The 121,896-nt window shown below is 37.0% G+C and overlaps 3 protein-coding genes and 1 long non-coding RNA gene across 4 annotated transcripts; 3 read left to right on the top strand and 1 right to left on the bottom strand.

Annotated features, from left to right (window-relative positions):
- Window positions 1-2,430: 2,430 nt before the first annotated feature.
- LOC114321167 (protein RNA-directed DNA methylation 3) lies at window positions 2,431-11,646 on the top strand. The gene is made up of 18 exons (XM_082873120.1): window positions 2,431-2,786; window positions 3,954-4,207; window positions 4,311-4,466; window positions 4,604-4,762; window positions 4,901-4,984; window positions 5,592-5,662; window positions 5,750-6,085; window positions 6,192-6,243; window positions 6,312-6,467; window positions 6,564-6,707; window positions 6,809-6,911; window positions 7,008-7,157; window positions 7,245-7,299; window positions 7,401-7,459; window positions 7,636-7,708; window positions 8,576-8,612; window positions 8,713-8,773; window positions 8,897-11,646. Exons 1-18 carry the CDS (start codon window positions 2,600-2,602, stop codon window positions 11,446-11,448), a joined length of 4,689 nt encoding a protein of 1,562 aa, XP_082729246.1. The 5' UTR covers window positions 2,431-2,599; the 3' UTR covers window positions 11,449-11,646.
- Window positions 11,647-13,133: 1,487 nt separating this feature from the next.
- On the top strand, window positions 13,134-21,285 carry LOC114321198 (serine/threonine protein phosphatase 2A 57 kDa regulatory subunit B' beta isoform). Its single transcript, XM_028268346.2, has 2 exons — window positions 13,134-14,629; window positions 20,509-21,285. Exons 1-2 carry the CDS (start codon window positions 13,484-13,486, stop codon window positions 20,833-20,835), a joined length of 1,473 nt encoding a protein of 490 aa, XP_028124147.2. The 5' UTR covers window positions 13,134-13,483; the 3' UTR covers window positions 20,836-21,285.
- Window positions 21,286-22,986: 1,701 nt separating this feature from the next.
- Window positions 22,987-40,490, bottom strand: LOC114321199 (putative pectate lyase 12). Its single transcript, XM_028268347.2, has 4 exons — window positions 39,322-40,490; window positions 37,371-38,292; window positions 31,284-31,489; window positions 22,987-23,475 (listed from the first exon to the last, which is right to left on the bottom strand). The coding sequence occupies exons 1-4, from the start codon at window positions 39,450-39,452 to the stop codon at window positions 23,205-23,207; spliced, it is 1,530 nt and encodes a 509-aa protein (XP_028124148.2). The 5' UTR covers window positions 39,453-40,490; the 3' UTR covers window positions 22,987-23,204.
- On the top strand, window positions 29,734-30,480 carry LOC114321200 (uncharacterized). The gene is made up of 2 exons (XR_003650188.2): window positions 29,734-30,074; window positions 30,173-30,480. It is a non-coding gene; the product is annotated as an uncharacterized LOC114321200 (long non-coding RNA).
- Window positions 40,491-121,896: the final 81,406 nt, after the last annotated feature.

The following is a 121,896-nucleotide window of genomic DNA, read 5'->3' as shown; positions in this document are numbered from 1 at the left end:
GTACCGTCCCCTAATCACCTCCAAATCCGCCGCCGTGAGTGTGGATCTATCCGCCTTAGTGTGCCACTGATCTGGCTCTACCTGGCTTAGTGGCTGTGGCGCCAATACCAGGACCGACGCCTGCGATTCTCCCACCGTTTCCCCCACCATTCGCACCTCCGTCCTGTATTGCGCTGCTAACTCCTCCCCATCATCATCCCCCAACGAGTCCACCCTCACATTAACTCCTTCTTCTTGTGCCATTTCTAGGGTTTACTTGCAACTCACTTCTGACGCAGGAACGAGGAAGTTCAGAAAATGCTAACACAGGTATGTCGTATGCAGTGAAGGAATTAACACTTGGATATTTTGGGTTTTTGTACACAGGTAGTTGAAACGCATTATACCAACACCCCACGGTTTACCCGTATTCCGTGGATCCGCATTAATTTTCGCCCGTTTCAAAACCTTTCAAATCAACCGCCAAAGCCGCCTTTTCAAAACCCCACTCGTGACCTATCGTTTCATTTCTGCTCCAATGCTTCACTTCCCCCACGATATTACCACGTGTATGGCCACGATGCACTGTCCTCTCCCCTTCCCCACTGTCCCCCCCCTTTCCCCTGTCTTTTCCATTTCAAATCATCACATGGCCCCAACCCGCCCCCTTTCCTTTCGAACCCCGCGACCCTCGCGGTCGGCACGCCTCTCGGTCGACCCTTCTCACTCGGCCACCCTCGCGGTCGGCACGCCCCTCAGTCGACCCTTCTCACTTGGCCACCCTCGCGGTCGGCACGCCCCTCGGTCGACCCTTCTCACTCGGCCACCCTCGCGGTCGGCACGCCCCTCGGTCGACCCTTCTCACTCGGCCACCCTCGCGGTCGGCACGCCCCTCGGTCGACCCTTCTCACTCGGCCACCCTCGCGGTCGGCACGCCTCTCGGTCGACCCGTCTTACTCGGCCACCCTCGCGGTCGGCACGCCCCTCGGTCGACCCTTCTCACTCGGCCACCCTCGCGGTCGGCACGCCCCTCGGTCGACCCTTCTCACTCGGCCACCCTCGCGGTCGGCACGCCTCTCGGTCGACCCGTCTTACTCGGCCACCCTCGCGGTCGGCACGCCCCTCGGTCGACCCTTCTCACTCGGCCACCCTCGCGGTCGGCACGCCTCTCGGTCGACCCGTCTTACTCGGCCACCCTCGCGGTCGACACCCCTCTCGGCCGACGCCTCCTGCTCGGCCACCCTCACGGTCAGCTATTCGGTTTGAATTTCTCTTCCTTATTACTATTCCCTTCGTTGGACTAAAGCTGCACTCGGAAATGGGAGACTACTGACATGGACAGGCCCACGAGGCATACAGCCTACGGCAAACCGCCCAGAACCCATCACCTCGGACCCGTAGCATAACTTAATTGGCAAAGCCCAGGACAGCTGGAGTCCACCTGGACTGTATCACCCAAGGGCATTCGGACACATGACAGATGAGACACATGCCACATCAGCAGACAAAGATCTGCAGAGTTATTGCCACAACACATCACCATTAATGCAGCCCATCACAGCATTTATTACGACAACACCTCCCCGTCGGAACAGAGCCCCCTCACCCTGAACAAGGTAAGCTACGGCACTGGCTTTCGGCGAAAAGAGGGGCACGTCACAAAGGACAGTGAAATGATTACCAAAGGATATAAGCAACAAGAGAAGCACAAGAATAAAGTTAAGCTTTTCATTTCTCCATCTTCTTCGCTACATTTTCCTGTCTTCCTTCTACTAATTCTCTCGCCGGAGGGTTCACTGGGGGACTGCCCCGTTCCCCTTTGGACTTGCTCGTAGGTCATTTGACGGAATCACCACCCGAAACCAGAACCTGAAGAACCTGGGCTAGCCTGATCCATCCACTCGGGACGGCCTGTATCATCAATTTTTATAGCAACTAAGTTGTTTTTATTTTTTATTTTGTTAAAGTTAAAAAAAAAAAACCATCAAATAGCTTCACAAAATAAAGATAAAGAAACACAGGATCAAAGTCTAATTAAGGAGTTATTTGGAATGATTTAAATAAATATATTTTTAATTTTTTATGAAAAATTTGCAAAAAACATAGAAATGTAATGTGATAAAAAAAAATAAAAAAATAAAAAGTGTACTATGGTAAATTATGTCAAACAAAGCTAAAAATTAAGGAACTTAGGTCTAGTTTAGAAACAAACTATTTCATAAAAAAAAAAATATACAAAAAATTAAAAAAATAATTTTTTAATTTTTTAATTAAAATTTTTAATCCGATTTGGATTCTACAAATATATAAAAAATAAAGAAAATAATTTAATAATTTATGGTGATTTTTTTATTTTTTAATTAAAATTTTTAGTCCCGAAAGGCGATTTGGATTCCACCCATACATGCAGGATTAAAGTCTAATTAAATGAAAAATAAGGGACTTAATTGCAAAGACGATTTGATTCACCTACATATGACGTCTGCTGTCACTCGGCCACGCCCACATCACACGCACCCTCTCTCCCTCTCTCTCTCTCTCTCTCTCTCTCTGCTCTCATTCGAAAAGTGCTCTCTCTCTCTCTCTCTCTGCTCGTTGATCTGTAGGCTCTGAGCTGACAATGTCGTATAAGGGTAAAGGTATCGCCGTAGATGACTCATCGGGGAAGAGAAAGCGGGACGACGGTGGCCGCAAGAACAGCCGTCGAGGGAAGAGGAAGAACCGCGGTGTTGTTCAGTTCTTCGATGACGCCGCATACGAGGTCGATGAGGGCGACGATGCCAGCGACGAAAGCGATTTCGAAGATGGTAAAACTAAAACCTAATTTCTCACTCTGTGAGTGTGTGTGTTTTCTGTAGATTTTCTGCCCGTGATACTAGGGTTTTAAAATCTGTCTACTAGGGTTTTTTTGTGTGGGTTTGATGGAAATGTATGGTGGGTTTTTGTTTGTATGAGTGTGTTATTGGTTTAAAGTTGAATCTCTGTGTGTTGCCAGTTATAGCATGAATTTGGGGTTTTTTGTTTTAGTGGATTTACTGTAGATGTAACGGTAATGAGGATCAATTTGTTTCGAGTAGGGTTTATTATGAGGCGTGTGTGAATTAGGAGAGAAATGTTGATTGGGTTTGTTTTGTTTTTGGTGATTTCATTTTCTTTATTTTGGCGTTGTTGGTTTAAGGTGTTAAACTGTATTTTGATTGTTATTGCTTTTTCTTGAAGTTGTGCTCCTTTTTAGTAATTGTTTTTGGGAAGGGGGTTCACTTGTCAAGATTAACTAGCTCATGGAATGTTAGCCTTGATGAAAATTGTTGAAATTTTAGTGGCATTTTGTGGAGCAGGGCTTCTCAGCTGTTTGTGTTTTTATGTATCCTAATTAATTGTTTCTGATCATTCTTTGAGTTTATGTATAATATATTTATAGAAATTATAAAATTATTATTTTTTTAATGAATCCTAGTTGTATTGTATCTTGTTTTTAAGGTTTGGTTGTGTTATCGTATCTATACCTCCATCACTACTTCATAGGTGATAAGTCATTTAAGAAGCAATGCTTATATATATATGTACACATATCTGTATTTTATGAGTGGATGCATGCACTCACAATGTCTATATGCATTTTTTTGTGTAGATTCCCGTGGGAGAGTGATTAGTATTTATGCAGTACAATAAAGTGGTTGTTAAAATTGAATGTTCAATTTTGGTTTTGTATGAAGAATTATTTTATTTTCTCTCTCTTTCTCTAATATGAAAAAAGCAGAAAAGTATTTATGATTTATTTGGCATTTGAGCTATGTGATCTGTTTTGTACTTTCTTCTTATGCCTGTAAATATGCTTTTAGTCTTGTTGGTTTGGACAATGCGGTGATGGAATTATACTTGCTTGTCTATGCTTATTTGCATTTTTATTGAGACTGACCACTTCACTAGTAAAAAAAGGCTCACGACTCTGTTCTTTTCTTCTCTGAAAACAGACTTCCTGGAAGACGAATTTAAAACACAGCTTAAAGTAAAAAGTGAACCTGCAAAAACCCATAATTTTCCAGTTATGCCCAAAGAGGAGGAGCTTAGTGAGGAAGAACTGGAAAAACTGCTGGAAGAGCGTTACAAACCAGGCTCCAGTTTTGTGACATATGCAGAAGATCTATACGATTCTAAAAGAATGACTGAAGGAAATGTAGTCATACCTTCTTCCAGGGATCCAACCATCTGGAAAGTAAAATGCATGGTATAGTTTTCTAGAATTCTATTGCTTATGTTTCAAACAGCTTCTTTGATCTTCTTTGTTTCTTTCTCATTTTTTGTATTTCTGAGCAACTTATTCCGTGTAGGTTGGACGGGAGAGGCATTCTGCCTTTTGTCTGATGCAGAAGTATGTGGACTTACATGCCCTTGGAACTAAGCTGCAGATAATTTCTGCATTTGCGCTTGAACATGTGAAGGGTTTTATTTATATTGAAGCCGAAAGGCAATTTGATGTTAATGAGGTATTCTTCTGCTTTTGGGGTTTTGGTTATGGAAAAAGTGATTTTCTTACTTCTTCTTGTTATTTCAGTACTATTGCTTCTATTGGTGGTGTCACAGTAGTTAAGCTAATGAGCAAACACTTGATTATTTAATATAGGCATGTAAAGGGATTTGCACTGTATATTCTAGCCGAGTGGCACCTGTCACAAAGAATGAAGTTTCTCATTTGCTCACTGTGCGAAGCAAACACAATGAAGTTTCAGTTGGCACATGGGCCCGTGTGAAGAATGGGAAATATAAGGGGGACCTAGCACAGGTATTATGAATTTGTCTATTGAACAGAGATATTGACAAGTTTGTTTTACTTTTTCTCTCGTGTCTATTTTATTTGAAGGGCTAACTGTACTCTAGCTGGTGTTGATATTCACTAACTGTTTCAATCATGTTTTTGCAGGTTATAGCTGTGAATGATGCACGGAAAAAAGCTACTGTCAAGTTGATCCCTAGAGTTGATCTACAAGCAATGGCTGAAAAATATGTAATGCAGATAGTTTCTTATCTTAGATAATATTTTCTGGCAAATGCATTTTCTTTTACTTTTTCTGTTGGCAGGAATTTCATAAGTAATAAATTGTTTTTCTCTTTTAAGAAAAAAAAAAAAACTAGCTTATTTCAACCAACAAAATTGTAGAAGAAACTTGCCTCATTTGGTGAAACTTCATTTGTGGCTCTTTATTTTCTTATTGTTATTTAAAGATTGAAGATATTATTGAGTGGATCATACTAATACTCTATATTGGTCACTTTTTTGCACGACTTGCTTAATTTTTTTATTTTTGGAGGAGCTTTTTTTTTATTGAATTTGTTTAAATTGGTTTATTTTAATTTTCTATCTTCTTTCTTTGTGTGATACCTGAAGTAGATAACAAATTCAATAGAGGTGGTACAGTGCCATAAATTTGATAGAGGTGATAGCTGAAGTTTTTTGATGGTCTTTTCTGTTTCATCTTATTATGACAACAGGAATCTATTCGAAAAGACTGTGCCAAGAGCTCCTCATGTTCTTTTTGTTGTCTCTGCATTTTATAGGCTACAACCTTTTTATTTTGTCAGATTTTTGAGACATGTTTCATTCATGTGTACAGGGTGGAGGAATTGCTGCCAAGAAGACTGCAGCTACTCCTGCACCAAGATTGATTAGCTCTACTGAACTTGAGTAATATGCACACGCACATTTTTAAGAGTGAGTTTGGAATGTTACATTACAGCTTGTGTTATAGTTGTTTACATGACCTTTGTGTAGGGAGTTCCGGCCTCTCATTCAATATAGGCGTGACCGTGATACTGGCCAAGCTTTTGATGTCCTTGATGGGATGATGCTCAAAGATGGTTATTTATACAAAAAAGTATCAATTGAATCATTATGCTTCGGTGGTGTAATGCCTACTGAAGACGAGCTCCTTAAGTTTGAGCCTTCTAAGAAAGAGGAATCTGATTGTCAAGAGTGGCTTACTCAGCTTTTTGGTGAGCCAAAGAAAAAACTCGTCATAAAGAGTGACAAAGGTGGTGGGAAAGGAGAGGGTTCATCAAGCTCTAACATGCCAAGTGGTTTTGAAGTGCATGATCTTGTGTTTTTTGGGTAAGTTCATGATTTAATTGTTGTGTCAGAGATCTTTTACCAACCGGGCATATTAATTTGTTTTGTACTTTTATTTTATTTTTAATTTTTTTCCTTCCCATTGCAGTCGGAAGGATTTTGGCGTTGTTGTAGGCACTGAAAAAGAAGATTATTTCAAGGTATATAAATTAATTTGTGTGCTTCTTCCCTCTGTGGTTGGCCTCTTACATGTTATGATTTGTTCCAGATTTTAAAACATGGTTCAGACGGACAAATGTTGGTGACGGTTGAACTGCATCGCTTAAAGAATGGGTCCTTTGATAAGAAATTGACTGCATTAGACCATGGCACTAAGACAATATCAATTAATGATACTGTCATGGTTTTGGAAGGTCCATTTCAGGTTTGAAGCTATTTTTGGATCAGTTGTTTGAAGTCTCTATCAATGTAGTTTACGGAAAATGATTTGCATATAACTATACTTTGTCATGTATTGCAGGGTCGGCAAGGAATTGTTAAGCAAATTTATAGAGGAATTGTCTTTTTATATGACGAAAATGAACAGGAAAATAGTGGTTATATCTGCTGTAAGGCACAGTTTTGTGAGAAAATTAAACTTTCTGATGATGCATGTAAAGGAAAGGTTGTTCGTCTTTTTACTCGAATGTAGACATAGGGTTGTTTTATTGCTTTTCCCTATTTTTTTTTCCTTTTCTTTTTAATGTAATTTTTTATTTTGATCAGGGAGGTGAATCAGGGGCCTCAGGCTTTGAAGATTTTCCTTCATCTCCTAAATCTCCTCTATCACCTAAAAAAGCTTGGCAATCGAGGGAAAATGGCAACAACTGTATGTTTAGAAGTTTTGTTCTCTTGATATATACAACTGCCATTTTAAGATACTAATGCCCTTTGTCCCTATATGGACATATTCTTATGATTGCAGTCAACCAAGGGGATAAAGATGGAATGTTTTCTGTTGGTCAATCATTGAGAATCAGAGTGGGTCCTCTGAAGGGATACCTGTGCCGTGTCTTGGCTGTGCGTCGTTCTGATATCACCGTAAAGCTTGATTCTCAGCAGAAAATTCTTACAGGTTTGGTTATGAATGCCTGTGTTTGCTTCTTTTATGCTGGTAGGGTCAATCTTTGTTGTAATTTCTCTCATGTGTTTGTTTCGACAGTTAAATCTGAGCATCTTGCTGAGGTCCGTGGGAAGAGTTCTGCCGTTTCCTTGGGGTATAGTTTTGAAAAACTTTGAAGAGTCTGAACAATTTTTAATTTAAAAGTTTGTGACAATATCTTGATACCGTTTTGATGTACTGTTGCTTCTTTTGAAGTGATGATGCGGAGCCTGGAAAGCCATTTGACCTGCTTGGAACTCAAGACGGCTCCACAGGTAGGAATGTATGCTTTACTTTATGTGATATTGTATCCCTTTACCAAAACTTTGTAAGGGTGTCAGTGAATATATTCGTTGTGGAGTGTGCTTTGAATGTTCTGCATATAACTCTCTTACTCTCTATCTCGTGGGGTGCTATATGTTTTGATAATATATGGTCATATATTTTGAAGATTGGATGGCCGGAGCAGGAACATCAACAGAGGGGGGTGATAGATGGGGTGCTGGAGGGCTGTCTACTGAAAGGTCAAAAATAATTTTCTTGTCCATTTTATATATTTTTTGTGCACATCCTCATCTTGCCTTATCTTGTGAAGGTTTATACGTGCTAGATCATGTCACGGTTAAAATTTTCAGAGTGGACTTTCTTTTGTTTGTATCTGTATGAAAATGCACATGGCAGATCATATTAGCTTCTGACCATGAACTTGCTAACTGTATGTGGGTGGGTGGGCTCATTTTGTAGTGCATGTATAATTTTATTATGCAGAACCTTAGGCACATGATCTAACAATAGTCCAGTCACATTTGGAACTTATTATGACAAGACTTTTTTTATTGTGTGCTCTATTTCATAATTTCTGAGTAGAATAGTCTTAAATTCTTAATTGATGGTTTGAACAGATTGCTCAGTGTGCTATTTTTTTTTTTCCCAGCTTTTTAAAATGTGCATTGTTTATAGTTTGACTGCCTTGGAACATTGATGTAGATGTGATAATCACTCTGAAAATTAGAGAAGTGGCAATCTTGAAGAGCGAAAATAAATTACATATTTGCAAAGATACAAAATTAGAGGGGACTGTAATTGTTTTCTCTTTAGTTAAGGAGTTGTCACGTGTATCTTGGTATAATTTTCTATTACTTTTTTGAACTAAAATTATATAATTTAAGAAGTTTATATATATATATATATATTTGTCTAATTTGGACTTTTTGACTACTTTGGAATCTATTACATGAATTGTAGATTGCGTTTCAACTGATGGTAGTCGTATTCGTCTTTTTTGTATTTATTTTCATATTCTATTATCTGTGGGTGTATATATATACATATATATAGTGCACTCTTATTCAATTTTGGTTAACTTTGATTCTGGTGGCACATAAATTCAGGAGTTCTTGGCCTGCTTTCCAATCTTCTGGCTTCTCGGTTAGTTTAGAACTCGCTTTAAATTTATTCTGTTCCTGCCTTTTTCTCCCCCTTTTCTATCCTCTCCCAAATGTTTTTTTGACGAGTCTTTGGTTTACAGCTTCAGCCAGAATCCAGTTTTGCGAATGGTCTTAGTACTGCTGATAATGATACCAATAAAGGTATAGTCATCAACTATGTCTCTGAAAAAGCATTATTCACTTTTATAATAATTTTTTTGAACACGTCTATGATATAACTACTAGTTATTTTACTGCATAATCTTCTTGTTTTATGATGTGAAGCGGGAGATAATGCTTGGGAGATTAAAGCAACTTCAAATCAGAATTCTTCTTGGGGTAGCGCTGTACCTGATGAAAAAGCTAGTGAACAAGTTGGAGGCTGGGGAAAACTCAAAATCGGAACTTCTGATTCTGCAAACGATGCTGGGTCCTCTTGGGGGAAGAAAAATGATGCAACTAATGATAGTTCTGCTTGGGGCAAAGCTGTTGGTTCCTCAGATAAAGGCACTGGGGGATGGGGTAGTGCAGGTGGAAACTCAGTTGAAACCGAAGCTGAATCAAGTGGCTGGGGGAAAATGAAAAATGATGGTGGTGCAAAAGGTTGGGGAAGTGCTAGTAAAGGAACTGAAGAAGATTCTTGGGGCAAAACTGTGGAGAAGTCCAGCAGTAAAGATGATTCTAGTGGAAGCAAGGCAGCTTGGAACAGTTCTACCTCTGCACCAGAGAGTCAAACTGGGGGTTGGGGTAATAAACAAACAGGCGGATCTTCTTGGAGTAGCCAAGCTGGCGGATCTTCTTGGGGTAAGCAAAATGATGTGAATATGGAAGATGCGTCCAAGGAAACTGGTCAAAATGACAGCTGGGGTAAGCCTTCTGGCGGTTGGAAAAAAGATGATACATTTGATGGAGGACGTGGTTCGGGTGGTGGAAGGGGAAGAGGAGGCGGCGGAGGAGCTTGCTACAAGTGTGGGGAAACGGGACATATGGCGAGGGAATGTAGTCAGGGCGGCGGTGGTGGAGGTGGAGGTGGGAATGCTTGTTACAAATGTGGGGAAATGGGACATATGGCCAGGGAATGCAGTCAGGGCGGTGGTGGTGGAGGGAGGATGGGTGGCAATGCTTGCTACAAGTGTGGGGAAACGGGACATATGGCTAGGGAATGCCCTCAGGGTGGTGGTGGCGGAGGTGGCAGCGGTGGGAATGCTTGCTTCAAGTGTGGGGAAACAGGACATATGGCCAGGGAATGCCCTCAGGGTGGTGGGAATGCTTGTTTCAAGTGTGGGGAATCGGGACATATGGCGAGAGACTGCTCTCAGGGTGGTGGTGGTGGTGGGAGGTATGGTGGCAGTGGTGGGGGTAATGCTTGCTTCAAGTGTGGGGAAACGGGGCATATGGCCAGGGACTGCTCTCAGGTTGGCAGCGGTGGAGGCAAGGTATCTTGGAGTGGTTCGTTGGCTGAATCTAAGAATCAAACTGGGGGATGGAGTAGTGGTTCCGGAGGATGGGGAAGTGGTTCTATGGATGAACCCAAGAGGCAAACTGGGGGATGGGGCAGTGGTTCTACAGCTGAACCCAAGAGTCAAACCGGAGGATGGGGTAGTGGTTCTACCTCTGAACCCAAGAATCAAACCGGAGGATGGGGTAGTGGTTCAACGGATGAACCTAAGAGTCAAACCGGTGGATGGGGCAACAGTTCTACCTCTGAAGCCAAGAATCAAATTGGAGGATGGAGTAGTGGTTCTACGGCTGAACCCAAAAATCAAACCGGAGGATGGGGTAATGGTTCTAGCTCTGAACTGAAGAATCAAACTGGAGGATGGAGTAGTGGTTCTATGGCTGCTGAACCCAAAAATCAAACTGGGGGATGGAGTAGTGGTTCTATGGCTGCTGAACCCAAAAATCAAACTGGGGGATGGAGTAGTGGATCGATGGCTGAACCCAAGAATCAAACTGGTGGCGGATGGGGTAGTGGTTCTACAGCTGAGCCCAAGAATCAAACAGGAGGATGGGGTGGTGGTTCTAAGGCTGAACCCAAGAAGAATCAAACGGGAGGATGGGGTGGTGGCTCTACAGATGAACCCAAGAATCAAACAGGAGGATGGGGTAGTGGGTCTACGGATGCAGCCAAGAATCAAACTGGAGGATGGGTTAGTGGTTCGACGGCTGAACCCAAGAGTCAAGGAGCCGAAGAATCTTCTTGGGCAAAAACTGCTGGAGAATCTACATGGAATAAGAAGGATGGTGGATCTTCTTGGAATAAACAAGGTGGTGGATCTTCTTGGAGTAACCAAGCAGGTGGATCTTCTTGGAGTAAGCAAAATGATGTGAATATGGAAGATGTGTCCAAGGGAAGCACAGGTCAAAGTGATAGCTGGAGTAAGCCATCTGGTGGTTGGAAGAAAGATGACTCAAATCAACAACAAAGCTGGGCTACTAAATCATTTGATGGAGGGCGTGGTTCAGGTGGGGGCAGGGGAAGAGGAGGTGGTAGGAATGCTTGCTACAAGTGTGGGGAAACGGGACATATGGCCAGGGAATGCCCTCAGGGTGGTGGAGGAGGAGGTGGAGGTGGGAATGCTTGCTTCAAGTGTGGGGAAACAGGACACATGGCTAGGGAATGCCCTCAGGGTGGTGGCGGAGGAGGTAGGTATGGTGGCAGCAGTGGTGGGAATGCTTGCTTTAAGTGTGGTGAAACAGGACACATGGCCAGGGAATGCCCTCAGGGTGGCGGCGGAGGAGGTGGAAGGCACGGCGGTGGTGGCGGCGGTGGCGGTGGCAGTTGCTACAAATGTGGCGAGCAAGGGCATTTTGCCCGAGAATGCCCCAGCTCTTAGATAAAGAAGGGTGTTGACGTTTCTCTACCTCTCTAATCTTTTTAGTATTTACTACTGTGTCAATTTTGTGAATTGATGAACCATATGAAATGTAGTTGTTTTGCGACTGTTATGGATTGGTATCTGTAGTGTTTTTTTTTTTCCAGGTTTCTCTCCTTCTGGGAAATGGTGGTTGCTTGAAATCTCTTTTCTTCTTTCTATGCTCTGCCAAGATTGTTTTATATTGATGGCATGATGGGTTTTTAGCTGGATCTTATGCATTACAGTTTTTAGCTGGATCTTCGCATGTATGTGCATGCATTTCTGCTATGAAAAGAATTAAGGTTTACTTGAATATGTTTCTCCTTGTTCCCTTTGATTATTTCTGAATCTGCGGAAGTAGAATTATTTGTGAACATTATTTGTGGATTTCATTTTGGTTAAAGATGATTTGCAGGTCAGTGGAAGTGCTGATTCACTGTTTGTGATCTAAAAATTTGCAAATTTCACTTCATAGTTGTATATGGTGTAGGCATGAATTAAAGTGCACTTAGTCATTTATAAATGATCACTTGAATTAAAGTGCACTTCTGCATTTTTTCTTACACAAATAATTAGTGGTTCTATAATTATTTTTACATGAGTGTTTTTTTGGTTATATGCACATGATGGATATTATTGGGATAAAGAGGTAAAATGTGTTTTTTTAATTTAAAATAAATAAAATAAAGCCAAAGGCATCTTCCCAACTATACTTTCCATACAGAGCACTAGTTGAAGACCTATGATTCTTGCTAAGAAAATTCATTTTTGCCTTTTATTTATTTATTTTTTTGAGAAACATTTTTGCCTTCTTAAATTATTACACTTCGGTCATTGAACTATTAATTGAATAGTTTTTGATATGATGGCCTGTGTGATAGGTTTTTTTTTTTTTAAATTTTTTTTTTTAAGAGTTAAAATCTAATGAGAAAGTAGAAGTCAAAGACATTCACTTCCTAATTTCAAAATAATTGGATTTTTTTTTCAGTTTATATAAGTTATTTCTGTCTAATAAAATATAAATTATAAGCAGAAATTGTACTAAACAATCTGGTAGAGATTTTCAAATTAAAATAAACTATAATTACCCTCTATAATCTATATCAAACAGCCCTAATACATTTGTTGAGATAGATTATTGATTGAATATTAATTCAGTTTACTTTGGCGTCGTTTAGCAAGAGTTAAAGTGACTAAATAAGTACAAAAAAACAAAATAGACTAGTTTTATTAATAAGATAAAATGTCACATTCAAATTGTAATTATTTTATTTTTTTCTCTTACAACTATCATATTCAAACAAAAAAGAATCAAAAAAATTTTTCCAAACGAAACTAATTTATTAGTAAAAAAAATCAAGCTAAATTAGCTTTACCCAAACCAAAGCTCTATAGTAAAAAGAACTATTTAAAAATATTCAACAAAACACAAAATACAATCAATTCTAACAAACTATTACTTTTGGATACAACAAAATTAAGTAAAATCATAAATTAATTTTAAGAGTTTAATAATTTTTCAAATTTATAATTAAGAACATACTATAAAAAATAAAAAAATAAAAAGTATATATTGGTAGCGGCATGCATTTATAAAGGAAATTAAAAAAAAAAAATTCCAAATATTGTTTTATGGTTTAGTAATTTTAATTAATAATAATAATAAAAATAAAAAAAAAAAGTAGCTGTATTTTCTCGTTTTCTTCCTCCTCCTCAGTGCCCAAGTGCCAACTCTCCCGGAGATGGTTTCGTCCTCCCAAATGTCTCCCTTTTCGGATCTCTCTCATCCTCCCCATTTCTTCATTCATCTTTTCAGGTAAAATTTGTATCATCTCTATCTCTCTCTCTCTCTTTCTTTTTACTTCTACATTTGATCCATTTCTAGGGTTTTGCTTTGATTCATCTCTCAATCAATCAAAACAATATGATAATAATATCATCTAATTCATCAAAAAATACTAGGGTTAGTGTTTGGTAGACTAGAAAATATATATATATAGTTTTTTCCCAAATCATGTTTAACAAATTAATCAAACGAGGACAACGAAAGGTTTCCAAAGCGGAACCAATTGAACCTCCCTCATCCAATTATCCACCTCCGAGTGTGATCGTCAACCATGCTTCACGCACCTCCGTTGGCCCGCCGTCCTCGGCCCCCAATTCTCAACCTCTATCTATGGTTGCTCCGCCCAATTCCGGCGTCGTTGAAGTGTTGCCTATGTTGAAAGACTCCCCCCCTCAAGACCGGCACGTTTTGTTCCTCCGAAAGCTTCAAATTTGTTGCTTTTCGTTTGATTTCTCCGACACGTTGAAGTCGGTGAGGGAGAAGGAGATTAAGAGGCAAACCATTTTGGAGCTGATTGATTTGGTCCAGTCAGGTACGTGTAAATTGAATGAAACTCTTCAGGAAGAGTTGATTCGGATGATTTCAGTTAATATTTTCCGGTGTTTACCACCAGCTTCTCATGAAAATAGTGGGACCGAAGCTGGTGATCCGGAGGAGGATGATGTGTATTTGGAGCCGTCTTGGATTCACTTGCAACTCATTTATGAGTTGCTTTTGAGGTATGTTGTGTCAAATGAAACCGACACTAAGGTTGCCAAGCGATACATTGACCACTCGTTTGTGTTGAAATTGCTTGATTTGTTTGATTCCGAGGATCCGCGAGAGCGGGAGTATTTGAAAACTATTCTGCACCGTATCTACGGGAAATTCATGGTTCATCGCCCGTTTATTAGGAAGGCTATAAATAATATCTTTTACCGTTTTATATTTGAAACCGAGAGGCATAGTGGGATTGGTGAGTTGTTGGAGATTCTTGGGAGTATAATTAATGGGTTTGCACTTCCGATGAAAGAGGAGCATAAGTTGTTTCTTGTTCGGGCGCTTATTCCACTTCACAAGCCTAAATCTATTTCTGTGTATCATCAACAACTGTTGTACTGCATCACCCAGTTTGTTGAAAAAGATTATAAGTTGGCAGATACAGTTATTAGGGGGTTATTGAAGTACTGGCCGGTTACTAATTGTGGGAAGGAGGTTCTCTTTCTTGGAGAATTAGAAGAAGTTTTGGAAGCAACACAGCCTCCAGAATTCCAGCGCTGTATGGTTCCTCTTTTCAGACAGATTGGACGCTGCCTCAACAGCTCTCATTTCCAGGTTTGAGAATCAATGTTTTATGTACTGGTATTTTATACTACTCCTAGGCATTCATGCAGGACATGGGATGAGATATCGTTTCCATTCTTTTATCATTGAAGGATTATTTGATTCATATGGTTAAGGTATTTTTTTATTTTTTATGAATATAGTTCAAATTATTTATTCTAGCCAATAAACAGTTAGGTTGTTTGGTTTGCTGAAAGAATGAATGCAAGATAGTGCCTTAAAGAGGCTTCGTTTTATTTAAGAGTTCTCAAGGATTATAGTTGTTTTAATTTTCACTTATTCTTTCGGAAACAACCAGTGTAATGATTTTCTCCCATTGATCTTTCTGCATGCAGATTGCTAGGTATGTGTAGTTGAGGAAGCACTTTAGGTCATAGACCGTCTTCTACTTTGCTACCTGTTCATGTTGTTATGTGCTTTTTTGACGTGTTATATTTATTTATTATTTTATCTTCTTGATGAGTTGATACATTGCACTTTGCACATTTGTTTTCGTTTCTTATGGTTAACTTTGATTTTATAGCTTACCTGTTTATGAAGTTCTGTATGTCTGATTGTGTTTGTTCTTTTCTGCTTTTTCTCCCTATTTTTGTAGTTCCATTTCTGCTTTCAATGTTAGAGTACAACTTTATGTTTTTCTCCTAGTTGTTATTGAAAGTAGATTTGAGAGGATTTAATTCATCAAGTTTCAGCTCTAACTTAAGTGCATGTCTGTGGTTAGAATCATATGAATCAGAATAAATATTAGTGAAATATATCTAGGGTCTCTTAGAATTAGGAAAAATCACTATTTCCATTTGCTGTCACCATGTTTAGAGGTGATTTTTACTCCTTTCGTGGATTTTTCTTGTTTCTCATACTGTGCATATGATTATTCTTAGCAAGTATCTTTTTTCTTTCCCCCCTTACTCTATTAATCTCTTTTGTCCCTGCGTTTTCTTCAAACTTTATCTACTAATTTGTGCTCTCATGTGATTAAGGCTTGTTTCCCTCTTTCATGCATTAGATGAATGTGTTATGATTTATGTTGTGTTAATATCTATGGTCAAAAGTTCTTTAGTGCCTAATATACCTTTGGTAGAGTCGTTAAACTACAGAAACATCAAGCACATGCATGCATGTTTATACTAAACTCTTGCTTATTATTTGTGGCCCAGTATGCATTGTCCAATTACAAATAACTGTTCACTTTTTTGCTGAATTCAAGAAAGCGTTAATCCGAATTCATTTTAGGCCATAGTTCTCAAATCGGGATTCGAATCCTGAATTGAAATGGTCTCGTACCGAATTGCGAATCGAATCGCAAATCTTAAAGATTCGGTTACTTTTTCTAAATTATTTGAAAAAATATATTTACACACTTTGATGTTAAATATATCATATGAATATGAAATATTTAAATTTAAATTAATGAAAATGTTGTTTTGAATAATGATTATTTAGTTCAATAAGTAATAAGTTAACAAAGGTTTCTATGTAAGATCACTATCTTACCTTTTCTCTTTTTTAGATATTTCTTGTGAAACATTCTTAAGAAAGACAGTAAACAAAGACAAACTCTCAATTTTCAAAATAATAATAATTTGATAACGATATTAATATTTGGACAATAAGCATATATTCTTTTTTCAAGTAACAATGACCAAATGATAAGAAAGTATTATTTAGGATTTTTTATTTTAAAGTCTAAAACATTTTAAAATGTATAATTGACCTCGCCCATGTAATATGCAACTATATTTAATTTAATAAAATAGTAATAAATAATTCATGGTGTAAGTTACTTTTATTTTAAATCTCTTTAGAAGATATATTATGATTATTTAATAGAAAAAAATAGGAATAAAGGTTAAAAGCATGTTGAGTTTGACTGAATCTGATTGGATCCTATTAAAAATTTCATGATCACTAAAATAACAACAAATTATGCACATATATTGGTTATTTTGGTACTAAATGCTATTAAAAGTTGTATTATGTCATTTTCAATAAAAAGTAAAAAATATTTTGGACTCGATAGTTTCAAAAATTGCATGAATCGTAAAAAGTGAATTGAATTGTGAATCGATTATGAGTCATGTGATTTACTAGAGATTCACTTCCAAAATAAATTCACCCATAGATTCCTATTGATTTTGCAAAAATTGTTAATCGAATTATGAATCGAATCGCAAATCATAAGATTCTGATAACAGAGTTCTAGACTTTTGAAAATAATTTATTTCTTAGTAGAAATGAATTAGTGCAATTGAGTATAGTAGTTTTTCTTTTTTCTACTTACTTCTTCTTTGTTGTAGTATGATCAAAAAATTCTTCTGGACACTTTTAGAATTCATTAAAGTTGGTGACAATTGTAGAACTTGTTCTGCTTTGTTTCTTTGCTGCCATTGTTTTCATTCTTCAGCTTCTGTATGTAACATCATAGCATCTTTCTCTACAGTTCAACCGCCGGCACCAGATTTCAGTCCTTTCTTTAGTTATTGAATATTTGGGTAGAACATTGAAAAGTCTGAACACCTTGGACAAGCTGTATTCAAATATTAACTTGTGACCCCTCTGACTTTATTTCATTGTTGACTACATAATGCAGCTTATAACAATAATTGACCTGTATTCATTGATGACTGCATTTCATTCTTAATAGAGAACAATTCTGCAAATATTGATCCCAAAAAAAAAAAAAAAAATCACAAATACATTTGACAAAAAGATTTCTCTTATGTATCTTATAAAGGGAAGTAATTTTAAAACATGCTCAATTTTTTTTTTTTTTTTTTTTTTTTTTGTGAATTCATTGGTTCATTCTTGACAAATGCCTTCTTCTGACTAATTCCAAGTTTTTTTAAATGATCTTGTACTTTCATATGGTAGAACGTTCTACCAAAAGAAAAGAAATTGTTTTATTCTTGATATGATCCATATGTGGTTCACTGTTCTTATTTTTTTTTTTAGTTTTGATATTGATAGAGTTCAATCTAGTCTCTCTTGTATTTCTTCTTCAACCAACAGCCCCTAAATTGTCCATTGCTTTTATTAGTTTATGTCTTCTTTTGTAACAAAATCATGTATACTATTACAAATTAAAAGCCATTCAATGCCAACCAGATTTGCTTTGCAAGAGGAAGAAAAAGTAGGATGTGAACTGGAAAATTTATAGAAGATGGATTTTGGATGAGATATTTTTTATCAATGCACCAAAATCTAAATAAAATTCTACCACCGAGAAGAAGTTAGGCTTGTAAAGCCTTTTCTCATGAGCTTGTTATGCAATTCATAAGATGCTATATTTTGTAATCTAAAGCATAGTTGTCAAATCGGGATTCGTATCGTGAATCGAAATAATCTCATACCGAATCGTGAATTGAATCAAATCATGAATCGTAAAGATTCGGCCACTTTTTTCAAATTACTTAAAACCATATATCTACACATTTAGATGTTAAATATGTCTGATGAATATGAAATATTTATATTTAAATCAATGAAAATGTTATTTTGAATGATAATCATGTAGTTTAATAGGTAAGAAGTTAACAAAGATTTCTATGTAAGATCACCATCTTACCTTTTTTCTTTTTAGATATTTCTTATCAACCATTCTTAATAAAGATAATAACCAAACAGATAAATTATCAATTTTCAAAGTAATTAAAAACGATATTGATATTTGGGCAATAAACATACATATTTTTGTAAGTAACAGTGAGCAAATAATAAGAAAGAGTTATTTAGAATCTTTTATTTTAAAGCTTAAAGCATTTTAAAAGGTATAATTGACCTCACACATGTAATATTCAATTACATTTAATTTAATAAAATAGCAATAGATAAATTCATAGTGTAACGTTAATCTTAAACATCTTTAGAAGATATATTATGATTTTTTAAAGGGAAAAAAAATGAGAAGAAAGGTTAAAAATATGTTGGGTCTGACTGAATCTGATTGGATCCTATTAAAAACTCCATGATCACTAAAATAATAACAAATCATGCATATATGTTGATTATTTTGGTATTAAACGCTATTAGAAGTTATATAATGTCATTTTCAGTAAAAAGATGGAGAAAAAAATAGTCGAAAATATGTCGGACACAATAATTTTCAAAAATTGCATGAATCGTAAAAAGTGAATCGAATCATAAATCGAATCGTAAATCGATTGTGAATCGTGTGATTTACTAGAAATTAACTTCCAAAATAGATGCATCCATAGATTCGTATCGATTTTGCAAAATTTGCTAATCGATCGTAAGATTTTGATAACAGAGTACTTGTTTAGATATGTTTTCAGTATGTTGCATTGACTCTTCTAAATTTGTGAGCTATTTGTGTCAGATACTCAACACTTGAGCAAGGGTATGGGATGTGTCCAACATGTCTAGTTGGACATGAACCAATTAAGCATGCCTAAGTTGTCGACTTTACCATACAAACTATTCATAGACTCTAATTATATGCATGAGATGGTCTATGTTTGTTTGTAAACACCATTTGACCCTCTAAAAATAAAGGAAGTGTCTAAGAAATAAGTAAAATTTAGTTGTGTCTTGGTTTCATTGATCACAAGAATTAGATGAATCTAACAATTGGACATGTACCTGCATTGGACACCTACACCCAAGTCCACCTAATGTAGCATAGTAATCAAATTATTTTAATCATCTTGCCCTTTGTAACATGTTTGGCCAAAGCCAACTGGAATTGAAAGCTATCCCATCTCCTTCTGAACTCTATATTTCCCCTTCCAACTTATTTCTAAACTGTGCTTGTTATTTGTTAATGAGATGGTTGTTTTGATGATGGTAATTCCATGGGACAAAAAAAATATTCTGATGCTGATATTGATGCCCAAACTTGCAAGTTTGCATTTGCATCAATGCCACCTATAGTATAGGCTATAAGAAAACACTTCAGAATTATGACCTCTTTTCTATTTTCTCCTGAGCCTGTTACTCGCTGAGGACTTTTTTAGTTGGCACAACATTGAGCCCATGTGATGAATACCAATGTACACTGAACACGCACGTTCTCTCTCTCTCATGTTGCTCACCAGTGCCTTGGATTCAATCTAATTAATCCACAAATTAGAGCAACATGACATTTGCTTGCCAACTTCATGTTGCTCTACTTTTGGTAGTAATTATTTTTTTTTGTGGTGAATATGATGCACTAGTTGAAAGAGAACAAGTGTCACTGACTTATTGGCAGTGGATGTTATTCTATGTTAGATGTTGATTAGGATAGGCTAGATGCAGTTGTCTAGTCAATTTTAACAAATCTACATGTGAAATTTTGGGGAGAGAAAAAATCAAGCAATTCCATGGCTTGGAATGAAATGTTGCCCCTTCAGTATTGCATCAAGTATTTCGTTTCTTTCCTTGAGATCTCATTTATCATATTGACATTGGGCTCAAGACTTGTAGATTAAATTGCATGTGAATTGAGCTCTTTTTGTTTATTTATTTCTCCCTTTTGGGTAAGTTCTGAATCAATTCAGATTGGCTCATTAGGTGATTGTTTTACTACATATTGTGATTAGGCATCATTTGTAGAGTTAGTTGTTTTTGCTTTTTTGTTTTTTTCCCCGGTGGTCAGATGTGTGAGATTTACCATAGTTATTTGCTGTCTGTGAGAGGAATTCTGGCCTGTAATCAGGCTTGTTTCTTCTGAATGCGCTTGGTTGTGTGAATTAGGTTCATAAGCTGGTCTAATGATGCTTATGAGCTTCTTTTATGGACAACTGAATCTAAACAAGTCTAGCTTGAATTGCTTGCTCGTGTGTCTTTGTTCCCATTATGGTACGGTTTTCATGTATTGTCTGTTTAATTTTCCTCCACGAGTGTTTTCTAATTCAAAAGGCGCACGACAGGTTGCAGAACGAGCACTCTTTTTGTGGAACAATGAACACGTAGTCTCCTTGATTGCCCAGAACCGACAAGTGATTTTGCCACTCATCTATGAAGCATTGGAGAAGAACATGAGGGGTCACTGGAACCAGGCGGTTCACGGTCTGACCGCCAACGTCCGAAGAATGTTCCTGGAAATGGATGCCGAGCTGTTTGAAGAATGCGACCAGCAACATGCCGAACGAGAAGCCCGTGCCCGGGAATCGGAAGAGCACCGTGAATTGACATGGAAGAGACTCGAAGCAGTTGCTGCTCAATCTGGTGAGGATGATATGGTTATGGTTAGCTGAAACAAGTATCGGATTAAACCTAAGCCGCTTCGCGTCTCTCTCAATTTTAGCCGATGTCTACTCTTATCTGTTGAAACCCGTATCAAGGTTTAATCGAAAAATCAAGTTATATATATATATATATAACTTTAGGAAAATTATAGCTGTGGGTCTTCTGCAAATGAAGAATTGCTTGTGAGGACTTTCTGCTTCAGCTGCTCATTTTTCACTCCCAGAAGGGAGAAGGTACTGTTTTTGTTTGTTCAATAGATGAAGCTCAGCCCTTGATCCTTTATTTTGTATTTTTTTTTTCTTGTCGCGATAAAAATAATAGCAGTGATAACCTATTTTTTTGTTTCTGGCTGGACCGTCTTTTTTTTTTTTGAAGAAGAACAGATTCAATAGGCGATGTAAAATATAAAATTATCATTTATTGCCCAATTGTATGCAGTAAGATCTGGCTTTCTTGAATTTTGCTGCAACTTGACAGATGATATGATTCGAGGCATTCGAAGGTATTTTCATTTTTATGGATTGTAAGATTGGTCCATTTGTTTTTTTATTTTTTATTTTTTTTAATGTAACAGACTTTTTTTGAAAATTTTGCTTCAGTTTTTGTTGATGTAATGAAATGATATTATTTTTTTAATTTACAGTACCTAAATTGCATGCGCCCAATTTCATTTTACACTACTTATCCCAAAATATAAACAATAATACAAAATTAAAAAAAATAAAATAAAATTGTTGCTGCTTCAAAACCAACCAGGCTATTTCCAAGCAGCTTGATTTTGGATCGTTTACAATTCAAATTTTTTCCTAAAACTTCAATTTTTATAGTTTAAATGAGTTTCTTTCATATTTTTTGAGGGGTAGAAGTGGGAATTTAGAACTAGTTTTTAGACCTTTTACATATTGGTACCACCATGCATTAAGGTTAGGCCTTATTTGGGGTGTACTAATAAGTACACACTTTTTATCTTTTTCTCTTTTTTTCATCACATCACCTCTCTACTTTTCTGCACATCTTTTCATAAAAAGTCAAAAAATACACTTATTTAGATCATCCCAAACCATTCCTTAGTGTCTATATCTATATATGTATACTATGTGAACCCTTGAGATGGGAGGAGAGAACTTGAAATCGAGATCACTAAAGAAAATTTTTATTATTTAAACAACACATTATGTATATATTTCTGTCATTATTTTTATATTATTATTTTTTTCTTTTTGAGTCGCATAATGTGTGTGGACCGCTAATATAAAGATAGAGAGATCAATCACTTGGAGGAGCTAGTGTCATTGTTTTGCGTGAAGCAAAGCAGTGATTATTGTGCGGCTTGGAGGAGCTAGTGTCCTATTTTGATGATTCGAATCGTTGAAAATTTAAAAAATATCAAGAATAATATATTTGTAAAAATTAAGTTGATTGGATATCAATAACATGTTCATCAAATAACATCTATACATAAAAAAAAATGAATATATCTATATATATCAAACTAAATACAAATATTATTTGATGAACAAGTTATTAATATCCGATCAACTTGATTTTTTACAAATATATAATTCTCAATATTTTTAAAATTTTCAACGATTTAAATCATCAAAATAAGATCCGAAATCAGTTTCATAGACTGCACAACAGTCACCACTGTGCTTCACGCACAGCAGTAACACTGTATCCTCACTGGGCCGGTTTGGCCATTTTCTACGGACATGGAGACATCCCATGTTGTTAAGGGCATTATTGTGGAAAGCCCAAAAAAAGAAAAAATAAAAAATAAAAAAATTAAGTGTTGAAGAGATAATAAATAAAGGTTCTGAAGTTGACGTAGGATCCGAAAGTACCACTTGAGCCGCCCATATCCCATCTTTGTTTCTCATCATCGTCTTATTAGAAACGTAAAGAGTCAATAAACTCCGCTAAATAAATCATCGCAATCAATCCATTTTTGATAATAATAATAGGAAAATGTCTCGTAATTTAAATTTTGTGATTCAAATGGCCAAAACGACGTCATTTTGGCCATTTTTATGTTGTTCTGTACTCAAAACGACGTCGTTTTGACCATTTGAGCCACTTTTAAGCCACAAAATTTGAGCTACGTAACATTGTCGATAATAATAATAATAATAAAATAATCAACAAATGAAGATATTACATTTAGATCCCATTATACTGACATATTTTAATTTGGTATACAGACCTATCCAAAAAATAAATCATGTAGCTTGGCTAGCCCACATAATTTGATCAAAAGTCTTCTGATAACCCATCCAATTATATACAAAGTGGGACCTCCACAAACAATCAAATTGATAAATCTCTCATTTCCTTTCTTAAATATCAATTCCTTTGCTTTCCAAATTTCCTATAATAATCATAATAATTGTGATGATGATAACAATGGTAATGAAAATAGAGTACCATAGTTGGTGGTAATGTATAAACTTAAAATAATTGAAAGAGACAAGAGGATGGTAGTGGTTGTAGATGAAGAAGGTGGTGGTGGCGCGCTACTCCCAAATATCATCCCAAAAAAGTTCCCGCCATCGCCACTGCTGCTACCGGACCCCCCATCAGAACCGCTTCCACCAGTGCTGGTACCAACGCCATTGACACCAGGGTATGAAATGCTCACACTGGTGTCCCTGATAGAGAATGGTAGTTACACCAACACAATAATGTCAATATAATAAAACAAACAAAACAAAACAAGGGTTTGAAATGTTAAGACATGGCATCATGGGGCCTAGATCATTCAATATTTACAAGTATCTTTTTTTTTTTTTGTTGATAAATTTCACTTTCAATAGCACAATTAAATGCACCAAGTCCCAAAATGGTTGATGTGAATCTAAAAAGCAGTTGAGGGAATTTTTTCAGTTGAATTGTGTAAAATTAGACACAGTTATGTTAAGAATACAAAAAAATTTCACAGAACATGTAACACAGATGTGAAACAAAGGTGTGAGAGCTACCTTTTATCTCACATTTATGTCACATTCCGTGAAAATTCTCTGTGCAATTAAACTGTTTAACTAGGAAGAAAAAGCCTCCCTCACATGATGGCACAGTTGGGAAAGAACCTCTCCATGTTGCCAACCCCATTCAGATCCAAGTAATCCAATAAGAAAATTGTGGGAACAATATACGGCCCCCACATGAAGGGAACATGCCAAATAGTTAGCTCAGCTCTTTATGGCAACTTTGCATCAAATTGTTACAATCACATTTATTATTATCACATTTCTATTATGATATGAACATAAAAACTAAATACATAATAGAACACAAAATACATTCGAATGGATAATATTTTATAAAATTTGCTGATAAGACTCATTTTTTAAAAATCTTATTTATTCATATACATTTTGCATAGTGATTTTTGGGATGTGTGGTTCGTTTGACTCTTTTCAAACTCTCGTTAGGTATATTTTGCTGTTGTGTTGAATATGAATGTTTTTACCTTTGTTCAAAAAACTCTGAAGTGGTAACAGGTGGAAACTATTCCAAAATGCCTCAAAAGCTAAACTCCATTAAAATAAAAAGGACACAAGTAGAGGGGAGTTTTATTGTTTGAAACCAACCAATTTGGAATAAATTTCCTAATTTTTGAGAGGGTTACCATGGTGGGAGTCTTATAATAAACATAATGACATTTGCTAGATTCAATAACCTAATCGTAGAGGCCGTCATTTCGCGATGTTTCTTCCCAGCCATACTACAATAGCTTTGCCAACCTCTTCTAAAACTTACAAAAGTTTAGGCCTTGTTTGGAACTTGAAATTGGTAAAAGGAAAACAAAGAAAGTGAGAGGGGAAATTTTCTCCTTTGTGTTTTTCCTCCAACTTTAAAAAGCTTTCCTTTAAAAACTTTTTATGAAATAATAATAATAATAATTCATACAAACAACAACGACAACAACAACAATGATCCCTAACAAGTCATGAGTTGGCGATGAAGAAACATATAATCTCCTATGTTTATTCTTTTTTCTACTTCTTCCAATGAACTTCAAGAGGCATACGATAATTAAAATTTGTCTTCTCCACTCTCCCTTAGAGCAACTCCAACTCTAATAGGCATTTTCCTTAACAAAAGTACATAAATAAATAAATAATAAATTCTACATTTTGCTTAACCACTTTGCCTAATGTGTACTCTACCAACCCTCTTTGCTCTTAAAATTAGTTAGCCTAGCCTCAAAAACTCTCCAAATATAACTAGTCAACAGAGAATAACGCAAAATGTTTATAGCATTGTCTATAATGTTGGAGTTCGATTCAATTCAATGAAAAGACCAAACAAAATGTCTAAAATGCCCCTCCCGATAAAACAATATACACTGAAGTAATTAGTTGGGGTGAAGTCCGAGACACCCTTGTGATCAAAATGTAAATACAGAGGAGATTCAGGAGGAAAACCAAAGATGAAAGAATTCCAAGGACTTGATTGCTATTTCGACAAGTCTGATGCAACATGGGGGCCAGGGCAGCAAATGCTGTCATGGAGAAGAACCTTTTTTTTCAGGACTGATACATATCAGATGTGGGCCCAAATCTAAAAAAATATTTTAAGTGGAGCCCACTAAAATTGGCTGGAAAGCAGTTAGTAGAGAATATAAATGAGTCAGCAATACTCAAATTCTCACAAGAAAACACCAACCAATAAATGACTTTGGTGGGGGGCAGGGTCCCTACATTATCCTCCCAGACACTAACCAATAAGTCAATGTCTGTATATATTAAAAGAAAACTTCATAAACTGTTTCCACACACATATTTGCTTCCCTGTTTTCTGCATTGCTTATGACTTATACAAGGCTTTGCCTCTCTTTTTGCAAAAGAGACACCCATCCCATCCCATTAGAGTACCATGTGAAGTGGGGAATTCTAAATTTTTAAATGCCCTTCAAGTCTGAAAAGTGGGTGACTCTATTTACAACACAAAAACATCTCTTTACACTTCCCATTTGTTTTGTTTTTTTTATTAATATTTTATTGCCACTTAAAATTGTAAAAAAGTATTCAAATTAAAAAAATTAAAAACCTCAAATTCTCATTACACTTGCATTCCCCCCCCCCCCCACCCCACCCCAAAATCTCCACGGGTCCCCCAGCACCCTTTCCACCTCTCAGTCGCCGATCTTTGTTCTAGATCTAAAAACCCTATTTCTTTCTCTCTTTAATTCTTGCATTGGTGGCTAGGGAGACGGGAAGAGGGGTTGCCGGTGGGGGAAGAGCGGTTGGAGAGTAGGTTAGGGTTGTAAAAATTAGAGAATTTTTGGTATTATGTTGGGTGTAAGCAGGACGGAGCCAAAAGAGGAGGCTAAGGGGGTCACGTGCCCTCCTCAGTTTTGAACCTTATATTATTATTTTTTATATGTAAAATGTATTCTTTTTTATTTTAACATGCTCTCTGGTTAAGGATTTTTTGTATTGATCACAACACATAGTTATTTGATATTTTGAGAATAATTGTCTAAATCAATAATTTAGCAAGAAATCTTATAGATTAGATATAATTAACTCATCATTTTTAGATAATTAAGAGATAATGACAGACACACTAGTGTGAGTTGTGGTTTCCCATGTTGTGAGCATCACGTAGATAGTGCCATAAGGTACTTAAAGACTATTTAATAATATTTTTATTCAAAATACATCATTTATAAGCAATATCATCTCTCTAATATTTTTTTGTCAAACAAAAATTAAACAGATTTTATAATAATTTGTGCTGTAAATGATATGTTTTTATTTTCTAAAATTAAAAATTTTGATCCATAATTTTTTGTGCTATAACTGCAAACTAACATCACCATTCTGCATCGAACTATTTCGTATTATTATAAAATTTTGATTTATTGCTGTTAATAATGAATATTTAATTTTTTGTGCTTACACCCTATTTTGCGCTTATAATTAATAAGAGTATCCTCTAACTTAATTTGCTGGCTTCGTCACTAAGTGTAAGGATATAAATTTAATAATTTGTAATTTTAAAAGGGTGTAATAAAAAATAGTGCAAATATAACCACATCGGACAGGACAGTTGACCTAATGATTCATGTAACAATTCTTTGAGATGGTGAAAAGAATAGAAGTTTAGGGAGATTCGAGTTGATAGAAAAACCTGCCGTCTTTTGTTGTAATCTAACTTATTAACCTTATAACTTCGTATCACGTGGCAGAAAAAAAAATCACATCAGAAAGTGCATGCCTTAAGATAATTGGTTTTTTAATTTTATTTTTAAAAACTATTGGTTACCGTTACTTCCAAGGAAAGATTTTGCTATGGTGCCCAAGTGGAAGATTTGAGGGACCGTGCCCTAATAAATTTCTATGGTGCCCAGGTAGGATATACTGTTAAACAGCTGTTGGCCAAGCACAACACACAATTGGATCCCCATGAGGAACAGTCTTCGAAGGGTCCAACACAAGGTGTTTTCAATATGGCCATTACAATAGTTAAAATAGTTAAGGTTGATTTGGCATTGGAAAAAAGTTAAAAAATTAAAAAGTCATTATTTTATTTAAATTATATCATCTTATTTAAGTCACATCACCTCTCTAACACATCACTTTAAACTCAACCCAAACCCAATCTATATTTGAGGATTGTTTGAGATGTCCTAAATAAATATACTTTTTGACTATTTATAAAATATGAGTTGAGTTTGAAGTGATGTAGTAGAGAGGTGATGTGACTTAAATAGGATGATATGACTTATATAGGGTAGTGACTTTTTAATTTTTTGACTTTTTTTAAAGATGCCAAACCAAGCCTTCATAAAAAGTCAAAAAGTACACTTATTTAAATCATCCTAAATAATAACATAAAATATTATATTTACTTTATAATTATTATATATATTTTTCATAATTATTAAATTAATTAAAAAATTAACTATTATTTTAAATATAATTTTTTAACTAAATTAAAATAACAAAAAAAATTTAATTAAAATAGACTACTCTCAAACGGCCTATATAATACTAGTAAAATAAAACCTCAATCCCAACAAAAACAAACATTAACAATAATAATCTATGTGCTTGGTTACCAATTTTTCAAAACAGTTTGAAAATTCTACTTTCTTATTTTTTGTATTTTTTTGTTTTTACTGAATTTTTTTAATATTTTAAGTAATTTTTTTACTTTTTAAACACACCTAACATAAATACACCTAAAAAGTAAAAAAATTATAAAAAAAATCTTTTAAAATTCACTAAATACTAAAAATACAAAAAAAAAATACAAGAATATAATACATTTTTTATATTTCTATATATTTATTAATTTTTTAAAATATTTATTCACAAATTTTTTACTTTTTAGATACCTCTAATTAAGGTGCATCTAAAAAAGTAAAAAAAATATTTAAAATTTAAAAAATATTCACTAAAAACAAAAGAATATAAAAACTAAAAAATTCAATTTTTAAAAAACTTAATTCAGAAAATTCAAATCAAACACACTGAATAATAATAATAATAATAATAATAATAATAATAATAATAATAATAATAATAATAATAATAATAAAAAAATGCAATCTAGGGGTGAAAAAACCTGCATTTGCAGGGTGGGTGAAAAAGGCTCCGACCCACCTTCCTAGGAAAGAAATAGAGAAGTGGGAAAAAGGCTCTAATGACACCTAACTTTAAACAAAAAAAAAAAACTGTAAAAGCTGTTGGGGGACCCATAGCTACAGGCTAGAGATGCAGACAGTAGATTCTCAGTTCTTCTCCGCATGATCACGTGGCCCCATGCTCCATTATTATATATATATATATATACACACTTTTTCCATCCCATTTCTAAAATTAATTTTAATGAATAAATTATTACATACCACTACCTGATTAGTTCAAGAATTATCCATTACTTCTTCTGAATACTGCCCATAAAAAGATCACTTCACTTTACATCCTATTTTACCCTATAACAGCATCTCTAATGATTAATTAAAATTTTTATTAAATTTCAATAAAAAAAATCAATATTTTCAATTTAATATGACTTACTCTAACCGTGTATTAAAAGGGAAGGATCAACCGGTTGGATAACAGCCGGTCGACTGATAAGAGCATTTTTTTTTTATCTGTTTGAACTTTTTTTGACTGGTTTAAACCCACTCTTTGAAAGGAAACCGGTCGACCGGTTGGTCAACCGGCTGGTTGACCGGTTGACCTCCTCCAACGGTCACGCACAGTAATTTGCTAAAATCTATATCCTGTTCTCAGTTTGATGATTTTTTTGTTGAATTCACATTTTGATACTAATTTGGTGAAACTGTTGGAGCACCAAAATGTGACTTTTTCACCAAAATTTAAATCTGATGCTAAGTTTGGTTCACCGTTAGAGATGGTCTAAGATTGTTTCATAAATGTTAAATTAGTATAATTTTTTATTTTTTATGAAAAAATATAAAATGTAAATTAAGATGGATGGAGAATTGATGAGATTCAAACAAAGAATGATAGATGTGATTCAAACAAAGAATAATATGATCCAAATAAAATAATGCGTTAAAATAACATAATTTATTTTAACACATGACAAATAAACTCTAAATGGATTGTGTATTTTTTTAAAACACATTATTGTCTATTCTTTTCATAAAATAAAATAAAAAATTAAATCTCATTTTTTCAAAAATGATATACATATAGTGTTTATAAAATAAATATTTTAAATTATTAAAATCAGATTCATGGTGAATCTCACAAGCCCATACAAACCCCCACGAGTTCGGATCCTCTTCAGCCAGTGTCTCTAACCTTTCCTCTGGGTGACAGCCCAGACTGGGCCACGTCAACCCAATCAAAATAGACGGCTCAGATCAACTTCAAAAAAAAAGAAACAGAGACAAATTTCATCTCCCCCCCCCCCCCCCAAATCTTCCATGAATGCTCTACTTTGGATCTTCTTCCCCTTCTCCATCTCTCTTTTCTAAATTTTACATTTGATACATACATACACATACACTACCTTCTTCCTTTTTCCAAACCCTTCAGCGACCCTCATGCACCACCGCGACCGCTAGCACCCGCCGGACTCCTCTCCCCCACCCCTACCCCTACCCCTACCAACTTCGGCTTGAATTTAAGAATTTGAATGATTTATGTGACCTGAATTTTTAAAAAAAATGAAAAATCAAAGAAAAAATTTGTGGCTTGTATTTCAGAGAGAGAGTGGGTTTGCTTCAAATTTGTTTCTTGAATTTTAGAGAGAGAAAGTGAGTTTGCTTCAGATTTTAATGATTTTAACATTTGTGGCTTGATGATTTGTTGGATGTTCTTCTAAATCTCTGACACTTTGATAGTAAATTTGCAGATTCCATCAATGGCGATGCACTCCCTGAGGTGGATAAAAATTTGCAGAGAAGGAAATTTTGAGTTGGGTTTTCTTAACCAAATCTCATAGTTTGTAAACTCTGAGATTCTTTTCTTCTTTACGAAAGTGGAGATATGACACCTTATTGATAATATTCATTTTCTTGGCAAAAATATTGTTACTTGCTGCTACTCCACCGTGTATATTTTTTGTTTGTTATATGCAGATTTCAGATTTTCTTTTTATACTAGATATCTTATGGTAGCTACCTAGCCTTCCTTTCCAAACGTTCATAATTTTGGATTTTATTTTTTGTTTTCATTTTTTGTGCTTTCGGAAAAAAAAAAATAGTGATGAGAGAAGGGAAGAAGATCCAAGCAGAGCACTCACGTAAGGTTGGGTAAGAGAGGGAGAGAGGAAATTTGTCTCTTTTTTTTCTTTTTTTTAAGTTGATCTGAGCCGTCTGGTCCAATCTAGGCCGTCATCCAAAGGAAAGGCCGGAGACTGGCTGGAGAGGATCCGGACTCCCCCCCCAACATAGGTCATATTTTCTTCGGTGTAATTTTTCCTATTTTAATAACGGTCTTGTTTAGTTTGATTTTGGAAGATAAGTTTTCACAAAATATTTTGAAGAGAGTTTAGAAATTTTTGTAATTTGTTTGGTTGTATATTTTCAAAATAATTTTAGAATTTAGGATGATTTGATATTTTATAATAATTGAGTAGATGTATGTGAGAGAAAAAATAATTAAAAATGACAGAACAGAGAGAAAAAGTGATTGATTGATATGTAAGAAAGAGAAAATAATTTAAAAAATTTTTTAAGAAAAATTACAAACCAAACAAAATTTTTTTGAAAATCTTTTTCCTCACAACCATACCAAATAAGGCCAACATGTTTGGTGACCCCTTTCCCAATGTAAAAAAACAAAAACAAAAACAAAAGCTCGAGATTGCAGAGGGGGTAATTCATCAGTAATTTGTTAAAAGGGATAATTTATTTAAAAAAACAAAACAAAATGAGTGTGGTGATATTACACTGAAATGACAAGTTGTTTAAAGGGGGCAGGTATTTTTCCGTTATGAGTAAAAAATGAGAGAGAGAGAAAACCTGGGATCACCGAAAACGCCGGAGTTGGAGGTGAGTTGGGTGATGAGGGCGGCGGACTTGGGCTCGACGCTGGAGGCTTTGGCGTACTGTGCGGTGAGGCCTTGTCCAGAGGGAACGAAGAATGCTCCATTTACCATTATGTCCCCGTCTGTCCTCCAGTTCCAATCCGTCCAATCTTTCTCGTTTGTATCCACGCGCTTCGTCACCTGTTTTGTGTTGTGTATTTTTGTCCCCACAACACCACAAAAAAAAAACCATCAATATCACCCATCACAACACAATCAATCAACAACAACAACAAAACACAGACACATAGCGTCAAGCGCCACAAAGCGCGTCATTAACTCTATGACTATGACTAGTGCAGTACCAAGCTTTTGAATATCGTTCCATCATTTAAATAAATAAATAAAAAAAAAACAATGGCCTTTTTTGGTTTGTTTTTAAAAAAAAATTGAGAAAAATTCTCTACAAATAAATTTTTAAGAGTAATTAAATTAAACAAATTTTTTTTAAAAAAATTTAAAATTATGTTAGGTAACCTACTTTTTAAAATCACTTCTCTCATACACATCAAATCAAATACTTTTTTTACAAATCTCTTCTCAAAATAATTTTTTAAAATCATTTCTAAAAAAAAAAAGATAAATCTAACAAATTTTCATATTTTTTATTTAAAAAATTACTCTACAAACCCAAATCAAACAAACCCAATTTATCTGGCATGGCAGGCACTGTCTAGTGTCCATCACAGCTTGGTCGCATGTGCAACTGAATCCATGTGCAACAACAGAATCATACTTCTTTTCAATAATTTCTTTTGACAAAATTACCAACAATCAACAAACACAATCTTTAGAGTTCGAGTCTTGAAACGAAATAAAATTTTAATTTTATTAATTTAAACGCTATGATTAAAATAAATAAATAAAAACGTTTGAAATAAACTTTTTTTAATTTGATTTTTCTTTCTTTTTTTTGACTATTTTAAACTTACAAAAAAAATTCTATTTGAATAAACTTTTAAATTTTTTATCATCTTACGAAAAAAAAAATAAAATAATTATAATTTATATATAACATTTTATTTTATTAATTTTTCAACATATTTAGCCTTTCAATGTATTAAATTAGGCCCAATTAACAACCCAAACCAAGCAATCATTTGTCTATTTTCATTTTGTAAAGTTCATAAAAAAAATATTTTAGTTGTTCAACTTAACTAAGCCTTTGTTTGGGAACTTGGTTTGGGGCTAAAATAGCCACAAAAAACAAAATAGGTTATTTTAGCCACAAAAAACAAAACATCAAATCCAACCTATAATCATTACAATCCTCTCTCACAAAAAAAGTCAAAAAAGCCAAAAAGTCAAAAAGCCCTTCCCAAACCAGGCTAAAATAGCCCAGGCTAAAATAGCCAAAAAACCAAAAAGCCAAAAAGCCAACCCACTTCCCAAACGGAGGCTAAAAGAGATAATCTAGAAGCTATACCTATAGTTTAATGCCTATCATATTATTTTTTTTCATCAATTTTACCTAACAAAAATAAATTTATAATTTAATTGAAAATAAATCAAAATATTTAAATTTAAATTAATAAAATTAAACGGTCCAGATTTATTTTGTTATAAAAAGAAAACAGAGCTTCTTCTTTTTTTTCTAATTATCCTTTCTTTTAAATGTTTTATTTTATTTTCAAATTAAATAAACTATTCAAAATCATTCATTTTAAATAAATGCCACGCCGAAAACAATATGCCAAATTAAGAAAATATATTATGGCTACGTTTGGCATGGGTTAATTTAGCTATTTTAGTTACAAAAAAACAAAACACTCTTCCAAAAAGCCAATTAAAAGCCAAAAACCAACTCTTAACTCATTTTAAGTCATATCAACTCCCATTTTTTACATATTTTTTCAAAAAAAGTCAAAAAAAAAAAAAAACTAAAAATTAACTTTTAATCATCTTTTAAAAACACTAAAAAATTAATAAGATAAAATGTCACATCCAAACCATAATCCTTTTATTTTTTCTCTAACAAAAGTAAAAAAAATCAAAAAAACTCATCTTAAACGAGACTTTATCTTCAGGCTAAAATAACTAAAAAATCAAAAAGCCAACTCACATCTTAAACGAAAGCCATATCAGTGGAACTAGGAATGTGAATTCACAATTCTACAAAAAATATATCGGAGACCATAATTTGAGTGAAGGGAAAGGACTTGTTAATGACAATATTTAAACTTTGTACCTTTTAATAAGATATTAATAGTATTGGCCAACCAAACTAGCTGCAATTATTTTTAAGCTGCATTTTGCATTTCAAAAATAAATTTCTTCTACAATATATTTATTTATATATACCCACTACCACTTTATGTAATTCAGTACCATATGTAATAATAAAAAAAGGATAGGACAAATTATCAACACTCTTCGAGATTTGACTAAAATACGAATTCACCTTAGATTTAAGAAATTACATCCCACCTCCTGAAGTTCATATTTTCATAACAAATTATCCCCTCATTTGTTATGCAATATAACCTTTAAGAGATAATTCATAATTTCTCAAACCTCATAAAATAATCTGTATTTTAGCCAAATCTCTAATAATTGGCCCAAAAAAGTAAAAGGTGAAAGGGGCAATGCATGCCAAAAGGCAACACCATTTGAGTCCAACTTGGACAATAGGGGATATTATCACTGAATTTTCCCCCCATAAATTAATGGTTTTAATTTCATTCGATAAGGACATCGAGTGTGTTTGGTTTGGTTTTGAGAAATAAATTTTCAAAAAAAAAAATTTGAGAGTATAGAATTTTTTTAATTTGTTTAATTGTATATTTTGAAATATGAAAATTTGAGATGATTTGATATTTTGTTATAGTTGAATAGATGCATTTGAAAGAAAAAGTAAAGGAGAGAATAGAGAGAAAAAGTGATTGATTAATGTGTAAGAAAAAAAAAGTGATTTAAAATTTTTTTTTTCCAAAATCACTAAACTAAACAAAATTTTAAAATTTTTTCTCTAAAACTATTCTCTCAAAAACAAACTAAGGCCATCACATTAATGTTGAGTAACCGACCGCACAACTATTCATGCCATTCTTTATACCGTATTGACCCAAATCAATTTCTAGCTATATTTTATGTTCGTGAATTTTTTTTATTTTTGAAAAAAAAGTAGAACACATTAATTTAGAACAATGCTCAAACAAAAATAATTTACTTGTTGTATTCCAACAATTCAAGACAGCCTCGGCCAAAACCAAGACAAATCAAACTACACAGAGTTAAGTTTAGACATACCCTCCTCAGTTTGATCAGACTCACCCAAGTTACAACCTAGTTAAACCTTAGCAAGTAATATTAAACTTGTGTTTTCTATTTATTTATTTTCAATTTCTTAAAATTTGCACCAAACAGTCCATATCTAGGTGGTGCCCACCAGAGGTTTTCCAGAATCAGGCTGCGCGTGTACCTCACGCGCCACCGCAGTAAGTAGGACAACGTTATCCCACCACATGACATGTGTCAAAAAGTTCACGAGTCGCACAGAATTTGATTTGGACATGAGAATAGTTTCTCGAGTAATTGTTAAGGCACTTTATTAACATTTGAGCAATGATAGCGAGTGTAAGTATGTGAGTTTTAAAAAGAGCTCAAGGAAAAAAAAAAGAAAAAGAAAAATACAAAGGTACACCTATCATCACATGTGACAAATAGATATCTCATGATACAAGCCTCCGTTTGAGAAGTGGTTAGATTTTTGACTTTCTAATTTTTTTTTTTTTTGATTATTTTAATTTAGAATTAAAAAGTTTAATTTGAAAAAAAAAATTAATTTTTTTAATTTTTTTGTGAGAAAAAATATAATAATTATAAAAGTTATTTGAAATGATCTAAATAAGTGTACTTTTTTATCTTTTTACAAAAAGATATGAAGAAAAATAAAGAGATAAAAAATGTGTACTTGTTTAAGATAGTCAAACTTGACCTAAGTTGAGTGTGAAATTTTATCTTAATGGACTAAAATTATTTTTATTTTTATTTTTTATAACTATTTTAACCAAAATAGCCTTCAAACCATCTTCCCAAATGGAAGCTAAATGTTAAGGCACTTTACTTTTCTTTATATTTTTACTAAATGTTTCCCATGATATATTAGATCTGCATGAGATTCATATGATTGATGTAAATCTCACAATCATATCAAACATTTAATAAAAATATTAATAAAATATTTAAAATACCTAATATTTTTTTTTCTTTTACCAACAAACTAACTATAAGGCTTCATTTGTCGTAATTTAAAAAAATTAAAAAGTCACTATCATATTTAAGTTTTATCATCTTATTTAAGTCACGTTACCTCTCTACCACATTAATTCAAACTCAATTCATACCCAACCCATAATTTCATAAAAAGTTGAAAAATGTACTTATTTAAAACATCCCAAACTACTCGTAAATAAAAGATAAATTACAATAATAATGATTCAGAACATTAATTTTGACGCTTTAATGAAACACTAATAACATGACAAAAACAAAAAATAAAAACTAAATAAACCAAAACTAAAATATCACATCACAATAAGTGAAATCCACTAATGAGCTGGTTTTAAAGTTCAACAATTAGAACTTTAAAAACATTTTTCTAAATTACAATTTGCCTCTTTATGTTTAGTTATTCTCTCACTTCACCTGTCAAATTGTTTTTTAAAAGTAACTTTTTTTAAAAATTATTTTAAAAATTAAGGTCAAGTTTGACAAGTTATTAAAAAGTCAAAAAATTATTTAAAAAGTTAAAAAATTCAAAAGTTATAACTATTCACCAAAAGTCAAAATTACGACTGCATAACTCTCAATCCTAATTTTTCCCTACACACTAATTTATACAATTTTTTAATACACATTTTTTCATAAAAAATCAAAAAATTAACTCAAACAATCATATTTTTTCTTCAACTTTTTAGTTCAAAAATTCAAAAAATACACTTATTTAGGACATCCCAAACAACCCCTAACTTCTATTTAATAATCGAATAACATAAAAATATTGTATTACATGTAATCATGCATCAAACACCGGATATCCCAACTTTTAATCCACTTCTCTCTAAAAAAAAAAATTAAAAAATTAAATTTTAACCATCATCCCAAAACACCTCACAAAACGCAAACTCAAATTTTTAATATAACAATAATATATTTGTATATCATTAACAACTACAACCCTGCTAAATACTCCCAGTGAGGTGGTGCGCCCCCACTGGCTGACAACCAAAAAATAAAAAAAATAATTTTTTTTCACCCAATCACGAACCTCCATCTCACTGGGAGTCGACCCCATTGGGGTATAAAGCATTTTTGTAACAACTAACCTATTTTGTAAAGGAAAATGTTTGGTAGCTCAAATTATTGTGGCTCAAATGGCTCAAATCTGTCAAAACGACGTCGTTTTACACTCAAAATCTGTCAAAACGACGTCGTTTTGACAGATTTGAGCCATTTGAGCCACAAAAATTTGAGCCACCTAGCATTGTCGTTTTGTAAAATGCTAGGCACGCAACCAAATGTTTTATGAACATTTCTACCAAATACTAACATCCGTTGGGAAGTGGTTTTGTAAGACTTTTTTAACTATATTAATAACAAAAGACAAAATAAGCTATTTTAATCCTAACAAACAAAACATCACATTCAACTCATAATCATTACACTCTTCTCTCACAAAAAAAAGTCAAAAATTCTTCCCAAACCAAACTTTTTAACCCAAATTAAAATAGTAAAAAAAAACTAAAAAACCAACCCACTTTCCAAACCAATCACTATATCTCACATACCCACACCATACCACGTGGATCTCGTGTGATCCTACACTAATTTGAGTTAATATTTAATAAAAATGTTGAGAAAATATTTAAAATTCATAAGATTACTCTCTCTCTTTCTTTTTTTTTTTGTGTAATTTTAAATAGAAATTAGTATTTGGAGTAAATAAAAATAAGAAAATGGCACAATATAATTCACCGGTAAATAAAATAATTTTAAAAAACAAAAAGAAGAGAAAATTTACCTCCTTGGCGTCGGGATCCACCGGCGCGGTATAGCGATTACCCTGACTATTGATAGTAGGGTTAGCGCTACCGCCGATAGCATACATCTTCCATTCCGTGAAATCATTATTAACCACGTGTATATACCCGCGTCTACACCGAGGCATACGCTGCACCAGCCCTACACCAAAGTGATTAAAAGCTATGGTCACCTGCATCCCGGAATCAGGCAAGTACTTATCATCATGCCCTAACAGCATCACTTCATTATGATGTGCAAAATAGCTGTTCGATATCGTGATCCCCGTGGACCCCATGATCGCATCAATCAAACCGTCCGTACAATAAGACAGAGAGCAATGATCAATCCACATATCATGAGAATTGAAGATGGAGATACCATCACCGTCCGATATTCCTCTATGCCCAACATGGGTTGGGGTGGAGCGTATCATAGTGTTTCCCGAGGGAACACAGTGGCTGACGTGGATGTTGTGGATGATGACGTTGCTGATGTATTGAAGCGTAATGCAGCCGCCGCCGGTGATCTGGATATTCGCGCCGCGACCGTCGATGGTTTTGAAGCTGTTCACGATGAGCTCGTGCTTGAGCTTGATGAGCATGTTGCCAGAGAAGATGATCCAGAGGGGTTCGGATTGGATCACGCCGTAGCGGAGTGTGCCCGGAGTTGGGTTTGCTGGGTCGTGATCGGAAGAGTCGGTGACGACGTAGAACTGGCCGCCTTTGCCGCCGAGGGCTGCGTGGCCGAATCCGATGGCGCAGTCGGCGAGTCGTTGGCGGTTGTTGGCCCAGTTTGGGTCGCACCGCCAGCAATCGTCGATTGGGTTTCCGGTGAGGCACGAGAGCTGGTCTTTGGAGCCGCCATTGTTGGTGGTGGTGGTGGATAGCATTTGCCTTCTGGATATTGATACATTGAGTCTCCTGTTTAGAAAAATGTAGAGTGAGCCCAGATTAGAAAATGGTACAATGAGCAAAACCGAGATGAAGAATTTTATAAATTTTTGTTGGGAACGATGTAATAGTAGCAGATGTGTGAAGAACTTAGAAGAACAGAGTGAATGGGATTATAGAAACCCTAAAATGAGAGAAAAAACAGAGGGCCAGATTTGAAAATGCTGCAATGAGGAAAACCCTCTTTGGGATTTTGTCTGAAAACAGAGGAAAGTCCTAAATGTAGCAATGAGTAAAACCCAGATGAATTTTGTAAATTTTTGTTGGAAACAATGTAAAAGGAGATTTGTGAAGAACTTAGAACAGTGGCCCAGATTATAAAAGCCCTAAAATGAGATAAACATAAAGGGCCAGATTTGAAAGTGCTGCAATGAGCAAAACTCAGATTGGGATTTTGTATGAAAACAGAGGGGGCAAGTGCTAAATGTAATAATGAGAAAAACCGGGATGAAGATTTTTACAATTATTGTGGCAAACAATGTAATAGCAGATGTGTGAAGAACTTAGAAAATCCAGATTTTAAAAAATAAAAAAAAAAATTAAATTAAATGAGAGAAAAACGGATGCACAGTTTTGAAAATGCTGCAATGAGGAAAACCTAGATTGGGATTTTGTCTGAAAACAGGGGGGCCAAGTGCTAAATGTAAGAATGAGCAAAACCCAGATTAAGATTTTTACAATTTTTGTGGCAAACAATGTAAAAGCATATAGTTCCAACTCATAATGGAGATGAAATGGACAAGGGATTTTGTCTGAAAACAGAGAAGCAAGTCCTAAATGTAATAGTAACCAGCAAAACCCACATGAAGATTTTTATAATTTTTGTTCCGACTCCAAATAGAGCTGAAATGGACAAAAACCCAGATGGGGTTTTCTGTTGATCTAGCTAAATGTACTGTGAAAACAAGGAGACCCAGATGAGGGAATGCTATACTGCCCAAAACCCAGATGTGCATTTGTGTGATAATGTGTGGAATGTTGAGAGGGTATGATGTTTACCTCTGGACTTCTTGAACCACAGCTTCAGGGTTGGGGTGTTGGTGGGGGAGGGTGAGATTGAAGGTGGCTCTAATGAGAGGAGAAAGAGAAGTTAAGAGGCAGAACAAGATAATGCAGGTGTTAGGAGGCATCCTTGGAGGAGCAATAATGGCGTATGGTATATGTTTTGCTGTTGTTTGCTTCTATAACAGAGAAGAACTCAACAGATGTGCCTTCCTGTTGAACGTTCACATAGGAAGCTGCCAATTTGGGGAGATGTGTGATGTTCTTTATATAATAATAATAAGATTGCATATAATAATTGCACTAAATAATTAAACCTCAAATGTTACTTTCAATGGTAGGGTTGTAGAAGGTTTTCATTGTTTATTTCAGCATGGTCCATGGTCCATGGAGAGGTGAGCCATAGGAGAAGAAGAACAGGTGAGAGAGAGAGAGAGAAGATGGGGAAGGTTTTCTCTCTACTTCTCCCTTGCAACCCTCGTTAGAAATTCACATTCCTACCTTGCTAGCTAATCATTCTTTGGGATAAGAGGGAAAAACTCATTTTAGAAAGGTTAGAAAATAAAGGAAAACTTGTAGCCAGAAAAGAAAGTTTTAGAGAGAATGAAGAAGTCTGATCTCCCGCTGTGATTCTTGTCCGAAATCGTAAGTTCTTCAACATTCTATTTAATTTTAGACAAACTTTACGCTACCTTTTGTAATTTTGGTTTTATCTTCTAATATTTGAAAATAATCAAATAATTTGTGCATTAAAATGCACAATTAACTCTTCTATGAAAAATAACAGTGAGTGAAAGTAACACTCTTTAAAAAGTGGGTCAATTTTTATGACAAAAATAGCCTTTGTATCCTTTTAAATTTATAAAAAATGCCATACTTTTTCTAACTCTATCTCTCATCACTTTTTTTTTATTTTAATAATTTTTTAATTTGTATAAAAATATATACAAAAAAAATGACTTTTTCACTAAAATTAAAATTAAAAGTTGATAAACAAAGCCAAATAGCAACTCCAATCTTTCTTGTTTTCTTCGCCTCCTCTCTGTTCTTTTTTTTCATTTTCCAACTACCCCCTTGACAAAGCTGTATTACAGAAGTTTTGCAAACATCAATTCCCCTTTTGAAAGAGCACAAAATTGTTTGGTGAAGGAAAAAATGGTGTGTCCAACTGGATGAGAAAGTGAAGATGCTTGCTTAATAGTATAGAAGGGTAACAGGATCTCTAACCACATCCTCTTCTCAAGAGAATGAAAATAATATTTTTTATTCAAAAAATAAATATAGAGGAAGTCGCTATTCATTCAAACTCTAACCACAAATCTTCATTTCTTTCATTCAAACTCCAATCAAAAAGTAATTTTTGTTCATTAATAAATATTTAATTTTAAAATTTTTGTAAAATATATTTAATATTATACTCATTTTAAAGGTATGATTTCATACTTTTTATTGATGTCAATTTTATAAAAATTAAATTTACACATTAAAGGTTATTTCGAATATAATAAGAAATATACAGTGAATAGTATTTTAGAGTCTCCTTCATTTTGTTCATCCTCCCTTCATATTTAAAGGATCAATCCATCTTCCTTCATTTGGGAGGAAGAAATGAAGCATGGGTTGGAGCTCAAAATTAGGAAGGATCCTACATATTTGAAGTTTTGAAGGATGAGTTGGAGATGCTCTAATGTTTTTTTCAATTAGATCTGTGATATGTGACGAGGTAGCAAGTTACAAAATCATTTACTGTTGTATTGTGATGGGAGGATCTTGGATATCAATATCTTCCTTGTTCATAATTTAGTAATGATGCCAAACCACTTTCAGTTTCTTCATGGACTGGAGCATTTGTTTTATTTTTAGTATAGAAATGGAAGAAGCAGATTAAGTTCCAGTTTTATACTAACTGTATGCAAAATAAAGAGACAAGCAAACCAGAGTTTGAATTTTTAAATTAAAAATAAATAAATAAATGCCTCATTTGTTCGGATTTTCAACATAATTAAAACTTTTTTCCCTTCACTAGAGTTGCTAAATGCTCTTAATTTGCAATTTGAGTTTATTACTTTCGTTTCTATTTCTCCTTTTTCTCTTTTGTACTGCTTATGTCTCTGTTTTGTACTCCAAGCATGCTGAAGCTTGTGTTTTTTTTTATCAAATTCTTTGTATTCATTTCTCAAATTTTCCAACCAAAGTAAATTATTTTTGCCCATAAAAAATAAAACAACCAATTTAGCTTTCGTTTGGCATGCCAAACAACCAAATAAAACCACATCACGTATGAAATGCTGGGCAATTTTAGCCGTCAAAACAGTAAACCTTGTGAGGGGAAGAAGAAAGCAAATATATGCAGGTTTACTTCAAAAGAGAAGAGATGGAGAAGATGATGGGCATAAAGGTCAATTTATATATTCTGTTAATAGAAGTTATGGTACATTTTAATTTACAAACAACGCGAGATTATGTGATTATTTATAAATATTAAAGAATAATCGCATATAGCTCAAACCACAATGGGTTATGTGGAACTTGTTGGAAATGGTTAATTTTTCCTCAAGTTTGGTCTATTTTTTAGGTGGGCCCTGAGTGTCGATTAACTCGGGTTAAAGTGGTAACGCGTTCTATGCCGCGTTGTGATTCACGTGGTATATTTGGCTGCTCAAAACCATTACCGAGTGAATGGGAAATTGAAGCCAAAGTGTGCTCCATGGAAATGGAGTTTTGGTGGAAATTCCTTAAGGTTGTAAATTGGCTTGTCCCACATTGATTTGGTGGGAAGTTTTGAAAGGGTTTATAAGGCTTAGGGTGAGATACTTGGGGTGTGCCCCAAGGGGTACCCAAGTGTTTTAGAGGGAGAGGTTATGGGCAAAATGGGCTAGACCCATTGGACTAAAAAAAAAACCACCACACGCGCGCGCGCCGCCGCCGCCGTCCGTCCGGTCGGGCAGGCTGGGCTTGGGCACGGGTGCGTGTGCGTGGTGTGTGGTTGGGCTTCTAATCTTTTTGGGCCAAAAACATTTGAATTTAATTTTATTTTTTATTAAAATAAAATCCAGAATTCAAATTAAATTAGTTTGGATTTTTTGTTCATCCAAACAGGGCCCTTCCCGGTTTCAAACAGAAATAAACTGTTTTGGAATTAATGCACACCCAAACAGGGCCCTTCCCGTAATTGCTATCTGTTTGAATTCAAAACCCAACAGGTATCATACCTGTTCAATTCAAAACTAAGAGCCACATACCTGTTCAATTCAAATTCAAGAGCCACCTTCACATCTATAAATAGGACCACCCTCATTTGATTTTTTTTTTCAGAAATTTCGTATTTCACTTCTGCTAATTATATTCTTCATCTTGCTGCATTTTATTTCCGAAAGAAAGAGTGTAAACACTTAGTGTGTTCGTAAGGCAAACAATTTGTAGTGCTGCTATTGTTTGTGGTAAGATCATTTCATCCTGGGAGATAGACGTCCAAATTCTGAAAGCACCGTGGAGAGGACGAATCTGTCTTAAGGACACAGTGTTAAACACTGGACTTGATCAGAAAAGTTATTCAAATAAATTAATCAAGTAAGTTGTTTAATTTTATTCTGTTTTTATTTGTTTATTTAATCAGATTTTATTTTTGTTTTTGTAACAAAATAAAACCTGTGATTTTATTTATTTATTATTATTTCAAGTTTGATTTTTGTAATCAAACATATTCTCTCCTTTTCTCTATTTCTTTTATTCTTGTTGTTGTTTTGTACACGACAGAATTAAATCTTTTTAAATACAGTGAAGATTGTCCAACAATCTTAAGACAGATTCTTTTTGGGTATCTTCATTGTATTTAATTTTCTGCGTTTTCAAATTAATATTCTGGTTGGAAAAACAAATAGTGATTTATGCTATTTGACAGATAGTAGTAATATACTGTCTCTTTTCTTTGACAACAACTAGTAGTACGATACTGGTGTCATTAACAATTCAGAATATTATTTGGTATTACAGAAAATTCTTGGTATTTTATTTTTCTAGTTTTAGTAACAAGGAAAATAAAATTATATTATTTTCTAGTTTTAGTAACAAAGAAAATATAATTATTTTGTGTTTTTTGAACATGTCTTTCCTTACAAGAAAGGACAGGAATTAAGTTCACAGAAAAGAACTTATGATTGTACACAAAGTCAAGAGACTAATGACAATCAAACACAAGAGACTAGTAATAGTCTCGACCAACAGGATTTAACTAATGATGAACCAAGACGAAGTAAGAGAGCAAAAACATCAAAATCCTTTGGTCCAGATTTTCTGACATACTTGTTAGAAAATGAACCTCAAAGCTTTAAGGCAGCAATGACAGGTCCTGAAACACCTTTGTGGAAAGAGGCTGTTAATAATGAAATTGAATCCATTATGCAAAATCATACTTGGGAATTGGTGGATCTTCCACCAGGTGCTAAACCTCTTGGATATAAATGGATATTCAAGAGAAAAATGAAAGCAGATGGTTCAATTGACAAGTATAAAGCAAGACTTGTTGTTAAAGGTTACAGACAAAAGGAAGGTCTGGACTATTTTGACACATATTCCCCTGTGACAAGAATAACATCCATTCGCATGCTTATTGCTATAGCAGCGTTGTTTAATTTAGAAATACATCAAATGGATGTTAAGACAGCTTTCTTAAACGGTGATCTAAATGAAGAGATCTATATGGAACAACCCGAAGGGTTTGTAGTATCAGGGCAAGAAAAGAAAGTTTGTCGACTTGTAAAATCCCTTTATGGATTAAAACAAGCACCTAAGCAATGGCATGAAAAATTTGATCATGCAATGCTTACTAATGGGTTTAAAATAAACGAATGTGACAAATGCGTCTATGTTAAAAACACTGACCAAGGATATGTCATAGTTTGTCTTTATGTGGATGACATGCTTATCATTGGAAGCAGTCAAAACATGATCAAATCAACTAAGCAGATGCTTAACAAAAGATTTGATATGAAAGATATGGGGGTCGCAGATGTTATATTAGGAATGAAAATTACTAAAACATCTGACGGATATGCATTATCTCAATCTCATTATATTGAGAAAATCCTTGATAAATTTATCAAGGATGATTTGAATTTAGCTAGAACACCTGTAGACATCAGTCTTTATTTATCAAAAAATAAAGGTGATGCAGTGTCTCAGTTAAAATACTCTCAAATCATTGGAAGCCTAATGTACCTAATGAATTGTACTCGTCCTGATATAGCTTATGCTATCAGTAAATTGAGTAGGTACACTAGTAACCCTGGAGAAGACCATTGGAAAGCGATCATTCGAGTTCTTAGATATCTAAGATTTACTCGTGATCATGGTTTGAACTTTACTCGATATCCAGCAGTACTCGAAGGTTATTGTGATGCTAATTGGATATCGGACACTAAAGATTCAAAATCCACTAGTGGATATGTCTTTACTCTAGGAGGCGCAGCTGTTTCTTGGAAGTCCACGAAACAAACGTGCATCGCACGATCCACAATGGAATCCGAGTTCATTGCTTTAGACAAAGCAGGTGAAGAAGCAGAATGGCTTCGTCACTTCTTAGAAGACATTCCAATGTGGCCAAAACCTGTGCCAGCTATTTGCATTCATTGTGATAGACAATCTGCAATAGGCAGGGCACAGAATCACATGTATAACGGTAAGTCACGACATATACGTCGTCGACATAATACCGTAAGGCAATTGTTGTCAAACGGAATAATCTCAATAGATTATATAAAATCTAAAGAGAATATTGCGGATCCGTTAACAAAAGGTTTGACAAAAGAGCTAGTGTATAGTTCATCGAAGGGGATGGGATTAAAGCCTATTACATAAGAGTCGTCATAATGGTAACCCTACTTATATGACTGGAGATCCCAAGAACTAAGTTCAAAGGGACAACTAAGTTATGTATGGCTCACCAGAAATCACCAAGGGATTAAAATTCCTACCCATTCCTATGGTGAGAGTGATATCTGCAACATATGTTGTCTGCAGGGGTATAAGGATAAGCTTTGCTTTTAATGATTACTTATTTCTTGATTAAGGTATAAAATCAAGACGAGTATAAGGAGATACTCACAATAAGAATCACCTATATGAGTGTTGAACTGGGGCCGGTTCTATGAGAATGCAGAGGCTAAATTCTCTAGAAACACTTATGAAAACCAGGTGCGTTCAAGGCCAAAATGAACACAACAGTGAGAACCACGATGTGTTAGAAGATATTTTGTGTGAAATCTATTGTCTTGGCTTACACAAACGGCTGAACAATTCAAGGCATCGCGTCCATTGGTTAGCCAGTAAGTCCGATAGGTTATCACTAGGGAAGGTTCAAAGCCGAAAACTACCTATCCTGATGCAAGATATTTTCGACTTATACTCTTTCGTTAAGTCTGCATATTGTTGCATTTCCGTTGTCATCAAATTCCATTCATGTGGGGGATTGTTGGAAATGGTTAATTTTTCCTCAAGTTTGGTCTATTTTTTAGGTGGGCCCTGAGTGTCGATTAACTCGGGTTAAAGTGGTAACGCGTTCTATGCCGCGTTGTGATTCACGTGGTATATTTGGTTGCTCAAAACCATTACCGAGTGAATGGGAAATTGAAGCCAAAGTGTGCTCCATGGAAATGGAGTTTTGGTGGAAATTCCTTAAGGTTGTAAATTGGCTTGTCCCACATTGATTTGGTGGGAAGTTTTGAAAGGGTTTATAAGGCTTAGGGTGAGATACTTGGGGTGTGCCCCAAGGGGTACCCAAGTGTTTTAGAGGGAGAGGTTATGGGCAAAATGGGCTAGACCCATTGGACTAAAAAAAAAACCACCACACGCGCGCGCGCCGCCGCCGCCGTCCGTCCGGTCGGTCGGGCGGGCTGGGCTTGGGCGCGGGTGCGGGTGCGTGGTGTGTGGTTGGGCTTCTAATCTTTTTGGGCCAAAAACATTTGAATTTAATTTTATTTTTTATTAAAATAAAATCCAGAATTCAAATTAAATTAGTTTGGATTTTTTGTTCATCCAAACAGGGCCCTTCCCGGTTTCAAACAGAAATAAACTGTTTTGGAATTAATGCACACCCAAACAGGGCCCTTCCCGTAATTGCTATCTGTTTGAATTCAAAACCCAACAGGTATCATACCTGTTCAATTCAAAACTAAGAGCCACATACCTGTTCAATTCAAATTCAAGAGCCACCTTCACATCTATAAATAGGACCACCCTCATTTGATTTTTTTTTTCAGAAATTTCGTATTTCACTTCTGCTAATTATATTCTTCATCTTGCTGCATTTTATTTCCGAAAGAAAGAGTGTAAACACTTAGTGTGTTCGTAAGGCAAACAATTTGTAGTGCTGCTATTGTTTGTGGTAAGATCATTTCATCCTGGGAGATAGACGTCCAAATTCTGAAAGCACCGTGGAGAGGACGAATCTGTCTTAAGGACACAGTGTTAAACACTGGACTTGATCAGAAAAGTTATTCAAATAAATTAATCAAGTAAGTTGTTTAATTTTATTCTGTTTTTATTTGTTTATTTAATCAGATTTTATTTTTGTTTTTGTAACAAAATAAAACCTGTGATTTTATTTATTTATTATTATTTCAAGTTTGATTTTTGTAATCAAACATATTCTCTCCTTTTCTCTATTTCTTTTATTCTTGTTGTTGTTTTGTACACGACAGAATTAAATCTTTTTAAATACAGTGAAGATTGTCCAACAATCTTAAGACAGATTCTTTTTGGGTATCTTCATTGTATTTAATTTTCTGCGTTTTCAAATTAATATTCTGGTTGGAAAAACAAATAGTGATTTATGCTATTTGACAGATAGTAGTAATATACTGTCTCTTTTCTTTGACAACAACTAGTAGTACGATACTGGTGTCATTAACAATTCAGAATATTATTTGGTATTACAGAAAATTCTTGGTATTTTATTTTTCTAGTTTTAGTAACAAGGAAAATAAAATTATATTATTTTCTAGTTTTAGTAACAAAGAAAATATAATTATTTTGTGTTTTTTGAACATGTCTTTCCTTACAAGAAAGGACAGGAATTAAGTTCACAGAAAAGAACTTATGATTGTACACAAAGTCAAGAGACTAATGACAATCAAACACAAGAGACTAGTAATAGTCTCGACCAACAGGATTTAACTAATGATGAACCAAGACGAAGTAAGAGAGCAAAAACATCAAAATCCTTTGGTCCAGATTTTCTGACATACTTGTTAGAAAATGAACCTCAAAGCTTTAAGGCAGCAATGACAGGTCCTGAAACACCTTTGTGGAAAGAGGCTGTTAATAATGAAATTGAATCCATTATGCAAAATCATACTTGGGAATTGGTGGATCTTCCACCAGGTGCTAAACCTCTTGGATATAAATGGATATTCAAGAGAAAAATGAAAGCAGATGGTTCAATTGACAAGTATAAAGCAAGACTTGTTGTTAAAGGTTACAGACAAAAGGAAGGTCTGGACTATTTTGACACATATTCCCCTGTGACAAGAATAACATCCATTCGCATGCTTATTGCTATAGCAGCGTTGTTTAATTTAGAAATACATCAAATGGATGTTAAGACAGCTTTCTTAAACGGTGATCTAAATGAAGAGATCTATATGGAACAACCCGAAGGGTTTGTAGTATCAGGGCAAGAAAAGAAAGTTTGTCGACTTGTAAAATCCCTTTATGGATTAAAACAAGCACCTAAGCAATGGCATGAAAAATTTGATCATGCAATGCTTACTAATGGGTTTAAAATAAACGAATGTGACAAATGCGTCTATGTTAAAAACACTGACCAAGGATATGTCATAGTTTGTCTTTATGTGGATGACATGCTTATCATTGGAAGCAGTCAAAACATGATCAAATCAACTAAGCAGATGCTTAACAAAAGATTTGATATGAAAGATATGGGGGTCGCAGATGTTATATTAGGAATGAAAATTACTAAAACATCTGACGGATATGCATTATCTCAATCTCATTATATTGAGAAAATCCTTGATAAATTTATCAAGGATGATTTGAATTTAGCTAGAACACCTGTAGACATCAGTCTTTATTTATCAAAAAATAAAGGTGATGCAGTGTCTCAGTTAAAATACTCTCAAATCATTGGAAGCCTAATGTACCTAATGAATTGTACTCGTCCTGATATAGCTTATGCTATCAGTAAATTGAGTAGGTACACTAGTAACCCTGGAGAAGACCATTGGAAAGCGATCATTCGAGTTCTTAGATATCTAAGATTTACTCGTGATCATGGTTTGAACTTTACTCGATATCCAGCAGTACTCGAAGGTTATTGTGATGCTAATTGGATATCGGACACTAAAGATTCAAAATCCACTAGTGGATATGTCTTTACTCTAGGAGGCGCAGCTGTTTCTTGGAAGTCCACGAAACAAACGTGCATCGCACGATCCACAATGGAATCCGAGTTCATTGCTTTAGACAAAGCAGGTGAAGAAGCAGAATGGCTTCGTCACTTCTTAGAAGACATTCCAATGTGGCCAAAACCTGTGCCAGCTATTTGCATTCATTGTGATAGACAATCTGCAATAGGCAGGGCACAGAATCACATGTATAACGGTAAGTCACGACATATACGTCGTCGACATAATACCGTAAGGCAATTGTTGTCAAACGGAATAATCTCAATAGATTATATAAAATCTAAAGAGAATATTGCGGATCCGTTAACAAAAGGTTTGACAAAAGAGCTAGTGTATAGTTCATCGAAGGGGATGGGATTAAAGCCTATTACATAAGAGTCGTCATAATGGTAACCCTACTTATATGACTGGAGATCCCAAGAACTAAGTTCAAAGGGACAACTAAGTTATGTATGGCTCACCAGAAATCACCAAGGGATTAAAATTCCTACCCATTCCTATGGTGAGAGTGATATCTGCAACATATGTTGTCTGCAGGGGTATAAGGATAAGCTTTGCTTTTAATGATTACTTATTTCTTGATTAAGGTATAAAATCAAGACGAGTATAAGGAGATACTCACAATAAGAATCACCTATATGAGTGTTGAACTGGGGCCGGTTCTATGAGAATGCAGAGGCTAAATTCTCTAGAAACACTTATGAAAACCAGGTGCGTTCAAGGCCAAAATGAACACAACAGTGAGAACCACGATGTGTTAGAAGATATTTTGTGTGAAATCTATTGTCTTGGCTTACACAAACGGCTGAACAATTCAAGGCATCGCGTCCATTGGTTAGCCAGTAAGTCCGATAGGTTATCACTAGGGAAGGTTCAAAGCCGAAAACTACCTATCCTGATGCAAGATATTTTCGACTTATACTCTTTCGTTAAGTCTGCATATTGTTGCATTTCCGTTGTCATCAAATTCCATTCATGTGGGGGATTGTTGGAAATGGTTAATTTTTCCTCAAGTTTGGTCTATTTTTTAGGTGGGCCCTGAGTGTCGATTAACTCGGGTTAAAGTGGTAACGCGTTCTATGCCGCGTTGTGATTCACGTGGTATATTTGGTTGCTCAAAACCATTACCGAGTGAATGGGAAATTGAAGCCAAAGTGTGCTCCATGGAAATGGAGTTTTGGTGGAAATTCCTTAAGGTTGTAAATTGGCTTGTCCCACATTGATTTGGTGGGAAGTTTTGAAAGGGTTTATAAGGCTTAGGGTGAGATACTTGGGGTGTGCCCCAAGGGGTACCCAAGTGTTTTAGAGGGAGAGGTTATGGGCAAAATGGGCTAGACCCATTGGACTAAAAAAAAAACCACCACACGCGCGCGCGCCGCCGCCGCCGTCCGTCCGGTCGGTCGGGCGGGCTGGGCTTGGGCGCGGGTGCGGGTGCGTGGTGTGTGGTTGGGCTTCTAATCTTTTTGGGCCAAAAACATTTGAATTTAATTTTATTTTTTATTAAAATAAAATCCAGAATTCAAATTAAATTAGTTTGGATTTTTTGTTCATCCAAACAGGGCCCTTCCCGGTTTCAAACAGAAATAAACTGTTTTGGAATTAATGCACACCCAAACAGGGCCCTTTCCGTAATTGCTATCTGTTTGAATTCAAAACCCAACAGGTATCATACCTGTTCAATTCAAAACTAAGAGCCACATACCTGTTCAATTCAAATTCAAGAGCCACCTTCACATCTATAAATAGGACCACCCTCATTTGATTTTTTTTTTCAGAAATTTCGTATTTCACTTCTGCTAATTATATTCTTCATCTTGCTGCATTTTATTTCCGAAAGAAAGAGTGTAAACACTTAGTGTGTTCGTAAGGCAAACAATTTGTAGTGCTGCTATTGTTTGTGGTAAGATCATTTCATCCTGGGAGATAGACGTCCAAATTCTGAAAGCACCGTGGAGAGGACGAATCTGTCTTAAGGACACAGTGTTAAACACTGGACTTGATCAGAAAAGTTATTCAAATAAATTAATCAAGTAAGTTGTTTAATTTTATTCTGTTTTTATTTGTTTATTTAATCAGATTTTATTTTTGTTTTTGTAACAAAATAAAACCTGTGATTTTATTTATTTATTATTATTTCAAGTTTGATTTTTGTAATCAAACATATTCTCTCCTTTTCTCTATTTCTTTTATTCTTGTTGTTGTTTTGTACACGACAGAATTAAATCTTTTTAAATACAGTGAAGATTGTCCAACAATCTTAAGACAGATTCTTTTTGGGTATCTTCATTGTATTTAATTTTCTGCGTTTTCAAATTAATATTCTGGTTGGAAAAACAAATAGTGATTTATGCTATTTGACAGATAGTAGTAATATACTGTCTCTTTTCTTTGACAACAACTAGTAGTACGATACTGGTGTCATTAACAATTCAGAATATTATTTGGTATTACAGAAAATTCTTGGTATTTTATTTTTCTAGTTTTAGTAACAAGGAAAATAAAATTATATTATTTTCTAGTTTTAGTAACAAAGAAAATATAATTATTTTGTGTTTTTTGAACATGTCTTTCCTTACAAGAAAGGACAGGAATTAAGTTCACAGAAAAGAACTTATGATTGTACACAAAGTCAAGAGACTAATGACAATCAAACACAAGAGACTAGTAATAGTCTCGACCAACAGGATTTAACTAATGATGAACCAAGACGAAGTAAGAGAGCAAAAACATCAAAATCCTTTGGTCCAGATTTTCTGACATACTTGTTAGAAAATGAACCTCAAAGCTTTAAGGCAGCAATGACAGGTCCTGAAACACCTTTGTGGAAAGAGGCTGTTAATAATGAAATTGAATCCATTATGCAAAATCATACTTGGGAATTGGTGGATCTTCCACCAGGTGCTAAACCTCTTGGATATAAATGGATATTCAAGAGAAAAATGAAAGCAGATGGTTCAATTGACAAGTATAAAGCAAGACTTGTTGTTAAAGGTTACAGACAAAAGGAAGGTCTGGACTATTTTGACACATATTCCCCTGTGACAAGAATAACATCCATTCGCATGCTTATTGCTATAGCAGCGTTGTTTAATTTAGAAATACATCAAATGGATGTTAAGACAGCTTTCTTAAACGGTGATCTAAATGAAGAGATCTATATGGAACAACCCGAAGGGTTTGTAGTATCAGGGCAAGAAAAGAAAGTTTGTCGACTTGTAAAATCCCTTTATGGATTAAAACAAGCACCTAAGCAATGGCATGAAAAATTTGATCATGCAATGCTTACTAATGGGTTTAAAATAAACGAATGTGACAAATGCGTCTATGTTAAAAACACTGACCAAGGATATGTCATAGTTTGTCTTTATGTGGATGACATGCTTATCATTGGAAGCAGTCAAAACATGATCAAATCAACTAAGCAGATGCTTAACAAAAGATTTGATATGAAAGATATGGGGGTCGCAGATGTTATATTAGGAATGAAAATTACTAAAACATCTGACGGATATGCATTATCTCAATCTCATTATATTGAGAAAATCCTTGATAAATTTATCAAGGATGATTTGAATTTAGCTAGAACACCTGTAGACATCAGTCTTTATTTATCAAAAAATAAAGGTGATGCAGTGTCTCAGTTAAAATACTCTCAAATCATTGGAAGCCTAATGTACCTAATGAATTGTACTCGTCCTGATATAGCTTATGCTATCAGTAAATTGAGTAGGTACACTAGTAACCCTGGAGAAGACCATTGGAAAGCGATCATTCGAGTTCTTAGATATCTAAGATTTACTCGTGATCATGGTTTGAACTTTACTCGATATCCAGCAGTACTCGAAGGTTATTGTGATGCTAATTGGATATCGGACACTAAAGATTCAAAATCCACTAGTGGATATGTCTTTACTCTAGGAGGCGCAGCTGTTTCTTGGAAGTCCACGAAACAAACGTGCATCGCACGATCCACAATGGAATCCGAGTTCATTGCTTTAGACAAAGCAGGTGAAGAAGCAGAATGGCTTCGTCACTTCTTAGAAGACATTCCAATGTGGCCAAAACCTGTGCCAGCTATTTGCATTCATTGTGATAGACAATCTGCAATAGGCAGGGCACAGAATCACATGTATAACGGTAAGTCACGACATATACGTCGTCGACATAATACCGTAAGGCAATTGTTGTCAAACGGAATAATCTCAATAGATTATATAAAATCTAAAGAGAATATTGCGGATCCGTTAACAAAAGGTTTGACAAAAGAGCTAGTGTATAGTTCATCGAAGGGGATGGGATTAAAGCCTATTACATAAGAGTCGTCATAATGGTAACCCTACTTATATGACTGGAGATCCCAAGAACTAAGTTCAAAGGGACAACTAAGTTATGTATGGCTCACCAGAAATCACCAAGGGATTAAAATTCCTACCCATTCCTATGGTGAGAGTGATATCTGCAACATATGTTGTCTGCAGGGGTATAAGGATAAGCTTTGCTTTTAATGATTACTTATTTCTTGATTAAGGTATAAAATCAAGACGAGTATAAGGAGATACTCACAATAAGAATCACCTATATGAGTGTTGAACTGGGGCCGGTTCTATGAGAATGCAGAGGCTAAATTCTCTAGAAACACTTATGAAAACCAGGTGCGTTCAAGGCCAAAATGAACACAACAGTGAGAACCACGATGTGTTAGAAGATATTTTGTGTGAAATCTATTGTCTTGGCTTACACAAACGGCTGAACAATTCAAGGCATCGCGTCCATTGGTTAGCCAGTAAGTCCGATAGGTTATCACTAGGGAAGGTTCAAAGCCGAAAACTACCTATCCTGATGCAAGATATTTTCGACTTATACTCTTTCGTTAAGTCTGCATATTGTTGCATTTCCGTTGTCATCAAATTCCATTCATGTGGGGGATTGTTGGAAATGGTTAATTTTTCCTCAAGTTTGGTCTATTTTTTAGGTGGGCCCTGAGTGTCGATTAACTCGGGTTAAAGTGGTAACGCGTTCTATGCCGCGTTGTGATTCACGTGGTATATTTGGTTGCTCAAAACCATTACCGAGTGAATGGGAAATTGAAGCCAAAGTGTGCTCCATGGAAATGGAGTTTTGGTGGAAATTCCTTAAGGTTGTAAATTGGCTTGTCCCACATTGATTTGGTGGGAAGTTTTGAAAGGGTTTATAAGGCTTAGGGTGAGATACTTGGGGTGTGCCCCAAGGGGTACCCAAGTGTTTTAGAGGGAGAGGTTATGGGCAAAATGGGCTAGACCCATTGGACTAAAAAAAAAACCACCACACGCGCGCGCGCCGCCGCCGCCGTCCGTCCGGTCGGTCGGGCGGGCTGGGCTTGGGCGCGGGTGCGGGTGCGTGGTGTGTGGTTGGGCTTCTAATCTTTTTGGGCCAAAAACATTTGAATTTAATTTTATTTTTTATTAAAATAAAATCCAGAATTCAAATTAAATTAGTTTGGATTTTTTGTTCATCCAAACAGGGCCCTTCCCGGTTTCAAACAGAAATAAACTGTTTTGGAATTAATGCACACCCAAACAGGGCCCTTCCCGTAATTGCTATCTGTTTGAATTCAAAACCCAACAGGTATCATACCTGTTCAATTCAAAACTAAGAGCCACATACCTGTTCAATTCAAATTCAAGAGCCACCTTCACATCTATAAATAGGACCACCCTCATTTGATTTTTTTTTTTCAGAAATTTCGTATTTCACTTCTGCTAATTATATTCTTCATCTTGCTGCATTTTATTTCCGAAAGAAAGAGTGTAAACACTTAGTGTGTTCGTAAGGCAAACAATTTGTAGTGCTGCTATTGTTTGTGGTAAGATCATTTCATCCTGGGAGATAGACGTCCAAATTCTGAAAGCACCGTGGAGAGGACGAATCTGTCTTAAGGACACAGTGTTAAACACTGGACTTGATCAGAAAAGTTATTCAAATAAATTAATCAAGTAAGTTGTTTAATTTTATTCTGTTTTTATTTGTTTATTTAATCAGATTTTATTTTTGTTTTTGTAACAAAATAAAACCTGTGATTTTATTTATTTATTATTATTTCAAGTTTGATTTTTGTAATCAAACATATTCTCTCCTTTTCTCTATTTCTTTTATTCTTGTTGTTGTTTTGTACACGACAGAATTAAATCTTTTTAAATACAGTGAAGATTGTCCAACAATCTTAAGACAGATTCTTTTTGGGTATCTTCATTGTATTTAATTTTCTGCGTTTTCAAATTAATATTCTGGTTGGAAAAACAAATAGTGATTTATGCTATTTGACAGATAGTAGTAATATACTGTCTCTTTTCTTTGACAACAACTAGTAGTACGATACTGGTGTCATTAACAATTCAGAATATTATTTGGTATTACAGAAAATTCTTGGTATTTTATTTTTCTAGTTTTAGTAACAAGGAAAATAAAATTATATTATTTTCTAGTTTTAGTAACAAAGAAAATATAATTATTTTGTGTTTTTTGAACATGTCTTTCCTTACAAGAAAGGACAGGAATTAAGTTCACAGAAAAGAACTTATGATTGTACACAAAGTCAAGAGACTAATGACAATCAAACACAAGAGACTAGTAATAGTCTCGACCAACAGGATTTAACTAATGATGAACCAAGACGAAGTAAGAGAGCAAAAACATCAAAATCCTTTGGTCCAGATTTTCTGACATACTTGTTAGAAAATGAACCTCAAAGCTTTAAGGCAGCAATGACAGGTCCTGAAACACCTTTGTGGAAAGAGGCTGTTAATAATGAAATTGAATCCATTATGCAAAATCATACTTGGGAATTGGTGGATCTTCCACCAGGTGCTAAACCTCTTGGATATAAATGGATATTCAAGAGAAAAATGAAAGCAGATGGTTCAATTGACAAGTATAAAGCAAGACTTGTTGTTAAAGGTTACAGACAAAAGGAAGGTCTGGACTATTTTGACACATATTCCCCTGTGACAAGAATAACATCCATTCGCATGCTTATTGCTATAGCAGCGTTGTTTAATTTAGAAATACATCAAATGGATGTTAAGACAGCTTTCTTAAACGGTGATCTAAATGAAGAGATCTATATGGAACAACCCGAAGGGTTTGTAGTATCAGGGCAAGAAAAGAAAGTTTGTCGACTTGTAAAATCCCTTTATGGATTAAAACAAGCACCTAAGCAATGGCATGAAAAATTTGATCATGCAATGCTTACTAATGGGTTTAAAATAAACGAATGTGACAAATGCGTCTATGTTAAAAACACTGACCAAGGATATGTCATAGTTTGTCTTTATGTGGATGACATGCTTATCATTGGAAGCAGTCAAAACATGATCAAATCAACTAAGCAGATGCTTAACAAAAGATTTGATATGAAAGATATGGGGGTCGCAGATGTTATATTAGGAATGAAAATTACTAAAACATCTGACGGATATGCATTATCTCAATCTCATTATATTGAGAAAATCCTTGATAAATTTATCAAGGATGATTTGAATTTAGCTAGAACACCTGTAGACATCAGTCTTTATTTATCAAAAAATAAAGGTGATGCAGTGTCTCAGTTAAAATACTCTCAAATCATTGGAAGCCTAATGTACCTAATGAATTGTACTCGTCCTGATATAGCTTATGCTATCAGTAAATTGAGTAGGTACACTAGTAACCCTGGAGAAGACCATTGGAAAGCGATCATTCGAGTTCTTAGATATCTAAGATTTACTCGTGATCATGGTTTGAACTTTACTCGATATCCAGCAGTACTCGAAGGTTATTGTGATGCTAATTGGATATCGGACACTAAAGATTCAAAATCCACTAGTGGATATGTCTTTACTCTAGGAGGCGCAGCTGTTTCTTGGAAGTCCACGAAACAAACGTGCATCGCACGATCCACAATGGAATCCGAGTTCATTGCTTTAGACAAAGCAGGTGAAGAAGCAGAATGGCTTCGTCACTTCTTAGAAGACATTCCAATGTGGCCAAAACCTGTGCCAGCTATTTGCATTCATTGTGATAGACAATCTGCAATAGGCAGGGCACAGAATCACATGTATAACGGTAAGTCACGACATATACGTCGTCGACATAATACCGTAAGGCAATTGTTGTCAAACGGAATAATCTCAATAGATTATATAAAATCTAAAGAGAATATTGCGGATCCGTTAACAAAAGGTTTGACAAAAGAGCTAGTGTATAGTTCATCGAAGGGGATGGGATTAAAGCCTATTACATAAGAGTCGTCATAATGGTAACCCTACTTATATGACTGGAGATCCCAAGAACTAAGTTCAAAGGGACAACTAAGTTATGTATGGCTCACCAGAAATCACCAAGGGATTAAAATTCCTACCCATTCCTATGGTGAGAGTGATATCTGCAACATATGTTGTCTGCAGGGGTATAAGGATAAGCTTTGCTTTTAATGATTACTTATTTCTTGATTAAGGTATAAAATCAAGACGAGTATAAGGAGATACTCACAATAAGAATCACCTATATGAGTGTTGAACTGGGGCCGGTTCTATGAGAATGCAGAGGCTAAATTCTCTAGAAACACTTATGAAAACCAGGTGCGTTCAAGGCCAAAATGAACACAACAGTGAGAACCACGATGTGTTAGAAGATATTTTGTGTGAAATCTATTGTCTTGGCTTACACAAACGGCTGAACAATTCAAGGCATCGCGTCCATTGGTTAGCCAGTAAGTCCGATAGGTTATCACTAGGGAAGGTTCAAAGCCGAAAACTACCTATCCTGATGCAAGATATTTTCGACTTATACTCTTTCGTTAAGTCTGCATATTGTTGCATTTCCGTTGTCATCAAATTCCATTCATGTGGGGGATTGTTGGAAATGGTTAATTTTTCCTCAAGTTTGGTCTATTTTTTAGGTGGGCCCTGAGTGTCGATTAACTCGGGTTAAAGTGGTAACGCGTTCTATGCCGCGTTGTGATTCACGTGGTATATTTGGTTGCTCAAAACCATTACCGAGTGAATGGGAAATTGAAGCCAAAGTGTGCTCCATGGAAATGGAGTTTTGGTGGAAATTCCTTAAGGTTGTAAATTGGCTTGTCCCACATTGATTTGGTGGGAAGTTTTGAAAGGGTTTATAAGGCTTAGGGTGAGATACTTGGGGTGTGCCCCAAGGGGTACCCAAGTGTTTTAGAGGGAGAGGTTATGGGCAAAATGGGCTAGACCCATTGGACTAAAAAAAAAACCACCACACGCGCGCGCGCCGCCGCCGCCGTCCGTCCGGTCGGTCGGGCGGGCTGGGCTTGGGCGCGGGTGCGGGTGCGTGGTGTGTGGTTGGGCTTCTAATCTTTTTGGGCCAAAAACATTTGAATTTAATTTTATTTTTTATTAAAATAAAATCCAGAATTCAAATTAAATTAGTTTGGATTTTTTGTTCATCCAAACAGGGCCCTTCCCGGTTTCAAACAGAAATAAACTGTTTTGGAATTAATGCACACCCAAACAGGGCCCTTCCCGTAATTGCTATCTGTTTGAATTCAAAACCCAACAGGTATCATACCTGTTCAATTCAAAACTAAGAGCCACATACCTGTTCAATTCAAATTCAAGAGCCACCTTCACATCTATAAATAGGACCACCCTCATTTGATTTTTTTTTTTCAGAAATTTCGTATTTCACTTCTGCTAATTATATTCTTCATCTTGCTGCATTTTATTTCCGAAAGAAAGAGTGTAAACACTTAGTGTGTTCGTAAGGCAAACAATTTGTAGTGCTGCTATTGTTTGTGGTAAGATCATTTCATCCTGGGAGATAGACGTCCAAATTCTGAAAGCACCGTGGAGAGGACGAATCTGTCTTAAGGACACAGTGTTAAACACTGGACTTGATCAGAAAAGTTATTCAAATAAATTAATCAAGTAAGTTGTTTAATTTTATTCTGTTTTTATTTGTTTATTTAATCAGATTTTATTTTTGTTTTTGTAACAAAATAAAACCTGTGATTTTATTTATTTATTATTATTTCAAGTTTGATTTTTGTAATCAAACATATTCTCTCCTTTTCTCTATTTCTTTTATTCTTGTTGTTGTTTTGTACACGACAGAATTAAATCTTTTTAAATACAGTGAAGATTGTCCAACAATCTTAAGACAGATTCTTTTTGGGTATCTTCATTGTATTTAATTTTCTGCGTTTTCAAATTAATATTCTGGTTGGAAAAACAAATAGTGATTTATGCTATTTGACAGATAGTAGTAATATACTGTCTCTTTTCTTTGACAACAACTAGTAGTACGATACTGGTGTCATTAACAATTCAGAATATTATTTGGTATTACAGAAAATTCTTGGTATTTTATTTTTCTAGTTTTAGTAACAAGGAAAATAAAATTATATTATTTTCTAGTTTTAGTAACAAAGAAAATATAATTATTTTGTGTTTTTTGAACATGTCTTTCCTTACAAGAAAGGACAGGAATTAAGTTCACAGAAAAGAACTTATGATTGTACACAAAGTCAAGAGACTAATGACAATCAAACACAAGAGACTAGTAATAGTCTCGACCAACAGGATTTAACTAATGATGAACCAAGACGAAGTAAGAGAGCAAAAACATCAAAATCCTTTGGTCCAGATTTTCTGACATACTTGTTAGAAAATGAACCTCAAAGCTTTAAGGCAGCAATGACAGGTCCTGAAACACCTTTGTGGAAAGAGGCTGTTAATAATGAAATTGAATCCATTATGCAAAATCATACTTGGGAATTGGTGGATCTTCCACCAGGTGCTAAACCTCTTGGATATAAATGGATATTCAAGAGAAAAATGAAAGCAGATGGTTCAATTGACAAGTATAAAGCAAGACTTGTTGTTAAAGGTTACAGACAAAAGGAAGGTCTGGACTATTTTGACACATATTCCCCTGTGACAAGAATAACATCCATTCGCATGCTTATTGCTATAGCAGCGTTGTTTAATTTAGAAATACATCAAATGGATGTTAAGACAGCTTTCTTAAACGGTGATCTAAATGAAGAGATCTATATGGAACAACCCGAAGGGTTTGTAGTATCAGGGCAAGAAAAGAAAGTTTGTCGACTTGTAAAATCCCTTTATGGATTAAAACAAGCACCTAAGCAATGGCATGAAAAATTTGATCATGCAATGCTTACTAATGGGTTTAAAATAAACGAATGTGACAAATGCGTCTATGTTAAAAACACTGACCAAGGATATGTCATAGTTTGTCTTTATGTGGATGACATGCTTATCATTGGAAGCAGTCAAAACATGATCAAATCAACTAAGCAGATGCTTAACAAAAGATTTGATATGAAAGATATGGGGGTCGCAGATGTTATATTAGGAATGAAAATTACTAAAACATCTGACGGATATGCATTATCTCAATCTCATTATATTGAGAAAATCCTTGATAAATTTATCAAGGATGATTTGAATTTAGCTAGAACACCTGTAGACATCAGTCTTTATTTATCAAAAAATAAAGGTGATGCAGTGTCTCAGTTAAAATACTCTCAAATCATTGGAAGCCTAATGTACCTAATGAATTGTACTCGTCCTGATATAGCTTATGCTATCAGTAAATTGAGTAGGTACACTAGTAACCCTGGAGAAGACCATTGGAAAGCGATCATTCGAGTTCTTAGATATCTAAGATTTACTCGTGATCATGGTTTGAACTTTACTCGATATCCAGCAGTACTCGAAGGTTATTGTGATGCTAATTGGATATCGGACACTAAAGATTCAAAATCCACTAGTGGATATGTCTTTACTCTAGGAGGCGCAGCTGTTTCTTGGAAGTCCACGAAACAAACGTGCATCGCACGATCCACAATGGAATCCGAGTTCATTGCTTTAGACAAAGCAGGTGAAGAAGCAGAATGGCTTCGTCACTTCTTAGAAGACATTCCAATGTGGCCAAAACCTGTGCCAGCTATTTGCATTCATTGTGATAGACAATCTGCAATAGGCAGGGCACAGAATCACATGTATAACGGTAAGTCACGACATATACGTCGTCGACATAATACCGTAAGGCAATTGTTGTCAAACGGAATAATCTCAATAGATTATATAAAATCTAAAGAGAATATTGCGGATCCGTTAACAAAAGGTTTGACAAAAGAGCTAGTGTATAGTTCATCGAAGGGGATGGGATTAAAGCCTATTACATAAGAGTCGTCATAATGGTAACCCTACTTATATGACTGGAGATCCCAAGAACTAAGTTCAAAGGGACAACTAAGTTATGTATGGCTCACCAGAAATCACCAAGGGATTAAAATTCCTACCCATTCCTATGGTGAGAGTGATATCTGCAACATATGTTGTCTGCAGGGGTATAAGGATAAGCTTTGCTTTTAATGATTACTTATTTCTTGATTAAGGTATAAAATCAAGACGAGTATAAGGAGATACTCACAATAAGAATCACCTATATGAGTGTTGAACTGAGGCCGGTTCTATGAGAATGCAGAGGCTAAATTCTCTAGAAACACTTATGAAAACCAGGTGCGTTCAAGGCCAAAATGAACACAACAGTGAGAACCACGATGTGTTAGAAGATATTTTGTGTGAAATCTATTGTCTTGGCTTACACAAACGGCTGAACAATTCAAGGCATCGCGTCCATTGGTTAGCCAGTAAGTCCGATAGGTTATCACTAGGGAAGGTTCAAAGCCGAAAACTACCTATCCTGATGCAAGATATTTTCGACTTATACTCTTTCGTTAAGTCTGCATATTGTTGCATTTCCGTTGTCATCAAATTCCATTCATGTGGGGGATTGTTGGAAATGGTTAATTTTTCCTCAAGTTTGGTCTATTTTTTAGGTGGGCCCTGAGTGTCGATTAACTCGGGTTAAAGTGGTAACGCGTTCTATGCCGCGTTGTGATTCACGTGGTATATTTGGTTGCTCAAAACCATTACCGAGTGAATGGGAAATTGAAGCCAAAGTGTGCTCCATGGAAATGGAGTTTTGGTGGAAATTCCTTAAGGTTGTAAATTGGCTTGTCCCACATTGATTTGGTGGGAAGTTTTGAAAGGGTTTATAAGGCTTAGGGTGAGATACTTGGGGTGTGCCCCAAGGGGTACCCAAGTGTTTTAGAGGGAGAGGTTATGGGCAAAATGGGCTAGACCCATTGGACTAAAAAAAAAACCACCACACGCGCGCGCGCCGCCGCCGCCGTCCGTCCGGTCGGTCGGGCGGGCTGGGCTTGGGCGCGGGTGCGGGTGCGTGGTGTGTGGTTGGGCTTCTAATCTTTTTGGGCCAAAAACATTTGAATTTAATTTTATTTTTTATTAAAATAAAATCCAGAATTCAAATTAAATTAGTTTGGATTTTTTGTTCATCCAAACAGGGCCCTTCCCGGTTTCAAACAGAAATAAACTGTTTTGGAATTAATGCACACCCAAACAGGGCCCTTCCCGTAATTGCTATCTGTTTGAATTCAAAACCCAACAGGTATCATACCTGTTCAATTCAAAACTAAGAGCCACATACCTGTTCAATTCAAATTCAAGAGCCACCTTCACATCTATAAATAGGACCACCCTCATTTGATTTTTTTTTTCAGAAATTTCGTATTTCACTTCTGCTAATTATATTCTTCATCTTGCTGCATTTTATTTCCGAAAGAAAGAGTGTAAACACTTAGTGTGTTCGTAAGGCAAACAATTTGTAGTGCTGCTATTGTTTGTGGTAAGATCATTTCATCCTGGGAGATAGACGTCCAAATTCTGAAAGCACCGTGGAGAGGACGAATCTGTCTTAAGGACACAGTGTTAAACACTGGACTTGATCAGAAAAGTTATTCAAATAAATTAATCAAGTAAGTTGTTTAATTTTATTCTGTTTTTATTTGTTTATTTAATCAGATTTTATTTTTGTTTTTGTAACAAAATAAAACCTGTGATTTTATTTATTTATTATTATTTCAAGTTTGATTTTTGTAATCAAACATATTCTCTCCTTTTCTCTATTTCTTTTATTCTTGTTGTTGTTTTGTACACGACAGAATTAAATCTTTTTAAATACAGTGAAGATTGTCCAACAGAACTTGCCCTTTAATTTTATAATTTAATAGTGTGATAGTAAATTAAAATGTATAAAATAATTTTTTTTCCATGTCTTCTTTAATTGTCTTTTAAAAAGTGGGCTTTAAATTATTTTTTTTGGCTGCGAGAATATTTGCTGGAAAGAAGCAAAGATTGGTGTTTACATAGTAATCGTTCTCATAATCCCTTTTTAGTGTGTAGATTATATATAAACCTTTTTCACTTTTCAAGTTGGAGAGATAAAAAGGCAGGAAGACAATGACGACTATGTTGAAAATGGTTGATAGGGTTCACAAGGCTCAACTGAATTCTAAAGATTTTTACAGGGAGTTAATCCAATTGTGCCACAGAATATTTTTAAATTTATGAAAAAAAATTATAACTTTAATTATTAAAATTGTTAAAGTTTATCACTAATTTTTTTTTTAGGGGGGAGGGGGGGCCTCTTATGAACTTCTTTCATTTCCCTTTCCTTTTTCTTTTCCCTTTCATCCTCATGTGATCTTCCTCCTCAACTCCTCTCTGCTCTGCTCTGCTTCCTTTTTCTTTCACCATCATTAGAGCATCTCCAACACAATCCTCTCACTAAGAGGATGATAATAATTTTTTTTATTCAAAAAATAAATATAGAGTATGTTACAATTCATTTAAACTCCAATCACAAACCTTTATTTTTTTCTCTATATTTCTCTCCATTTATTTTCCTTACCATCTATTATCTTACAGAAAATTAATTCGGATTGTATAGGAGCTAATAAATTTTGTAACATTAATAATATTTAATTTTTTAATTTTTGTTAAATATATTTAATATTAAACTCGTTTTAAATATATAATTTTAATATTTTTAATGATATCAAATTTATAAAATTTAGATGTACATATTAAAAGTTATTTGTATTTTATAACATATAATAAAAGACACAAAAGGATATAATTGGTATATAAATTTAAAAGCAAAAGAGCTTAAGGACAAAATTGGTATTTAAAAAATATGAATAGTGTTATAGAAATCATTCTTCATTTTTCATACTCTATTTATATTTGAAAGATGAAACATCCATCGTTCCAAATGAAAAAGGATATAGAGGATGAATTGGAGTTAAAAATAGAAAGAAGATGCCTCAAATTTGAAAAAATAGAATATGTTGGAGATGCTCTTAAGCACCGCCATCATAAACCCTCCACCGACTTCAAAACCCAAAACCTCTATCTAAAATAAAAATCCTTGGAGCAATAACCGAGCTTCTGGGCTCGTAAGGGAAAGGCTAGATAGGGCTTTGGGCAATGGTGCTTGGGTGAATGGATTTCCTGTTTCAAGAGTATTTCATTTGGTGGGGGCAAGTTCCGATCATGCTCCCATTTTGGTTGATGTTTTGGGTCAGCAAGCTCGGCAACGGTTCCAAGGGGGCCGGTCTCGTATCTATCGGTTTGAAGCTATGTGGCTTTGGGATAGTCAGTGTGAAGCTAATGTTTCGGCATGGTGGAGCCGTTCTAGGGGGGATACGGTGGAAGCCTTGCGATCTTCCATTGATGGGTTGGGCTCAAGGCTTATGAGCTAGAGTAAATCAACCTTTGGTGTAATTCCCAATCTAATTCGGCATAAGGAAAAATCATTACAGAGGCTAGATAATTTATCTCACATGGATGCTTCGGAGGTATTGGAGCATGCAGTGCTACGTCGCAATATTAATGAGCTCCTTGAGAGGGAGGAAGTTTTTTGGTTCCAACGAGCTCGTGCAAATTGGATCAAGGATGGTGACCGCAATACTTCATTTTTCCATGCAAAAGCATCTCAGCGGCAGTCTAAGAAGAGGATTGATGGGATGGAAAACTCAGATGGGGTTTGGTGTTCGGAGCCCACACAAGTGGAACAAATTGTGGTGGATTACTTTGAACACTTGTTTACGGTGTCCCAGCCTCGGGAGATGGCCACTGTTTTAAACTCTCTTTATAATCGGGTGTTACTGGCCCAAAATGAAGTTCTTTCCCAAATGTTTACAGCGGCGGAGGTTACTATGGCCCTCAATCAAATGCATCCGACTAAAGCTCCAGGCCCCGATGGTAAACCGGCTCTATTTTTCCAGCGTTTTTGGGATGTTGTCGACTCTCAAGTTACTCGTACAGTTCTTGCCATTCTGAATGGGTCTCAATCGGTAGGTGGTTTCAATTACACCTTTATTGTTCTTATTCCGAAGGTTAAGAGTCCTAAGAATATGACGGAATTTAGGCCTATCAGTCTGTGTAATGTGGTGTATAAAATTGTGAGTAAAGTTTTGGCGAATCGATTAAAGAGGTTATTACCATTGCTCATCTCTCCAACTCAAAGTGCTTTTGTGGGCGGTCGTCTAATCACGGATAATGTATTGACTGCCTTTGAGATATTCCATCATATGAAGAATAAACGGCAAGGTAATAGGGGGCATTTTGCGTTGAAACTAGATATGAGTAAGGCTTACGATCGTATTGAGTGGGATTTTTTAGCACGGACTCTGCAAACTATGGGGTTTGCTCCACATTTTCGGACATTGATTATGGACTGTGTGCAGACGGTGTCTTTTTCGGTTCTTTTGAATGGGAAGTCTACCAGATCTTTTCGACCAAGTAGGGGATTGCGGCAAGGGTGCCCGTTGTCACCATATTTATTTGTGCTTTGTGCAGAGGGACTGTCATCTCTCATTCGACAGGCTGAATTGAATGGGGCTCTTAATGGAATTTCGGTCTGTCGTGGTAGCCCGGTGGTCTCTCATTTGTTTTTTGCTAATGACAGCCCGCTTTTTGGCTCGACCTCTCATGCCGATGCGAATGTGGTGAAGTCGATTCTTCAGGTTTATGAACAGGCATCGGGCCAGAAAATTAATCTCATCAAATCGACGATTACATTTAGTTCAAATGTTTCGGCCGAATTGAGGTATAAAATTCACGACATTTTGGAGGTTGGCATTCTGGCCACATCTTGTAAGTATTTGGGGTTGCCTTTTCTAGTGGGCAGATCTAAAAGAGATATGTTCAATTTTGTGAAAGACAGGGTTTGGCAGCGACTTAATGGATGGAAGGAGAAATTCCTTTCAGCGGCTGGGAGAGAGGTGTTGATTAAAGCTGTTGCCCAGGCTATCCCCACTTATGTGATGGGTTGTTTTCAATTACCCGTTGGTTTGTGTACTGAAATTAATTCTATGATTAGTAATTTTTGGTGGGACCAAAGGAAGGACTCCCACAAGATTCATTGGAAGAATTGGAAATTTATGTGTGGGCCTAAGAGTCAAGGGGGCATGGGCTTTCGGAGTTTGCACGCGTTTAATAGGGCTCTACTTGCCAAACAAAGATGGTGTATTTTGCAATATCCAGACTCTATCATTGCGAGAATTTATAAGGCTAAGTATTTTCCCAGGACTGGTTTTATTGGGGGCTGCTCTTGGGGCTAATCCTTCGTTTACATGGTGAAGTATTTGGCAGTCAAGGGAGTTACTTAATGCTGGGTTGAGATAGCGGATAGGGGATAGTAGGAGGGTTAGAATCTGGGGGGACCATTGGCTTCCACGGCCATATTCTTTTCGAGTGGTTTCTCCCCCGCCAACTGCTGAGTCATCCTTGATGGTCAGTACCTTAATTAATCGGGATCTGAAATATTGGGATTTGGCTCGGGTCGGTCAGAGTCTGCTTCCTTCGAATGCTGAGGTTATAACTAGCATTCCTATTTGTTCATCTTTGCCACTAGATGTGCAAGTTTGGCATTTTTCTAAATCGGGTCAATTTACGGTTAAATCTGCGTATCATCTTCAGATGGTATTGGATTCAATTCATATACAAGTGGGGAGTTCGGATAAAGGAGCATCAGGAAGGGGTGTGTGGCAGGGTATATGGAAGTTGAGGTTACCGAATAAAATTAAGATCTTCGCTTGGAAAGCTTGTAACAACATCTTGCCTGTTTGTGTGGTCCTGACCAACCGTAAGCTTCCTATTTCTGAAATCTGCAATTTGTGTGGACAGACCGCAGAAACGTTGATACATTGTCTATGTTATTGTGCGGTCGCCGCGGCAGTATGGCGCACAAGTTCGTTGAGTTTTGTCACTCAGCTTGGCAATTTCTCTTATTTTTTGGATTGGCTGGTGGCGGTAAGGGCCCATGGTGATGAGGATGTGGTCTGTTTGTTTGTTGCTTTCTGCTGGGGAATCTGGACATCTCGGAATCAAGCAATTTTTGCAGAAAAAAACTTCTACCGCAGTGGATATAGTTGATTTTGTCTCGGAGCTCGTGGCAGAGTTTGGTGTGTCCCAGGGCTTGGTTCATGGTGCTAGATAGAGGCCTGAAGTAAGATTATGGAAGGCCCCTTGCTCGGGATGGTGTAAAGCTAATTTTGATGGGGCGCGGTTTCGAGAGCTCCAATGTCTTGGGATAGGGGTGATAGTCCGAGATGACCATGGGAAGGTTATTGCTGCATGTTCGAAGCAGGTTCCAAGCTGGGCCGATGCAGATGCTGAGGAGGCATACGCTGCGTTATCGGCAGTGCAATTTGTGCGGGAATTGGGTCTGTCAGCTATTCATTTAGAAGGGGACTCCAGTTTGATCATCAAGGAGATTTAATTGGGGGCTGGTTCCTTATCACCTTTTGGGCATTTGATTTCTGCAATTATAACTGAGTTAAGCTCATTTTCTCAGTATAAGATTTCCCATGTTCGCCGAGAGGGAAATTCTGCAGCGCACCGTCTTGCTCGTATGGCTGTGCACTCTGCTGCTGCTCGTACTTGGATGGAGGCCAGCCCTTCTGCTATCTCGCTATTAGTTGCCCAGGAGGCCTCTAGCCCTCCTTAGTTTTGTTTGGAGTTTTACTCCCTTCTAAAAAAAAAAAAAAAAAAAACTTTTGTTACAAACCAAAAAAAAAGTGACTAAAACCAACTTCCCAAAATAAGCCTTTGTTTCAAGAGTTGAGACTCACTCATCCACTTTTTTTCCCCATTTTTGTTCACTCATGCAATCTCTTTCTTTCTCTCTCTTACTCATGCCTACTTTCTTTCCTCTTTTCTTTTTATTTTGTTTATTTTTTTTCCATTTTTTATTTTCCTTCCTTTTTTTTTTTCTCTTTTTTACTCATTTTTTTTTTGTTTCAAGAATCCCCATTTCTGTTCACTCATGCAATCTCTTTCTTTCTCTCTCTCTCCTGCCTACTTTCTTTCCTCTTTTCTTTTTATTTTGTTTATTTTTTCCTATTTTTTATTTTCCTTCCTTTTTTTTTCTCTTTTTTACTCACTTTTTTTTTGTTACAAGAAAATCCTCCATACCCTCCCGCAGGTCCAAGGCAGCGCCCCTTGCAGAGATCACCAGGGTGTCCGGGGGAGCATTGAACCTAAGTGCTGATTAGACAACTTGAGATCCAACCTCCTAACCAACTGTACTTCGCCCAGGAGATTGACCCAAGAGAAAAGGAATTGAACTCATGACCTTAAGACTTAAACCCCAAACCTTAACCACAATGTCACCCACCCTTAAATTTAACTCACTTATTTTATTTATACCATATCTTCAGCCACGGGAATCCACAGGTCCTAATATATTTCAAACAAGAAGTGCTTTGATAAACCAATCCCAATTTGACTAACCAGTGATCGGATTTTTGTATTTTTTTTTTCCTTCAAGTTTTTGGGGATTATCAAACCTAATTTTAAAATTGTGATTTGAGTGTAAATTTACAATTTAAATGTAAAATTTTGAGTTAAATTTTGAAAAGATAAAAGGTATATTTAGTTTGTGTTTTCAAATAAGTTTTTAAAAGAAGTTGGTAAAAAGTTAGCTTTTAGTTTTTTATCAAGCTTTTTGGCTTTTTTGAATGTGATTTGAAAAGTTGGTAAAAAATTGACTTTTTTTTATTTTTGATTTAATATTTTTTAAATGTGTCACATCACTCCAAAATGACCAGAATATCTTTCCTTAACATTTATTTTTTACTTTTTCAATTTTGTCTCATAGGCCCAAACTGTAATTTCAGTGTTGCGTTTTGGAAAGTTGCCAAATGAATAAAGTGACGTTTTGGGCCGGGAGTTTTTTCGAAACATGGATAAAAAACGTGGCATTTTTTATTGCTTCCCAAAACGGCACTAATTTTTTGAAATAGGTTACAAATTTTTTCAAAATTTTTTTTAAATTATTTCTCTCTATTACACATCAATCAATTATTTTTTTTCTTTCTCCTCTCTCATTTTCAATCTTTTTTTTTCTCACACACATCTACTCAATTACAACAAAATATCAAATCATTTTAAACTCTCAAACTCCAAAACTATTTTCAAAATATACAATCAAACAAATAAAAAAAAATTCTAAACTCTCTCCTCAATTTTTCTTTTTCTTTTTTTTTTATAAATTTATTTCAAAACACAAACCAAACACACCCAAAATTTGTTTAATTATGAGTTTTGAAAAGTATTTTGAAAAAAAAAATAAATTTTGAATTTTGAAATGAGTTTTGAATTGTATTTTGAATTTTGAATTTTTAAATGTTGAGTTGTATTTGGAAAAAATTTAGGATTTGTTTTTTTAAATATCTAAGAATGTTTAAGAAAATTTTATTTTTCTATTTTAAATATTGAGAGGGAGATTTATGATCTGGATTGGGCCGTGGAATTGGGCCGGACAGAGTTGTGCCAGACAGATTTGGGCCGAACAGGTGTTGGGCCAAGTTGTGTGGCCCAGCCTTGAAGGAAGCTGCTCAGTTAAGGCAACGCGTGGATTGACTGAGCTGCAAGGATCCGTGGTTACGAAGCCGGTCAGGTGAAAGGTCCAGCGCCAGGAAACGCAAGGTTGGACCGAGGTACCTTTTTGCTCGGCAGGTAGGTCGACCGCAGACAAGCGTGAGTTGTCCCGAGCTCGGCTTTGCCGAGATGCCGTTGAGTCCAGTCTTCATCTGAGCTTAGCTGTTGGAGTACTTGGGCATGAAGCGCAGCATGGCTGATGATGGCCGAGATGGTACTGCCCGGCTACTGAGCTCCTAGGAGAATGGGCAGGCAGTTGGGTTAGGTGGTGCTCAGCAAGGTTTATGCTGACAGATGGGATAGTAGTGCCACGTGTTGAGAGGACACTGGGAGTAGATTTGGGGCGCAGAAGGTATTAAGCACGTCTGCGCCCCCCATACGCGGACAGATGAACATTTGGTGAGACATACACTAAACACTCAACACTCTCCCTTCTCTCTATCTATCCCCTGGTGTGTGTTCTAACTTGACCGTCGAAGGGGTTTTCCGGCCACACACCGCCGGGTAGCTCACCCACATTGTGCTTTCAGGTGATCGGACAGAAACGGAGCTTGGAAGAAAGGAATACGGGCTCGCCTGAATATTTGCTCCCCGTACAATTGGCGCCGTCTGTGGGAAGCTTGACAGATAAAACCTTGTCTTCCAGGCTCATTTGATCGCCGTCCATAGCGAACAACGACGAGATTCCATTGTCCGCCATCGATGGAGCTACCCCGGAGTTCACCTGACGGAGAGAAGGACATCCTGTCATCCTTCCAATGGCGAACTTGGATACGTTCACTGGAGGACAGTCAGGAGACGCGCGGGATAAACGCGGAAGAAGTTATGGTCATTCACGAAGTCCAGACAGTCATCGGCGACGAAGAGAATCACATGCCCGACGTCTGGAACACAAGTTGAGGGACCAAGACGCTGTCATCCGGCGAATGGCGGCGGAGATGGAGGAGTTGAAGCGGCATGTCAAGGGGAAGGGTGTAGATGGAGTGGTAGACCATAGAGAGTGCAACCCATCCCGCCGTTCAGAGAAGTCCAGCGCGCAAGATAGCACTTACCAGCCCTCACATCCGGTGACAACGTCGAGATATTTCTATTCCGCTCGTTCATAGGACTTGCGGGCAGTCTTGAAGGAACGGGCTCGCCGGTGGGAGGCTCAAAGGGTGCCGGCGTTCCAGCGGCTATCCTACAGGGTTCATGCCAGCGAGGAGGTCGGAATGCCCCCACCCCGCCTAGTGGCGCCACTCCTTGTAGATACAGACTTGACGAGGCTGAGCGCCACCCCTTTCTCCCTGGAGATAGAAACAACACCGCTTCCCGCGGGCTTCCACCAGCCAAAGTTCACGCTTTATGACGGAAAGACCGATCCGTATATGCATGTAAGCCGCTTCCGACAGGTCATGGCCGGACGTAGGCGAAATGACGCTCTTATGTGCCTCATCTTCCCGTCAAGTTTGGGCGAGTTGGGCTTGAAATGGTTTGAGAGGTTGCCGGAGAGGAGCATAGAAAGGTGGCAGCGGTTGGCGGAAACCTTTGTGACGCGTTTCAAAACCAACACCAAAACGCTAAAGGAAGTTGACCACCTTCTCAGTGTCAGGATGGAACTGAGCGACACTCTCAAGGCGTACAACTCTAGGTACTGGGATACCTTCAATGAGATCCTAGATTGCCCGGTCAACCTGGAAATCACCCAATATAAGCGCGGTCTCCCGCTCGGACATAGGCTGAGGGATTCGCTTACAATGAGCCAGCAGACATCCATGTGGCACCTAATGCAGCGCATCAATGAGCACATCCGAGTAGAGGATGATGCAGCGACGTCCACCGCGGAGACAACCTCGATGGCAACGGGCAAGTGGGCGACTGGGTTTTAAGGAAGGTCATGGGCAACGCACTAGTGCCGGGTGAAGCCAAGCTAGGGGCAAACTAGGAAGAGCCTTACAAGATAACCGGGTAAGGGGGCATACCATTTAGAGGATTTGGATGGCAAAGGTGTACCCCGGCCATGGAATGCGGCCTTATGTAATTTTTTGAGGGACTTGTTTTCCCTATACTTCTGAATGCAAATACTTTTTTTGTCAATGTAATAGAAGTGAATTACTTTTGCTGAAGAGCTTTGTTGTGTCCGAAATAATAGTGGATGAGGGGCCTACTCTTCTGTTCCAGCCGAGATGATTTACTCCGGCTGGTGAGTTGATGATTTGTTCAACTCCGAGGTTCCAGCCGAGATGATTTACTCCGGCTGGTGAGTTGATGATTTGCTCAACTGCGAGGTTTCAGCCGAGATGTTTTACTCCGGCTGAAGAGTTAATGATTTGCTCAACTGCGAGGTTCCAGCCGAGATGTTTTACTCCGGCTGAAGAGTTGATAATTTGCTGAACTGCGAGGTTCCAGCCGAGATGTTTTACTCCGGCTGAAGAGTTGATGATTTGCTCAACTGCGAGGTTCCAGCCGAGATGTTTTACTCCGGCTGAGGAGTTGATGATTTGCTCAACTGCGAGGTTCCAGCCGAGATGTTTTACTCCGGCTGAAGAGTTGATGATTTGCTCAACTGCGAGTTTTCAGCCGAGATGTTTTACTCCGGCTGAAGAGTTGATGATTTGCTCAACTACGAGGTTTCAGCCGAGATGTTTTACTCCGGGTGAAGAGTTGATGATTTGCTCAACTGCGAGATTTCAGCCAAGATGTTTTACTCCGATTGAAGAGTTGATGATTTGCTCAACTGCGAGGTTCCAGCCGAGATGTTTTACTCCGGCTGAAGAGTTGATGATTTGTTTAACTCCGAAGTTTCAGCCGAGCTAATGTTGCTCGCCAAGAAGGAAGTCGCGGAGCGGATGTTGCTCGCCTTCTTTGGAGTTCCTTGGCCGAGCTGTTCTTGTCCGCCAAGAAAGAAGTGGCGGAGTGGACCTTGCTCGCCTTCTTTGGAGTTCCTTGGCCGAGCTGTTCTTGTCTGCCAAGAAAGAAGTGGTGGAGCGGACCTTGCTCGCCTTCTTTGGAGTTCCTTGGCCGAGCAAATGTTGCTCGCCAAGAAGGAAGTCGCGGAGCGGATGTTGCTCGCCTTCTTTGGACTTCCTTGGCCGAGCTGTTCTTGTCCGCCAAGAAAGAAGTGGCGGAGCGGACCTTGCTCGCCTTCTTTGGAGTTCCTTGGCCGATCTATTCTTGTGTAGAAAGAAGTCGCGGAGCGGACCTTGCTCGCCTTCTTTAGAGTTCCTTGCCGAGCTAATGTTGCTCGCCGAGAAGGAAGTCGCGGAGCGGACCTTGCTCGCCTTCCTTGGAGTTCCTTGCCGAGCTGATGTTGCTCGCCGAGAAGGAAGTCGCGGAGCGGACCTTGCTCGCCTTCCTTGGAGTTCCTTGCCGAGCTGATGTTGCTCGCCGAGAAGGAAGTCGCGAAGCGGACCTTGCTCGCCTTCTTTAGAGTTCCTTGCCGAGCTGATATTGCTTGCCGAGAAGGAAGTCGCGGAGCGGACCTTGCTCGCCTTCCTTGGAGTTCCTTGCCGAGCTGATGTTGCTCGCCAAGAAGGAAGTCGCGGAGCGGACCTTGCTCGCCTTCTTTAGAGTTCCTTGGCCGAGCTGTTCTTGTCTGCCAAGAAAGAAGTGGCGGAGCGGACCTTGCTCGCCTTCTTTGGAGTTCCTTGGCCGAGCTGATGTTGCTCGCCAAGAAGGAAGTCGCGGAGCGGACCTTGCTCGCTTTCCTTAGAGTTCCTTGCCGAGCAGATGTTGCTCGCCGAAAAGGAAGTCGCGGAGCTGATGTTGCTCGCCAAGAAGGAAATCGCGGAGCGGACCTTGCTCGCCTTCTTTAGAGTTCCTTGCCGAGCTGATGTTGCTCGCCGAGAAGGAAGTCACGAAGCGGACCTTGCTCGCCTTCCTTGGAGTTCCTTGCCGAGCTGATGTTGCTCGCCAAGAAGGAAGTCGCGGAGCGGACCTTGCTCGCCTTCTTTAGAGTTCCTTGCCGAGCTGATGTTGCTCGCCGAGAAGGAAGTCGCGGAGCGGACCTTGCTCGCCTTCCTTGGAGTTCCTTGCCGAGCTGATGTTGCTCGCCAAGAAGAAAGTCGCGGAGCGGACCTTGCTCGCCTTCTTTAAAGTTCCTTGCCGAGCTGATGTTGCTCGCCGAGAAGGAAGTCGCGGAGCGGACCTTACTCGCCTTCCTTGGAGTTCCTTGCCGAGCTGATGTTGCTCGCCGAAAAGGAAGTCGCGGAGCTGATGTTGCTCGCCAAGAAGGAAGTCGCGGAGCGGACCTTGCTCGCCTTCTTTAGAGTTCCTTGCCGAGCTGATGTTGCTCGCCGAGAAGGAAGTCGCGGAGCAGACCTTACTCGCCTTCCTTGGAGTTCCTTGCCGAGCTGATGTTGCTCGCCAAGAAGGAAGTCGCGGAGCGGACCTTGCTCGCCTTCTTTAGAGTTCCTTGCCGAGCTGATGTTGCTCGCCGAGAAGGAAGTTGCGGAGTGGACCTTGCTCGCCTTCCTTGGAGTTCCTTGCCGAGCTGATGTTGCTTGCCGAGAAGGAAGTCGCGGAGTTGATGTTGCTCGCCAAGAAGGAAGTCGCGGAGCGGACTTTGCTCGCCTTCTTTAGAGTTCCTTGCCGAGCTGATGTTGCTCGCCGAGAAGGAAGTCGCGGAGCAGACCTTGCTTGCCTTCCTTGGAGTTCCTTGCCGAGCTGATGTTGCTCACCAAGAAGCAAGTCGCGGAGCGGACCTTGCTCGCCGACCTTGGAAGTTCCTTGCCGAGCTGATGTTGCTCGCCGAGAAGAAAGTCGCGGCAGCGGACCTTGCTCGCCTTCCTTGGAGTTCCTTGCCGAGCTGATGTTGCTTGCCAAGAAGCAAGTCGCGGAGCGGACCTTGCTCGCCGACCTTGGAAGTTCCTTGCCGAGAAGATGTTGCTCGCCGAGAAGGAAGTCGCGGAGCGGACCTTACTCACCTTCCTTGGAGTTCCTTGCCGAGCTGATGTTGCTCGCCAAGAAGGATGTCACGGAGCGGACCTTGCTCGCCTTCCTTGGAGTTCCTTGCCGAGCTGATGTTGCTCGCCAAGAAGGAAGTCGCGGAGCGGACCTTGTTCGCCTTCTTTGGAGTTCCTTGGCCGAGCTGATCTTGCTCACCAAGAAGGAAGTCGTGGAGCGAACCTTGCTCGCCTTCTTAGTACGGTCACCGTCTTGCAGACTAAGAACCGAGGAAGAGTTACCCCGGTCAGATAGGTAATCCCAGTCACGCTTGAGCGGACAAAATTAAGGGGTAATTGAGAGGGAGATTTATGATCTGGATTGGGCCATGGAATTGGGCTGTGGAATTGGGCCGGATAGAGTTGTGCCAGACAGATTTGGGCCGAACAGGTGTTGGGCCAAGTTGTGTGGCCCAGCCTTGAAGGAAGCTGCTCGGTTAAGGCAACGCATGGATTGACCGAGTTGCAAGGATCCGTGGTTACGAAGCCGGTCAGGTGAAAGGTCCAGCGCCAGGAAAGGCAAGGTTGGACCGAGGTACCTTTTTGCTCGGCAGGTAGGTCGACCGCAGACAAGCGTGAGTTGTCCCGAGCTCGGCTTTGCCGAGATGCCGTCGAGTCCTGTCCTCATCTGAGCTTAGCTGTTGGAGTACTTGGGCATGAAGCGTAGCATGGCAGACGAGGGCCGAGATGGTACTGCCCGGCTGCCAAGCTCCTAGGAGAATGGGCAGGTAATTGGGTTAGGTGGTGCTCAGCAAGGTTTATGCTGACAGATGGGATAGTAGTGCCACGTGTTGAGAGGACACTGGGAGTAGATTTGGGGCGCAGAAGGTATATAAGCACGTCTGCGCCCCCCATACGCGGACAGATGAACATTTGGTGAGACATACACTAAACACTCAACACTCTCCCTTCTCTCTATCTATCCCCTGGTGTGTGTTCTAACTTGACCGTCGGAGGGGTTTTCCGGCCACACACCGACGGGTAGCTCACCCACATTGTGCTTTCAGGTGATCGGACAGAAACGGAGCTTGGAAGAAAGGAATACGGGCTCGCCTGAATATTTGCTCCCCGTACAAATATATAATTTTTATTTAATTTTTTTTTATTTTAAATTCAAAATACAACTCCATATTCGAATTGTAACCAAATACAAAATTCAAAACTCAATTCAAAAATTATTTTCAAAACTCATTACCGAACACATAACTTAAAACTCTACACTACTTTCAAAATTTCACATTCAAATCGTAGCCAAATACATAACTAAAAAAGTAAATATTTAAAAATATATTAACAAAACAAAATAAAATATTTAAAATAAAAATTATATTAAAAAAATATACAACACATAAATATATGAAATACAGTACACATTAAAATAGATAAATAAATAAATATTTAAAATATAAAATATTTACTCTAAAAAAATTAAGAAAATTTTTAAACATTTTAAAAAAAATAAATCAAAAAAATTTCAAAGTACAACTCAAAACTATTTTCAAAACTAACAACTAAATAAAATTTTTTTTTTTCAAAACTTAACTCCAAACTCAAAATACGACTCTACACTATAATTTTGATTCTAAAAATAATTTTAAAAACAAAATAAAAAATATTTTTAATTTTTTTAAAATAGAATTTTGAAAATAGTTTGATCTTGAGTTTTGAAAAGATTTTGAAATTGAGTTCTGAATTATATGTTTAGTTACTCCCTCCATCTCAAAATATTTGTCCCTTATTCATTTTTTACTGTCTCAAAATATTAGTTCATTTTTAAAAATCAAATACAAAAATAATATAAATTTTTCATTTTACCCTTCTTTTAAATTCATTAATAACATAAAAAGTATAATTATGACATTAATATTTTTCAAAAAATATACTATCAAAGGGTAATTTTGAAAAATTAATTTTTTTAAAGTGTAATAATTATACTATTAAAAAAATTTAAAATATCTCAAAAGGCCCATTATTTTGAGACAAAAAAAAGTATGAATTTTAAAAATAATTTTGAATTGTCCTTATTATTATGAGTTTTAAAAAAAATTAAAACTTTTTGATTAAAATCAGAGTGGTATTTTGAAAAGATAAAAATTAATTTTTTGATTTTTTTTTTGTATAAAAAAATAAAGCGATAAGATTTGGGTTTTGGAAGAGCGAAACAGAGGAGGCTGACGTTTATGGCGAGAGAGAGAGAGAGTAAAGGGGCTTGCAGATATGGACACTGCAGTGCATGGTGTGACACAGAGAGAGGTTGGAATAGAACCTTTTGACTTTTAACCCCACCGTCATATTCTGAAGTATTTTGAGAGGATGGATAGAAATTAATTTGTTAGGGGTAGTTTGGAAAGTCGGTTAATTTTTTAATTTTTTTAGTTTTGAGTTAATAAGTTTAGTTTGAGAAGAGTCTTTGATTTTTTTTAGTTTTTTGGCTCTTTTTTAAGAGAAATATGTAATAATTATAGGTTGAATGTGATATTTTGTCTTATTAAGTTAAAAAGCCTATTTTATTTTTTGTTGTTAAAATAGCTAAAAAAGCCCTAAGTTTAGGAGTGTAAAATTGGTCTGTGACTCGTGGGCAGCCCAGAGCCTGCCCACTGCCCGGAGCGGGCCTGGCCCGTTTGAGCCTGAGCCCAAGCCTAGCCCAGCCCGAGGCCTTGGGCCAGGGCCATCATTTTGAAGCCCGGCCCGGCCCGTGAGCCTACCCATCGGCCCGCTCAAGACCCACTCAAAAGCTCGGCCCGAGACCCAGTGTTATTTTTAATGAAAAATAATAAAATTTTTATGAAAAAAATATAAAAAATAAAATAAAAAATTTGTTTAGGCACGCCCAAAATCCGAGCCCAGGCACAGGGGCCCGACCCACTAGCCCGCTCAAAGCCCGAATATCCTTGGATCTGGGCCCAGTTTTTTATCCCGTGGGCCGACCTGATTTTTGCCGGGAGCCCGCAAGGTCTAACATGGGTCAGGCCGGTCCAAAATTACACCCCTACCCAAGTTGGGCTTCCCAGACGAAACCTTAATTTTTTTAGATTTAAAAAAAAATATATATACAAAATATAAAAAAATGATATAACTTAAAAGAAATTAAAAATTATGAAGTGACTTTTAACCTAAGTTTTAAAAGAGGCCTGGGAATTTTTTTTTTACACAATTTGGATCTATTTTTTAAAAAATTCTTAAAGCATTAAGTGACGATATTTTTTACCAATCATAAATTTGGATGATTTTTCATATTTTTTAATTATGAATTTTACCCTTTTACACCAATCAACAATATTCTTGAGGCACCACCGGCTAGTGCTTAGGACCAACCAATTAACTTCCCCTATTTTAGAGACAGAAAACTATGGGGGAGAGAGAGAGAGAGAGAGGGGGAGATTGAAGAAAGAAAGGCAAATTACATTTTACCCCTCAATTATTATAAAAATTAAAAATTGTAATATTTAACCTCCCTTTATTATTATTATTAATTTTTTTTTTTAAATTTGAACATTTTTTACGAAAATACATTTTTATCAAGAGGATATATTACATTTTACTCTTTAAACTATCATCCAATATCATTTTACTCCATCAATTAAAAAATGATACATTTATCATTTTAAATTACAATTTTATATCAAAGAAAGACTATAGTATTATATGCACTTTATAAGTAAAGAAGAAAATGACATAATTTTATATTTTTTGAATCATAACTAAAATAAATAAACAAAAGTCATAACCAAACATAAGATTACATAACTGTACGGGAAAGAAATAAATCTTCTCGTATAATCCTGTTGATCAAGTCTGCGCTCCTCCTAACGTTGTCGCTTTACTCCCTGAAAACACAAACGTGAGCTAGCCGGCGGGTGTGTGCCGGAAACCCCTCCGATGCCTAAGTCAGCAAAATAGACAAGTAGACAAAAGCTCTGTGTATTCAGGAATCAAAGTTGTGTTACCTTTCTATAGGTGATGTTTGTGAGCTTTTAAAGGTTCCGTATGGCACAATCCAAGTAGAACTCTTACTTCTCCATGTAAAGTCCTCCTAGGATTCATACTCCTGAAAGATAATGTTTATCCTCAACACCCCCCTCACTATTTAAACCAGGTAAGATGGTTTTACCATGGTCAGACTCCAATGTGGCCGAGGTACGCATGGCTATGCTTAGCCGTAGAACAGACCAAACTAAGGATAGTTCGGTTCGTCCTTTTACTGCCCTTACCTCAATTCCTCCTGTACAAATCGTGGTAAGTCTAAACCGAGCTAACTGTTAGCAAGGTTTAGACCGAGCTTACCATACTGCGCCATAAACGGTATAAGTTTTATTATGGTAACCGAGCTAACCTCCTTGGGACCGGAGTAACTTTACACCTCTCTTAGGCCGGAGTAACTTTACACCTCTCTTGGGCCGGAGTAACTTTACACCTCTCTTGGGCCGGAGTAACTTTACACCTCTCTTGGGTCGGAGTAACTTCATGGCCTTTTTACTCAGCCCTTCGTACTGCGGCCCATAACGGCCCATTACCCAGCTCGGCCCAATTTTCATATAAATTACCCTCTCAATTGACCTTTAATTCCATCTGCGCAACATGATAGGGATTACCTGTCCCCAGCCGAGCTAAAAAATTTCAGTTTTTTCAGCCGAACTGAACCACTTTAGTCTTTCCTACCGAGCTAAAACTCTTAAGCTCTTCAGCCGAGCTAAAAACTCTTTTAGCCTTTCCAGCCGAGCCAAACTCACACCGAGCTATACCTGTCTGGTTCAAACGTCTCTTCAATCACAGCAACTGAATCGCTTCTTATCCCAAGGACACGTGGCATACTCTTATTGGCTAAAGGTAGCTGTCACGCTGTCATCGTACCTCGTGTTTTTTGAACAGTCCCGCCCAAATTTTGGGCCTTTCAGCAAAACAAAACTCTTTTTGTTTCTCTTTTTGAATCACTCACACCACTATTCATCTCCTTCTCTCTCTTCGAGCCTCCATTGTCCTTCTGAGCTTGCTGAGTTCTTCGATCTGCTTTCGAAGAAGCTTCGTGGTTGTGCTGCCGTTTCTCTCATCTTCTCTTGTCCTGGTAAGCTTACTCAAACCTACTTTGTTTTTGTTGTTTGTCGTATTTGCTTTTACAATACATGTATTTTGTGTGTTTTTTCAAAACACATTCCCTTCTTTTGTGTAATAAAATTTCTGGCTTGTCACGATTAAACTGAAAAATACTGATTTTGATCCAAAATCATAGTATAACCGAACTAAAAAGTCGTTTGTAGTTGATGTTAGTCTAGCCGGACCAACCAACTGAACTAACTTGCTATATTTGTAGTTCTAACAAGTCAAGCCTTGAAAACCTTAACTACGCCCGAGCTGAATCTAGGGGCTAAACCAGCTTTCCAAGTTCAGACCGAACTAAGAAAGCTGCCCCTTGAGGCTCAACTGGGCTATCAAATGCCTTGCTCAAACCGAGCTAACAGACCCCTTGCTGAAACCGAACTAACACCCGTAGTTCACATAACCGAGATAAGACTTCATTTATTTTACCTTGATTTCTTTTTAGCACGGTCCATCGATCTGTGCATAACCCCTTTCTTTTCACTTTGCAAACTTAGGTTGCCAGGCACTCCTTCGTACGCTCAACCGAGCTACTCAGCGTCATTTTTTAACCGAGCTGTCACAGTAAAATTATACATAACTTAAGAGTAAATGGGTAAATATAGGTTTTTAGTAGAAACACCTGGTGGCCTGGCCGAATTCCGAAGGGAATATAACATTCCTGACAACGTCCACCTCACCTTAACCGAACAAGACATCATACCTTGGGGAAACCCTGGTTTTGTTCCCTTTACCCTTATTTCCATTGTAGAAACCGAGCTAAGATTCCCTGTACATCCCTTACTTTGTGAATTCCTTAGGCAAACTAGGATATGCCCAACTCAGCTTTCCACAAACTTATACCGTATAATAAATGGTATAGCCAAGCTAAACCGTCTAGCTGACATTAACCTCGGCTTAGCCGAACTGTTCCATCAATATTCAATAGGATCAAAAGAAGATGGCTGGGTCTATTATCTAAGGATACGCCGTCGTCGAGAAAAAATAATAACGGACACACCGGATAAAGACCTGAACAACGATGATTTCTTCTGGGTTTCTGGGAACTTCAAAGACCAAGAAGCCCAGATTCCTGGTGACCGAATAAACTGGAATAAAGGGACCATCAGTATAATTACCTCAGCTCTATTGCATGTCTCTTTTTATTTCGGTTTCCTGTTCCTAAACCGAACTGACAGTTGTCTTCTTTATGCAAACTTAGCCCATCTCAAGTCACTGTACAGTTATCCTAACCTAAACACACTTCGCGCCGCACTACGGTATCCTGAGAGAAGTTGGGCCAAGCTGCTCAATTTTGAACCGACATACAGATACAACAGTCGACGAAAAGCCAAAGTGACAGACTTTTTGTTGAAGGCATCGCCTGAACCGGATCCATCCTTGCCACAAATTAACCTAGTCCGTACTATTGCTAAACAAGAGATGGCGAAGAGGAACAGAGTGAGAGCCCTCCTAACTGAAACACACCCAGCCGAAGTACCACCAACAACCCATACTCAAGAGATCGTAGTGGCTCTTCCATCTCAACAACCCTTCTCATCTCGCCCTAGCAAGCGTGCCCGGACTACCCAAACCGAGCCACGCCTTGTTGACGAAGATGAAATCCTTCTTCTACCAAGCCCTTTACCGAGCCCGCAACCGGAGCATTCCGACCGGGCTGGCTTCTCCAAATGGGCGCCTAAAATCACTTTTCAAAACCGAGCTATTCAGGACATTGACTCGGTGGTCGCTGAAAAGGATCACATGATGGCATTCAACCTTGCCAGGAGTGTTTGCCTCCCAGCAGACATGGAGCATCACAAAAATCTAACCGAACTAAAAGCCATTCGTTCGGCCACGAAATCCATGGTGCTTGTAAGTAGATTTTTCTATTGATCTTTCAAATTTGCACAACTTTCATCTCGGTTTGATCACGAGTCTTTCCTTCTTTTGCAGGCCATGCAAAAGAGCCATATCGCCCATAAGCGTGTGCTGGAGCTTCGTAAAACAGCAAGGCAAGCCATGGCCGAAGTTGAAGCAAAAACCATCGAGCTAAAAGAATCCCAACAGAAGACAGCCGAGCTAGAGGCCGAGGTAGCTCGTCTAACCGGACTAGTTACCTCGGCTAATGCTGAAAAACAGAAGGCACTAACCGTGATGAAGGATAAGTACCTTCGCGAGCTAGTCAAGCTCGAAGGAAAGAAAAATGCAGAGATTGCCGAGCTAAAAAAGAAGGCAGATGATGCGAATGCTGCAGGTTTCAAGGAGGGGGAGGCCCTCAAAATGCGATAATGTGAGGCCGCTAAAGATCTCTTTTTTAAATGCGGTTGGAGGGCAGCCGTGGTGCAGCTCGGTTGTGAACCTGAGACTGAGGTCTACAATCCTCCTCAGTACTTCATACCGAGCTCACTGGCGGAGTACGCTGCATCCGTTCAACAACAGTTTCTTGAGGGTTCAGATGATGATGAAACCGAGCCTAACGACACCTCGGTCGTTAATGATCCTGCCGATCAGTTAGCTTGGGCGGAGCCCACAGTGGAAGACCTAACTACTGAGCAATCAACTGATACCGTGCTTCCAACAAAGACCATACTTCCGATCGAAGCCGAGCTCCCGTCTGAAATCGGTCTTCGAATTGATGTTGATGCTGATCTTGATGATCTGTTCAACTAATTTTGTACTTTCTTTTCTTATTTGCTTGTTTTCAGTATTTTCTTCTTTCCTTTTGGTCTTGTAACCGGGCCGAGGCCCCTCGTTTGTATTTTGCTTTGAATTTGATCAATGAAAATCATCTTTTGTATTGGACACTTATTCCGGTTTTGATCTGTATGCTTGCACTTGTAATGAGTTTTTCGATGAATTCTTTTGCTCCAACTGTTATCTCGGTTTACTTTCCTGTTTTGTGCTTGCTTTCTAACTGCAACTTGAACGAAACACAATATTTTTTTAGTCGAGATAATTTATTCCGGTCTTAGCTGAGCAGTCTGACTGACCTTACTAGCCAACCACTCTTTTGTAGATATACTTACTTTGGCTGAAGAGTACCAAGAGTAGTTTAATTCAGTCATCCTCTAAGTTAGTTTTGTCCAGCCAACCACCCTTTAGTCGATGTCCTTACTTCGGCTAAAGAGTACTAGGAGTTGGTTTAGTCTAGCCAACCACTCTTTAGCCGATGTCCTTACTTCGGCTAAAGAGTACTAGGAGTTGGTTTAGTCCAGCCAACCACTCTTTAGCTGATGTCCTTACTTCGGCTAAAGAGTACTAAGAGTTGGTTTAATCCAGCCAACCACTCTTTAGCCGATGTCCTTTTATTCGGCTAAAGAGTACAAGAGTTGGTTCTGTCCAGCCAACCACTCTTTAGCCGATGTTCTTTAACTTCGGCTAAAGAGTACTAGGAGTTGGTTTAGTCCAGCCAACCTTTAGACTGGTTTTTCTAGCCAACCTAAAGTAAAGTGTTTAGTTATTCCGACCAAACATCCTGCAGCCTGGATCCTTATCCTAGGCTTAGGAGTGGCGTTGGTTTTTCCAGCCAACCTTTAGATTGGTTTTTCCAGCCAACCTAAAGTAAAGTGTTTGGTTATTCCGACCAAACGTCCTGCAGCCTGGATCCTTATCCTGGGCTTAGGAGGGGTGTTGGTTTTTCCAGCCAACCTATAGATTGGTTTTTCCAGCCAACCTAGAGTAAAATGTTTGGTTATTCCGACCAAACGTCCTGCAGCCTGGATCCTTATCCTGGGCTTAGGAGGGGTATTGGTTTTTCCAACCAACCTTGCTTTTGATGTCCCTAACTTACTAATACAATCTCTTACAAAAAATAAATATGCTGAAAAGAATCGACTTTATTTTATTGAGAAAAAGGAAAATTGCACATACTTGTAAAAAAAAAAAACTAAAAATAAAATAGTTTGAGATTGGCAGTATTCCATGGCCTAGGAATGGCTTTGCCGTCCTCATCTTCCAGGTGGTATGTCCATTTTCCAGCTAATCTGACCACTTTGTAAGGTCCTTTCCAATTAGGCCCTAACTTGCCATCTCCTGATACCAAGGTGTTTCCCATCACTTTGCGCAGCACCCAATCTCCGATCTTGAATTGCCTTGGATGCACTGTTTTGTTGTATTTCCTGGATAACTCTTGTTGGTATGAGGCAATGTGAACCAGTGCTCTTTCTCTTCCTTCTTCGTTCTTCGGCGAGGTCGAGTTCCAATGCTATGGCTTCTCTATTCAAGTCTGGATCAAAATTTTCGCTTCTAATTGTGGGAAGGCCAACTTCCAGTGGGATTACTGCTTCCATGCCGTAGGTTAAGGAGAATGGTGTTTCTCCTGTTGATCGTCGAGGTGTGGTGCGGTAAGCCCATAAAACATGAGGAAGTTCCTCCGCCCAATTGCCTTTTGCCTTCTCTAGCCTTTTCTTTAGTCCATCCAAGATGACCTTGTTTGATGCTTCTGCCTAGCCGTTGGCTTGGGGATATGCTGGTGTAGAATTGTAGAACTCTATTTTGTATTCTTCACAAAAGCCTCTAAAGATTCTGCTATCAAACTGGGTGCCGTTGTCTGATATTAGGACTTTAGGTATGCCGAATCGAGTAATGATATTCTGCCAGACGAACTTCTTTACATCTTTTTCCTTGATTGATGCCAATGATTCTGCTTCCACCCACTTTGTGAAGTAGTCTGTTGCTGCGAGAAAGAACTTCCTATTTCCGGGCGCTGTTGGAAGTGGTCCTACTATGTCCAAGCCCCACATTGCAAAGGGCCATGGGCTGGTTAATGGTAGGAGTTCTCTAGCCGGCTGATGTATTTGATGTGCGAACTTCTGACATTTCTCACACTTCTACACATACTTCTCTGAGTCTGCTTGCATATATGGCCACCAGTATCCTTGCGAAATGGCTCTGTAAGCTAACGATCTTCCTCCTTGGTGGCTTCCGCGCACCCCTTCGTGTATTTCGAACAATAAGGCTTCCACTTTGCTGGGGTGGACACACTTTAAATAAGGTCCAGAGAATGATTTTTTGTACAATGCGATAGATGGAGAGAGCCAAAATTGCTGCGACTTTACTCTAATTTTGTTGGCTTCTTTCTTGTCTTCCGGTAAGACACTGTCTTTTAGGAATAGTATGATGGGATCTATCCATAAGGGGCCTAATTCGGCGCAACACACCTCTTCTACTTCGGGGTTCTCAATGCTTGGTCTTGGTAGGTAGTCAATTAGTAGTGGATGAGAGATAGATGTATCTACCATTGACGCAAAGCCTGTTAGTTCGTCTGCTCTACTGTTTTCCTCCCTACCAATCTGTTCTATCCTTACTACTTTAAATTTCTTGATCTCTGTTCTGACCAATTCTTGGTACTTGGCCATCATGTTATCATTTGCTTCATAGTCGCCAGAAATTTGGTTTACCACCAGTTGCGAGTCGCTGTAGACCATTAATTCGGTGGCCTTCACGTAGAATGCTGATTTGAGTCCTGCAAGAAGTGCTTCATACTCCGCTTCGTTGTCTGATGCTGGGAAACCAAGGTTGATTGTTTGCTCCATAACCAGGCCGCCTGGTGAGATGAGGACTATGCCAAGTCCTGCACCATGTCGGTTGGACGCTCCGTCCACGAAGAGTTTCCACATCTCTCCAACAAACAACTTCCAGCAAGTGAAGGGGTCAGATGATGTCGTGGGGTCTAGAATGTTACTGGTGCTTTCTTCAAGGTCCATGCTTACTGTCTGCCCCTTGCTATCTCACTGTACCAAGTCTTTATTTATTGGTGAGTCTTGGCTGGGTGTAGCATGGTTCGTTTTTTCCTTGCTCTCATTATTCTGGTCTGCCTTGGGGTCCGACTGAGTATCCTGCACCAGGGGTTGCGCTATTCCAGCGTCAACTTCCACCCCAAGTTTGGTTGTGTTAGTCAGGTCGATTGAGCAGATATGATGACTTCCTGGGGTAAATTCTGCAACAAAGTCTGCCAAAGCTTGGGCCTTTATCGCGGTTCTGGGTTGGAACTTGATGTCGAATTGTCCCAACTCTACTGCCCACTTCAAGATTCGCCTAGAAAAGTTCGCCCTTTCGAACAGAGCTTTTAATGGAAAAGTTGTGAGGACAACTATGGTGTGGGCGTGAAAGTAGTGCGACAACTTCCTTGAGGCCATCATCAAGGCCAAGGCCAATTTTTCCAGTGGCAAGTACCTTCTTTCTGCACCCAGCAATGTCTTGCTGACATAATAGATGGGCAGATATTGGATTCCTTCCGCACGGACCAACACTGCACTAATTACATGCTGAGAAACTGTCAGGTACATGAAGAGTTCTTCTCCAGGTATTGGGGTTACCAGTAGTAGTGGAGAAGACATGTATTCTTTCAAGCTTTTCAGAGCGCGGTCGCATTCTTCGTCCCACTCGAACTTGGCTTTCAATGCTTGAAAAAATGGTCGTAGTCTGTTTGACGACCGGCTAATGAATCGGTTGAGTGCAGCAGCCATGCCAGTGAGATGCTGTACTTCTTTTACTGAGTTAGGCCTCTTCAAATCCTAAATAGCTTTGATCTGGGAGGGGTCTGCCTTTATTCCTCGGTTGGTCACCAAGAAGCCCAGGAATTTGCTAGATCCTACACCGAACGCGCACTTAGATGCATTAAGGCGCAACTTGTGTTTCTTCAGAATCTGAAACATCTCACATAGGTCCCTTAGATGGTCATTCTTATCCTTGCTCTTGACCACCATGTCATCGATGTAAGCTTCCATTGTTTTGCCTAACAATGGTTCAAACATCTTGGTGACCATCCGCTGGAATGTTGCCCCTGCATTCTTTAGGCCAAAGGGCATGACCTTGTAGCAATATAGTCCTCTTGGAGTTGTAAAGGACGTGACCTCCTGGTCTGGTTCGTACATGGCGATCTGATGGTAGCCCCTGTACGTATCCAGAAAGCTAAGCCGGTTGTGCCCCGCTGTCAGGTCTACTAATTGATCTATCCGTGGTAGAGGGAAGCTATCTTTTGGGCATGCTCTGTTGACTGTCTTATAGTCGACGCAGACACGCCATTTGCCATTCTTCTTTGGTACCACGACTGTGTTGGAAATCCATCTGGGGTAGTGCACCTCCCTGATAGCTCCTGTCTCTAGCAGATTTCCCACTTCTTCCGCCACTATCTCAGCGTGGTGGAGTGCCGATCTGCGAGTGCGCTGAATAACTGGTCTAACGGATGGGTGGACATTGAGTTGGTGACAGATGAAGTTTGGATCAATGCCTGGCATGTCGTAGGGTGTCCAGGCGAACACCTTGATGTTAGAGGTCAAGAATTCCAAGACCTCTAATCTTTCAGTGCTGGACAACGACGAACCGAGCAAAAAGAACTTATCCGGGTTCTTATTATCTATTCCTACCTTTACCAAGTCTTCCACCGATTTTTGATCAGCTGCTTTGTCGACATCTGCGAACAGTTCATTGTTCTCAGGTTCTTCCACCGAATGAACATATCCCTTGGCAACGCGGCTGCCATTAACCGTGACGAAGCACTGCTTAGACATAATTTGGTCTCCAAAGACCTCTTTAATTACACCGGCTTCGTTAGGGAACCACATTACTTGATGGTAGGATGACGCCACAGATCGCATGGCATGCAGCCATGTTCTTCCCAAGATTATGTTGTAAGTGGAAGGGACCTTTAACACCCAAAACTCCACTTGTTTTGTTACGCTTCCTGCCCTGACTGGAAGAATGATTTTGCCGACTGGACATTCTGGCATTGAGTTGAATCCAATCAGGGGGGATACAGCTGGTGCCAGGTCTTTGTCCTCCAATTTCAATTGTTTAAAGGTGTCGTAGTACATTATCTCACATGAGCTACCTTGGTCTATCAGAATTTATTTGACGTCATAATCCTTGACGCGGAGGGTGACGACCAGTGCATCGTTGTGAGGGCAATATACTTTTCCAAGTCCTTGTCTGAAAAAGACATAACGTTCGTGGCCTCTATTCTCCCCTTTTTAATGGTAGGTTGGGCACTTAGCACCTCCCTTAAGTGCTCAGCCTTCTTGATCGACCCTCTGAGCTCACATACACGCTCAGGTTCGAATACTCCATGTATCACATTGATCACTCCTTGAGGTGGGGTGTCAATTGGCATTCCATTGGGTTTATTGTGGTCCTGGGGGGCTGGTTGCGTCCCTCTTTCAATGTATTTATCCAGGTGACCAGCTGCCACCAGCTCCTCCAGATGCTGTCTCAATGGCATGCAATTTTCAGTGCAGTGCCCCTTTTCTTTGTGAAAGGTGCATCGCGATCTTTCGTCATAGTCTTTCTGTGCTTCTCCTAGCTTAGCTGGCCATCTGACGAAAGGCTCATCTCGTATTTCACTCAGAATTCGATAGATCGGTTTCTTAAATACCGTGGTTATGGCAGTACGGATTCTTAACCATCTTTTATCCTGGTCTTCTCCGTTGTCCCGCCTACCTCGTCCGTTTTTGTTTGGACGTTCTACCGCGTTGAACTTTGCTGTGGTCTTTTTATCTGGTACTACGGTCGTGCCAGATTTTGTTTTAGCACGGGCGTCATCCTCTTCCACGCTGATGTGCTGATGCACTCTTTCCATCAAGGCCTCCATGGTGAGGGGCGGTGTCATGGTGATTGAGTCCTTCAGTCTGTTTCTGACTGGAAGGCCTCTTTTGTATTGTGCAATGGCGAGATTGGTGGAGCAGTCCCCAATCTGTTTGAATGTCTTCCAATAGCGACTATTGTAGGATCTTAGTGTCTCCTTTTCGCCCATGTCGATGGAGAGTAATTGGTCTATTTCCACTGGGGTTTTGGTATTCGTTCTGAACCTGGTGACGAACGCCTCCGCAAATTATGCCCAGGAGGCTATGCTGCCTTCTGGAAGTTTTTCGAACCAAGTCAAGCCTAGGTCACCAAGGCTTGATGGGAAGAGGATGCACATTAAAGCCTCGTTTCGCCGATATACAGCCATAACCTGGCGGAAGTGGCTTAGGTGTATGTAAGGGTCCGTCTTCCCCTCGTACGTAGTGAATTTTGGCTGAAGGAAGCCTGAAGGTAGGGGCGCGTTTTCAATTGCCGGGACGAACGGCGAGGTCTGCTGCCTTGCTAATGCTTTGTCTATTGGTTCGTAGGCAGGGCGTGGCAACGGCATTCCGACCTCGACGCTTCCATGCGTCCGAGGAGCCAACCGTTGAAGGGTAGACACCCTGCGAGGGTTGCGCGCCTTAATATCCTCATTCCATCGTGCCTTTTCTTCCAACATGTTCCGTAAATCGGACGATCTTGGCAACTCTGTCTGTCTGGATGATGTCTGGTGCGAGCGTGAGGGTCGATAGGTACTTCCCCCGTATAAGACCTCAATGATCTCGCTCTTTCAGATCTGGAGAAACGAGTTCTGGAGGTTCTGGATTGAGTATCGCCTGTCCTAAGGTTTCTACTCTCTGCTTGTGATGATGTGGAATGCCTTCCACGGTCTTCTGAGCGGTGAGGGGGCATCTTACTTTTGCGCCCTCTCCTGTCGTCATTCATCTTCCTTTTATCTGGCGCTTCATGGCCTCCATGTCCACCGCCATCTTCCTTATTAATTCATCTTGCTCCTTCACGCGGTCCTCCAGAACTTGAGGATCAATCCTTCGCCTTCGTCTGTCAGGACTTTGTGAACGAGAGTGTCGGGGGCTGTTAGCCCGCCTCCTCCCCCTTGCATCCCTTCTGGGATTTTGTCGCTGTGGCTCCAAGTCCACCATGGGAGGGATAGAAGGTAGGCCTTCACACCTTGCACCCCCCTCTGGTGTTTGTCCGTCGATGGCGGACTGCGGCAAATCTTCGTTGTGCGCCATTGCTTCTAAAGATGAGAAGCTTGATCAAGAGGTTTTGTTCTTGTCTGAATTCCTACAAACGGCGCCAATTGTACGGGAAAGAAATAAATCTTCTCGTATAATCTTGTTGATCAAGTCTGCGCTCCTCCTAACGTTGTTGCTTTACTCCCTGAAAACACAAACATGAGCTAGCCGACGGGTGTGTGCCGGAAACCCCTCCGATGCCTAAGTCAGCAAAATAGACAAGTAGACAAAAGCTCTGTGCATTCAGGAATCAAAGTTATGTTACCTCTCCATAGGTGATGTTTGTGAGCTTTTAAAGGTTCCGTATGGCACAATCCAAGTAGGACTCTTACTCCTCCATGTAGAGTCCTCCTAGGATTCATACTCCTGAGAGATAATACTTATCATTCAACACCCCCCTCACTGTTTAAACCAAGTAAGATGGTTTTACCATGGTCAGACTCCAATGTGGCCGAGGTACGCATGGCTATGCTTAGCCGTAGAACAGACCGAACTATCCTTAGTTCGGTTCGTCCTTTTACTGCCCTTACCTCAGTTCCTCCTGTACAAACCGTGATAAGTCTAAACCGAGCTAACTTTTAGCAAGGTTTAGACCAAGCTTACCATACTGCGCCATAAACGGTATAAGTTTTAGTATGGTAACCGAGCTAACCTCCTTGGGACCGAAGTAACTTTACACCTCTCTTAGGCCAGAGTAACTTTACACCTCTCTTAGGCCGGAGTAACTTCATGGCCTTTTTACTCAGCCCTTCGTACTGCGGCCCATAACGGCCTATTACCCAGCTCGGCCCAATTTTCATATAAATTACCCTCTTAATAACATAACTAAATATCTCATGAGTCATAACTAATATATTATCATAACTAAATAATAAAATTACATAACTATAATTGCATATGGTACACTCCTTTCAAAGGGAGTGTATAATAGAATTTCCCCTTATATCAATATGACTATTTTGTTAAGGATATCTCTTTTCAATAGGTAAAAAAAATTAACATGTGACTTACACATGACATCTTAAATGAAATGTCTAAAATTACATTATCAATCTATTTTGTTTAATTTTTAATGAAAAATACAAAAAATATAACTTTTTTCAATTTTTTGGTTTTTGGTGGATTTTTTAAAATTTTTGACTAACACGTGAAAAACAAAAAAGTTACTAAAAACAAAAAAATTAAAAAAAAAACTCAACAACTCTATTTTGACTTAAAAATCAAAGAATTTTTTTAGTTTCGGAGTAATGTGATATTGAGTGATAATTCAATAGGATAAAGTGTAATGTACCACTATAGTAAGGTATTTTCGTTACTAAGATCAAACTTAAAAAGGAAAATTCTATTTTAAACATCATTTAATTTTTGTGCACATCATATCTTAGTTCACATACTTATGAATTTGATTATATATTGTTATTCTCATTTGACACACCAAATCTTTCAAGTATAGCTCTAACCCATATTTTGTACACATACACAAAAACATATTTCCTCATCACATCTTCACACCCCTAAATAATTTGCACTGTGCACATCAAATCCTTGACTCCATCAATACTAGGGGTAGGCGCGGGTCGGTTGTGGCCACGGAATCTCCAATCCGCCATCTGTCCGCTAGATTGGCGGATTGGAGAAAATCAATCCGCATCCGTTCGCCAATTCGGCCGATGTGGATTGAGCGGATTGGCGGTTTAGCGGATGGATGTGAATCGGTTTGGCGGTTTAAAATTTTATAAATTTTCAACATAATTCAACTTGTACACTTTCTAAAAAAAAAATAAAAATATTACAGTCAATGACTTAGAAAAGTATTATAATCACTGTATGCCTTATCTAAAGAAAGAAAGTTTAAAACTTTAAAATATCACAATCACTGCATGTCTCATCCATATATTACAATCACAGCATGATTCATCCACATAAAGTATTATAATCTGTGATTCTTAAAATATAATAACAATTCAAACCACCAAAACCATGAACAGAGTAGTAGTAGAGATTGTATGTCTTTGTATTGTTACATCTATATATGTTTTTGAAAACAACAACCAACCAGCATATATCATATATCATATTTTCTATTTATTATTTTTATAGTTAGATTCAAAAACAAAAAAATTTAGATAAATAATACGTTTATTTTTTTCAATTCAAAAATATATTCAAGTTGAAAACTTTTTTTCAACAGAATATTTAAACTCTTTTTCAATTGAAAACACAAACATAATATTTAAACAAATTGAAAACACAAACTCTTATAAATTACTAGGGGTGCTTGCGGTTTGGCGGTTCGATTGCGGCCAAAGAAATCTCAAATCCGCCATTCGTCCGCCAAATTGGCGGATTGGAGAAAATCAATCCGCAACCGTCCGCTCGTCATCACGCATCCGTCAAAAATGCAGCAGATCGGTTCGGTTCGGTCGGTTTTGGCGGATCGGTATATCCGCTGTTCACCCCTAATTAATACCAGTCTTCTTTCGGCAATTCAACACATTTCCAGCAATACTCGACTCTATTGAAAACTTACATTCAACTCCACTGTATTCTTGAAGATAAGGAATGTTTATGTCCCACCCATTTTGTCTATTTGTTCGAAATTGGATTGCTAAATAGGAATCACGAACAGAAAGAAAAAGAAAAAAAAAACAGAAAAATCAAATTATGCATATAAAACTCACCTTTTCATTATTGTATTGGTTGTAAACAGTCATATTCTTATGTGAATCTGAGCTTCTATTGATTTGCAAATCATCCGTTACAAAAATCAAGAATGATAGTGGGTTCAAATGGAAAAATGGTAGAAGCAATAGAGTATGAACTTATACAACCTTAAGTGTGAACAATGAAGAAATATCAGATGATTTTATGGCAAACAATGGAAGACAATGGCCCCGTTTGGTAGAATTGTGGGAAAGTGATTATAACTTATAGCTTAACAGCTTATAGCTTATAACTGTGAACATAAGCTGATTTTTGACTTATAAATTAAGTTTTTCCTCCCCCACTCAAAAAATAAGTTAATTATTGACTTACAAAAAGCTATAAGCTGTATTATTAAGCTGAACCAAACACATCAAAATAACTTAAATTAAGCTAAAAGCTGAAATAAGCTGAAAATAAGCCATACCAAATAGGACCAATAGAGTGTAGCAATGGGGAAAATGGGAAACAATAGAGGGTTTTAGGTAATGTTTGGTAGAGTTTTAGAATTATGATTTGAACGTGAAAAATTTGTTTGGTTATGAGCTTTGAAAATAGTTTTAAATTGAGTTTGAATTGAGTGATATAACATATGATATTTGATATAAAAATTTACAACTCATAACCAAACACACAATCCAAAATTCTATTCAAAACTCATAAAATTTTTTAAAAGAAATTCAAAAATATTTTTTTTGTAATATAAAAATAACATGTGAAAAAATAAAAACAAACAAACACTATTCCGGTCAACCGGTGGAACGATCGGTTAGTCCAAATTTTTCCGCCTTTGAAAGAGTTTTCAAAAGTAAATGTGGAATTAATTTTTGAAAGTGCTAAATAAACGCCACACTCAAAAGTGAGTGTGAAACTATATTTTGAAAGCTCCACCAAACGAGTAGTTTTTTGTTTTTTGAAAATATGTGCATTGAGAATTATTATTTCCAAAAAATGTGTACAGGGAAAACTAGATTTTATTATTTAGTGTGTATTGATGTTTATTATGATCATTTTGTTTTATGGTAAAATTGTAATAAAATTTATTTTTCATTATGTGTGTCAACCAAAGAGTGTGAATATAGGTTTGTTTGGTTTGTATTTCAAGATATAATTTTTGAGAAAAAATTTTAAAATTTTGTTTGATTCAAATTTTTTGATTTTTTTTCCACAATCACTTTTTCTCCTACATATCAATCAATCACTTTTTCTCTTTCCTCTTTCTTTCTCAATTAGTTTTTCTTTCACACACATCCGCTCAAATATTAAATCATCTCAAACTCTCAAATTTCAAAACTATTTTCAAAATATACAACCAAACAAATTAAAAAAATTTCTAAATTCTCTCTCCAAATTTTTATAAAATTTATTTCAAAATACAAACAAAACACACCCAGAATTTCCTAATTAAAATAAATATATTAGTGGCATTAAGTATTATAATTTTTAATTATAAATTTATATAATAATGCATGATGGTTTTTGAATTTGTCCTACACACATTTGTCCTACTAGGACATTTGGACAGTTTAGATCTATTCAAATTATAAAATAACGGTTACGATGTATTTTTCAAAAAATATCTCGCATGTACATTTTCTATTTTCCTGCTTCTTTCTCTTACTTTTTCCTTTTTTCACCCATCCTTCCATGATCTCATGGTCTTACCTTCCTCTTTCTTTTCTTTTTATTTATTTTTTATTTTTTCTCTATTTGTTTTTTTTTATTTTGTCCTTTTTATTCATTTATTTTTATTCATATTATATGAAAAAGTTTACGATCCCAGAATTAGCAGCAAGATTTTACTTTGTGTAGTGAAAATTAAATTAATGAATTTTATAGTTCACAAATTAAATGAATTTGAACAATTAATTATTATTTTTAAATATATTGAATACCTGATAGACTTCATAAATTTAGACCTTATATGAATCTTCAACATCTATATAATAAAGTAGGATGGTTTTAGAATTTGTTCTACACACATTTGTCCTACTAAGACATTTGGACAGCTTAGATCTATTCAAATTATAAAATAACGGCTAAGATATATTTTCCAAAAAATATCTCACATGTACATTTTCTATTTTTCCATTTTTCTCTTTTACTTTTTCCTTTTCTCACCCATCATTCCATGATCCCACCTTCCTCTCTCTTTTATTTTTTATTTTTTTATTTTCTCTCTATTTTTATTTTTTTTCTCATTTTTGTTCACTTATTTTTATTCATATTATATGGAAAAGTCTACAATTCCAGAATTAGGAGCCAGATTTTACTTTGTGTAATGGAGATTAAATTAATGAATTTTATAATTCACAAATTAAATAAATTTGAACAATTAATTACTATTTTTAAATATATTGAATACTTGATAGACTTTATAAATTTATACCTTATATGAATCTTCAACATATTTTAATAAAGCAGGGCGGTTTTTGAATCTTTAACATATTTTTTCTTATTAGGACATTTGGATGGTTCAGATCTGTTCAAATTATAAAACAATAACTGAAATATATTTTTCCAAAAATATCCTACATATACATTTTATACTTTTCTGCTTCTCTCTCTCCCTCTTATTTTTTTCTTTGCTCATCCATCCATTCATGATCCCATGATCCCACCTCACTCTCTTTTTCTTTTTCTTTTTTTTTCTCCCGTTTTTATTTTTTTCTCTATTTGTTTTTTTTTTATTTTCTTCTTTTTGTTCAATATATTTTACACATATTTTCATAGAATGTATGTATGCTCGTAATGCACTAGGACATTATGGGCATACATACAATTTTCATATAATTATATAAGCAAAAGTAATATTATATGTATGCTCATAGTAATTGTATGTATGACAAGTACATCTATCTATTTAGCTATATATCATATAAGTAAAAGTGAGTTTTCTTGAGGAATTTTATGAGAACTCCAAAATTTTATAATAAATTTGTGATTTTATCAAACTAAAAAATAAATTTAAATAGTGTTAGGATTATAATTATATTTTAATTCTAATATTATTTACACCATACTTTCAGATACAGACATACGCTGGTGATAAAATATTAGACAATAGTTGATGTACACAAAATATATCCGGAAGAAAAAATAAAGAAGTGACTTGTGATTTAATGATAATTTTACATTTGAAATGCGCGTGTAATTCGTTTAATTCGTGGCATTAAGAGCATCTCTAACGGTGAACTTATTTTTTCATCAAATTTGAGGAAAAAAAGGACGATCTTCTCAATTTGATACCATTGGCTCCAACAGTGAGCATCAAAAGGGGGAGGGACGACCGGTTGGTCGACCGGTAAGGCCACATTTCAAATCAAAGATCCAAGAGTTACTGATCAGAAATGAAATCAAAAAATCTGGACTTGAAACAGAGATTAAAGATGAATTTGAAGATTGAGGTATACTAGAGTCAACTAAATCCCAAAATTGAAAAACTAGATCTAAGAATCTGTCAAAGTTGAATCCAGACTCACAGTCGAAGTGGTGAAATCGAAGTTCAATCCAAGCTTCGAAGTCAAACTCTGATAGAAATCCAAGTCGCAATAGTCAAATCACAATTGCGACCAAAATGAAGAACTAGATTTGCAGCTATATCCAAGTTGGAATTGAGCTACGAGCACAGAAGTCAATTGTGAACTGATTTATGGCTTCGGATCGAAGTTGGATCGCAACTAGCCTTTGGATTAAAGTTGGATCTTAGCTAGGACTTCAGATCAAAATTAGGGATTCGGGGTCGGATCTATGGATTCGTATTCAAGTTCAGATCTCTACAGGGACAATTCGAGCATGAGTGAAGAACCAGCAGTGGAGTACCACCTCAGGTATGCATGGGTAAAGCAGAATGAAGCAGTGGGTTGACCGTTTGGTTGACCGACCGGTCAACCGGTAAGGGAAATTTTTTTTTTTACCTGTTCGAACCTTTTTGACCGGTTTGAACCTACCTATTTGAAAGGGAATCGGTCGACCGGTCGGTTAACTGACCGGGCAACCGGCTAGTTGATCGGTTCAGCTCTTCCAACGGTCAGGAATAGTAATTTGGTAAAATCTGTAGCTTGTTCTCAGTTTGATGATGTTTTTGTTGAATTCTTATTTTGATATCAATTTGGTAAAATGGTTGGAGCACCAAAAAATACTTTTTTTCACCAAAATTTGAATCTGATGCCAAGTTTGGTTCACCGTTGGAGATGGTCTAACATTACCCCCACACTAAAATTAGAACTCACATATGAGGCTATTTTGAGAAGATGTTAACTCATTTTTTGTTATATCGTCTCTTATATTTTTTATATTTTTTTAAAAAAAATTTAAAATATCAACTTTTAACCATCTTTCTAAAACAACTGTAATCGGTCTAGTTCAGACCTGTCAGACTCGTGAGCTATGGGTTTGATTTCGATAATTTAAATTATTAATTTTATAATTTTCTCATATTTATTTTGACCAATTTAATGTGTAAATCATTCATACAAAAAATATTAAATTAAATTAATAATTATAGCCACTTAATTTAAATAAATTTATTTTGAACAGTATGAACAAATTATTTTTAAAATTCTATTTATCATTAATTTTTTTAAAAATAAATGTAATTAATTTAAGATAGTATTCTGGCTTGTGAATTAAGCACAATTGGTTATTTTTTAGAGATATTAGTTACTGACTTGATCGTTGAAGTGCCCCCGGGTGTCAGAACCACAGCCGGAGTCTTTTCTTTCTGTGACAGGTCGTTCGGGCGCAATTTATTCTGCCGGTGTTCTCCAGCTGAGTACCTGTTTGGCAATGTGGTCAGAAAACAGCACACACAGGACCCATGCCTGAAATTGGATTTTGGGAGATAGGAAAACTGCTAGTGCCAAGAAAATGGTAATGGAGGTGTTGGTAAGTGCAAAAAAAGAGTAATGGAAAACAAATACAGAGATTGAAAAAGAGGAGTAATGGGAAACATATACAAAGATTGAGAGAGAGAGAGAGAGAGAGAGAGAGAGAACTCCATACAAAACAATGGAGACTGATCGAATACTCGAAGCAAAGTCGGCGGCGCTGACGCTTGCTCGAATATGTGACGTCGGTGACGATGCTAAAGGAGGAGAAGACGTCAGCAGCGGCGCTAAAAGAGGACAAGGGACGTTGAAAGGGAGCAACGAAGGAAAGCTAACATGTGTTTAGAGAGAGAGAGAGAGAGAGAGAGATGAGGAGGAGGAGGAAGAGGAAAATTGATAAACACAAAAAAATGGAAAAATTTAGTAGCCATTTTTGTTTTCATTACCCACTCAATATCTCAAAATTCTTCGTTCAAAATTTGTGACAAAATAAGTTCCTCAACAAAAAAGTCTCAAAATATTAAAAATTATTACCCACGAAAATATATTCCTCACCAAATGATCTTAAAATATTTAAAATCATTGGTGACGAAAATATATTTCTCACTAATAATTTTATAATTGGTGACAAATTTTTTCCTAACTTAATTTTTTCCCCACATAAAAGTTATTATTTATTGACAAAAATAAATTTCTTCACCTATTATTTTCATTTTCTTATTATATGTGACAAAATTTATAATTCCTCACAGATTATTCTTATTTAGTGATGAAATTTATTTTCTTCACTAATTTTCGTTACTATAAATTACTTTTGTTGTAGCATAAATTTGTTTTTGTGAATGAATAAATGAATGAGTGTGTCTCAAAGTAAGAGATAATTATTGATTAAAATGGTTTAGTAAATACTGATAAATTTATCACTGCTAAACTTTTCTCCTCATTCCTCATTTCTATTATCATATCATATCTGAAGAGGTGGTTTGAGTGGTGATGTAATGGAGATAAGAGTTGTTTTATATGTAAAAATGGTCAGGGAATTGGAAAAAAAAAAAATCACTAGAAGTGTTCGTTGAAAAAAAATATTTTCAAATACAACGGTCAATGATACTAGCTGGAAAATATCATTGCAGTCTAATGGCAGTTAGAGATGGTGGTAGGAGATGATCGTCGGCAACCGGAGATGGTGATCGGAGGTGGTCGGTGGTTGTTGGTAGAGGAGAAAAGTGTTGATAACAGGAATGAAGAAAGTAAAGGAAAGGTATTTTAGAGATATTGATAGGTGAAAAAAAGAATAGAACTTGTAAATAAATAAGTTTCTTCAATAGGACTGGCTCATAAGTCCCTCATTTTTGAACTATTTAAGAAAAAAAATATGTTTGTTTGGTTTTGGCCTTTTTGGGCGATAGAGAGAAATTTTTTTTTAACTGAAACCTATCCTATTTGACAAGTGCTAAAAAGGTCACATTTTATTTAAAGAAAATTTACAAATTATTTAGTTTTTACTTTTCAAGTCCTAATCCAGAAAAATCTAAACAGTAAAAAAAAAAAAAAAAAAAGTTCATTAAAGAGATAAAACTCAAATTTCAAGACCCATTGAACTTTCCCAATAACACAAAAACAACTCACCTGATCAATTTTATTTTTTTTATTTTTTATTTTTTTATTTTTTTTTTTTTAGCAATAGCAGTTTAAGAAAATAAAAAATACTAAATACTCAATTATCAATTATCAAATAAACCCTTTATAGGATACGTAGCAAAAGTTGATATTGTTTTGTGCCTCAATACCTTAGTAATTACTTTTGGAAGAACCATGTAAAAAAATTGTTTTACAACTAAGCTATGAACACATAAATTTTTTTATTAAATGAAGCATGGATATGACACCAAAGGTGAGTCTTACATTTGAGGTCTACTATGTGTGAGACCCATTATTTTATTTCGTACTTGTACCCGATTATGTAAAAATGATCGGCTCTGATTGAGGCCTCGAAAATGAGGCTTGAAATTGCCTCGAATGTAATTTTTTTTTTTTTTTTTTCTGAGCTAATACATTGCAAAATAATAATAATAATAATAATAATAATAATAACAAGCAAAGCATCAACCCAGCAAAAAAAAAAAAATCAAATTTGAGCCAAAAAATTTGAGGCCTCAATCATTAATAAAAAACGATATACATATTTAGAATTAGTCAAAGTTCTAATTAATAATTTCAATTATCAATGTCGCATTCATTGCTGAATAATCAATTTTGATTCTTATGCGAGCACAAAAATTCCTGAGAGTGTTAGCTAAGTTAACTACCTAAACTTTTTACCAAAAACTAATGTTATATGTACCATTAATAATATTGTTATAATTAGTGTTGGTACACTAAGTGGTGCATGTGACATGCACAAATTAATATACACAGTAGTGTACCAACTAGTATTATGTCATTATTATTGATCCCACATATTATACAAATTACAAATACTCAAAATCTCTAAAATTATGTCACATTATCTGTTAATATACTAGTTAATACATTAATTGATACATATAATATTATTCTTTATCAAATGGATGATTATCTGTTGAATATAGTATAGTATACATTTGCCCTTAGGCAAATGATGTTGTCATAGACCAAATTGTTGCTTCAACAAGAAGCGAAAATGAATATTGCATATTCTATTATTGAGTGAGTTTGTGAAAACAACGGAATTTTGTGCTGAATTATATTTGCAATAATAACACTTTCGCAATCAAACATACCTACCAAGAAATAATGGGATGTGTGGGTCTCAAAATGCGGTTTGGGGGTGGCTGGTGTGCGGGGTGGCTGCTGTGCACCCGCACAGCAGCCATTGTTGTACACCTAAATTGTCTTATTTTGTGGTTCGTTTCGATAATGTAAACCGTTCATATTTTAAAATATATTAAGTAAAATATACTTGTAAAAAATTAAGTTAATCGGATATCGTTTACTCTTTTATCCACTCATATTTGTATTCATTTTAATACTTTAAATCAAATTATTATTTATTTTTGTAGATACAAATGTGAGTGGACAAAAAGGTAAATGATCAATTAACTTAATTTTTTATAGTTATGTTTTTCTTAATGTATTTTAAAATACAAACAGTTCAGATAATCAAAATAAGTCTCGAAATGAATCTATTTAAATACACAACAATGATTGCTGTGCGGGATGCACAGTAGCCACCTCAAATTTCAAATCTACCTTTTTATCTCCTTGATATGTTTATTCGTAGAGAAATCTAACGTACTTATAGAAATTATTTGAAAAATGTATAAAAAGAACTTCAGGGTTTAACTTTTATGGCAAAATAATATTTTTATTTTTTATTTTTATTTTATCAATATAAACTTCAAACATTTGATAATTCTATTATCTTAATTTAATTACATTTATTTTTTAAAAAATTAATGATAAATAGAATTTTAAAAATAATCTGTTCATACTGTTCAAAATAAATTTATTTAAATTAAGTGGCTATAATTATTAATTTAATTTAATATTTTTTGTATGAATGATTTATACATTAAATTGGTCAAAATAAATACAAGAAAATTACAAAATTAATAATTTAAATTATCAAAATCAAACCCATAGCTCACGAGTCTGACAAGTCTTGAAAGTAGTGATTTAGCTTCTTGAAGGTCATTACTAAAGCCAGTGTCAACTTCTCCAAGGATAGGTATCTGGTCTTTGCATCTGCTAGGGTTTTACTTATGTAGTAAACTGCCATTTGTTCTCCCTTTTCTTCCCTGATTATCACTGCACTTACTGCATGCTCTGAAACCGCCAAGTATAAAAACAGCTTCTCTCCAGGTATTGGATTTGAGAGAATTGGAGTGGTGATCAAGTATTTCTTCAAGTCGGCCAAAGCAACTTCGCACTCCTTTGTTCATAAGAAATCTGTGGCTTTCTTTACTAAACTGAAGAAAGGTTTGCATTTATCAGAACTTTTGCTTATGAATCTATTTAGGGCTGCAGCCCTTTTAGTCAACATCTGCACTTGCTTTGTTGACGTTGGGCTCTTTAACTCCAAGATAGCCTTGATTTGATCCGGACTTGCCTCAATGCCCTTTCTGGTGACCAAGTATCCCAGAAATTTCCCTGACCCAACTCCAAATGCACACTTCGATGCATTGAGTCGGAGCCGAAATGTCCTTAGGATGTCAAAGACTGTCTTCAGGTCGGTCAGATGATCTTCAGGTTCCTTGGTCTTCACGACCATGTCATCAATGTATACCTCAACTGTTTTGCCTATTAGATGTCTGAACATCTTAGTCACCAATCTCTGGTAACTTGCTCTTGCATTTTTCAACCCAAAAGGCATCACTCTATAGCAATACAACTATTTTGGGGTGATAAATGCAGTCTTCTCCTCATTTGGGGGGTACATGGCTATCTGATGGTACTTCTTGTAAGCGTCTAGGAAGCTCATCCTTCCATGCCCTGAAGTGGCATCTACCAATTAGTCAATCTTGGGTAGTGGAAAACTATTTTTGGGACAAGCCTTGTTCAGGCTGGTGAACTCCACGCAGACCCTCCACTTCCCATTCTTTTTCTTCACAACAACCGTGTTTGATAACCATGTTGGGTAGGTTATCTCTCGAATGGCTCTAGCCTCTAGAAGTTTATCCACTTCCTCTTCTACTGCCTCAATATGTATCAACGTCGTCCTTCTTGCTCGCTGGATGACAAGTTTAGCTGACCTGTCTACATTCAGTTTATGACAAGTGACCTCGGGGTCAATGCCAGGTATCTCATATGGTGTCCAAGCAAGCACCTCAAGGTTTACTCTCAAGAATGCTTCTAATTCCTTTTTCTCTTCCTCGGCCAATCCCGAGCCAAGGAGGAAGAAGCGCTCTTCATCCCCTTGCTAGACTAAGATCTTCTTTAGGGCTTCCTCACTTTTCTTGGCTGGTTCTTTGCCGACGTAGTCAAGGACCTCCATGTCCTCATCTTCAATCTCTGTTGCTTCTGCTTCTCGTATGTTGCAGGTAGATTTCATTGATGCCATAGAGTAATTCTTTGCTTGTACTTGATTCTCTCTGACCTCCTTAATTCCATGCTCTGTTGGGAATCGCAACAGCTGGTGCAATGTTGAGGGAACAGCCCCCATTGCATGCAGCCATGGCCTTCTCAGGATAGCATTGTAAGGGGAGGGAGTGTCAATTATTGTGAACTCAGTTTTTACCTTCTTGGTGCCAGCCTGCACCTCCAAACTTACTGCTCCCAGGGCCACGTTGACATTCATTGAACCCAACCATTGGAGCATTAGATGGTTCCTGATCATCTTGATGAAGGCCAAGCTCCTTGTAACACCTGACATACATGATGTCACAAGAGCTGCCCTGGTCGATCATAATTCGCTTTACCTGGCACTCTCCAATCTAGAGGGATATTACCAAAGTATCATTGTGTGGATGCTGCATCATCTCTAGGTCGTCTTTAGTAAAGGACACCACTGGTCCCTGGCACTCGTCTGCCCTAGGTCTCTTCTGCCGGACCTGATACACGTGTTGCAAGTGTTTTACCTTCTGAGTTTTCCCACATATCTCGCTCTTATTGACTTTTGAGTGGATCACATTGATCACTCGAGGTCCACCTGTTTGCGGCTGTGGTGCTGGAAGAGGTGGTGCTGCTGGTGCCTGAGGCAGTCTCGCTTGCTCTTCCTTTGTCCTGGTCTCATCTACCGGGTCCTTTAGATGACCTTGTCTTACCAGGTCTTCCAAATGTGCCTTTAGGGCTCTGCACCCTTGAGTTAGACGCCCATCTTCATTGTAGTAGGCACAGTGTTTCCCCTGACTTCTTCCCATAAATTCACCAGGAATCCTCTTTGGTACTGTATAATAGGGCTGATTTCAGATTCTCTCCAAGACTTTGTAGACTGGAATTCAGAATATGGTTGTCACTGCCTGTGTGGCCCTCAATCCTGTCTCTTGCTTATTGTATCCACCATTACCTCGGTCTCGCTTTGGAGAGCTGTTTCTCTTCTCTTGTTTTGACGCCTTTGTCTCCGGCTTGTCCTCTTCGGCCCTGGCATACTTTTCTATCCTGGCCATAAGTTCCTCCATACGTTTTGGTAGTATCTTTGCCAGTGATTTTCGAAGCAGACAATCATCTTTCAGGCTGTTCTTAAAAGAGACGACTGCTACCTCTTGGTTGCATCCTGGTATTTGGTTGAACACCTCATAATACCTTTTGGCATAGCCCTAAGGCTTTCATCCTTGCCAATTCTTAGAGCCATCAGGGAGTCCACCCTTAATGGCTGTAGTTTGTTTGTCACAAATCTAGCCACGAACATCTCAGCTAGGCCTTCTCAGCTTTTCACAGTTCCTTTCGGCAACTTGTGAAACCAGTTTGATGCGATTTTCCCGAAGGATGAGGGGAACACTTTGCAGAGCAACGACTCGTTCCCGGTGTATAGTGCCATTGAGTTCAGGTACAAGTCGACGTAGAAGTTAGGGTCAGACTTACGGTCGTATATCTGGAATCTCGGCATGTGGAACCTTTTTGGGGTCTTAAAATTATCCAACTCTACCAAGAACGGCATTCTCGGCTTAACCAGAGAGGTTACCTTGGCATCTTGTCGCTTTCTCTTGTGACAACCCTCACCACTGATTAGTGCTAATCTATGATTAAGCATGTTAAGTAATTGATTGACTGAAATCCTAAACTGATTGATTGAGTGTATAGCTTAAGTGCATTTCTATCTGTTGACTATTGAATGATCTGTTCATGTTTTGCGCTTTAAACTGTAAATTGAAGGCCTTATTGGCGGCCAAATCTGAAATCGAGTAATGTTTTATGCTAGTTAGAATTTATGTGATTTTATGGTATATTTAATTGAAAGGTGATTTGGTATGATTAAATTAGATTAAATGAAGTTAAAATGCATCAACTTGAGTTATTTACCAAAATGCCACTTAGTGGACTTTCTTGAGCCTTTTATTTGATTTATACATGTTAGCTTTATCATCAAATTTCCTCAGCCATTTGAGAGCCTAACCGACTAGAGAGAGAGAGAGATAGGAGTTAGATTGATTTCAACCAAAAATTGGCTTGGAGGCTTAGGAGATTGAAGGATTCCTTGCATATTGAGTTTCTACATTTGAAATTGGAGACTTAAGGTAGAGAATTTACCTTCTTGTTCATATTTTTGGTTAGTTCTTGCATGGTTTAGAGGATCGTTGGAGTTTAGAGCCAAGTTATGGCTTAAATTGTTGAATTAAAACTTGAATCATGCATGCATGTACATATTCTTGCATTTTGAAGTTGATTTTCATGAAATCTTGCATGCAAGTTTACATTCTTGTTCTAGTCCATGAGTTCATCATGTTCTTGAGTGAATTGACTCATTTGATCATGCATTGGAAGCTTTGAAGTTGATTAAATTCATGCATGTTGCATGTTCATCATGTTCTTGAGGTTTTGTTTGAAAATGGGTTCAATTGAACTACTTTTGGGCTTTGATTTCTCAAATTGATCTTTGAAACATGTCATATTATGAGTTTTGAAGTGTTTTCCAGAAAATTAGCCCAAAAGGATCGAATTTGATGCTTTAAATGTTGATTTTGAGCTTGGAGGTTCAATCTGGAAATTTCAGAATTTGGACCCACGCTCGAGTGAGGAACTCTACGCTCGAGCGTACACTTTGAGTTCATGCAGTCCGCTCGAGCGAGTAAAGCGACGCTCGAGCGTGAAATGCGTGTATCCAGCACTTTGCATGTGTTTACAGTTCGCTCGAGCGAGGGAATGCACGCTCGAGCGAGGACTTGTGTCTTACGCTCGAGCGGGGGTCGAGCGCCCGTCAAGCGTGAATTTCTTGCATCCAGTACTTTTGCAGTCCGCTCGAGCGAGGGAAGTCACGCTAGAGCGTAGAAAGCCACGCTCGAGTGAGACCCCTGTTTTCTAAAAATTCTGAAAAGTGTTTTAAAGTGCATCTTTGCATCCTCATTCTATCCTAGGCACTCCTAGGCCTAGTTTAAGGCATCTTAATGAAGATATTGATGTAGAACCACACCGAGGCAAATTAGGGATTAAGTTATTATTTTCCAACTGTGTAGCTTAGTGTGTGTTCGTTCTGTAACTGTGTAGGGTTGGCATCCGAGGACGCTCTAGCTGCTTATAGCCCAGTGCTCTGTGAGTAACAATGTTGTAAAGATATGTTCAATCATGAATATTTTCTGAATGAACAACTTTATTGCTTTCTGAAATGATATTTCTTACTGAATGAATGTTTGTCCTATTTGTGAACTATATTTGTGGCATCCATAGCAATTTACTGTTACTGTACTGTACTGCTACTGTCACAGAGATCTCTGTTGGTTCCCATGTTTGGAACCATTACTGTTTACTGATATGATGGCCATCAACTGACTGTTCGGTCTATTAAGACCTACTGTACTGTTTTGCTATTGGATGTACCACATATGACTATTATAGTTTCTAAATGACTGTTATGGCATGAAATATGAGCCACAAACTGAATGACTGATATATTGATAAACGACTATTTTCAATACTGAAAGGACATTCATTCTTAATCTCTTTACGCATATGTTATTCACTGGGCTTTAGTTCACTGCTCATATATATATGTAGGTGTTCAGGCACCAGACTGTTGCTAGAAGCGTCAGGCTAAGCCCTTGTTTTGTCAAGCCAACCTTTGTGCCTCACTTTGAGGTTCCAAATCTGTTCAAGTTAAGGTTGCTTTTGGGGTGTCTCAGATTCACCCTATCTGTCTCTGTTATGTATAGATTGAATGATATTTGTACTGTACTGTTATGGTGGGGATTTGGTCCCTAACCTGAATGCTTGTAAATGATGTATGTATATACTGTTTTTGTTCTGAATGTGAATATGTTATGAAAAGTCTTTTTGCATACAAACTGTCACAGCTCATTGGACATCTTTTAATTACTATTTTGGCTTCCGCCAGCCCCTGTACTCTGTATTACTGTGTTACTGTTAAGCAGGCCTTCGGTAATCTCGGATTACTGGCCGGTTACAGTGCTAAACCCATAGGGGCGGGTTTGGGTCGTGACACCTCTGGAGGTAATCCCTCAAATCCTCATTGGTTCGTCCAAGAGCTCGGCTATCAACGGATTTCAGCCTTTTCGGTGTGTACTCCCAGTATCGTTATGAGTCCACTTGGACCTCCCTCCATTGGTCGTGTTGAAACAAAGTTCTTTCCCTTGAACATGCCGATGTTCTTTGGGCTCAGCTTCTTTGGTACGTTGTGTCCTCCGAGAGTCTCCCTTTATTGACTCTCCTCACCTTACCTCCCTTGAAGGCCGGTGTGAGTGTTTCTTGGTCTTGGGGTGCTGGGGGACTGGAGGAACTGTTTGCTGCCCCCTTTCTGGGCATCTTTTTTGGCCGCTGGAATCGGCGTATCTTATAACGGAAACGGTGGCTGCATGACGTTGTTCTGCATCATGAAATTGATGATCGATTGCAGGTCTGCCAATTTGTTTGCCATTCCCTTCATCTCGTCGTCCCTCCGTAGGCATCTATCTTTCCATACCTGGAGGTCGTCCTCGTTATAATATCCGTCTCGGTCTAACTTCTTTGGTATGTCTCCTTCCTAGCCGACGTCTTTCTCCTCGGGATTCTGATCCCGAGTTTCTTCGTTGCAGTTGCCCTCCTCTACGTTAGGATCAAAGTGTGTACCATTTCCAGTAGGGATGTCGTCCCTGATCTTTTCTTTATGTCCGTCGTTGGCCATCTATTCTCTTTTCTTTCCCACAGACAGTGCCAAATTGTGTGTGGTTTTCTGACCACACTGCCAAACGGTTACTCAGCTGGAGAACACCGGCAGAATAGATTGCGCCCGAACGACCTATCACAGAAAGAAAAGACTCCAGCGGTGGTTCTTTCACCCGGGGGCACTCCGACGATCAAGTCAGTAACCAATATCTCTCAAAGATAACCAATTGTACTTAATTCACAAGCTAGAATACCAAAAAACGTATCTTAGACCCACGAGGATGCCTTACTTTTATAGCCAGCACTAACCTGATCCCTGTAAAAGCCTAGCTTATCTTGGACTCTTGCCCAATGCTTATCCTGGACTCTCCAATAGATAAAGATAAACTCCCTAAGAGCTTTATCCTTATCTAGGCTGAAGTCCTTCCCTATTCTAGAACTCTTATAACTTATCCATTTATCCCGGACTCCAACATCTTCGCAGATAACCACGGCCTAGCCGAGATCATCTCGGCATCATATCCAGGACACGTGGCATCTCGGCTGACACTTCGGTGCCACCTTGGCCACGTGTTTTTATCCAAAAAATATGTCCCTACAAGTTCCATTCTCTCTCTCTCTCTCTCTCTCTCTCTCTCTCTCTCTTACACACACACACACACTCTCTCTCTCTCTCTCTCTCTCTCTCAATTTCTTTATTTTTCTATCTTTGTTTTTCTTAATTTTCAAAACTAATTTTGTTATTTTCCTTAATTTCCAAAACCCTACCAATCTTAACTTAATTGTTTATATGTAATTATGACATTATTTGTAGTCGAGCATTGCACAAGGGATATGGGTTTTGATTGTGTTTGCAGAGTACTTTTTGTTGCATCCAGAATAGTTTTGGTGAATTATGTGACTAGGTACTGTAACTTCATGCTCTTCAATTTGTAAACAGATGAAATTTTTTGGAGATGTTTTGGATTTTCTTCTTTTTCTTCTATGACATCCAAAAATTAAGGAAAAAGAAATTGGGAAACAATAAAAAACATGTCAATAAATTTGTTTATTTAGAAAACTAGTAGCAATTTTACTTTAACTATTTTAATTATAGCAACTACAAAAAAGAAAAAAAGAAAAAAGAAAAGGAAATGGTTATTAGAATTTTGTGAGTTTCTTTCACAATTTTTTGGATATACATCTTGTCATAGTAACCTCAATATTTTCTTCATTTATAATTGGTTTTCCAGCCTATTTTTGTAATTGTACTCAAACATTAAGGAACTAGAGGCAATCTCAAACTCATAATAATGTTCATCCTTTCTTTCAACGTAAACTTCTCTCCCTTTCTTTCAGAATAATATTCATCCTTTCAAAGTTAATGGCACATGGTCATACGATACATTTATATGTCTCCATGATCCTTCAACATTTCTTAGTTGAATTAAATAAATTTGTATCCTTTTTTACTACCAATTCATAATTTTAGTAAAGTTGATCCATCTTTGAGGTGACTTGGCTTAAAATTGTGAATACAATATTCCTATGGTGAGCTTAATGGATGCTAAAAGGCATCAAGTGCGCGTATTTTGCACCCTTAGTGCATGCAATATTCAGATTGGTAGTGCCCAATATTGAACGAGCATTACAACATTTCCAGACATGTTGAGCACTTTTTTGGGGTAATTGTTATGGTCTGAAGGTTGCATAATTTATTTGTACATTGTCAACGTTATACATACTGAAACACAAAAATATTAATATAGCTATTGTTGTTTCGTATTCACTCTCTTTTTTTGCAGCAGCTTCTTCGAAAAACTATAAAGTATGTGCCTGGTTGGGATTGTCATGGCATTGTGTTGAAAGGCAAGTATTTCTTTATATAATTTTTTTTTTTTTTGGGGTAGTGTTGCAATCTAATTTAAACTCTCTTGGTATTATGATTCGTTGATAATGATGATTCCAATTAACTACAAACAATGAAGTTTATTGACATATTGCCTATGGCAGACTATATTGAAAGTTGGAGGCTTTATGTCATTTTACTGTGAAGTTGATTGACATATTTGCATTTTTTTTTGAAAAATACTATATTTACATTTTTTTTCAATGTTTAGTAAGATAAAATGTCACCTTCACAATTATTGCCTGAACCATATTCGATTTGCGACGGTTAGATTGCTAATTTGTGAGTATTGGAAGCTCAAATGTTGATGAAAATCAAGGAAGACAAGAGCTTCACATAAGAGTATTTATTTAGAAGTTCAAATTTATTTTAAGATTTTTTTTTAAAAAAAATTAATTTAGACTTCATTTATTTAGTGTAATGAATTATCAGAACTTTTGGCACTATTAAGAACTAAGTTTTCTCCATACCTCTCTTTTTCTCGCTCTCTCTGCGAAATCTATCTCCCTCTCTTTTTTTTTCTACTTTTTATTTAAGATTTGATTGCTGTTTTGAGTTATTTCAGTGTTGCAGTCATTGGAGCACGATGTTAGAAAGGAGCTCACATCAGTGAAATTGAGAGCAAAGGCACAACCAAGTTTGTGAAAACCATCATTAAGGCACAAATGGCTTGATTTAAGGTTGGTTGCTTGAATTGCTGGTATCCATAATAAAACATCAAAGTAATCTTTAACATATGGCCTTTGTAGTCTTTGTAAAGGTAATGATTGTTCTTAGTGTATACTTATTTTTTACCAAAAAAATTCCTTTTTGTTTCCATATCGTTGCTAATTTTTAGTTTAGGGGATGCTCGAATACTAAGCATATATGTTCAATTTTTACAGCGATTTGGAGTATAGGCAGACTGGGGTTATCTTTATCTGACTCTTGATCCAAATTATGAGGCTGCTCAGGTACCTTGTACGGCTTTTTGAAAAGTTTCTTTTCTATGGATTCTCGACATTTTAAGTTGCGAAGTTCCTGTGGCAATGTAGTCTTACAAATCTGTAGAATGAACTATAACTCTCTAAGGTGCCATTAATTCTGGGATTCTATTAATGTTTCTGATTGTTATCACTCTTTAGGATAGTAGTCATATTGAAGAGACACCACTATATAGTTGTAGATGAAAGGGTGTTTCTATCTTTTTCATGCTGGTGTTATAATTTGTTGAGTTGCTTAGCTGTTGTTTGTTCTGCACCCTTTCCTTTACTGGATTGAGGTGTTTGGTGAGATGGCCCTTCAAGGGTATATAGAGGCAGAAAACCAGTTCACTGGAGTCCCTTATCACGAACTGCTCTTACAGTGGTTGAGTTAGAGGTAATATGGACCTTGTTAAGTTCTTGTTTCTCTTCCATTGAACTACTTGTAAAATATCTTACAATTATAACCTCTGTTATTGTGACAATTGATATAATTTGAGTGTGTTATGTGGCTGACCGATACTGAAAAGGGTGGAATTGACACTAATTTAAACTACACCTTTTCTAGTTGTTAAAGCAGTGCTGATCTGAGTGTAGAAATATATAGGAAAGGGGTTTCTCATATTTTCAAAACTTGGTAATATGAGGTGGATGAATCAGTTAATTGGATCCGGTTGAGGAGCAAACTTCTTCAGTGTCCTGTCATTCATGTTCTCATATATCGGGTTCAGATAGACAATAAGAGGTAGAGAAGGTTTTTGAGTTTATTAAAAAATGATAGTTGGTTTATCATCACTTTAATTGGAGAGGATAACAGAAGATAAGTGAAAACCTTATGCACTACTACTACTAGTACCATCTCTTCAACCTTCATATGAGGCTATTTTTGTTTCGAATGGGGGTTCCTTGATGTCACTACACGACGATGTAGAGACCCAACACTCATAAAATCTTGATGTTGATGTAGAGGCACGGAGGGATGCTACCCCTAATCTAGTGTTGGTAAGATATTGGAGCATTTTGTTGAGGATTGAGTGATCATTGCTCTAAGTGTTTTCTTTTATCTTGTTATGAGTTGATGGGTTTTAACTTATTTATTGCTTTGGTTTTTGTTGATGGTTGAGTGACAATAGACCTATATATTAGTTAAAGCACAACAGTTTAAGAAAGTTACACTTTTAGACTCAATTATGCTACATTTTACCAATAAGGAAGCTATGTGCCAATCCTTCTTGCATTAACACCACAGCCATATATTTTAATCTTTTAATAGTTTCCATTTTCCATTTAGAAGTTTATTCGCTTTGGTTGTGTGAAGTATTTTGTGTTGAACACATATGTTTGTGTAATTGGGATCTCCACCACAAATATTTATATGAAAAATGCTAGGGACCACAAATGTTTTACCAAATGTCTCACATAGGTGTGAGACTCACACCATGTGAGTCTTATGTGAGTCTCACACCCATGTGAGACATTTAGTTGAATATTTGATAAAATATTTAGAGTCTCTAGCATTACTCTATTTATATACTATTAGAATGTAATCATGTAATGTTCTTTGGTAGATTTTTTTTTTATTTTTACGTTTTGTTTTTATTTGTGGTTATTTAAGGAGTTGTGAGAAATAATTATTTTGTGAACAAGTAATGTCAATTTTTAGATTGGTTTTAAAAAATATGGTTTCATTTGGGATGTGCTGGCCTGAAATGCAATATTAAAGTGAAAGACTTAGTAATTCTATGTTTGTCATGCTGTAGAAGATTGAAGATCATGATTCAAACTTAGTCTTAGGAAATTAAGCTTTTAAGTATGTCAAATTAGTTAGGAACTTTAATGGATTTGAGTTTATAGAGCATATGTTACTAAATTTTCAAAACTAGCTAAGACATATTATTTTGCTACTACTGAGGTGTATATTTGCTACTACCAATAAATGGATTGTATATTGGTTTTGCTGATGATATAGAATGTGTTTAGTTGTTACTGATGAATGGTAGATTAAGGGGTGTACATTGGTTTTGTTCCTTCCTATGTTTATTTGTATAGTTGTTTTGTTATGTTTTTGGTTAGTTGCTCACCAACTGGGTATGATGCTTGCATAACAGTGGACCACATTTGATTCCAATTTCCAAGTTTTATTGAACCATTCTATATGACAATAAAACTCATCATGTTGCTTGATTGTTTTCAACATTGTCAAGTTTATATGTGTTCATTTCACATGATTCACTTGCCCTTAGTTAGATCAGCTATTTTTTGTGATTTAGGACAGAAGAAAGTCCAATATTAAAAAAATTCATTTTTGCTAATTGGTTTACAAAATAAAATTATTTATATATTAGTTTAGATGTAATTGATAATATATTAATGTTTTCCTTTTTTATTTTCTTTGCAGATTGGTTTTTGATGACATTTGGAAGCATACTTGCAAATCAAGATCAAGTGTTGATATTTTTTGTGGACTAATACTTAGTTTTACTTGTAAATCAAGATCAAGTGTTTTTTTTTTTGTCAATTGAGACTTAGTTCATTTTGAGATTTGTTGTGATGGTGTTTTTGTTATACTTAATGAATTATTATTAAATTTGTTTGATGGATATATTTCGATTTATGATATAAATTGGTTACTAAATTGTTTTGTGGAGTGCTATATAATAGCTAGTGGATTTGTTAGTATATTTGAAGGCTATTGAGATATGAGCAGGGATATTTGTGAAATAATAATTTAAATTGAATTGTAAAATATGGAATAATAAGTTTTGTGACGAAATTTATCGCAATTTATATATGACAAGTTTGGTTGATTTTGTTATTTGATGACTAAAAATTTTGTCACGTATACATCTTTTTGTTATGAAATATATTTCGTCACCCACGTCTAATTTTTGGAGATGAAAAATTTCGTCAACTTTACATCTTACTGTGACGAAATTATTTCCTCACCAATGATCAACATGTGTGACAAATTTATGCGTCAACTAAAGTTTTATATACAGTACTGAGTAATTATTTTGTGACGAAATTGAAGATTTTTTGTGATAAAATGTTGTCTTATTAGTGACAAAAAATTTCGTCACTATAGTAATCTTACTGGTGACGATTTTTTTTTTTTGGTCACAGTCATTATTAGTGACAAACATTCAATGATGAAATCGGTAAGGAAAATATATCCTCCCAAATATATATAGTGACGAAATTAGCTCTTTGGAGACAAAAAAAAAAAAAAATCATCATTCAAGACCTAATTTGTTGTAATGACTTACACATCAAGAGAAAGTAAAAAAGTGAGGATAAAAGATTAGTGTTAAATTTATCAGTGATAAATAACCAAACCGTTTAACTAGTACTCTTTTACACTCTCACATTCATACTCACGTACATGCAATTTAACTTACATATTCATTCACAAGCATAGTCACTCATTTACACATACAAAAAAGGGCAGATTACCAACACCCCCCTCGAGATTTGACTAAAATACGGATTCCCCCTTAAGATTTGAGAAATTACATCCCGTCCCATGAAGTTTATATTTGCATAACAAATTGTCCCCTGAGGTTTATATTTGCATAGCAAATTGCCTCTTTATTTGTTATGCAAATATAAATCTCAAGGGACAATTTGTAATTTTTCAAACCTCAGGAGAATTTGTATTTTAGTCAAACCTCGAGAGAGGTGTTGGTAATTTGCCCTACAAAAAAAGTGTAAAACAGATAAATTTATTACTATAAATTTATTCAGATTATATTATGGAAATCTATCTCATAATATAGAGAGAGGGAGGGAAATGAGAGAGAGAGAGAGAGAGAGAGAGAGAGACCCGATATCATTAGAAAGAGCTCCAACGATGTAATGGTTTCATCTTGACAGTAAAGATGGCTAAAGTACTAGATTGACATTGTAAATGGCCATATACGATCAACGGTGTAGATTAGTGATGATAGAGGTGGTTGGTGAATAGTGGTAGTCAATCGATAATGATGGGTGTAAATCGAAGGTTGTGTAGCATAGATTGGCAATGGTGAAGTATATATTGGCGACAATGGAGATAAAAAATGGTGGAAATCGTTGGTGAACAATGGGAGATAAAACAAAGAGATGGTAGCGGCAATAGCGGATAGACGATGGCGGTAATAGTGTAAGCGGTTGCAGCGGTGACCATCGGTAGATGGTGATGGTGGTGATGTATGGTAGTGGTGTGAAGTTTCAAAAATAGTAGAAAAATGTGTGTGTGTGTGTGAGAGAGAGAGAGAGAGAGATCTGCAAAAATATTACAAAGAATAAAAGAGAAAATATTTAATAAGGACATTAAAGACATTTAAGGACTTAGTGGTGTACATAAAAAGTCTTTAGGACTTAATGGGAAATAAGTAGGATCAGCTGGTAATATCCTTAAAAAATTACATTTTTTACCAAAATCTAATAGAGTCTAAATTACCAAAAAAAATTATCAACCACGAATACGGGTGTAGTCTCATACATACATGTAGACTGTAATTGGTAAAAAAATTGATAATTAGTAGGGACGTATATCATTTTCCAAACTATATACTCTAATTTTGACTTTCATCCTATTATAAGCAAAATGGTGATTATCACCGTAATATAAGCAAAAGAGATGACCAAAAATTTGATTCTTGTTCAAAAAACACGGCCCAATGAAACTTAAAATATATGGAAAATGAAACGGTTTGTTCAACTTTTTTGTTGGAATTTCTTTTCCTTATTGGTAAAAAATGTTAATGGGAATTAAAGGAGCTACTTTATGTGTGTTTTTCTCCTTAACTATCGGCGGCAAAAGAAAAATAAAATGACACGAGATTAAAGTACTTTCGAAACACCAACTTACAATTATTTTTAAACTAATAAGAGCTTTAATTACATTATGAGCAAAGCTATGCTGATTCTGTTTGGTTACTTGAGTGAAATAAAATCAAACTCATCGTTCTATTCCTTTTTGCACAACTTGAATAGTGCAGTATGTGCACATACCATGATAATACTGTAAGAGTGAATAATTTTCAAAGATAAGGTTAGAAACATAAAGGTTCCGTTTGGTGGAACTTTCAAAATATAATTCTACATTTATTTTTGAGTGTAGTGTTTGTTTACTTTTCAGTGTAGTGTTTGTTTAGTATTTTCAAAAATTAATTCTATACTCACTTTTGAAAACTCTTTGCAAGGGAAAATTTGGGCTAACCGATCGTCCTTTCAGACATCCGGCCGGTTGACTGGAGCAGTGCTATTTTTTTTTCCCACAATTGGCACCTGGTATTTTTTATATTTTAAATAAAAAAAATTTCAAAATTTTTAATTTTTTTTATAAGTTTTGAATAGAATTTTAAGTTGTGTATTTGGTTATAAGTTGTAAATTTTTGTATCAAATATTACATGTCACATTAAAAATTTCCCACTTAATTCAGAACTCATTCGCTAAACAAATTTTCCATACTCAAATCATAATTTCAAAACTCACAAACTCAAAATACAATTCTATTCTCAAATAATATTTAGAAAACTCTACCAAACGCTATTAAAGATAATCTTCATAAATAAAGAATAATTAATTTAAAAGCGATTAAGGAGGGCATTGACTTATTGGGCCGAAAAAACGAAACCATAAAGATAAATTCAAAGGATTCTGAGGAAGTAGTGCTTTTCTTGAGCCATGGGAGATTCTTTAGACTTTTAGAGGTAATGGAGCAGATAAGCTTTGTGTCTTTGTGTCTTTTGTTGAAAATCCAGGTTGATGGCTCTTTAGTTAGCTTAGTTTAAAGGGTTTTTTAACTTTTTATTTATTTTTATTTAATTGAAAGTTGATAATTAAAAATATTTATTTATTAATTTTTTATAATAAATTTATTTAAGTCGTTTGATTTCATAAACTGTAACATTGTGTTTGGTTGAAAGATTTGAAAAGAGATTTAGAAAATGAAATAGAAAAAGTAGGTGAAATGTGAATAAAACAGATTTATATTTCACTTAGGTCTCGTTTGGCAAGTTAATATTTTAGTCAAAAAATCAAAAAGTTACTAAAAAAGTCTATAATCTATACCAAAAAATCAAAGATTTTCTTTTCTCTCTACTTTTTGTACATCTTTTTGTAAAAAACCAAAAAGTCACCCCAAACATGTTTGGTTTGTGTTTGAGAGATGTGTTTTAGAGATAAAAAGTACGAAAAATTGTTTGGTTTGGTTTTTTTCAAAAGATGTTTTGGAAAATTATTTTGAGAGAGAGTTTTGGAAAAAGTAATTGATTTGATGTGTGTGTGAGAGAGATTTGTTTGGAAAACTTGTTTGGTTTACAAGTTTCGAGAAATTTTTTTGAGAAAATTTGTTTGGTTTGATTACTTTTAAAAATTTATTTGTAGAGAAAATTTCCCAAAATTTTTTCAGAAATACAAACCAAACCTCATATTTTAGCCAAAAAGTTAAAAAGTTACCAAAATAGCATGTTTCCAAACGAGATCTTACTTTCATACACTTTTTCCTTTTCTTTTTCTAAATTCCTTTCCAAATTTTCCAACTAAACACAGCGTAAATAAAAATTATATTAAACATATTGACATATACATTATCAAAATAAAATAAATTATAAACATCTCAATAAACAATACCCAATATTGTTAGGGGTTGTTTGGGGTGTCCTAAATAAGTGCACTTTTTGTCTTTTTAGACTAAAAAGTTGAGAAAAAAATATAGATGTTTGGGTTAACTTTTTGACTTTTTATGAAAAAATGTGTATTAAAAAATTATATAAACTAGTATATAAGGAAAAATTAAGATTAAGAGTTGTGCAGTCGTATTTTTTAACTTTTAATAAATAAGGATAATTTTTTAACTTTTTAAATAATTTTTTAACTTTTTATTTTTTTTTTCAACTTTCCAAACTTAACCTCAAGGCTGCTTGACCCAAATGTCAAATTGTTCATCCCACTTGTCTCTCTCTCTCTCTCTCTCTCTCTCTCGGCTGATTGTTGGCTCCCTCAAATTCAAACGCCCAGAAAGGGAGAGGAATGGCATCCGTGTCAGCATGGGGAATTCCTTATCCTAAAAACATCTAGGCAGGCAGGCATGCATGTAACTAAAAACATTATCCTCGCATGCAAATTTATAATTAATATTGTTGAAAAGCCAAGGGGTGCATCTACTTTTAATCATTGGATATGTGATGTGATTTCAATTCAAAATTTATTACTTAATTAATTATTGATCATCAATTTATTTAGAAAGTTAAATTTTTAAAAAGTGAAACAATTTTATTATTTATAAGTTCTTATTAATATGTTCCTCATAACGCATGTTAAGATAGTTTAAAAAATTGTATATTACATATATAATTTTTTTAAGTTTCATATTAACACAATTTTTATTTATATCATCAACATTGAGTTTGAGATTATATCAAACACTTATTATTATTATTATTATTATTATTATTATTATTATTATTATTTCATTCTTTCTTTAATTTACCTTAAAGTTTGAGAATATTTTTTTTATTTTTTTTGCAATTTTCTCTTTTGTGTTTTCAATCTTTGTCTTTCACGTGCTGCCTAAGCAAAGTAGGTATGGTTATGCAACTCAGCCACTGGTAGTGCTAAAAAAACATCAAATAACTTGTATTATTTTCATTTCCAGCTCATGAATATTGGTTAATGACATGTATTTTGTCTTAATAGGAATTAAAGGTTTTATACACTGCCCATTGCCCACATCAGACAGAGAGAGAGACAAACCCATAAGCATCAGCTCAAAGAATTATTCAAAAAAAACACCGACTTCTTGCATCAACAAAGAATCAAATTTATTATAAGATAAAGATATACAAAATAAAAAATAAAAACTTGATTGAGACTTAGGAGTAGTCCAGGACGACATCTCAATCATTGATTGGTGTGTAATTTATGTAAAGGCCACATCAATTAATGACTAAGATATCGTGTTTAGCATATCATAACTTCTCAATTTTACCACAAGTAAAAATCTTACTTCCAAGAATACAACCTCTGAGGTATCAAATAAATAAAAAAAGAAAAGAAAATTCGTCTTCATTTCATAAGAAGAAGGGTGAAATAAAAGAATAGAAAATTTTATTGAATTTGTCCACAATGTTTTTAGGTTGTATTTGAATTATGAATTTAAGTACAAATTTAAAAAGAAAAAGAAAAAAGTGATTTTTTTTTTTTTTTTCTTTCTAAAAAGGAATTAGTTGTTCAAAATGGTCCAAATAAATGGTTGATTAGTGCACCTCAAAATTACATTAAAGGAAAAAAAAACTTAACTGCTAAAACATGATTTGTTATTCACAACAGAGCTAAATTGCATTGGGTGAGTTTGATGACCCGGTTACTCTCAATGTATTTATCTTACTTTTGTAGAAAAGAATTATTTAAGATGCTTTTCGAACATCTTAAAAAAACAACAAACTTCTATATTTACATTTGTATATAAAAATAATTTTCATTTCAATAACTGACCCATTAAAAAATGCTGGCTTGTAAAGAGAGAAGTTGAAAGAGCTACGCAAAATATATACTTTTTTTTCTCCTTAAAATCTTTGGCTGCAAAACAAAAATAAAAAATAAGGAAAAAAAAATTAGAGAAGTGTAATAAAAGCTACTTTTTTGTCGCCAGCCATTGAATTATTGTTGAGAGGGATTGTGTTATCACAATATGAAGAGTAATTATCCATATATATCTTTATGATCCAAAGGATATGTGCTTTACGTGGCATGTGAGAAAAGAAACGTTTTTTTGGCATAAAATAAAAGCATGATTTTATAAAGCATAAAATAAAGGTGGATTTTATGACTTGTTTTCTGGCTAGGGTTAAATTTACGATGTGGTTTTTGGAAAAATACTAGATCTCAAAAGGTTTATCAAATTTTTTATTAAATGTTTTATATGTGTGTGGGACTTATATGGGACTCGTGTGGTGTAGGTCTCATACCTATGTGAGACATTTAATAAAAAATTTGATAAAACTTTTGAGATCTCTAATATTATGAAGTTATGATAATAATGATCAAATGACACATCATACAGATCTAGGGCTGGTTAGGTTGGGTGGAAAGAGTAAGGATCCTCTCATTGCCTTCTTTACTTGGCCCCCCCCTTACAAGTTACAACGTCAAGATTCATCCTAAAAGAATCCAATGGCTCAAATCATCCAAAAAAAAGAATACGTGTGTTTGGTGACGTTTACGTTTTCAGTTTATATTTACAAAAATTTTATAAATTGGTTTTTGTTTATTTTTTGTTTATTTTTAGAAAAACATAAACTATAAACGCGTTTGGTAATTGACAAAATGTTTAAAAATTTTAAAAAATATAAAAAAGAGTGAGAAATGACAAGTGGTGGCAAGTGGCGGCGGAAGACGGTGGTGGAAAGTGGTAACGGTGGGTGGTGGCGGGTGGGTGGTGGTGGTGGTGGTGGTGGTGGTAGTGGGTAGGTGAGTGCCGGTGGCGGGTGGTGGATGGTAACAAGTGGGCGGTGGTGGTGGTGGTGGTGTCGGGTGGTGGGCGGTGGTGGTGGCAGGTGGGTGGCGGATGGCGGGTGGTGGTGGGTGGGTGGGTGGGTGATGGTGGCGTGTGGCGGGTGGTAGCGAGTGGCTTGTGGTAGTGGTAGCGGCGGGTGGTGGTGGTGGCAGGTGGGTGGCGGATGGCGGGTGGTGGCAGGCGGGTGATGGTAGCGGGTACTGGTGGTGGGTGGGTGGATAGGTGACGGTAGCAGGTGGTGAGTGGTAGCGAGTGGGTGGTAGTGGTGGTGGCGGCGGGTGGTGGGTGGTAATGGCAGGTGAGTGGCGGATGGCGGGTGGTGGTGGGTGGTGGCGGGTAGGTGGGTGACGGTGGCGGGTGGCGGGTGGTAACGAGTGGGTGATGGTGGTGGTGGTGGTGGGTGATGAGTGGTGGTGGCAGGTGGGTGGCGGGTGATGGTGGTGGTGGCGGGTGGGTGGCAGGTGGCTGGTGGTGGCAGGTGGCTGGTGAGTGGTGGTGGTGACGGGCGGTGGATGGTAGTGGCGGGTGGTGGGTGGTGGCGGATAGATAGCAGGTGGGTGGGGTTGGGGGTGGTGGTGGCGAGGAGTGGGTGGTGGTAGCGGGTGGTAGTGGCAGGTGGGTGGTGAATGGTGGTGGCAGTAGGTGGTGAGTGGTGGGTGGTGGTGGAAAATGGTAGCGGATGGTGGCTAGTGTTGGGTGGTAAAAAAAAAAAAATTAAAAACTCAAAACGGAAACACATTTTTTGTGTCTTCATTTTTTGTCTAAATTTATAAACTGAGACCACTAATTTATAAATTAAAAATTTTACCAAACAAGTTTTTATTTGAGTTTTTAAATTTTTTGTAAATATAAACAGAAAATCAAAAATTTGGCAACGTTTATGTTTTCAGTTTATATTTACAAAAATTTTACAAACTGATTTTTTTTTTATTTTTAGAAAAACATAAACTACAAACGCGTTTGGAAATTGACAAAATGTTTAAAAATTTTAAAAAATATAAAAAAAAAAAAGTGAGAAATGACAAGTGGTGGCAAGTGGCAATGGATGGCGGTGGTGGAAAGTGGTGACGGTGGGTGGTGACGGGTGGGTGGTGGTGGTGGTGGTGGTGGGTGGGTGGATGACGGTGGCGGGTGGCAACAAGTGGGTGGTGGTGGTGGTGGTGGTGGTGGTGGTGGCGGGTGGTGGGCGATGGTGGTGGCAGGTGGGTGACGGATGGCGAGTGGTGGTGGTGGCAGGTGGGTGGCGGGTGATGGTGGGTGGATGGGTGATGGTGGCGAGTGGCGGGTGGTAGCGAGTGGGTGGTGGTGGTGGTGGTGGCGGCAGGTGGTGGGTGGTGGTGGCAGGTGAGTGGCAGATGGCGGGTGGTGGTGGCGGTGGGTGGCGGATAGCGGGTGGTGGTGGCGGTGGGTGGGTAGGTGATGGTGGCGGGTGGTGAGTGGTAGCGAGTGGGTGGTGGTGGTGGTGGTGACGGGTGGTGGGTGGTAGTGGCAGGTGGGTTGCGGATGGCGGGTGGTGGCGGGTGGCGGTGGTGGTGGGTAGGTGGGTGATGGTAGTGGGTGGTAGGTGGTAGCAAGTGGGTGGTAGTGGTAGTCGTGGTGGGTGATGGGTGGTGGTGGCAGGTGGGTGGCGGGTGGGTGGCGGGTCGGTGGTGGTGGTGGTGGTGGGTGGTGATGGCGGGTGGGTAGCAGGTGACTGGTGGTGGTAGGTGGCTGGTGGTGGTAGGTGGGTGGTGAGTGGTGGTGGCAAGTAAGTGGCGGGTGGTGGTGGCGGGCGGTGGATGGTAATGACAGGTGGTGGGTGGTGGCTAGTGGATGGCAGGCAGGTGGTGGGTGGGGGTGGTGGTGATGGTGGCGAGGGGTGGGTGGTGGTGGCGGGTGGTGTGTGGTGGTGGCAAGTGGGTGGTGAGTGGTGGTGGCAGTAGGTGGTGGGTGGTTGGTGGTGGGTGGTGGTGAAAAATGGTGACGGATTGTGATTAGTGTTGGGTGGTAAAAAAAAAAAAAAAACTCAAAACTCAAAACGGAAACACATTTTTTGACTAAATTTATAAACAAATACCACTGATTTATAAATTAAAAATTTTACTAAACAAGTTTTTATTTGAGTTTTTAAAATTTTTGTAAATATAAACAGAAAATTGAAAACGTAAGTATTACCAAACGGCAAGGCGGGTGGTGGTGGCGGGCGGTGGATGGTAATGGCAGGTGGTGGGTGGTGGCTAGTGGATGGCAGGCGTGTGGTGGGTGGGGGTGGTGGTGATGGTGGCGAGGGGTGGGTGGTGGTGGCGGGTGGTGCGTGGTGGTGACAAGTGGGTGGTGAGTGGTGGTGGCAGTAGGTGGTGGGTGGTGGTGAAAAATGGTGACGGATTGTGATTAGTGTTGGGTGGTAAAAAAAAAAAAAAACTCAAAACTCAAAACGGAAACACATTTTTTGACTAAATTTATAAACAAAGACCACTGATTTATAAATTAAAAATTTTACTAAATAAGTTTTTATTTGAGTTTTTAAAATTTTTGTAAATATAAACAGAAAATTGAAAACGTAAGTATTACCAAACGGCAAGTGTTATCAAACCGCACCTTTTTAATTTTAAATTTTTTTAATAAAGTGATTTGGCCCGTTAGATTTTCTTGGGCTAATTTGGGCCATTGTAAGGAGGGGACCAAGTAGAAAACGCAAGAAGAGGATCGTTGCTCGGGTTGCAGGCCGACTTGGCCCAATTCTACGAGTTGAATGGACGCCTATGTGGCCCAATTCAAGTTGCAACTGAGAACTTCATTGGAACATTTGGATATTCATTCATTCATTTTATAATTTATTTATACTAATGATAATGTGCTATGCACGATATGTAAAAAAATTTAATATTATATTTTATTTAAAATAATATAAAT

This window comes from Camellia sinensis, chromosome 1, assembly GCF_055761805.1.
Source record: "Camellia sinensis isolate YWXY chromosome 1, ASM5576180v1, whole genome shotgun sequence".
NCBI classification, from domain to species: Eukaryota; Viridiplantae; Streptophyta; class Magnoliopsida; order Ericales; family Theaceae; genus Camellia; species Camellia sinensis.
This window is presented reverse-complemented; position numbering and strand designations above follow the sequence as displayed.

Coding starts and splice junctions, on each gene's coding strand:
- LOC114321167 (XM_082873120.1), top strand. CDS start 2,600: ATGTCGTATAAGGGTAAAGGTATCGCCGTAGATGACTCATCGGGGAAG. Junction 4,467..4,603: donor GGCAATTTGATGTTAATGAG/GTATTCTTCTGC, acceptor TATTTAATATAG/GCATGTAAAGGGATTTGCAC. Junction 7,300..7,400: donor AGTTCTGCCGTTTCCTTGGG/GTATAGTTTTGA, acceptor CTTCTTTTGAAG/TGATGATGCGGAGCCTGGAA.
- LOC114321198 (XM_028268346.2), top strand. CDS start 13,484: ATGTTTAACAAATTAATCAAACGAGGACAACGAAAGGTTTCCAAAGCG. Junction 14,630..20,508: donor TCAACAGCTCTCATTTCCAG/GTTTGAGAATCA, acceptor GGCGCACGACAG/GTTGCAGAACGAGCACTCTT.
- LOC114321199 (XM_028268347.2), bottom strand. CDS start 39,452: ATGCCTCCTAACACCTGCATTATCTTGTTCTGCCTCTTAACTTCTCTT. Junction 31,490..37,370: donor TGGATCCCGACGCCAAGGAG/GTAAATTTTCTC, acceptor AACACAAAACAG/GTGACGAAGCGCGTGGATAC. Junction 23,476..31,283: donor GGCGTTTTCGGTGATCCCAG/GTTTTCTCTCTC, acceptor ATTCTCTATCAG/GGACACCAGTGTGAGCATTT.